The sequence below is a fragment of the Coptis chinensis genome, chromosome 1 (genome assembly GCF_015680905.1).
Source record: "Coptis chinensis isolate HL-2020 chromosome 1, ASM1568090v1, whole genome shotgun sequence".
Lineage (NCBI taxonomy): Eukaryota > Viridiplantae > Streptophyta > Magnoliopsida > Ranunculales > Ranunculaceae > Coptis > Coptis chinensis.
The window spans coordinates 83,259,193-83,403,371 of record NC_141456.1 but is presented as its reverse complement, the minus strand read 5'-3'; the positions used below and the strand labels follow the sequence as shown (position 1 = coordinate 83,403,371).

The following is a 144,179-nucleotide window of genomic DNA, read 5'->3' as shown; positions in this document are numbered from 1 at the left end:
GTATATGATACCCGCATCGAGTAATCGTAAGACTTCTTCCCTAACCACCTCTTTCATGGCAGGGTTCAAGCGACGTTGAGGTTCGCGAGAAGTCTTCGCGTTATCCTCCAAATGGATACAATGAGTGCAAACATTAGGGTCAATTCCCTTAATGTCAGCTAGGGACCAACCAATCGCAGACCGATGTTCCCTAATCACCTAGATTAAACGTGTCTCTTCATCCTTAGATAACAGAGAAGATATAATTACCAGATGATTACCATCCGGATCAAGTTGTATATATTTTAACTCTGGGGGAAGGGGTTTAAGCACTGGGGTGGAAGGAAAATCACTAGATGTTTCGTCGGGGTCTTCATTTTGCATAATGAAGACTTGCTTAGGTAGCAAGTCTTCATACTCAGTATAAGGAGCAACCGAAGGGTCTACAACTTGTGTGGACTCAAGGATGGTGTTGACTTCCTCTAAGTAGGAGTCATTTACAAAATCTGACTTTCCAAAGGAAAGGAATTTGTACATATTGTTTTCAGGAAACGTGTTGTTAAAATAATCTTGAGCTAAGCTCTCGATCATGCTAACCTCCCCATCTATAGACGAATCTGGTAATTGTTTCATCATCTTGAAAACATTTACCTCAACTGTGAGATGGCCAAAAGATAAGGACATCTTACCATCGCGGCAATTAATAAGTGCGTTGGCAGTTGCTAAAAAGGGCCGCCCTAAGATGATCGGTACAGAGTCATTAGCGACTTCTGTATCGAGGATAACAAAATCAGCAGGATAGTAGAAATCCTGAACCTTAACAAGCACGTTTTCCACTACACCCTTAGGATACTTAATTGACATGTCCGCTAATTGCAACGTTATTTTTGTAGGTTGCATTTCCTGTAGACCTATTTGTTTATACAAGTAACGGGGAGTAAGTTAACACTTCGCCCGTGTAATAATAAAGCGGTCGTCATGTGGGAATCTCCTAAGGTGCATTTTACAGTAGGACGACCAGGGTCCTTGTACTTAACAATTCCATTATTTTTGGATAAAGTTGGGAATTGTTCAGTTAAAAAGGCGTCTTTAGGTATGTTGGTTTTACGCCTAGTAGTGCACAACTCTTTAAGAAACTTAGCGTGATTAGGTAGCTTTTTAATAGCTTCGAGAAAAGGAAGGTTTATCGTTAGATTCTTGAAAACGTTCCTAATCTCCTCAAAGTTTGTATCCCTGGTTAGCATGGCTAATTTTGGAGGGAACGGTGGTTTAGCTCTATATTTAGTGTATGGCTCGACTTGATGTGTAACCTTGGCTTTCTGTTTCTTAGGTTGTGGTTTAACTGGTACCTCTACAGTGGTAGGCTCTTCAGTTTCTACTTCGGTATCTAGTTCGATATCCGATGTAGGGAGTACTGATGGGGTAACTATAGGCATAGTTACTTTGTTATCAACCACTCTTCCCGAACGGAGAGTGGTGATGGTATTCAGGTCACCTACTATTGTTGTTTCCGTACTAGTATTACCGTTTACCTCAAAGGCTTTGTTTGTTGTTTTAGGGTTTGGTATAGCTTGTCCCGAAACGCCCTTATACGGTTGGGCTTTTTCTCTTGGGGTAACTGTTGTATGCCCCGATTTATGGATTGTAATATCTGTTGGTTTGATTGAGTCATTGATTGGAAAAGTTGTTGGGTAACTGTATAAAGGCGTCGATCACGGTCCGGTTATTGTAGGTGTAATAGTCATAGGTGGTGCGATTTGGAACTATCTTGATTATTTATGGGTGGGTTTTGATAGTTACTATTGTTAACCGGAACGAGACCTCTATTGGTATTATAACTATTATAATTATTCTGACCTTGTGCTACACCTTGTCGTGGTTGCGCTTGGTTGTTATAATTATTATAAGTTCCTTGACCTTGTCCCTGTCCTTGCCTAGGTGGAGCTTGATTATAGTTGTTTGCTTGCCTAACATTTTGGTTATTAAAGCCTGGAGTTGTAACTTGTTGATTGTTTCGCCAACTAAAGTTGGGATGTTGTCTCCATGGGGCATTAGGAATAGGATAGTTATTAATGGAGCAAACATTATCTTGCTCTACTTGTTGTTGTTCATAGGCGAGAGGACAATAGGAGTCAGGGTGCTCAGGACTCAAACAGAAATTACATGGGTTGGAGTTGACATTCATGACGGGAATAGGCTTTTGTTGAATAGAAATAGCCTCTACCTTTTTAGTTAGAGATTCGATTAAATTTTTAAGTTCTGGATCGGGTTTCATCTCAAACATACCGGTGGCCTTAACTGTTGAAGAAGAACTAGCAGAGCGGGGGATATCATCACTCCCCAATTGTTATTTCATTTAGTTTGTTCTTCTAAAAATTTGTAAGCCTCCGAGGCTCCTTTACTTAGGAAACTACCCCCATTCATTATGTCAAGGACTTCTTTATGGTGATGTTGAAGTCCTTTGAAAAAGGCACGAACTAACGTGTCTTTTGCTAGGTTATGGTGTGGACACTCTATAGGCAGATCGGTGAAGCGATTCCAAGCCTCAGAAAATGATTCATGAGGGTTCTGTCGGAAGAAATGAATCTTGGATAGCATCTCATCCGTCTTTAGGGGTGGGTAAAAATGTTCCATAAATAGCTGAACAAGTTTAGCCCACGAGTCCACAGAGTTAGGTGCTTGGGCAGTTAACCAAGACGCTGCCTTATCGGCTAAAGTAAAGGGAAATACCCTCAGTTTAATTTATTCCGCACCAACCGTAGGATGATGGAATGTTGTAAGGACTTGTTCAATCCTACGCATGTGTTGGTAAGGTTTTTCATGGCCTAAACCATGGAAAACGGGTAACAAATTAAATATGTTTGGGGGGATTCGAAAATCCCCCACTGGGTCTGCTAGAACGATGCAAGATTTAGGGCTATCGCTCAAAGCTTTGTAAAAGTCGGAGAGAGGAGTCTCTCTTTCTTCAGCCATTATGTCGTATGGTTGGTGGGATAGTAGTTAGAGGTGTTGTGATTGGTATACTCGATATGTTTGTTTGTTGACGGTTAATTACGTTCGGTGTTTTTCTCCGACCAGACCTTAATCTCATGCAAGTCTAAGTCTAAACACGAAAACAATCCAAACAATCTTGATATTTAGTATGAACCTCTAACTGGAGATGCGAGGTATGGAAGAAAGGAATACATGATAGCGTCCTTGCTTCGCTTATGAATAGCGTCTTGTTTACGCGTGTTCAGTGTAAATAACAAGTTAGAAAACTGAAAAACTTAAAAAATCGAAGTTTGAAACAAACCTGTAGAAATCCGCAAAACTTTGCTTAGGCGCGAGTGCTTTCAGATAGAACGCGGTCGCTCCTTGTCCGATAAGTGGCGCAGGTCGGCTTGGGGGAAAAAATGGTCGCACTTTCGGCGCCCGAGTAAGTGTGAGGGCGGATCGCGCTCGTGTGCCAGACTATAGGGCGCAGGCGCGCTCCTTATAGGCGCGATCGTGCTCCGTGTAATTTTGTCCCGGAATTTTTTTCAACGCTGAAACGAATAACCACAGTATGAATCAAACAAGGGTGGGTGGGTTTAATGGGACTTAAAAATGACTAATTCTACTTTGAAAACAATGCTAAAGTGCAACTAAGATGGCAGCGGCGCCATTTGGTAATCGATAAAATTGAATAGTTTCCCTACGAAATGAACGATGAACTCAAAACGTAAGAAAACTAAACTATATTATGTGTCTATATTTATCAAAGTTTCTACTCTCAATCCTATGAGATATAGTGGAGTAGGAAGTTCGTTCCACTCTTAGTGCTCTAGCATGTAATATTTTCTAATCTAATTAATCGGTCTTTAAGTCAATGAGAGCTTTACGAAGGTGATATACTACGATACTTACTGAATTTGATTACTTGAATTTAACTACGAATGCTATGGAAATATGATTGTTTTGAATCTAGATAAAGGATTAGAGGGGAATTGAATCCACCTCGAATCCAACTTAATAACCTAGTATAGATTCTTGTATCTCGATTCTTACGTTCTTACGGCAAGAAATTTGAGTTCTAATCCCTAGTGTTCATGGCATTTCTACCGAGTACTAACTAGCATGTGAGGTCGTCCACCCATTCTCATGGCGAATCACGACCTTCTAGATTGGAATAGATTCTACAATGTTTCTACACTATACCACCAAGTTTTCATCAAGGCTTCATCAACCCCTCTAATGGAGGTTTTAGCCTTGAATCATTCCGCAATCATTCCCATATGAATCTAAACTACACATATTATCAAGATTCGAAATTTACTAATCTAAACTAAACAATGATTAAATTCTAATTAACAACTAAGAGATGGTAACCAACAATAATTAAAACTAGATCTAATAGATTGAAATAACACAATTTGAAATTGCTAAAATAACTATTTTATTTATCTAATCAATCAAGAACAATGATTCAAAGACTTAATCTAAAACAAGAATTGAAAATGGAACTAAAGCTTAATTTAATTAATGAAAACAGATCTAGAATTATCTATATTATTTTAGGTCTAACTAGCTACCATTAACAAAGAGCTAAGCTTTTGTTTTTATACTTTCAGATCCAAAAATCGTGCATGGGCTTGGAGCCATGTTTTGGGCCAGAGAATCAGGCCCAAAACCCAATTCTTTCAGTCCAAAAAGGCCTCTTCAGCTGCAGTTGGCTTCCACAGACTTTTCGTCCACTTCTGCTCCTCTGATTGGGTCAAGGCTTAGACCATTGGAAATCACTTTCCAATCCGGTCGTTTTGACATAAGGTAGGCCCAATTCCGAGGTCTGAGTCCAAAGATACGGCTTTCGGAAGTTCTGCTGACTTGTGTGCTGTTTCAGCCCGTGTCGACTTTTCAGCTTTTGACCGGGCTTTAGGAAGGCTTTATCTTCTTGAATCTTGGCCTTTAATCATGGAACTCCTTAGTAACCGACCTTTTGCTCCCTTATCTCACTAAAGTGGCACATTTCTGCACATAGTGGACTTTGAAGCCTGAAATGCATAAAAACACGTAATTAGTGTTAACTCTTAATTATTACTCACATAATTGGTCCAAAAGTATGACTGTTAAAGGGTTAAAACTACAGTTTTGGGCTCTTATCATCGCACTTTGCACATCGGCGTCCAGGAGAAGCCAAGCATCGATGTCGACGGACCAAAGGTTATGGAAATCGACACACTGGGGGCGTCATGGATGAAAGCATATATATCATACTTACTTTAGGGTAAAGTACCTGAGGATAAAAATGAAACCAGGAAAATCAAGTATTGAGTGCAAAGATATGTATTGAATGATAATTAGCTATATCGAAATAATCCAAGGGGTCCACATCTAAAGTGTATATCACATGAGGATGCACATTTAATCATTGCAGAACTCCATGAAGAAGAATGTGGAAACCATTCAGCTGGAAGATCATTTGCAAATAAAATCACAAGGCAAGCATATTTTTGGCCACAGATGCAAAGAGATTGTCTTCGTTATGCTAAAAAGTGCATGCAATGCCAAATACATGGAAAGGTTATACACGTTCCAGCTGAGGAGTTGCACTGTGTATCAAACCCATGACCTTTTGTGCTATGGGGCATGGACATTGTCGGTCATCTAGCACCTGGAAGAGGTAAAGGCGATTCATGCTCGCGGTCACAGACTATTTCACCAAGCGGGTAGAGGCCATAGCCTTACAACATATAAAGGAGCAAGATGTGATAAATTTTCTTTTCGAAAGAGTAATATGTCGATATAGGTTGTCATATGCCATTATATCGGATAATGGGCCACAATTCGAGGGAGGAAAAGTAAAAGGTTTCTTGGAATCATACAAGGTGAAGCACTTCACATCTGCGCCATATTATGCTCAGGGTAACGGGCAAGTAGAAGCAACAAATAAAACCATTATGGATAATATCAAGAAAAGCTGGAAGACAAGAACGGTCTCTTGGTGGATGAATTAAACAGCGTTCTATGGGCTTATAGAACAACACCTCGAACTGCCACGGGAGAATCTCCTTTTATATTAGCTTATGGAATGGAAGCAGTCACCCCATCAGAAATAGTGGTATCGACATCCAAAACCAGTCTTAACGACTGGCCAAAATAATGAAGTAATGACAGCAGAAGTCCTCAATATCGAGGAAACGAGAGATCAAGCAAGATTAAGGCTCGACACATAATATCGGCAGCTCATAAAAGCTTTCAACAAGAAAGTGAGAGAAAGACATTTTTAAGAAGGTGATTTGGTCTTGAAAGTGGTTACTCAACAAATAAAGAGAAAAGGGCAGGCAAACTGGCAGCAAGCTGGGATGGGCCATACATCATTCACAAAGTAGGAATCAATGGAGCTTACTACTTAAAAATGGCTGAGGGTGTAATATTACCAAAGCCTCAAAATGTAAGCAATTTGAAAGCATTTTATCAATAAAGAATATTCTAAGTATCATGATGTATTTTTGTTCGAAGATATGCATTCAATAAAGAGAGTGGTATTTCCAAAAGCAATATTTATACAAATATCACAGATCTTCGTATCTCTAGAATTTTATGTTCATAACAGGTCAAAGAAAAACCCTGGTGATCTGTAGATCCTTATCTCGATGCCAGGTCAAACAAAAACCCTGGTGATTTGTAGATCTTCATCTCAATGCTAGGTTAAACAATCCAATTTTTGGCAGCAATGTCGAGTTTGGGTCAAAAAATCCAGTTCTTGGCAACAATGTCAAGTTCGGGTAAAAAAATTCAGTTCTTGGCAGCAATGTCGAGTTCGGGTCAAAAAATTCAGTTCTTGGCAGCAATATCGAGTTCGGGTCAAAAAATCCAGTTCTTGGCAGCAATGTCAAGTTCGGGTCAAAAAATCCAGTTCTTGGCAGCAATGTCGAGTTTGGGTCAAAAAAATCTAGTTCTTGGCAGCAATGTCGAGTTTGGGGTCAAAAAATCCAGTTCTTGGCAGCAATATTGAGTTCGGGTCAAAAAATCCGGGTATTAGCAGAAATGTTGATATCAGGTCAAGATCGAGATGAAAATATTACAATATATGGTATCGTAGGCTCGATACCAGGTCAAAGAAAAAGGAGGCAGACACCTAAGGTATGTCACAATAAAGGATATTTTCTTTCTTATTTTTTAATGCTTAGGGGAATAGTATTGAATTTCAAATTTGTTCTTTTTAGATATTTGTAAATGCCATTTGATAGAGTTGTGCTGAAAACTTGATGTGGAAGCAAAGGTAGGGCGATAGTATTTTATTAAAAAGGAATAACATAAGCAACACAAGCATGTTACATATCGAAGGTGAAACTAAATAACATAAGGAAAAACATTAGTATTCATCTTCATCGTCATCCTCATCTTCATCTTCATCGTCATCCTCGTCATCACCATCAGTCGAAGACCCATCATTACCCTTTTCATAACAATACGGGTCTCGAAGCCATTCATCTTCATATTCTTCTTCATTTTCGTCTTCTTCTTTTTCTTTTTCTTTTTCTTTTTCTTCTTCTTGCTCTTCTTCATCATCTGAATATTCGGTGGTAGGACAGTCTGACCAATGAGGCCAGTTTGGGAGAACCATGAAAACAGTCAAAATAGTAAAAAAAATTGAGAGGAGAGACATTTTTTTTAGGATTGGGTAGTTTCAGTAAGAAGGTTATCAAAAGATGATTTGAAATCAGGTAGATGAAGGTCTTTTTATAGTAGTAAAAAATTATAAAAACGAGGAAATTTAAAGATAGTTAGCAAGAAAACGAGGGAATTTAATGGGGATTACTAAGAAAATGAGGAAGATTAATAAAAAGGTAATTTTTCGTTATCTGTGCGCGGGACAATTTTAGGTTTAAATGATAATTCAATAAAGGTTTAAATACATGTTGGGTTTTGAGCCAGTGGGTTAAATTTATTTATTATTGTTATATATGAATGTTTACATTGAATAAATGTTACAAGGTTTATTACCAAAATTGTATTCAAGCAAGGTGGCTAAGTTCGAATCCTGGTATCAATACCAGGTCAAAGAAAAAATTCTGGTGATTTGTAGATTCTCATCTCGATACCAAGTCAAAAATTAAGGTTCAAGACAAGGGTATCGAAAGTCGTTTTTTCGTTGCAAGATATTACTGAGTACCAATTGATATTGCTTTTAATTGGAGTAGTATCGAAAGTCGAATTTTCTTTTCAAAATATTACTAAGTACTAATTGATACTGCTTTTAATTGGAGTAGTATCGAAAGTTGAATTTTCTTTTCAAAATATTACTAAGTACCAATTGATACTGTTTTTAATTGGAGTAGTATCGAAAGTCGAATTTTCTTTTCAAACTATTACTAAGTACCAATTGATACTGCTTTTAATTGGAGTAGTATCGAAAGTTGAATTTTCTTTTCAAACTATTGCTAAGTACCAATTGAAACTATTTTTAATTAGAGTAGTATCGAAAGTCAAATTTTCTTTTCAAAATATTATTAAGTACCAATTGATACTCCTTATAATTGGAGTATTATCGAAAGACGGATTTTCTTTTCAAAATATTATTAAGTACCAATTGATACTACTTTTAATTGGAGTAGTACCGAAAGTCAAATTTTCTTTGCAAAATATTACTAAGTATCAATTGATACTATTTTTTAGTAGAGTGGTATCGAAAAATTAAATTTTCTCTTAATTTATGTTCCTAAAGGTTAAAAGTTACTAACATATATATTGTAAATATAAACAAACCAAAAGGAGCAAAAGAAATCTATTTCATATGTCGAGGGAAGTATAAGAAAATAAGGCAAAATAGAAAACTCATTGTTTCAATATTACAAATTGGAGAAATTTTCAGCTCGAGGTGGAGTCTTGGGGTTAACTGAGAATGTTGCATCTGGCCTCGAGATCTAAGTTGACACCGGCGAACATATCGATTCCCTCTAGGGCAGAGGGAGTAAGATGAAAGGTCCCAATATTGAGGGCTGGGATATCCACAGTCTCGCTGGGTTTATTTTTTCCCATGTCATCTTCATTGCTGGTTTTCTCAGTTTCGACGGCCTCAGATATAGGGGTAGCAGATACGACAACTCTTTTCTCAACATCAGGGTCAATAGTTTCAGACGGCATATCACTCTCAACATTATATTCAAGATTATACTGAGTAATAACAGGCGCAGGAAGATATTGTTTGAAGCTCTTCATAGTGGAAACACAATATTTCATATTGTCTTCAACTTCAATCAGCTCGAGATCTGCTTTTCTTAGTTCGGCCACCATTTCAGCTTTTTTGGCCAACAGTGCAGTTTTTTCTTTCTCAAAATGTGTTTTTTCCTCTTCGAGTTTCGTTTCCATATTAGCATAAGAGCTGCGCAATTTCTCTGTCAATAAGAGATTCTCGTCAATAAAGCTTTTCATGTTGGCTTTAGCAGATTGACAAGAGGTTTCGAAAGCATGGAGTTTGGTGGTGGTGAGAGCGTGGTTTTTCTTTTCTTTTTCAAGAGATTTTTGAAGTTGTTCTTTGTCTATTTTCAATTTTTCGATATCTTCCCTAAAAAGGCGAAAAGAAACCATATCGTGCTCAAACTGGCTGACCGCAGCAACTTTAGCCTGGAATCAAGAATACAGCAGATGAAGACATTATAAATAAGGGGCAAATCATTAGAAGAATAGGGCCAAAGGTATATACTTACTTTTTCTAGGGAAGAACACAAAATGTGAAATCGTTCAGTAGTGGGAATCTCAGCCATCGCTGATTGATCTCGAGGAAAAATTGTGTTCATAACGAGAGCCTTTCCAAGTCCAGGTGTCGGGGTGTCAGAAAATAGAGAAGCAGATTTCAAAACTCTTTTCTAGTTACGAAGGATAAAATCAACAACAAAAACTTCAGATGAAGAAGAGGAACTAGGAGCAGTGGATGGAGCAGTAGTTGGAATAGCTGAAGATTTTGAGGGAACAGAGACAGGTGCAATAGTGGTGGTAGTTTTTGTAGTCTTAGATACCTTCGTGGTTGGTGGCGCTTCAGTGGCACAAGGTTCTTTTCTTTTCTTTTGGGGAAGGCCAGTATCGAATTGTTTTTCTTTCGAAGGAATCGGAGCCTAGGAGGAACTACCACCTATTGATTTTTTCGTTTTCAGAAACTTGTTCATGGATTTGTCTTGATCGCGAGGAATGCGAGATGCCATATATGTGTACAATAAGCAGTGGTGATCAAACACATCTTTCAAAAGTGGATAATTATAGAAGTCTAGAATTTCTTGTTTGATTTTGGAAAAAAGATCTTCAGTCATATTAAAACCATTAATCATATAATCAAAACAACATCGAGGAGTGTTGTCAGGCAATTTAGAAGAATCCAATTTTTTTATAAATGTTTTTTCATAAGAACAAGGTCGTAATGAACATGGAGCAACTTTGGAAGGTATAACAGGTTGGGAAGGTGAAGGATCTTGACCTCAAAGCACATTACTCTTTAAGGTATATAAAGGAGCAACATAATTGTCGACATCTTGTAAATCGACATTCGAGGCTGGATTTTCATATTTATCAGCACCAGTTTGAGCAGTTATTTCTTCATCAGTGCCTCTTAGAAGATCTATTACTCTAGAAGATTCTCCATGAATTTTTGAAGTCACAGGTCTTAGTACTGAAACAAGGGTGCAAGGATAAGCCAGTCAGATATAAGGTCTGAGATGGAGTGTCAAAATTTTGTTTCAAGAGAGGGGGTCATAGATAACATACCTCTAAGATTAAAAACATGGTGTACCAAAGAGGGAACAGTGATAGAAGCAGATGACTCCCATTGACCAGATATAATGAGAGGATAGAGTGATCATCTAAAGTCACTATCACGATTCACTCTTATGATGTCCTGTCGGTTACTTCACTTCTTGGGATAAAAATAACCAGTAGGCTCATTGAAGCTGGATTTGTTTTTTTCAGTACGTTCGACAAAGGTATAGTGGTTCTGAATGTCGATAAGTCGGATTTTTTGGGATCTTCGTATATCAGGTTCAAGATAAGCATTATAATAATTACCAATATACATCAATCTCCAAAAATTGCCCGTGCCTTGGCCAGGAGAGATGGTCAAATAGTTCAATACTTCTCGATCGTGGTCAGTCAAAGGGAGTCGCAAACCAGTAGCTAGTTGCCCAACATTGATGATGATTGACTAGGCATCACCACTTTGGCATCTGGTCCCTTTCCTACATCCAGCATAATGTCGAAGAGTGACAATATTTGGTATTTGGTATACAGCTATAACTATTTCTAAGTTGGGTCTTTTTGGAAAGTGATGATTCAAACCACCACTCCATATGTTGTTATCTTCCATGATTTCACGCTCTGACTCCGATGTCACAGTCTCGAAAGGATGGCATGTTAAGCCATCAACAAGGTACGTTGGGCGCCAGGCTGGTTCATCAGTCTCAGTCCTTTGCAATGTCGAGGCTGAGGAAGAAGAGCTGGTTTGAGTTGCAGACTCGATTCCTTCATTCGACATGTCGGTATCACTAGAAACAATAAATTTTTTATTATAATTATATTCTCCATCGATACTACTATCGCTATACTCAATATAATTATATTGTATATTATTTTATATATATACACGTATCGAGTTTTTGTGGTGACAATGACCGGTTTCGAGGTGTGGATGTTTGTCTCAAAAGCATACGTTCTTGACGTCGAAGCCAGGATTGTTTTGAGATTGTTCACCTAAAATTAACACAAATTTTTCTCCTAGCCATACTGAAACAAATCAAAGATTATGATTCAAAAATCTAGTTAGTATAAGAGTTGTACAAATAAAATATTTAAGTTCAAACCCTAACCCTAACCCTAACTCTCTTAATTTAAGAAGAGGAACAAATGCGATATTAAAGATAAATAGATGAAAAGAGAAGTGGTTATGATAGCAAAAAGCATATTGAGGTTTTATTTTAACTAACCTGACAAGTTTGCAGGAAAATATGGTGAAGAAGACAGTAAATAATTCCAAGATGAAGCTTTTCAAATGTTGTTAATGGTGGTGGGATTTTAGTGTTTCAAGCTTTTGGGGCGAATAAGTGAAGAGAGAGAAAATGATAGCGAGTTTTATATTCGGTATTTTGAGACGGTTTTTCGTTTCTAATAGCAACCACTTGATAATTTGAATTTTGAATTTTAGTTTTCAGTTTGAAATTTTTTGTTTTTGCCCAATTGTTTCTCAAAGCATTCAAATTTTCGAGATTGAAATTTGAAAGTTTCGAGAGGGGGCGATGTCGTGGGCAAATATCGTCAACCCGATATTCCATCCCATATATCGTAAATAACTCAAAATATCAACATAAATGTTGATATCTCACACGTAAGTTCATATGTTACATGAACAAGCGGGAAAAGGAAGGAGAAGAAGGGGAATGGACACGCGTCAGGACAGGATTGGGCACCATTACAACTGGTGGACTATATAAAGTGATGATCAGGGGAAAGAAAGGAGATCGATTCGGAATTCATTAGCAAAATAATTGTAAAACCATAGCAAAACAAAGAGAGAGAGAGAGAGAGAGAGATTTGTAACCACCATAAACAATAAAACTTGAGTTTCATCTCTTTCTTATGATCATTTCAATTCAAACCAATTCAATTCGTTGATGATCTTAGTAAAAGATTCTTGATCACTACAAACACCACACTAACTTAAGTAGATTGAATCATGAGAGAGAGAGAGAGAGAGAGAGAGAGAGAGAGAGAGAGAGAAATCTTATTGATTGAAGTGTCTCTGAATGAGAGGAGGTTACCTTTATATATAACTAGGTAACCTCCTTTCCATGATAAATGATTATTAGGATAAACACCAAGATACAAGGATTACCAAGATAAACATATATGAGGAGGTGTCCCATATGGATTCAATGGTGGGCATCCATATAGGCCCACGAATTTCATAACAATCATCCCATTTTTTATACAACTGGGATCTAATTGCATTAAGATTGGAAATACCATCCAAACAACCATCTTTCTAGTGGGAAAAGCTAATAGTTTATGTTCCGATGTCTTTGATTGTATATTGAAATCTAATATTATTATTGCCTGTCGTGACAGGTGGAGTTGGTATATTTTGATCATGGGGGCATTATCCCATATGTCATCCGGGATCTGATGAAGTGTTGACATTGGTGTTTGTTCTCATTTTTGGCAGAGCTAAGCGGTGCAATTCTTGGAAGACATCATGTACCAGCTTAGGGACAATCACCTATATGCCCGCTAGTCTTGTACATTTTTTTTTTTTCGTTTCATAAGAAATAATTTTCTTGAATGTGGATCTTATATGTTCTTTACAAATTAGTCCAACAATTTCAAGTCATTCTTCCAAGTTGATTTTTACTTTATGTAGCACTTGGAAGGAATTCCCAATAGTGGCTTCTTTGTCAAAGTTTTAGTTCATCTTCTGACTTTATATTGAGAATAGTTCCTGGCTTCCTGCTACCTATAAGCACAATCATAAAATAACCAGTATAGGTGTAAATGTTATAGGTGTCAAATTTTGTATAAAATAAATTTCTTGGATAAAATGCGGAAAACATTTTGTAATAAGAAATGGGGAAATATCTCATGTTCGAGTACATAAAAGTTCTCTGATGATTTGATTTGAACTTTAGCACTTACAGAAGGAGTGAGTCAGAACTCAACTTTGAGTATCGTATTAGTAGTGATGGTAGCCGGAATAAAGCATTGCCTATACTGGTCGAAACTTGAATCCGAAATGAGTCCCATATCTATTATATATATGAAAAATAAATCTTATATTGAATAATCAAAATCATCTTAACATAATATTTGTTTAAAAATTGTTCTCATTTGTATTAACAAAAACTGTTTATAATGAAGCGATAACTCTTTTGGAATTAGCTTAATAAATATCTTGCATATATCAAAATTTCAAAACATGTAAACTCCATGAAGTTGTTCTTCCTTTTTTAGGATAAAATGCATACCCACTGGTAATTTCACTTCCAACTCAGTAATTATACTCAAAGAAACTGTACACAACCACAAATAATGTAATTATCCTTAATTCACATACTCCCTTGCCCTATGAGGTAGTAAAAGTGGGGGGGGTTCAGAGGAATTAGCATACCATAAATACTTCGAAACAGTTGCAATCGGTTCAAACATTTTTGTCTCAACTCTAAATATTCGTATTAAAATTACCTACGAAAAATCCCTTGTTTCTACCGAACAAAGAAATTTAACTCATTCAATGGGATTTGACATACTCCTGGACAATGTTAAGACCCTCGGGTTCTTCTCTATAATCCTTCATATCAACACACGAGCAACCGATCACTTTCCTTGCCTTTCCCTCGAAATCAATCTTGCATAACCCTACCCATTCTCCAAGAGTTTTTGCGCTTGGAACTGCAATCAAACTGACGTTGTTGTCAGCACAGAGTACTCTGACCAACTTAACATAGTCGGGTTGGTTGCTGTCCTCTGCAACTACACAGAGTTGAGCAGCATGTTTCTCAATCACCTTGGCACCTTCATGGATCCCTCGAGCAAGCCCATCGTGAGCCAATGATTTCTTCAAAACCAGCTGCAGTGCTGTCATTATATCCATTGGCTCGCCTAGAACTGGAGCAACAGTCTCAGCTGGTACACCCTCTTCGCCTGACATTTTTCCAAGGTATAAACAGTTCAAGTTAGTTGCGTCGATCAACATTTGTTGTTAAGTAGTGGTGTGGGTAGTAAAAGTGGTTAAGGAGGATGCAACCTCAATGTTTCCTTCACCACAACGTGCAGAAATGGTGTAAGTACCCTCCGTTCTCAAACATATCACTACAGCACGCGTATCCACACACTAGGTCGTATCTTCACAGCTCGTACATCACTAGGTCGTACCACGCCACCAGGACTCAGGTCGTCTCAAATATCAAACACAGCCATACATGGAAGCAAATGCTCTACCATGATCCTGAAGCTCAATTAACGCACCAATGAAGGAGACATTTACTTTTTAACAACAGAAGTAATGACGAATCATCAAGATAGCACAAAATATGGATCTACACTTGATAACGGCCTGGAGCAAATAAGGAAGGTCAGCTCAAACATCTATAAGTAGAGAGAGATAAACGACGTAAGGCTTGATTCAAGTTCACCCAAGAAACTTGATTCGTAGGCAACTCTTATTCCAAGAAAGAGTGTAGTCATTCCCTATCAACTTCAACATGAGGTCGTAGATACAAATCCACACCTCTACATTAGTACCGTCTACCGATTCGTTTCCTTGGGAAAAACACCCACACTATTTTCTCAAGCCCACGAAACTGGTTAGAAAATCACCATGGAAGAACAACTAAAAGCTCTAGTAAATCAAGTAAAGTTTCTCCACGAGTCATTTACCACGCTCCAGCAAGAGAACCAAGCTATGCGCGAGCAAACCACCTCCAACACCAACAACCTGGCTCCATATGCAATTAAAAACAACGCAGTCACAACCCTCACTACAATCACCAATCAACGACTAGAGGACTTTGCCCAACGGTTGGAGATGTCAAGCAAAAAAGCCAACGCAACCCAAATCATACAAAAGATGCTCCAGTCATACAAAGCGTCACCATTCACCAGATAAGTCAAGGACAAACATCCTCCCACTGATTTTATCCAACCAAAGTTCCTGTTGTACGGCGGAAGCTCATGTCTAGGCCATCACATAGCTCGTTTCAGCCAAATCCTGGCGCTCTACAGCGCTCCAGACTTTGACTACCTCAAATGCAAACTCTTTCCAGCCAGCTTGAAAGACGGAGCATTAGACTGGTTCTACACGTTAACTCCTGATTCAATCCACAACTCCAAAAAGTTGGCCGAGACATTAGCAGCAGAGTTCATCAAAAACAGGAAAAAACAAGCCAACGTAGACTCCTTGTTCCAGCTGAAGCAAGCACACGGCGAGACTATTTGCGCTTTCCTAGGACGTTTCAAAAAGAAACTCCTATCAATGGAGCCTAGCCTCAAGGACAGCTTTGCAACCTCTGCATTCACCAATGCCCTCCTAGACGACTTCGAACTAGCAAGGTCTCTCTTGTGCAACAAACCAGAACGCTTAGATGACCTGTACCACATATTCGACAAGTACATGAAGTACGAAGAATGGATGGCCCAGTGCAAAGGCAAATAAGTCCTCATAGTCAGTGACAAACAGGGATCCAAAGAAAGCAACTAGAACTCAAGCAAAAACAAGCCATCATACACCAAAAGAGAATTCTCCAACTTCTCCAGGATGCAAAGCCATATCCTGAAGAAGATATACATAGCACCTTACTTCAAACCACACATCAACAAGGTGATCGCAATATCAGGACGTCCATACTGCTACTTCCACAAACTCCAGCACCATGACACCGATGAATGTTGGAGCCTCAAGCACTACCTCGAAGAGGGAAAACTGAAAGAGTTCCTGCCAGAAAGCGACCTCAAGCATAAACTGAATGCCAACCATTACAGAAGAAGGAGCTGTAGTCATGAACGACCTGCTCACAGAAGGAGCTAAAGTAGAACATCCCGATGATCTAAATCTCCAGGTCGGTCAAGGCACAACAGAAGACAGCACTCCTCCGATCACGATGAGGAAAAAGTAATCCACATGATTACAGACACCTTCAGCAACGATACCTCCGGTCGTGAAAAGCGCAGGCGCGTAGGAGCACTGCAAGAAATCTACCACCTATCCCACAAAGCTAAAGTGATCACTCCTACCAACGCTCAATGTACGACCTCAATATCATTCACCGAAGAAGATCTCAGCAATGTGTGCCTATCTCATAATGATGTTCTGGTAGTGCACGTCAAAATCAACTGATGGACAATCAAGCGGGTCCTAATCGATCCAGGCAGCTCCTGCGACATCCTTTTCTACCAAACATACAAGGATATGCACCTGCCAGACTTGGCGATGATAAAGTCAAATGCACCACTCTACGAGTTCAATGGATACTGCACAGATACCATTGGAGACGTCATCCTACCAGTCTCCATTGGAGAAAAAGAGGACATGGTCAAGACCTCAACATGCTTCAGTGTGGTTGATGTCAAGTCGTCATACACTGCCATCTTAGGACACAGGTGGATTCACAAGATCCAAGCAATTCCATCAACCTTACACCAAGTCCTGCGGTTCCCCAGACCCTGAGGCAACATGGAGCTCAGAAGCAACTAACTAGAAGCTAATCGATGCAATCAAGTAAGCGCAACAACCAAGGCCAAAACTCAGGTCGTCCAGACGAAAGACATCCCAAAGCTGCAAGATCCTCAAGCTTCCAGCCCTCCAGCATTAGCAATAGACAAGCTCAAGGAAAAACAAGCACAAGTCGAATCAGGAGAGAAAGTCAATTTGGGCACAAATGATGACCCAAAATTTGTTTATGTAGGGGCTGATTTAGACCCCAAGCTCAAGGAGCAACTTGTCAATTTTTTATCTCTCAATAAAGATGTTTTTGCTTGGTCGTATATCGATATGTCAATAATCGACCATTAGGTCGCTTGCCACAAATTAAATGTAGATCCAACTATAAAGCCAATCAAACAATGACCTAGGAAACTAGCACTCAAATTTCAAAAAGCCATCAATGAAGAGATAGAAAAGCTCAAAAAGGTTGGATTCATCAGAGAGGTCGAGTACTCGACCTGGTTAGCTGACATCGTAGCCGTTCCTAAGAAAAATGGCTAGGTATGACATACTGGTATATCAAACTTGCGGTCATTTTCCAACGTCAACAAGCATTGCCCAAAGGACAACTTCCCTTTACCCAGGATTGACATACTGGTATATCAAACTTGCGGTCATGAACTTTTATCACTTATGGACACATATAGCTGATACAATCAGATACCACTTGTAGAAAAAAACCAGGAAAAAACGTCCTTCATAACCGAACAAGGAACATTCTGCTACAACGTCCTACCGTTCGGCTTGAAGAACGCTGGTGTGACCTACCAGAGACTTGTCACAAAAAATTTCAAAGACTTGCTGGACGACACTATGGAAGTCTACATATACGACAAAGTAGTCAAAAGTGCGAAGGCTGGCAATCACATTTCTCACCTACAAGAAGCCTTTGAAAGATTGTGCCAAAACAAGATAAAGCTCAACCCAGCAAAGTGTGTATTTGGGGTAACCTCAGGGAAATTCTTATAATACCTCATTTCACAAAGATGCATTGAAGCAAACCCATAACAAATACGAGCTCTCCTTGAAATTCCAGAACCAACTTCCAAACAACAAATTTATAAGCTATCTGGCATGGTGTCAGCCTTCAACAGATTCATCTCACATGCATCTGACAAATGCAGACCGTTCCTGCAAACACTAAAGAAGGGCGCAACATTCACATGGACAGACAAATGCCACAAAGCCTTCAACGACCTGAAGGCTTACCTATCAACTCCGTCTGTCCTATCTAAACCAAATGAAGGAGAAACATTAGGGCTTTACCTTGCGACTACATATTTTGCCATCAACTCGGTCCTCTTTCGCAAAAGCAGGGAAAAGAAAAACCAATCTATTTCATCAGCAAGACATTGACAGATTTAGAAAAGTACTACTCTCTAATTGAGAAAACAATGTTATCTTTGTTATACTCTGCTCGCAAGTTTTGACCATACTTCCAGGCTCACGACATCAAAGGTCTTAACAGATGTACCCATCAAGCAGTTCTTGAATTCCACCAACAAAACATCTCGCATGGCTAAATGGGCAAAAGAACTCGGAGAACACCACATCGAATTTTTTCCCAGAACGTCTCGCAAAGGTCAGGTCATTGCCGACTTCCTTGCTGACTTCCCCATCGACGATATCAACTAGGAACCCGAGCCCATTATTTCTCTCCATCAACCAACCACCCCAGACACATGGCACCTCTACGTAGATGGAGCTTGCAATTATAGTGGTAGTGGAGTGGGGGCTGTGTTAACTTCACCAGAAGGAACCCAACTACAAAAGTCAATCAAGATCAACTTCGCAAAATCCAACAACGAAGCGGAATATGAAGCATTAATCACAGGCCTCCGCATGGCACAACAATTACAAGTCTGAAAACTCAAAGCTTACAATGACTCCCAACTAATCATCAAATAAATCACCAAAGAGTATGGGACAAATGGAGCAAAAACTTAGCCAAGTACGCTTAGGTCGTCAATGATATCATCAGCTCGTTCACAACATTCTCCTTGGAACACATTCCCAGAGAGGATAACAGGCATGCAAACAGCCTGGCTTTCTTAGCCTCAAAAACCCAAGATGCATGTCCCAACATAGTTTACATTGGCATCCTAGATAGGCCCTCCTACCAACAAGAAAGTGTCAACAGCCTCACGGACTTTCAGCCCTCATCCGAAGAAGAGATCACTCAATCTTGGATAGGCCCATTTCTGAAATTTTTCTTACATGGCGAGCTTCCAGCAAAAGCAAGGAATGCTCGTGCCATACAATTTCGAGCTCCTAGATACACCGTGATCAATGGACGATTGTTCTATAAATTCGCAGGAGGACCCCACCTAAGGTGCATAACTCCACGCGAAGGCCAACTCATCTTCAACGAAATTCACAAAGGCAAATGTGACAACCATGCAGGAGCAAGATCTATGGCTCATAAAGCAATCGCCCAAGAGTATTATTGGCCAGGCATGCACATCGAGGCAAAGAAGTATGTTCTCAAATGCTACCAATATCAAACATTTGGCCACAACCACCTAAGTCCAGCACAGGAGTTGATTAACATAGCCAGCCCATGGGCTTTTCATATGTGCGGGCTAGACATCATAAAACCATTTATCCCACAAAAGAAAACAAGACTCAAATACGTATTTGTAACCACAGATTACTTCACCAAATAGGTTGAAGCAATCCCGCTTGTTCAAGCCATGGAAATCCACATCATCAACTTTATATGGACCAATATCATCACAAGATTCGGTCTACCCCACACCCTCATCATGGACAATGGAACCTAATTTACCAGCACACAAGTCAAGGTATTCCTACAAAAGTAGGGCATCACTCAAGCATTTTCTACACCTAGATATACACAAAGCAATGGCCAAGCAGAGGCCACAAACAAATCCATCAAAGAGAATCTCTAAAAGAAGTTGGAGAGCAAGAAAAGCCAATGGCCAGAATAGCTCAAGAACATCTTATGGGCATACAGAACAACAGCCCGAGCCAATACCAACGAGTGTCCTTTCACACTTTGCTTCAGAACAGAAGCAGTAATACAATCACAACTTACAACACAACTACATGTTCTGACATCGTCGAATCAGGAGAAAACGACAACATCTTATCCAAAGAAGTCGACCTCCTAGAAGAGCGATGGAAAACCACTACAATATCCTTAGCTCGGTACTACCAAACCATCCAACGAGCTTATAATAAGAAGGTCGTCCCAAGATCTTTCCAAGCTGGCGACCTAGTCCTCAAAAAGACCTTAGCACCAGCCAAACTTGACCCAACGTGGGAAGGACCATACATAGTGCATAGAGTCATTGGAAATGGAGCTTACTGGATCAAAACTCAGCTCGGTGATTGTAAGAACCATTATGGTTGCACCAAATGATTTACTACGAACTGCGAAACACCACGCGCAGTGGAATAAAGGGTGTCTCTCACGATTTGGTTAGAAATTCATACCTTTAGATCGGCTAAGATAAGTCTGAGAATATTAGATATATGAATCAGCAACCTCTTGATCTTCTGTTGTATTCCTATCCTTAAATTGGACGTTGTGTGGGCAACGATCTACCAACCCTTTCTTTCTCTCTTTTTTTGCCTCTTTTTTCTAATCAAAAATGAAATAATGAATAGTAAATTCGACCAGGAGAGAAAGGTTTCTATTTATAGGCTACAACAGGGACCATGAGGAGAAATTAGGGTTAGGCATCCTGACGGGCTTAGGCTTCCCATGTTCGCCCAGAACACACAGCCCAAGTCCGTCAACAAATGGCTTATTCCACTAAAGATCATTGTTGCACTACCGCCCTAATCCCAAATTATGTGTTAAGTTTATGGGCTCCATATTATATACTTGTTGATCTCCCCGTGTTTAAGATATCGAATGCCCGTTGATTAAGTCAAGTTACTGACAACTACATTTATCAGCTTCTTATGTCCTTGAGTAGTACCACTCAACCTCATTGTCATGTCGAATTAAATCCACCTTCAGGGTTTACATAACAATCCTTATGAGCTCCTCAAGGGGACATCATCAGCCCGACTTCCTGCGGGTCACGAATTCCTTCTATAATTAACAGCACACCTTTCATACAATGTCATTACCCAATCCATCGAGTTTGTTGATTCACAAATGAATCTCACTCATTGATGATTTAAAGCAATGTACAATGCACGTAAGTGCCCATTATTATATCCGAATTAAGAGGACAAGCATCCATAATAATAGAGGTGTTTGTTCTCTTATATAGTCAATATAAAGAGAAACAACCTCACTTGGTCCTGTTCAATACACACAAAGTGTACTAGTATAATCCTGTAGTCAAGATAGACTAATACCAGATTATACTACAACCGTACCAATGGTTTGTCCAAATCCATCTAGGTTGTGAACGTTTACTTATACTTTATAAGGTACTGATGATATGATCTTCTGTGTGTCACCACACACCATATCATCTACAACATAAAGTATTAGACACATGCATATAACTAATAACATATATAATATGCATAACATTTGCCCATATGATTCTCATTCAAAATATAAAGAATTAGAGTTAATACAAAAGTAATCAATATACAGCTCTACTCAAGCACTTTTACCAATAATTTTTTTGTCCAGATGTATTAATCAATATAAATAAAATTCCATCAGCATTTCGCGTATAAGTATTCTCCTTGCATTACATGAGTACCACGCATCTTGCACTCACTCCCCGATCTAGGATATCAAAGTAACCGACCTAGCACCAACACCATGGTTAAGCACGACTCAACTATAATTACCACGCAAAGGTTAATTATCAATCAAATTCAAACCATGGACCCCTAAAAATACTGCAAATCAACTTAACACTAACGCCAGGGTTAAGAACGATTCAACTATAATTGCCACGCAAAGGCCAATTATCAGTCAAATACAATCCAAGGTACCCCCAAAGAGACCACAAGTCAACTTAAGGCTTTTGAAAGGGTTATGTTTGACTCAACTATAATTACCACTCAAAGGCTAATTATCAATCAACAATCAATAAAAAGTTCTCCCAAAAAGAACCACTCAATCAATACACACACATAAGGACACGAAGAAACCTAGGTGCAAACTACGCGCATCTATCAGATCCTACACAAACACTTATGACCTACAAGCATCAGACGATCTACCAAAATAAGACAGGTCATCAAGTCTACTACTATGCAGCACAGGTCGTCAAATAACAAAACAAAAAGCATGATAAGCAATCACACTCATACAAAATTCATAGACAATCTCATTTCAAAACAAATAAGTAATTTAAATATTTTTACTTACTACAAATTTGGTTAGATATTAGAGTCCCCCAGGTTATCCTGGGAAAATGACCTCAGCATCCCCATCAAACATAGAAGTTGTCAGTATCAACAACAAAAGAAAATATAATTCAAAAACTTCATCCATCATCAATAAAATTACAAGAAGAACACAATCAGTTGACACGAGGCAAATTCTCCACATTCAAGGGATCTAGTTGGCAGCCCTCTTCACCAACAGAGCTACTAGCCAGATCACCACTTACATTAAGCACGCCCGGGCAAAGATCTTGATTAATTTTGGCGGCAAAATAGAGCAAAGACACCTAGGTCGGTTAGTAGATCAAATTGTCTACTAGCATCTACAATAGTACTTTCTACAGTTACTGTTGCAGCCCCACTTTCAAAAGACCTTTTGAGGGTTTTGTACTTACATTCTAGTTCCATGTAATCATGCACCAAAATGTAGACATCACCACTCTATACCAGATCGACCAGGTCATTATATTCATTCTGAGCTCGTTCAGCAACGGCCTATGATTGTTTGCTCTCAACAATCTAATGCGCTACCTCCACCCTCGAAGCATCAAGAGATGGCTGCAATAAGGCCACCTTCCCAGCCAAATCCCCGACCTGAGCCCTCAGCCCTACCACTTTAGCCCGTTCAACCTCTTGCACAGCCAACAACTTGTCAGAAGCTTCCTTGGCAACCTCCAGCTCCTTCTTATACAGGTCAGAAATAATTGTCATCTCTCTCAACTTCCTATACATAGCCAGAACTTGACAAACCAACAAAATAAGTCAAAAAGCAATAACTCAAAGCACTAAACAAAAAATCATATCGAAAGGGCACTTACAAAATAGATCGACTGATCCATGTCTTTCGATTCGCCTCCAAATCCTTCCCAGTCTCCAGCTAATGTCTATCTCCATCTAGGGCAATACTCTCCAACAACCCATTCACAACCAGTAAAGACTTGAAACTACAGTCCCTATTCTTCACTAGCCATGTTAACCCACTCACTAGGTCATAGTAGGTGACCGTTCTATCCAGAATGTCAGACTCACCAGCCTTATCACCTTGGCACGTACTCCTAGACCATTTGCATTTTTGGGCAGTTGGCTCAGTGTCACTAGCTTTCTTCTTACCCCTAGCATCAGCCACCCCAACATCCACCGCCAGCTCCTTCAGGTTCATCCTCTTCAAAGGAGCCCGACCTAATGAAGTACGACCTTCCACCATAACAGGTCGTTCCTCATACTCAGTTTGAGTCCTCTTAGCCCCCTCAGGCTCGCCGACCTCAGCTCGCCTCTTCAACTGAGGTCTACAAAAGGGAGTGGGAGCATCACAAACTCCCCCAGCACTACCACCTCCATGACCTCCCCTATCATTCTCACCTCCCTCCCCAGCTCGTCTGGACACATCACGATTCCCAATAGCACCACCACCTTTTGAACTCCTCCCCCTAGCATTTGACCCTTCATCTCTCTCTATTTCAGTAGCTAAATCTGAATCAGAGTCAACACAAATCAGCCGACGAGCCCTCTTTTTCTGCTCAGCCTTCTTCAAGTTTATCTTCGCACCACCTCGTCTTTTGAAGTAATGTGCAACCTCCTCCAACAAGGATGATTTTTCTTCCCAACTCAGCCTCGCAAACTCTTCAATAACCCCTATAGAAGTACTACCATGAATTATGACTTTTGCAAAACAAACAAATGTCAGAACGGAATCATATCAACTCGTAACCAAAACAAATGACCTACACAAACAAACGACCTACACAAGTAAACGACCTACACATGAAAAGGACCCACATAGATAACGACCTACCATCAGTCCTCACACAATAATTCTCCAAATCATATCCAGGAAGACAATAACTCCCCATAATCAACAAAGGTCTACGCCACCATTCCTCCTTACTCACACCAACAATCACCGATGATTTACCCCTCATCACTTGTAAACCAAAGTTCATAGCAGAATATATTTTCACAATAAAATGCTCTAGCAAGTCAGACAAACAAATATTGTAACCCCTCTGTCTTAACAGATCTAGAACATTAAACACCCTCCAACTATTACCAACAAATTACAAAAGTGCCTTCCCACAAAAGTTCAGAACGTCCAAGGTCAAACATGAGAACGACAACCTCAACCCTGCCTTCAGTTGGCCATACGTAATTATAACACCATCTTGAGGAACATAGTTTGAACCAAAAACGTTCTTCTCACCACTCAGGTCGTAAATCGTCAGATCAGGATTCTCAATCCCAAACTCCCTTTTCAAATCCCCAAAATTATCAAACACCGACCTAGATACCGCCTCCTCAATCATTATCTCCAATGAGGAAGACAATGATGCTTTATCTTCACTACAACCCCTAACGACACCACTGTCACCAGTCTTTTCCATTTCCCTCAATTCAACCATCCCTACCTCACCACTAATGCTTTAAGAAGTAATAAACATCAAATTTTTCTTTAAACAAAATCAAAATCACAGACAAGAAAAGAAAGACAAAATCACACACATATTTTGGAGAAGAAAAAGAAGAAGATGGCTAGTTTAAGTTTTTTCTTTCTTCATAACTAATGGCAACTGAAAAGTCATGGCAAACGAACCGACTAATAACTGCACAAAACCCAAAAGAAACGTTGGCATACCCAAAAACATAAAATCATTACATATACTGACCACGCTAACAAAAATGGCGTGACTTGGGCCCACGAATCAAAAATCCCTTTTTCTAGCATTATTTTCAAAATTTTCGATTTTCAAAATCCCACCAACTGTGCGACACATGTTCACTATTTCAATTTTATTCTTGTCAAACGTCTCATCTTAACGAGTCAAACAGCCTGTAAAGAATAAAAGGGGTTGTGTAAGTACCCTCCGTTCTCAAACATATCACTACAGCACATATGTCCACACACCAGGTTGTATCTTCACAGATCGTACCACGCCACCAGGACTCAGGTCATCTCAAATATCAAACATAGCCATATATGGAAGCAAATGATCTACCGCGATCCTGAAGCTTAGTCAACGCACCAATAAAGGAGACATTTACTTTTTAACAACAGAAGTAATGACGAATCATCAAGATAGCACAAAATATAGATCTACACTTGATAATGGTTTGGAGCAAATAAGGAAGGTCATCTCAAACATCTATAAGTAGAGAGAGATGAACTACATAAGGGTTTATTCAAGTTTACCCAAAAAACTTGATACGTAGGTAACTCTTATTTCAAGAAAGAGTGCAACCATTCCCTATCAACCTCAATACCAGGTCATAAATACAAATCCACACCTCTACAAATGGTAACTTCCTTATGTCGCTTTCTTCAACCTTATTGCATTGACCGACTACTTGGTATAGTTCAACCTTAGGACAAAGTATTAGATACTAAAAGAAACCATGACTCATTATTTTTCCAAGTAGTCTGAAATCACAGCGCAAATCTAAATATAGATGGTAACATAGTAAACAAACAAAGGTAGCAAAAAATAACACAGTGTAGAAATACGAAAAAAATAGCTAGAAATTTTCCAAGACGTAACATATTAAAATCAATGAAGGTTTTCATCATTCAAAAGGTTCGTAATGGAAATATCTGTCTACGAATCAGTATGATCAAAGTCTTGAGGTAGTTAGAGGTTTGGTATTTCGGGGTCTACGACCTGAGGTTATGATTGATACAGAGTGGCTGCACTCTTTCTTGGGATAAGAGGTGCCTACGTATTAAGTTTCTTAGGTAAACTTGAATCAAGCCTTAAGCAGTTCATCTCTCTCTACTTATAGATGTTTGAGCTAACTTTCCTTATTTGCTCCAGACTGTTACCAAGTATAGATCCACATTGTGTGCTATCTTGATGATTTACCATTACTCCTGATGTTACAGAGTAAATATCTCCTTGATTGGTGCGTTGACTGAGCTCCAAGATTGCACTAGATCATTTGCTTCCATATATGGCTATAACTGATATTTGGGACAACCTGGGTTTGGGTCGTCGGTATGTTCTAATGGCTTGGTACGAGCTGGTGAAGTATGTCCTGGAGTGTGGACACATGTGTTGTAGTGTAGAACAGAGGGTACTTACACATCCCCTTTTTTTTTTTTATTCTTTGGATAGTTGTGATGTGAAAAGAAAAGATAAAATAAAGCGTTCAACACGTGTCGTGGAGCTGGCTTTGTTTGGTTTGGAAAATGTATGGGAAGTGTTGGATCTTACCCATGGGCCTAAAATCGCGGCAGTTTGTGGGCGATACTATTATTGTGTTGTGTGGGAAATCCAAACATTTTGTCTTTTTTGAGGTTTTGAGCAGCTGAAGGGTTTAAGGTTGGCGGTCTTTCATTTCTTCACTCTATCATCTCCATAGAAGAAAAAGGCAGAGAAAAAGAAAGCAAAAACTTTTCGAGTTTTCGTCTTCAGGTGCATCACTTTTCATCTCAAAAAGTTTGATCTTTTGTTTCATTTTTGTTTTTGTAATGTCAATCACTAGTGATAGTTTGAGTGGGGAAGTTGAGTTGGATCAATAGAGAGAGAGAACTTTGAGTGATGATGATGGTGGTGTTAGGGCATGTAGTAGAGGTGAGGCATCCTCGTCATCTTTATTGGAGATGATGACTGAGGAGGTGGTGACTAGGTCGGTGTTTGATAACTTTGGGGACTTGAGAAGAGAGTTTGGGATTGACAGCCCCGACCTAATAATATACGACCTGAGTGGTGAGAAGAATGTGTTTGGCTCAGATTATGTGCCTCAAGATGGTGGGGTTGTAATTATGTATAGCCAACTAAAAGTGGGGTTGAGGTTGTTGTTCTCATGTCTGACTTTGGACGTTCTGAGCTTTTATGGTAAGGCACCTCTGCAATTTATGGGTAATAGTTGGAGGGTGTTTCACATTCTGGATTTGTTGAGACTCAGAGGTTATAATATCTGTTTGTCTAACGTGCTGGAGTATTTCACTGTGAAAATATCTGCTGCTTTGAACTTTAGATTTCAAGTGATGAAGGGTAAATCACTGGTGATTGTTAGTGTGAGTAAAAAAGAGTGGTGGTGTAGGCCTCTGTTGATTATGGGGAATTATTGTCCTTCTAGATGTGAGGTGGAAAATCATAGTATGAGGACTGATGGTAGGTCGTTTATTTGATGTGGGTCATTTTTATGTTGTAGGTTGTAGGTCATTTGTTTTGGTTATAAGTTGATATGATGACGTTTTGATATTTGTTTGTTTTGCAAAGGTTGTAATTCAGGGTTGTACGTCTACAGGGGTGATTGAAGAGTTTGCGAGGCTGACTTAGGAAGACAAAATGTCTTTGTTGGGGGAGGTTGCACACTACTTCAAGAGGCGAGGCGGTGTGAAGATTAACAAGAAGAAAGCTGAGCAGAAGAAGAGGGCTCGTAAGCTTGTTCTTGAAATCTCTTATTCTAGCTCGGATCCTAAGATGGAAAGGGGGAGCCAGAGGAGGCAACCTGTTTCTGGAGTGAGAACGGCTGGAGGAGCTACTAATAGCCATTCTGCTTCTAGATGTTCTGAGGGGGGGTGATGGTGATCGAGCTGGTCATGGTGCAGGTGGAAATGCTGGGGAAAGTGGTGATACTCCTGCTCCCTTCCAGAGGCCTCAGCTGTAGAGGCGTTCTGAGGTGGCTGAGTCTGAGGGGGTGAAGAGGACCCATCTGAGGAAGGTCCTGGTACTGTGGAAGGTCGTACTTCTTCAGGTCGGGCTCCTTTGAAGAGGATGAATCTAAAAGAGTTGGCTATTGATGTGGGGGTGGCTAATGCCCAAGGCAAGAAGAAGGCTAGTGAGACTGAGCCAGCTGCCCAGAAGTGCAAGGGGTCAGGGAGTGCGGCCCCAGGTGACAAGGCTACTGAGTCTAACATCCTGGATAGGCTGGTCAGCTACTACGACCCAGTTAGTGGGCTGACAAAGTTAGTAAAGAACAAGGACTGCAACTTCAAGTCTTCACTAGTTATTGGAGGGTTGTTGGAGGGTATTTCCTTGGATGGTGACAGGCACCAACTGGAGCATGGGAAGGATTTGGAAGTGAATCTAAAAGATATTAATTGCTCCATCTGCTTTATAAGTGTCCTTCCAATCTGACTTATGTTTCGTGATTTGAGTTGGTGCTTTAGTTTTTTACTTATTTTGTTAGCTTGTCAGGTTCTGGCCATGTATAGGAAGCTGTAGGAGATCGCCACTATCTCTGATCTGTACAAGAAGGAGTTGGATGCTGCCAAGGAGGCCTATGACAAGCTGCTAGCTATGCAAGAGGTGGAAAGGGTTGAAGTGTCGAGGCTGAAGCTGCAGGTCAGGGATTTGGCTGGGAAGGTGGCCTTGTTGCAACTATCACTTGATGTTTCAAGAGTGGAGGTTCATCATTGGATTAACGAGAGCAAACGAGCTCAGGATGTTGTTGAACGAGCTCAAGCTAAATGTAACGACCTGGTTGATCTGGTAGATGGTGGGGATGTCTACTTTTGAGTGGATGATTATATGGAGCTAGAACATAAGTACAAATCCCTCAAAAGGTCGGTGGAAAATGGGGCTGCAACAGTAGCTATGGAAAGTGTTGTTGTAAATGCTAGTTGACGACCTGATCTACCATCTGACCTGGGTGCTGCTCCTACTACTCAGCCCGCTGAAGATGCTGCCACAGACGTGCTGAATACTAGTGGTGATCCAGCTGGTGGCCCTGTTGGTGAAGAGGGCTACCCACTAGACCCCTTGAATGTGGAGAATATTCACTGTGTTTAGTGACTTGTGCTCTTTTTGTAATCTTGAGTGATGGTGGATAAAGTTTTAAACTATGTCTCCTTTTGATACTGATAACTCCTTCTTCTTTTTTGACGGGGGTACTGAGGACGTTTTCCCAGGATAACCTGGGGGCCTCTAGTATCTAACCACATTTGTATTAAGTAAAAAATTATTTAAATTACTTACTTGTCTATTATTGAGATTGTGTTTGAATTTTGTGGTGATTGATTCTCCTGCTTTGTGCTTTGCTATTTGACGACATGTGCTGCATAGTAGTGGATTCGATAACCTGTTGAACTATGCTAGATTGTATGATGCTTGTAGGTCATAGTTGCTTAGTTCACAACCTGATAGATATGCATAGTTGTCACCTAGGTTTCCTTGTGTCCTTAGGTGTGTGTACTGGCTGAGTTGTTCTTTTTTTGGGGAACTTCTCACTGATTTTTTACTGAAAATTAACCTTTGAGTGGTAATTATAGTTGAGCCACACTTAACCCTTTCCAAGGCCTTAAGTTGACTTTGGGTCCTTTTGGGGGTCCCTAAGTTTGTATTTGTCTAATAATTGGCCTTTGCGTGGCAATTATAGTTGAATCATGTTTAACTCTAGCATTGGTGTTAAGTTAATTTGTGGTCCTTTTGGAGGACCTTGAGTTAGATTTGATTGATAATTAACCACTGCATGGTAATTATAGTTGAGTCGTGCTTAACACTGAAGCATATCACCAAGCTGAGTTTTGATCAAGTATGCTCCATTTCTAACGACTTTGTGAACTATGTATGGGACTTCCCAAGTTAGGTCAAGCTTGGCCGGTGCTAAAGTCTTTTTGAGGACGAGGTCTCCAGCTTGAAAAGATCTTGGGACGACCTTCTTGTTGTAAGATTATAACACCCCGTGTTTTAATTCTTTGTTTTTCTAATAATAATAATAATAAAGATAATAATGAAAATAGATAATAGATAAAACAGATATAGGATATCCAGCAGTTACGAACGGATAAAAGCCCGTAGATAAATGGATAAGTGTTGTCCTTGTTTTTCGGGGAGTTTTTTCTCCGTAGAGTTTTTGGGAAAAAACACTGTGAGGGTTTTAGAAAAAAAAAATGGAGTTTTCTTGGCAAAAAAAATGAGATTTTTCCTGGTAGCTGGTTGATAGTCGGAGCGCGCTAAAGGTGAGTAGATATTTTATGGATTTTTAGTTTATAAAATCCTTGTTACTGTCAATTTCTTTTCGGTTGAAATTTGTTGGGTTGTTAAAACTTAAAACTCTGAATTTGATATTTAACTGTAGAACTGTGATACTCTGAACATAAACTGTCGGAACTGTTAGAACTTGGAAGTCGTCAATGGCGTCGTCGCGAGTCCAACAACGAGAAATCGCCTAGTATTTCTGTCGAACCTTGTTTGGGCTTGTTAAGGGCAGCGCCAGCCCAACAACCACAAATCGTCCCATAGTTTTGGTTTGAAACCGTACTGATGGTGGTTGTGAAACCGTACTGATGGTAGTTTTGGTCGAACTCAGTTTTAGGTGTGATGCTAGATTATTATTTTGTATGGTGTTGTGATTTGGTTGTGTAGTGTGCTGTTGGAGCTTGAGAAGGCTTTAATGGCGCCGAACGCCATTACTGTGATACTAAGAGTTGGGTTTTTGATGTGTGATTTTCGTTGTTTGAATCATTTGATATTGTTGTTGTTTGGGTTTGATGATGATGGGGTAGTGTAGTGTGGGTGTAGGGGATGTAAATGGGGTCGAGTGGAGCTTGAAACAAGCTTTAATGGTGGCCGAATTTTGTTTCAGATCTAGTTTTGGTCGAGATGTTAAATTTAAGAATTGAGTTTTTGGCTTTTAGTAAAGTTGTAGGGTTTGTGGTTAGGAGTCAAACCGATATGAGGGAGAAGGGAGAGGTGGTGGCCGGCGCGCGAGCTGGTGGTGGAGGAGAGAATTTAGGGAAGAAGGTGAACTGTTGGCCGAATTGGGCCTGGGGCTTGGGCCTTAGGCCTTAGCAAATTTTGTTTTGTGTTGGGCCCGGTTTTGTGTTTAGTGGCTGGGCCGAAATTTCAATGTTTGGTTGGGCCCAGATTGTGTTTAGTTTGGGCCGGTTTAAATTAAGCTTTGGGCTTTGGGCCAAAACCTTTTGGGTTCTGTTTTGGGCCGGTTCAGATTAATTGGTTGGGCCGGACCAGTTCAATTAAACTTGGACCAATTTGGTTTAGTCTATAGGCCCGTTTCATTTGTTTGCTTGGGCCAGTTCTATTTTGACCAGAGTTGACTTTTGACTAGGGTTGACTTTGACCAGTTGACCCAATTTGATCTTTTAACTCGGATTATGATTCGGTCTATTAGGATAGGTCTAGGGCTATTAGCATGCTTGGCTTTAGGCTAAGACCGTTATATATACGTGTGTATGTGTATTAACTACTAGGTGATATTTCAGTTTTTATGATATGCAACGTTATGACATTTAGATATCAATCTAATTAATAACGCGTAAACCAAAAATACATGAAATAAGATACTCCTTCGTTCTCTGAAATGATTTATGCAATAAAGTTCAATAATGCGTAAACAAATTTACCGCACCCTTTTAGATCTCTCCACGTCTCAAGTTTTGGAAATGAGTTTTATGACTAATGATGTCATGTGTTAGGTGGGCATTTATTGAATGTGTCATAAATGGCCTGTTAGCGTTATAAATGGGTATTCATTGAATGTGCCATGAATGACCCAAGTATTCATTGAATGTGCCATGAATGACCAGATTGTTTGGACTGCCCTAGAGAAGATCTAAGGTATTCGCCTTGCGGGTTAGTGGTATTAATTTGATTATGCAAGTGTGCTTGGACTTACAATTGAATATGTATAGGATATCTACATGTGTTATATAAAACTACTAACTTTCTTTTGCAGGAGGGTAGGACTTAATAATATTTTGTGCAGGGACGCTGTCCTACCCTTATCCAGAAGTGGATATCAGTAAGTTTTAATTCAGTTACCTAGTTATTAAAACGAGTTATGATAATGAGTTAATAGAATGGAAGTCTTGCTTGGGAAGAAACTATGCCGGTTGAAATGACGGAACTACTTGTCTTCCAAGCTGAAAAAGATTAAGTTATGGGAAATATAACGTGATTGTTTGGATAATTAAAGTATGATAATATTTATATGTGGTTAGTCTACTCATACCAGCAAATTCCATTTTGCTGACCCATGTTTGCTTTGTTTTTAAGCGTGGGTGTGTTCTTAGGAAGGCAAGGTGGAACCATGGATGGAGGCGTGTGATTTGGATTCTTACCTGGAGCAGTCCGTTAGTTCTTTATTAGGTCTGATTCTTATTGAAAGGATGTAATAGCGCAGTTTTCTTTTCATATGACATGAAAATACGATGTTGAAGACCTGTTATTCTTAGAGTGGTTTGATGTTTTATTGGGACGGAAGATAGATTTTTATAAAGTAATAAAGAGAATTAATCTACTCATACCAGCAAATTCAATTTTGCTGACCCATGTTTGCTTTGTTTTGGCAATATGGGTGTGTTCTTGGGAACACAGGTGGAAGGCAGTGGAACCGCGGCATGTGATTTGGATCCTTGCCTGGAGCAGTCTGGGAGTTTAGTTTATTAGGTCTGATCTTTTGGAACTATGTAATAACGTAGTTTTCTTTTCATATGACATGAGAATCCGATGTTGAAGACATGTTATTCTTAGAGTGGTTTGATATTTTATTGGGATGGAAGAAAGTCTTTTAATAAAGTGGTGGTTGAGGAATTTTGGAGATTTGTGTTGTTAAGATTTTTTATGATGTGGGTTTTAGGTTTTGACACGTGTTATATCCACCCCGTCATAGCCTGGGTTTTTAGACAATTGAATATAGTGATGTTTGATATATTTATATTTCAAATATTCATTTTTTTTTATTGTTTAGAAATTCGGGCTGTGACAAAGATCATTAGATTGTTTGGTGGTACCGAGCTAAGGATATTACAGCTGTTTCCATTCGCTCTTCTAAGAGGTCGACTTCTTTGGATAAGATGTTGTCGCTTTCTCCTGATTCGACGATTTCAAAACGTGTGGTTGTGATTGTAAGTTATGATGGTATGACTGTCTCTGTTCTGAAGCAAAGTGTTAATGGAGACTCATTGGTACTGGCTCTGGCTGTTGTTCTGTATGCCCATAAAATGTTCTCAAGCTATTCTGGCCATTGGCTTTTCTTGCTCTCCAATTTCTTTTGGAGATTTTCTTTGATGGCTTTGTTTGTAGCCTCTGCTTGGCCATTGCTTTGTGCATATCTAGGCGTAGAAATTGCTTGAGTGATTCACCATTTTGTAGAAAAGCCTTAACTTGCATGCCAGCAAATTAGATTTCGTTGTCCATGACGAGGGTGTGAGGTAAACCAAATCTTGTGATGATATTAGTCCATATAAGGTTGATGACGTGAACTTCCTTGACATGAACAAGTGGGATTGCCTCAACCCATTTGGTGAAGTAATCTATGGCTGCCAGGACGTATTTGAGTCCTATTTTCTTTTGTGGGATGAATGGTCCCATAATGTCTAGCCCCACATGTGAAAAGGCCACGGGTTGGCTATGTTGATCAATTCCCATGCTGGACTTAGGTACATGGTTGTGGCCAAATATTTGGCATTGGTGGCATTTGAGAACATACTTCTTTGCTTCGATGTGCATGCCTGGCCAATAATACCCTTAGGCGATTGCTTTATGAGCCAAAGATCTTGCTCCTGCATGATTGCCATATTCGCCTTTGTGAATTTCATCAAATATGAGTTGGCCTTCGCATGGTGTTATGCACCTTAGGTGGGGTCCTCCTGCAGATTTTTGGAACAATCGTCTGTTGATCACGGTGTATCTGGGAGCTCAAAATTGTATGGCACGAGCATTCCTTGCCTCGGCTGGGCGTTCGCCATGTACGATATATTTCAGGAATGGGCCTATCCAAGATTGAGTAATCTCTTCTTCGGATAAGGGATGGAAGTCTGTGAGGCTATTGATACTTTCTGGCTGGTATGCGGGCCTCTCCAGGATGTCAATGTAGACTGTGCTGGGACATACCTCTTGGGTTTTCGAGGCTAAGAAAGCCAAGCTGTCTGCATGTCTGCTCTCTTCTCATGGAATGTGTTCCAAAGCGAATGTTTTGAAAGAGCTGATGATGTTATGGACAACCTGAACGTACTAGGCAAGGTTTGCTCCATTTGTGACATACTCTTTGGTGATCTGTTTGACGATTAGCTGCGAGTCACTGTAAGCTTTGAGCTTTTGGACTTGTAGTTGTTTTTCCATGCGGAGGCCTGTGATTAATGCCTCATATTCCGCTTTGTTGTTGGATGTTGCAAAATTGATCTTGATTGACTTTTGTAGCTATGTTCCCTCTGGTGAAGTTAACACAGCCCCAGTCCACTACCGCTGTTGTTGCATGCTCCATCTACGTAAAAGTGCCACGTGTCTGGGGTGGTTGGTTGATGGAGTGAAATGATGGGCTCAAGTTCCCAGTTGACATCTTTGACAGGGAAGTCAACAAGGAAATCTGCAATAACTTGGCCTTTGCAAGACATTTTAGGAACGAATTCGATGTGATGCTCTCTGAGTTCTTTAGCCCATTTGGCCATGTGGGTTGTTTTGTTGTTGGAACTCAAAACCTGCTTGATGGGTACTTTGAATATCTTTGTGACCAATCTTTGGTAGGTCGTACCGGCATTCTTCAAGCCGAATGGTAGGAGGTTGTAGCAAAACGTTCCTTGTTCGGTTATGAAAGACGTCTTTTCCTGGTCTTCTTCTGCAAGTGGTATCTAATTGTACCCACTGTATGCGTCCATAAATGATAGAAGTTCATACCCACAAGTTTAATCTACCATAATGTCAATCCTTGGTAGGGGAAAGCTGTTCTTTGGGCAATGTTTGTTGACGTTGGTGCAAAGTCGTACCTGACCATTTTTCTTAAGAACGGCTACGATGTTAGCTAGTCAGGTCAGGTACTCGACTTCTCTGATGAATCTAACATTTTTGAGCTTTTCTATCTCTTCATTGATGGCTTTTTGAAATTTGAGTGCAAGCTTCCTAGGTTGTTGTTTGATAGGCTTTACAGTTATATCTACATTTAATTTGTGGCTAGTGACCTGAGGGTCGATTCCTGGCATATCAATATACGACCAAGCAAAAACATCTTTATTGAGAAATAGAAATTTGATAAGTTGCTCCTTGAGCTTGGGGTCTAAATCAGCCCCTACATAAACAAATTTGGGGTCATCTTTTGTGCTCAAATTGACTTTTTCTCCAGGTTCGATTTGTGCGTGTGTCTCCTTGAGCTTGTCTGTTGCTGGTGTTTGTGAGCTGGACGCTTGAGGCTTTTGCAGCTTTGGGACGTCTTTGTCTTGGACTACCTGAGTTTTGGTCATGGTTGTTGCGCTGACTTGATTGCATTTATGAGCTTCTAGTTAGTTGCTCTTGAGCTCCATGATGCCTCGAGGTCTGGGGAACCGCAGGACTTGGTGTAAGGTGGATGGAGCTGTTTGGATCTTGTGAATCCACCTACGTCCTAAGATGGCAGTGTAGGATGACTTGACATTAATAACACTGAAATGTGTTGAGGTCTTGACCATGTCCTCTTTTTCTCCATTGGGGACTTGTAAGATGACGTCCCCAATGGCATCTGTGCGCTATCCATTAAACCCATAGAGTGGTGCATTTGATTCTATCATCACCGAGCCTAGCAGGTGTATTTCCTTGTATGTTTGATATAAGAGGATGTTGCAAGAGCTACCTGGGTCAATGAGGACCCTTTTGACTGTCCATCCATTAATTTGACGTGTACTACAAGGGCATCATTGTGAGGTAGGCACACCTTGTCGAGGTCTTCCTCGGTAAATGATATGGAGGTCGTAGATTGAGAATTGGTAGGAGTGATCACCTCAGCTTTATGGGAGAGGTGGCAGATTTCTTGCAACGCTCCTACACGCCTGTGTTTTTTACGACCTGAGGGCTCGTTATTGGAGATGAATGTAATCATGTTGATTACCTTTTCCTCGTCGTGGTCGGAGGAGTGTTGTCTCCTGTTGTGCCTCGACCGACCTTGAGATTTAGATCGTCGGGCTGTTCTACTTCTACTCCTTCTGCGAGTAGGCCGTTCCTGGCTCCTGCTTCTACTTTTGTTGCGATAGGCATTCAGTTTATGCCTAAGGTCACTTTCTGGCAGGAACTCTTTCAGTTTTCCCCCTTCAACTAAGTCTTGGAGGTAGTGCTTGAGGCTCCAACACTCATCCATGTCATGGTGGTGGAGTTTGTGGAAATGGCAGTATGGACGTCCTTGGATTGCTATAACTTTGTTGATGTTGGGCTTGAAGTATGGTGTTGTATATATCTTCTTCAGGATATGGCTTGGCGTCCTGGAGAAGTTGGAGAATTCCCTTTTGGTATATGAGGGCTTGTGGGAGCTGTAGCCCTTGTTGTTGTTGTTGTTGTTGTTGTTATTGTTGTTATTGCCTAAGTAGTGATTGTTTGCTTTGGGTCCTCGCTTGTCGCTTACTACGAGGACTTCTTTGCCTTTGTACTGGGCCATCCATTCTTCGTACTTGATGTACTTGTCGATTCTGTGGTATAGGTCGTCTAAGCGTTCTGGCTTTTTGCGCATTAGAGACCCTGCTAGGTCGGAGTCGTCTAGGAGGCGTTGGTGAATGCAAAAGTTGTAAAGCTGTCCTGGAGGCTGGCTCCATTGATAGGAGTTCCTTCTTGAAACGTCCTAGGAAAGCCCAGATCATCTCTCCGTGTGCTTCCTTAAGTTGAAACAAGGAGTCCAGGTCGGCTTGTTTCCTCCTATTGTAGACGAACTCTGCTGTGAACGTCTCAGCCAGCTTGTCAAAGTTGTTGATTGAATCGGGGGTGAGCGTGTAGAACCAGCCTAGTGATCCATCCTTCAAGCTGGCTGGAAAGAGTTTGCACTTTAGGTAGTCATAGTCTGGAATGTTGTAGAGTGCAAGGATTTAGCTGAAACGAGCTACGTGCTGGCCTGGACAAGAGTTACTGTCGTACAGTGGGAACTTTGGTTGGATGAATTCTGAGGGAGGCTGCTTGTCCCTAATTTCAATAGTGAATGGTGATGCCTTGTATGACTGGAGCATCTTTTGAGCAATCTGGACTGCGCTAGCTTTGTCGTTCGACTTTTCCAACCTCTGTGCGAAGTCTTCTAGTCGTTGATTGGTGGTAGTGGTGAGGGCTGTGACTGCATTGTTCTCCACTGCATCAAGAGTGTCATTGTTGGTGTTGGAGGTTGCTTGGTCGTGCATAGTTTGGTTTTCTTGTTTAAGGGTTATAAAGGAATTTTGGAGCGTCTTCATTTGATGTGCTAAAGCTTGTAGTTGTGCTTCCATGGTGGTTTTTCTAACCAGCTTCGTCGGCTTAAGAAAATAGTTTATGTGTGTTTTCTTAAGGGAACAAACCGGCAAACGGTGCCAATGTAGAGGTTTGGTATTTCGGGGTCTACGACCTGAGGTTAGGATTGATAAGGAGTGGCTGCACTCTTTCTTGGGATAAGAGTTGCCTACGTATCAAGTTTCTCTTGGTAAATTTGAATCAAGCCTTACGTAGTTCATCTCAAGGACCAAAATATCGTCGATATATCTGATATATCGCCGATATATATTTTTTTTGGTACACCGACATCGATATTTCCGACATATATCCACCGAATATTGAACCCTTTTTTTTATATATATCAGAATTTCCGATATAAAACTTTATATCGCCGATATAATCGATATATGCGATATTCACGATATATATCGTTTGACTTTTTTACCATTTTTTAATATAAATCCGATATTTCTGATATTTCTAATATTATATTTCCGATATTTTAAATAGTTTGGACTGGTCACAAAAAAAAATAGATATATCCGATATATTGGTACACCGATATATTCACCGATATCGATATTTTGGTCCTTGGTTCATCTCTCTCTACTTATAGATGTTTGAGCTGACTTTCATTATTTGCTTCAGGCCATTACCAAGTGTAGATCCACATTGTGTTCCATCTTGATAATTCGCCATTACTCCTGACGTTACAAAGTAAATGTCTCCTTGATTGGTGCGTTGACTGAGCTCCAGGATTGCCCTAGATCATTTGCTTCCATATATGGTTGTAACTGGTATTTGGGACGACCTGGGTTTAGGTCGTCGGTACGTTCTAATGGCTTGGTATTGGTGAAGTACGTCCTGGTGTGTAGACACGTGTGATGTAGTGTAGAACGGAGGGTACTTACAAGGCAACATAACATTTTTTTCATGACCTGTCACTTTACTCAATTACATAATAACTAATTCCATCTTCCACAACTACGTACTATATAAGCATTTAAAGAAAAAATATTGTACTCACTACTAGTATAAGTTGCGACTGGACAAATTCATCCATATCATGAAGTCCAATCACTATAATCAGCAGGATAGTGAAGTAAGCTCATAAGTCGTCATTGTTGCTTTATTTTTTATGATAAGTAACATTCATCTAAATAAGAAAATCACAGCAAAGGTGAAACACTCTTCATAGCATGCTGAAGGTCAAAGATATGAAGTTTTTGGTATTGGACCACTAACAGCTCATTCAATAATGTGAAATTTGAAAAGTTGGATTGTTTTTTTATCTTTAAATTAAAGAGTTTCCTTCAAATCTCCAACACAAAAGTTTTAGAAGGACATCAAGGTTGTTACACAACATTGGTAAGCATGATAACTTTCAGAGTTCATGCTGGACATATATTGTCAAAGCCTAATAGTAGAGAAACAAACCTAATCATTATCAGCTAACAAAATCGACTCCACTTAATGGAATTTCGAGCCAAGTTAAGCATTTAAATTTTGAGACCCAGAACTTGTGGAAAGATGATAAAACGTATTACGAAAAGTCTAACTGAAAAATAAAAAGCTTAACTTACAAAGGTGTAAGTTTTGTCTAGTGTCTTCCAATGAAGTCGGGAACGAGTCCTTCCCAAGGAATATCTGCTACCCACCTAAAATTAAAATAGTTGTAACTAATCCAATAGAAGTAGCAACAATATACACCAATTAATGAAAACACATCATTATAACTTAATACAACCTAAAACACATTAAAAATTCAACTGCAACAAAATATCAACCAAAACCCATTGATCGAGTGTAAGTTCAAATTCACGCAAGGTTATTGTAATGAAAGCTATGCAATATCAATTTACAGAATCAATACACTCACCACATTCTACATTTCTTAGTCTAAGACAAATATTCTGAAACCAAGAAAGTATTATAGTTTGAGAAGCTATATATTGCGTAGTACTTGGATGCATTAATTAGATCTTGTCCAATGTATTAGAGCACCTGATCACATTCATGTATGAGTAGAGAAATTGCAGTTACTATAACTGAATCCAAAACTGTTATATACAATGAACTGTTGTGTTATTTCAAATGAATGTGAGGAACAAACACATGTCATACATTGAAGTGGTGTACTGGTGTGTACATCCAAAAGGTATCCATGAAGAGGTGTGTCTGTTCATTCAACATTGAAACTCTATAAAGAGAACCTCTGTAATAAGGAAAGATGATATGTTCTTATTATCTCTCTCCCTCTCCCTCCAATGTTTAGTTTCAAATGCAAGTTTCATTAGAGTGCTTTGAGAATTCTTTGGTATTGCTAACCATAGGATTCTATGGTTTGTTGTATCTTGGAGGTAATTTGCCTAGACCCGATAGCAAACTCTTGTAGTGGGGGAAAATAACACCTTAAGGATAGTGCAGTCTCAACCTTGGGATATCCTCACGAATACAAGATGGTGTCTATGAGGGAGTAATATTCACATCCAATGAATATTATACACATGTCCAACATACACAGAACTACCAACCAACCTAACATCCTCGTCCTCAGAGCTCACTTCATAGCAACTCCACTCAGGCAAGCAACTTACTCAACTCTCACCCAGGGCAATATCACCATCAACTGATCTCACGTACTCGGCCTGTGAGCTCGCTACAAAGGGGCTTGAGGCAAGTAGACGATCTCACCCCGAAGCGACCTCCATAGTGCTCGCTTCTCTCGCTCCACAACGGCTGGTAACATAAGCTTTTAATACCACCATTAAGACCGTAACTTCAGGCACACAGCTCATTGATCCATCATAACTTGCCTTCATGGCTCATAAGTGACCTGAAGATCTGGATCTGACCTGAAGCAAGAGAGCAAGAGAGCAAGAGGTGCGAGCATCTTGCCTATATAAAGAGGATGAGGAACTACGTTTGACCTGATTCAAGTCCCAGAGAGAGACTTGTTGGCGGTTAAGTTCAATAACAGTCATCAATACTTAACTTCGGTCAATATCATATTTACACATCATCTCCCTCCCTTTCTTGAATCTTTAAGGTAAAACCAAATATAACCTTTACAGTGTTTTCAAGTTAAACCATCAATTAGTGAAAGTATTTCATAGTTTCAACAAAAACAATGGTGGCCTTAGCTTAAACCAAGTTTTCTACATGTTAGAACTGGAAATACTACACACATGAGTTATCTTGGTTTCTTCAAGATACTTTTAACTTCCGTTAGCACTATGAAGGCCTTGTGCTTTTATCTTGGTTTCATGAACATTTACAAGAGAGAAACTCATACTACTCTTGCTTGAAGCGGCACCTCCTCTTATGTTCAAATAGGTGAAGTTTTACAATGTGTCCTTGCTACCTAAGACACTTCCAACAAATTGATTAACTTCATTAAAATCTTAAAGCTTAACCTCAAACAGTAGCAATCTGCACTGAACATCCTAGAAGGGGCTTTAAAAAACAATCAGTGCCAAAACAATCACTTATCAATGACTTGTTGTCACCTATTAAACTTCAGACTAGTGGTATTCTAGTATAAAGTTGGGTTTAGGGTTTAGGGTTGGATTTAATTGGTTTAGGGTTTAGTGGTATTCATTAAGCTCCTATCTGATCTGGTTAGTTGCATTTTATAGGGTTAACTAATATGATAGTCACAAATTCGGAATTCGGCATCAACTCGGCAAAGAAAAAATCGTTAATTCGTACAAATTAGTTAAAAAATCGATAAAAATCGGGAAAGTCATAAATAATTAAAACATAAAATAGTATGCAGTGTGTGATTGTGCATCATGTCAGGGTTACTCGAGCATATATCAAATTCAAAATTTACAAATATATATGTAAAGTCTTGTTATATCTTACGATATCCTCCAAATAATCGTCTATTAGATTGTGATTTTAGTAAATAATTTTGTTGTTCATAACTTCATATGAGAACATTCTTCACTGCAAAATTGGTTCAGTACATATTTAGTTACATTTATATTAATTTAATTCATTGCAAGATAAATGTTACAATTTTTCTTTCCCTTTATCTCCGACATTAGAAAAATTGAGTACGTTTGTACTTCCAACTTAACAAGAAATACAACTCTATGACATTTCGCTTAGTGTCTGCACTTGAATTTTTTATTGATACAACAAGTGGATTGGAGGAGTGCAGGTCTACAAATTTGAATTGTTTATTTCAATCCAGTTATTAAAAACTTGAACTGCTAGAAAACGGCTAGCCCAACAAAACCAATGATTGCTCACTTTGACAATTTTGAATGCCATTGTTGTAGCAGGAGTATTATCATTTTGTAAATGTTTTGCATGGCGCTATTAGTATAAATGATGATTTGGACATGTGAAAACAATAAAGAGATTAATGGTGCACCTCTTTATTGATGTTTTGGGCTCACTTTTACATTCACCAAAAAAAATTATCTATTATTCACTGGGGGATTTATTAATTAAAAACATGTGCTATTATAATTCATTTATATAATAACTTTCTTAGGTCGACATAGATGTGTATAAGAATATTTGGTTTGTTCTATATAAATAACCATCTCAACCTTAAGATTTATAGGTAAGATGCAAACCTCCACATCGACCAAAATATCACTATGTAAACTCATCAATGAGTAGAGACTACAAAAGCATTGAGTAGTTGGGTTCTCTTATTGTGTTTAATAATTGATGGTTTGAGTTGTTTAAAGTCATCGTTACAAAAAATAATTCATACAACAACACCCGTTGTAGGAAGGGTACTTAAACTATATATATATATATATAGTTCAACTCACATTTTAGGTTGATTATACAGTTTTGAGTATGTTCAACCAAGAAAAAAAAAACAATGTTGCGCCATTGTAATCTTACTCACGAATTAAATTATTTAATTTTTTGTTGTTTAATACATGCTATGAATAAAATTTAAAGTAAATTAAAAATGTTTGGCAAAAAAAATTATTTCATTTAACGACACCCATTCATTGAACCGGTACAAAATCTAGTTTAAAGTATATGATATTGTGCAAGATTGAAATTGATCATCATTATCACTTGGAAATTATAGTGAAGTTTGTAAAATAGAGAATTGTATGCGGAAGTAAAGAAGAACAAAGATTGTTTATTGTCTTGCTCTGACTAAAGATAGACAAGATTTTCATTCTATATATACTGTATAAGACTTGCTCACTAAGGAGAATCACAATCAATACGGCAAGACTTCCTCACCAAGAATGTACATTAAGGAAAGACTTCCTGACCAAGAATCTATAGTTGGAAACTATACAATATGGAATACACATATATTTGGAAAACTAAATATACAGGATATTCTAAGACTCCCCCTCAAGGTGGAGCATGGATGTCAATAACGCCCACCTTGCGAATCAAACGTTGAAAACGATCAGCACCTAGTGGTTTGGTAAACATATCTGCAATTTGTTCCGAAGAAGGAGTATAGCAAGGAGCAATGAGCTTGGACTGAATTTTCTCACGAACAAAATGGCAATCTAGTTCAATATGTTTCGTTCGCTCATGAAAAATGGGATTTTTTGCAATGTGAATGGCAGCCTAATTATCACAATAAACTGAGATGGGAGAACAATGAGGTACACCAAGATCTTTGAGCAAGAATTTTAACCATTGCAATTCACAGGTGAGAGTAGCAAGCGCACGATACTCGGCCTCGGCAGAAAAACATGAAATAGTAGGTTGTTTTTTTGTGCGCCAAGAAATAGGATTAGTACCTAACAAGGTACAATAGCCCATTGTAGAACGCCTAGTAGTTGGACATCCTGCCCAATCTGAATCACAAAAACCACTTAGATGCAAACTGCTAGATAAAGAAAGAAAAATACCCTTGCCAACAGAACTCTTTAGATATCGAAGAATACGTTGAGCTGCATCCATATGAGAAGAACGAGGTGCTTGCATGAATTGACTAAGATGGTGCACCTAGTATGTGATATCAGGCCTTATTATAGTGAGATAAATGAGACGTCCAATAAGACGTCGATATAGAGAAGCATCTGGAAGAAGAATGTCATCCGTTGGAGATAATCTCAAATTTTGTTCCATGGGAAAATCTGAAATTCTACCACCAGTAATACATACATCCTTCAAGATGTCAAGAGTGTATTTTCGTTGAGAGAGAAATAAACCATTCTTGGAACGTGCAACTTCAATACCGAGAAAATACTTCAATCTGCCAAGATCTTTGACAGAAAATGCTTCCTCTAAAACCTTTTTAACACTGATTTGAATAACATCAAGTATTACCGTCAGAATGATAATGTCGTCGACATAGACAAGAACAAAGAGTGAGGAATTTTCTGTAACAAGAGTAAATAGTGAATAATCTGCACGAGACTGAGAAAATCCTTTCTGGATAAGAGTGATAAAAAACTTGGCAAACCATTGCCGAGAAGCCTGTTTTAAGCTATATAATGACTTATTCAGCTTACACACTCATTGCTCCCCCTTTCGAGAAAATCTAGGAGGAAGTGTCATATAAACTTCTTCATTAAGATCTCCCTGCAAAAATGCATTATTCACATCCATTTGAAAGAGATCCCATCCTTTAGTTGCTGCTACTGAAAGTAAGGCTCGAACTGTAACAAGCGTGGCAACTAGAGCAAAAGTATCATGATAATCAAGACACTCAATTTGATGATACCCTTTTGCGACCAAACACGCTTTATAACTCTCAATAGTACCATCATAATGAAATTTGATCTTGTAAACCCATTTACAACCAATAGGCTTCTTATTTGAAGGTAAAAGTTCAAGAGTCCAAGTATTATTCTGCTCAAGAGCTTTAATTTCCTTAGCCATGGCATCACGCCAATGAGGTGATTTCATGGCTTGAGAGAAAGAAGTAGGTTCATTGGCTGATGAGATGCTAGAAAGAAATGATTTATGTGCATCTGAATATTTAGAATAAGAAATATAGTTGGATAATGGAAAAACCGTTGTACCTGTCTTCTTGGAGTCAACTGAAGCGAGTAACTTATCATAAGCAGCAACAGAACAAACAAAATCCTTGAGTAAAACTGAACGTTGACGATCTCTAATAGACTTTCTAGGTGGTTCTTGTTGAGGGAAAACTTGGTCGTCTAGAACTGGATCAGGAGGAACTTCAACATGAACAATAGGATATTGCACTAAATCAATGTTTGGAACAATAATATCTTGAGGATTGACATCATTTTGCACGGGTTCACCAATTTGAGAAGGAAAAGTTGAATTATCCTCAATAGGTTTAATAGTAACAATAGTGGAATCAGCCAATTGAGACAAATCACGAAAGGGAAAAATATTTTCATGAAAAACAACATCACGAGATGTATAAATTTTTTTGGTTTCCATATCATAAACAAGATAACCTTTTTGACCATGAGGATAACCTACAAATATACCAAGTTTAGCTCGACGATCGAATTTATGTTGAATGTGTGTATTGTGTGCAAAACAAAGACATTAAAAAACACGTAAATGAGAATGATTGGGTTTGGAATTGAACAACATTTCATGAGGGGATTTGTTTGATAAAAGTGGAGTGGGGATTTTGTTAATGAGATAAGTGGCTGCAAGAACATACTCTCCCCAAAAAATGAGGGGTAAATTAGCTTGGAATCGCAAAGCCCGTGCGACTTCAAGGAGATGACGATGTTTCAGCTCCACGACTCCATTTTGTTGGGGTGTGGCAACGCAACTTCGTTCATGAATGACACCATGTTGATTGACAAACAATTGCATATCTTTTGAAAGAAACTCGGTTCCATTATCGGATCGAACCTTTTGAATTCGAGGTAAGAAAACATCACCATCTCCAGACGAAATAAATTTAACTTTCGAATTAAATTGTTGTACGACCATAGCAAAAAAATATTGGATGAATTTTTTAGTTTCTGATTTGGCCTGCATAAGATATATCCAAGTGCAACGAGTATTATCATCAACAATAGTTAGAAAATATCTTGCACCACTGAAAGATGATTGAGAAAAAGCACCCCAAATATCGCAATGAATTAACTGGAAAGGTCGAACACTAGAAATGTAACTCAATGGAAAAGACAAACGACTCTGTTTTGCTTGTGGACAAATTTCACAAACATTATTTTTTGAACAAAAAATAGAACTATTCTATTTGGCTAGAAACTGAAGACGAGAAGACGAGAGATGCCCAAGACAACAATGCCATAAATCAAAATTAGAGAAATTTGTGGAGAGTAAAGTTGTGTTTCCTTGAAGAAAATAGAGACCTTCATGATAATTACCCATTCCAATCTTCCTCTTCGTTGACAAGTCCTGGAAAACACAATGGTCATGAAAAAATGTTACGCAATAGTGAATAGATTTTGTAAGTTGGCTCACAGATAAAAGATTAAATTTGAAGCGAGGCACAAAGTAAACATTTTCCAAGATAAGTGACGGAGAATAGTGAACAGTCCCAATATGTGTAACCAAAGTATGAGTCCCATCTGGTAACTGAACATATGACTCAATAGGTGCAGGTTTATAAAATGAAAATAAAGATAATGAATAGCACATGTGATTTGATGCCCTTGTGTCTATGACCCAAACTGATGATAAAGGGACAGAAAGAGCAGTACCTACTAAACCTGCAGATAGATGAATACTACCTTATGAGAGTAGAGCCAACAACTTGTTATACTACTCCTGAGAAAATGGTGGTGAAGTCATCTTAAAACCAGCACTTTCGGAGGTACTTGGAGTAGAAGCAGCAAGAGAAGTGGATTCAATCTTTTTTGGAGGAAAGCCATGAATTTTGTAGCATGTTTCCTTTGTGTGACCTTCTTTCCCACGGTGATCACAACAAGGAACTCCATAAATCTTGTAACAGGTTGCCTTTGTGTGGCCATGATTTCCGCAATGATCACAATAAGGACGCCCTTTTAGACCTTTGCTGGAGAAGTTTTGCCTACTTGTTCCACCAAATCGATTATACGTATTGGTATTTTTGCTACGTATTTCAGATTTAGGAACATTAAGAACAGCAGATTGAACCATAGGAGATGATAAAGAATGGATTTCATGCTATTTTTCTTCTTGACGAACTAAGGAATAAAGCTTGGTTGTGGGAGGGAATGTATCCATGAGCAAAATCTGACTCCGAAGTGGTATATAATGATCATGTAATCCTTGCAAACATTTCATACCACGATCTTGGCTAACAAGATCAGCAGTGGCAAGACCATGACCACATGTGCAAGGTGGAATCACCACAAGAGAGCTCAGTTCGTCCCATAAAGATTTCAATTTGGTATAATATTCGAAAGCAGACATACCTTCTTGCTTAAGTAACATAATAGTGTCCTTCAATTGAAATATTTTTGGAGCATTAGATTGAGAATACCGTTCATGTAAATCAATCCAAATATCATGGGCAAGATATCGCATATAGTATATCTTGCCGAATATCACCAAAACCGAAGTTCAATATCCAGCTAGAAACCAAATCATTGCATCTCTCCCATTGACGCAATTCTTTTTCAGTTTTTGGTTTAGCAACAGTACCATCAACGAATCCTAGTTTGTTTTTTGCCTGGAGTGCCATAGTAATAGCTCGAATCCAGGTAGCATAGTTGTCGCCGATAAGAGAAGAAGAAACTAAAAATAGCCGTGGGGTTATCTGAATGATAAACATAATATGGATCATCAGATCCTTGAGCAGCGATGATGTCGTCATTGTTGAAAAGACGAAGAAACAAGAGATTGTGGTGTGTTGACGTCACCCATTGTTGAAAAAAAAATCACTGAAGTGAAAGGAAATTGATATGATTAAGCGTGGATCGTAACCGTTCTTGATACCATGTAAAATAGAGAATTGTATGCGGAAGTAAAGAAGAACAGAGATTGTTTATTGTCTTGCTCTGACTAAAGAGAGACAAGATTTTCATTCTATATATACTGTACAAGACTTGCTCACTAAAGAGAATCACAATCAATACGGCAAGACTTCCTCACCAAGAATGTACATTAAGGAAAGACTTCCTGACCAAGAATCTATAGTTGGAAACTATATTATATGGAATACACATATATTTGGAAACTGAATATACAAGATGTGCTATTTGAATTCTTGCAGGTCTACAAATTTGAATTGTTTATTTCAATCCAGTTATTAAAAACTTGAACTGCTAGAACACGACTAGCCCAACAAAACCAATGATTGCTCACTTTGACAATTTTGAATGCCATTGTTGTAGTAGGAGTATTATCATTTTGTAAATGTTTTGCATGGCACTATTAGTATAAATGATGATTTGGACATGTGAAAACAATAAAGAGATTAATGGTGCACCTCTTTATTGGTGTTTTGGGCTCACTTTTACATTCACCAAAAAAAATTATCTATTATTCACTGGGGATTTATTAATTAAAAACATGTGCTATTATAATTCATTTATATAATAACTTTCTTAAGTCGACATAGATGTGTATAAGAATATTTGGTTTGTTCTATATAAATAACCATCTCAACCTTAAGATTTATAGGTAAGATGCAAACCTCCACATCGACCAAAATATCACTATGTAAACTCATCAATGAGTAGAGACTACAAAAGCATTGATGTAGTTGGGTTCTCTTATTGTGTTTAATAATTGATGGTTTGAGTTGTTTAAAGGCATCGTTACAAAAAAAAAATCATACAACAACACCCGTTGTAGGAAGGGTACTTAAACTATATATATATATATATAGTTCAACTCACATTTTAGGTTGATTATACAATTTTGAGTATGTTCAATCAAAAAAAAAAAAAAAAAAGCGTTGCGCCATTATAATCTTACTCACGAATTAAATTGTTTAATTTTTTGTTGTTTAATACATGCTATGAATAAAATTTAAAATAAATTCAAAATGTTTGGCAAAAAAAATTATTTCATTTAACGGCACCCATTCGTTGAGCCGGTACGAAATCTAGTTTAAAGTATATGATATTGTGCAAGATTGAAATTGATCGTCATTATCACTTGGAAATTATAGTGAAGTTGGACACAAAAGCGTGTACAACTAAATGATTATCTCAAACTAAAGATGTGAAGTTTTGTGTCATTTTTGGAGAAGATAATCTTGTTGTCTTTGTGATCTTCACACTGCACCCAAAAATGAGCTCACTCCAACAAAATTTAGTTTGCCCAAATAGCTTTAAAGATTTTATGAAATTTGACAGCCCAAATGAGTGGAAGTTATTGAAAATTGCAAGTTTGCCGAGTAGTTTTAAGCATTTGAAAGAGACATTGTCACAAAAACTGCTTAACTCTATGCCTTTTGTTGGTTATAAACGCTCGTGAACATTTTGGTCTCCAAATATGCTAGACACACTCGAAAGATGGAAAGATTCTTATCATTTTCTCATCAAAAATCCTAATTATCATCATCAATCATTTTTGTCTCCACCCAAATTATTTATTATTACCATATAATCAATATCATGAGAATGGGTTGGTTTGTGAAATTGATATTTCAAGTTGTGTATAATTGTATATGGCGGTACCACTCTATTAAGGGTTAGTTGGTATATAACTCATCCAAAGATATTTTTTCAGTGAAATAAAAAAACACATAAGCCCATGGTCTTTGAATAGTCCCTCTCCAAAAACCAAACAAACGATTAACAAATAGAAGTTTAACGACTTCAAAAACTTCCCCTCTCGTGTTTCGCTCGTTTCTTATATAAAAAAACCAGATTCGAGGGAGAGGAGAAAAAAACAATTGCAGCAGGGGAAAAAAGAGGGTGGTGCAGCCTTGGTGTTGGTGGTGGTGTTCGGAGAATCAAGAAACAAGAATATCATCATCACCACCACCAATAAAAAAATGGCAGGGCAATCAAGAAAATGGATGATACTAGTAGCAACAATATGGATTCAAGCATTTACAGGGACCAACTTTGATTTCTCATCATATTCATCTGATTTGAAATCAGTTCTTGGGATATCACAGGTGCAACTTAACTATCTAGCAACAGCTTCGGATCTTGGGAAGGCACTGGGTTGGTCTTCTGGTTTGGCTCTTTTGTATTTCCCTCTCTGGGTTGTCTTGTTTATGGCTGCTGGTATGGGACTTGTTGGCTATGGTTTTCAATGGCTTGTTATTCAGAATCTCATTTCCTTGCCTTATTTCCTGGTCAGTTCTTTCTCCCTCTCTCTCATTTTCTTTGTTCTATATAATCCTGTTTTCTTGGAAAAAAAATTCTGAGTTATTGGATTCAACCTAGTTCATAAATGTGGCATATTAGAATTGGTTTTCTTGAGCTTAATTTTTAGCTACATCTTTCATGGAATTTCTGGTTTTCTTGGCTGTCTGGTATTTTATGTTGTTGTGTTACTTCCCCACCTCCAATGTTAGTATAGAATTATAGATCTTCAGTTGTGGACCTTATAATTCGTGTACCAATTATTGACCAAATGATGCACTGCATTCAACATTGGAGCTAGGTACATGTAATGCGTGTCAAAACTCAAATCACAAATTTTAAACTTTTTAGGCATCCACAGTCTTGATTTAGTTATTGTGGACCATAGTGCGAAATGCTGTTTCAATGTTTCATTACATTTTACAGTTATTTGAGATTCAATATATGAAACTTTGTTTAGTTAATATTGATTTCCATTAAGAAACGTTATTAATTAACACATTTCAGGTTAGATTTATACCCTAGCTTGCCGAGGAACACAAAAACAAAACTATGACTAGGACATGTAACATTGTAACCACTAGAGCCTGATTTGTTATGGAACGTAACTAGATGTCTAGATTTGATTGTAATCAGAATTATTAATTGTTATTATGATGTGTAATCAGGTAGACACTTTTAATTTTCACATGGGGGGCGGTGTTGTTTGCATGTATGTAGACACAAGTTCGCAGCTGTTGAATGGAGAAATGTTTTATTCCCCAATTTTTGTTTTGAATTCCCAAGGGACATAGTACCATTTTTGTATGTGTCCTAGAAAGATCAGTTCGTTTTCTAAAACAACAAATGATAATTGAAAATTTTCTGTAATTGCTGACCTTAAATCATACTTCTACGATTATTTTTTGCCCCATTGTCTACAAATTGCGTAGAAATATTGACTCAACCTTTTGGAATTAGACATAGATTCCATTTTTACATAAACAAGTTAACAGGTTTCGTAGCTTACTGACTTTACGTTCAACGCGCCAAAAGTCCATGTCTTAGTTTTTTTTTTTGTTAATCTCCATCCATGTCCATGTCTTAGTTGCATACTTGCATCGCAGTGTGTATGACTCCTGGGATCATCATCTGAAAACTCTATTAATCAATTAGTGCGTATGTCAAGTTGTCAACTACTCAACTCCTTTTGAAATTGGAATGACTTGTATAGTTGTATGGACCCTTGCCGAATATTAAGGCGTCGGAGAGTGACAAGACCTTAAGAGATGGGCTTAGTAATTTGTGTCGAGTATCCGTCTAGAGCGCGACCTTTTGGAGAGATAGTGATAGTGAAGCTGATTTAATACTTTGGTAGCTGTTTTTTTTAAAAAAAACAAGCTTTTTGTCAAGTACTTTGGTAGCTAATAGTCAAGTAACGACAAGCTTTTCATCAAAGGGTACATCCGTACATAGCATTATAGCAACAACATTATTTTCATAAAAGGGTACATAAATAGGGCATACACTATTTCTTAATCAATATTAAAGTCTAGGCCACGTTAAGCACGTGGGCATGTCGTTCCTTAGATTGTATAACCACTTCTTCGTTTTCAGGAAGTTGAATCTCAAAATATGGCATTTATATACCAGAATTCAAAGAATAGACGCACATCCTATATCATGACGAAGGCTGCTGGTGCGTATTCCTTTAAGTCTTCCCTCGATAGAAGAATGTTGACACTCGCCAGCCTCTTCTTAGCTTGACGTAAACGCACGTTGTCACGTGGTTCCAACTTCCAAATGCCTAACTAGTTTCCTGACACGTGGAATACTCTCCACTGTTGTTGCTGCTGGATACACCACATTTGCTGAGGCTGCTGTGCGTGCTCAGTCCAAATTTTTCTGGCCCGATTTTTGCATGCATGTCTTTTGTGAAAAAAAATAATAATATTAAAATAAATCTATTTTCTCAATTAAAACAATTTGTTGATTTTGGTTGAATTTGCTTTCAAATGTCATCAACGAACATAATCAATTGGTTTGCTGCTCAACAAATTCATTACTGTTTTATTATTTGGGTAAAGTTCACTAGACTGAATTATCGAAAAAAAAAAAAAAAATCACTAGACTGTTTTATCCAGCGACTCTACTCTTGTTTTTACTATAGGGAGTTGCCATAAAGCTTAACACCGTACTTTGCCCCTTATATGGGGCTGCTTCTTCATTGAAGTTACTGTTTGCCTTCTCAACTATAAACATCCTATAACCGCCCTGAAGATGCTCTTACCAATTTGAATCATTAGCAATGGTATCGACACGATTGATCTAAAACTGGAAGATCAAGTTGTGTTTCACTTTTCTCTATGGTTGGCGAAAGTTAACACACCACCCAGTACAGGGGGATCCGAACTCATTGTAGGTAACTCTAACGTGTCTAAAATACTAAGTGTCTGCAGTATATACGTAACACCAGATCAACTCATAAGCATATATCAACTTTGGTTTGAAAAATGAAGATGTAGCTTTTCTGAGTTTTCACTTGCGCATAACTACTCTTATGAAACTCTTCTGCTGTAGGTGTCCTGAAATATCCATGATGCTTAATTATCCTTGTCTATGATTCGGTTTGTAGGTGTTTCTTCTGTGCTTGCTAGCAGGCTGTAGCATCTGTTGGTTCAATACTGTATGCTTTGTCCTCTGCATTAAAAATTTTCCGACAAATAGAGCTCTCGCATTGTCCCTTACCATTAGCTTTAATGGTGTAAGCCCAGCTTTATACACTCTTATTGCCAATGCAATCTCTTCAACAGATAGCTCATCACTCTACCTTGTCCTCAATTCCCTTGTCCCTCTAGTTACTTCCTTTGCCGCACTTATTCCAATACTACGCCAACCTCCCCTTGAACCCCTCTCTACCGAAGCCGCTCGCCGTGATTCCCTCATTTTCCTACTCCTCAACATCCTTGCTGTCTTCACTGGCCTCTACCTCCTCTTCTTCAATTCAATCTCATCTTCAGCATATACTGCACGTCTACTGTTCAGTGGTGCCATTCTCTTACTGGTCTTCCCCTTGGGTATCCCAGGAATTGTCTTTGCAAGAGAATGGGCTCGCCGCACCATCCATACTAGCTTTCGTCTCGAAGGTTCTGGTTTTAATCTTGTTGAGGTTGATGACCTTGAGCTTCACAAAGAGCTACTTGGACGAGAGAACTACAATGACAACGGCAATGGAGATGTTGGGTATAACGTGGCAGAGAAGGAAGGGTGTTGTGAGAAGGCAATTGTGAAGGATCAACTAACAGTGCTTGGTGAAGAACACCCGGCTCATTTGCTTATCAGGAGATGTGATTTCTGGCTCTACTATGTTGCATATTTCTGCGGGGGAACAATTGGATTGGTTTACAGTAACAATCTTGGACAAATTGCTCAGTCACTCGGGAATAGTCCAAAGGCCACTACGCTTGTCACACTGTACTCCTCGTGCTCCTTCTTTGGCCGACTGCTGTCTGCAGCTCCAGATTTCATGCGTGGGTAAGCCAAAAGCATGATATTAAGTTTTGTCATGGCCATACACATTTTGAGACACCACATCTTACATGTCTTTTTGTTAATACAGGAAAGTATACTTTGCAAGGACAGGGTGGCTGGCTATTGCACTTGTGCCAACACCTATCGCCTTCTTCTTGCTTGCTGCATCAGGCAAGCCAATAGCCCTCCAAATAGGCACAGCCCTCATTGGCTTGAGCTCTGGATTCATCTTCTCTGCTGCTGTGTCCATCACATCAGAGCTCTTTGGACCTAACAGTGTAGGCGTCAACCATAACATCATGATTACTAACATACCAATTGGATCTATGTTATACGGCCTTCTTGCTGCCATTGTATACGATTCCAATGTGGGACCATCTATGGGGAAGCTGGCAATTATCAAGGATGGCGCAATGGTGTGCATGGGCAGACAGTGCTACAAGGAAACGTTTGTGTGGTGGGCTTGCATCTCCATTTTAGGCCTAGCTTCAAGTGTGTTACTCTTCCTCCGAACAAGGCAAGCTTATGATCGCTTCGAACGAAACAGGAAAATGGCACAATTATTATACTAACAGCCAGAGGAAGACTGTCAACTACTCATATTCAATCCTGTAACAACAGTCAGCTATTGACAAAAGGGAAGGAAGTACCGAAAGATCTCATCCCAAAACTGGCAGAAGAGTCAAGCATGTAGATAAGACTGCGATATTGTAGATGAAATTTCCACATATAGATGTGTATCCATTTCCTGTGTAAAAGGTACTTTCCGTCATGAAACCAATCAAGTGACTTAGCAGCAATATGCAGGCCTTGTAAAAGTTTGTAACCATTTTTGCAAACTTCATTTTGACAGACGAATGGCACAAATTCTCATCAATCCAACATCAATATTTTGAATACTCTTTGGGTAAATTCTCATCAATCCAACGTCAATATTATGAATACTCTTTGGGTATGTTCACTTTTTGGGCTTTTCATTAGCACCTGACTAAAGCATTCCCAACACTGACTCTATACACGAGTAGCTGACTCTGCTCTTCAATTGATAAAACACCTGAAAACAACATGTTTTTAATATTTATATGTGATAATCACATTATACTCTAAACTATTCGTCAAGAACAGCATCCCATCTCAATACAGTCCTACAACTTTATGCCCCAAGACCACATAAGAGACTTGCATCTCAAATAAACTATTGAACATCACTAAAGATAACATCAAACACTCGATGATTTTGCTCGAGCCAAAGAGACCAAGTAACTGCAAGAGCCACCATTTGACACAATAGACAACCAGTGGAGGCAACTCTGACCCTGTGGCTCTAGTTGAATATACCTGTCAGACCTTGAGATACATCGCCATGACACTTGAGAGATTGCATGGAAGAATCCAATACCACACTTGAGAGAGGGAGCTTGCACCTTTCCCGTCCACTTCCATCAATCTCGATCTCCATTGACCCTGTGATTGGAGAGTGAATTCAGAACTTCACTGATCAGGTGCAGCTCCCTCTCGAACACATTTCTTCTGAAATTCAGATCCCATAAGTGAACACCACTTTCCCAATTGTGTTGCTGAACTGTCCCATGCTTGTAAATGAGATGTCACACAACAAAATATAGCAGCTTTTTTAAAGGTCAAGCTCAACACCACTTATCATCCCATTTCCATCCCTTCCAACCTTGAAAGATAACTTGCCAGCACCTCTTATGATTCATTAGACCGTTCTACTGACCTTCTTGGTGCACCACCTTCTTCATACGAGTATGACAAGGAGCAATTGACATTCTTAATCTGTATAAGTCCAAGTCCACCCACATCTTTAGGAAGCCGTACCCTCTCCCAAGAGACCACATGGTACTGAACTTGTAGATTAAAACGAAAGAGGTTTCGCTTTCAGTTAAAATTTAGAAACTTGTATGTACATCAGGGATTCAGGGATGGGAGCTAAGTAATATGCAAAAGAGAAGTGCAGCCAGTATACCATTACTGGTAACATAACGTCTCAGTTGTTTCATAAGGCATCATTTACTAAGAAGCAAATCACACTTGCATGCATTAGCATAGACACAGAGACACACAAACACAAATGCAAATACAAAATTAATCATTTTGTAATCTGCAGGTTTCTTTTTGCCCAATCTGATGAGCAGAACAAAGCAGAAGTGTGGAACAATACAGACGTAATTTTGAGTTCAAAACTATTTAGACAAGGGCATAATCTCACTTATGGTAAAAAGAACAAATACCAACAAAATATACATACGACTTTCTAAGTTACATGGACACGCCATATTCTCTTAAAAAATCCAGGTCGGATACGTGTCCACGTATGTGGTTCAGACACGACACACACACATATTGTATGTAAACCGATGATCTCAATATTCCCTGAATCCACATATACAGACCATGCACAAACACAAATACATCTGTACTCTTAGAGAAACTCTAACAATTACTTTATTGTGCCCTAGTAATAGGAGTAAAAGAAGAGAATATTTCCAAAGAAGAGGCTCCTGACCATGATTCTCTATCCAAGCTTCATTCCTAATTTCTCTAGTTCTTTAAGTTTCTTCTTCAGCTTAGACTTTAGCTTCTAGTACTAGATACACATTTTCTAGCTCTTCAACTTGAAGCTTCTAGTTCTAGTTTGTTCCTCAAGTTGAAGGTTCGAATTGCCAGTTCGTTCTTCACGTTCAATTTATGCATAGGACTAAAAAAGAATTTTAGCTCGTCAACTTCAGGTCCAGAATCAGGTTCAAGTACATTCAAAAGCACAAAAACAAATCAGGAAGCAAACAAACATCAACTGTTCAAGGCTACAAAAAAAATACAATCATGAGAACTTCTTTCCTAATTAATCATTGTTCAACTCTAAATCTGAACTCTTTGCATCCAAAAAGGGATCACTTAATTTCGAGTTAGTTCAGGTCACTCCATTACAGTTGAAGCCAAATCAAAATTAATATTTCAATAGATAAATGTTCACAAATTTGTAACCGCAACTGGGTCAGTAGAAGGTGTTGAACCCTCCCTATGTCATTAAACTGTTGTATTATTTTTCTAACTAAGACACGGTCTCTTTGGATTATGAGCCTTTTTGAGAACCTCACATTGGTCTAAGCCTTTGGGCAGACAATGCAAAAAATCAGTGCAAAAAATCAGTTTCCCAAACTAATATATATGTATGGTGAAAAACGAACTTATAAAGAACTTCAAAACATTAAGTTGACAAAAACATCTAATCTGTCGTCCACTATATAACTAGGGGGGAGTTATTGGTGTTGCGTGCCATAAGTCATTTATCTACTAGTTCCTGCACCTCGGAGAAATTAGCGAAAACTTTTTATCAATTTCAGTTTCCAAGTAAAGCTTAATAATGTTCACATCCCACTGAAAAGAAGACTAATTTTTAGATAAATTAATAAATGACTGAATATGAAAAGAATGATCCCAACATGTTAGATATACGTTCTATAAGGAAAGAAATTGATACCATTGTAATCTCAAGTTCTCAAAAACATCAAATATAATAATAGAACAGCAAAATGAACCAAGTATGTCTTTCTACTCGACCAAAATTAAAGAAGACTAGGAAAGATACGGTAAATTAACTCTGCTTTTCACCTCCAATTTTCTTGGCAGTTTTAGCAGTTGTTGCCTGCGAATACAAGAAAGTCCCAAAGATAGCAATAGCAGATCCTAGAGCATTCAAAGGCTTCACTGGATTCCTGAAAACGAGAACCGTTGAAATGATCACAACTACTCTCTTCATAGTGTTGCCAACCGAGAACGTCAATGGGCTAATCTTATCAAGTGCCTGGTAAGATGACTGATTGTAGAGGTGGTAAAACACCCCAGACAAAATCACCCACAGATACAATCTCGACGAATTTCCAGAAGCTTGGATTGCACTGTGATACCCTTGAACCCATTGCGACCCTTCCACAAACACAGCCACCGGAAACAGATACAACAACGAAACTATACTAATCCAACCATATAAATTCAGCCCATTCACTTCCTTAAAACTCTGTAAACTACGTTTCGAGTAAATGTTCCTAAGAACAAAACCAACATTACTAATCAAAGCACCCCAAAGACCTTGAACATTAAATGACACTTCAGTTACAGCAGCCAGTGAACAACCAAACACAATAGGGAGAATCGAAAGCCAGACACTTAACGGGTACGAATCACCGAGAAACGAAGCGAAGATAACAGAGAAAACAGGCTCAGACGATTTAATAACATGGGTAAAAGACACAGCAACCTTAGAGAATGAAACACATGCAGATATATGTCCTACAGTGTGAAACAAAGCAGGACCCAAGAGAGCTACAATAAAGGGTTTAGTGATTTTGGGACAAGGCTGAAGTTTAAAACCCCAAAGAAACAACATCCATACAGAACCAACAAATAACTGAAATGAAGCAAGAAGCCATGGGAATGGGAAAAGATTCAATACCTTCTTATTGTATATATTAAAGACAACGTTTTGGAAGTACCAGAAACCAAAAACAACAGCAAGTTTAAGCATCTGTGGTTTTGATGAATCTTCATTGTTATTTTGTCCTCCTTCCGAAGAAGAAGCTGCTGCTGCTGCTGGTTGGAGTTTGGGTTTTGAGGAAAACACAAACGAGTGTACATTATTATGAGTTCGGGTGTTGAAGATATGAGGTTTGATAGTAATGGGCTTCTTGATAAATGGAAGAGAAGATGAGATGATGCTGTTGTGTTGGAGTCTTGGGTTTACAGGAAATGAGGAATGTGATGAGAATCTGTTCAAAGCCAGCATTGTGTGATGCAAGTCTTATTGCCCAGTTGCCCACACAGAGTGAAGTCGAAAGTTAGAATTTACCCAACATCGAAATTCCGTATAATATTTCGGTTTCTTATTAATAAGAAATCAGAATAAAAAAGGGGGCGCGTGTGCATCGGTACCCAATTACCCGAACCCGAACCCGAACCGCAACCGGAACCATTTATAGCGGGTATGGTTCCTAAAATGTTATACCCATTTAAAGTGGGTCTTCAAGAACCGACCCGATAAATAACCGAACCCGTTAGAACCGAATAGTAAAAAACCGATGGGTACCCGAACCGAAACCGGAACCGATTAGTTTGATTTTGATATATAGAATTTAGTATTATATTACACTAAATAAAAACAAACCCAAACATTATTATTATATGTAATATTATATATTTATATATAGTTTATATTTGTTTGGTGTAAAATTATACTAAATATATATAAACATTTAGCATAATAGTGAATGTGTGTTATTAAATGCATATTTTATAATATTACATTAAATATGTGTATTATAAATATTAATAATAATATTACGTGGTTCACGCCTATAATGATAGTCGTATACTATGAATTAACTTATGCACTGTCTATATTAACTAATACATGAACGTATACGTGCTTGATATATTACATGTATATATATTAGATAACGAATACGTGCAATGCTAACTAACAATTGTGGTACATGTGGTATTTATTCTATATATGACGCATTACGTATAGTATAATATATATATATATTCGATTTAAAATATACACATACATATAATGTATGAGAATGTATTTAAAATTTTTAGATAACTTTCAAATATTATTATTGAATTTAGGACCATTACTTCTTATGAGAGGACAAAAATATCGATGACAAGTGTTATAGTCCCCGTAAACCAACTTTTATATCGGTTATATAACTAAAAATAATAATTTTAGCAATAAAAATGTATAACCCGATAAAGAACCGAAACCGACTTATTTAATGGGTATGGGTCTGGGTTTTCAAAATATAGGAAAAAACCCGAAAGAACCGAACCCGATAGGAGACGCTCTTCAGTTAGATTTTGGCCCCACTGAAATAGGTTTATTAAGCGTTGACAGAACTAGGGCCAAACACGAATTATCAAACAATATGGGGCTAAACACACCTATTTCAGTAAGGCCAACAGCCTAAATAACACTTAACTCTTTGCCTCGGAAAAATGAGATTTGAATTTCATGCACAATTCATATTAAATTTGGGGCGTGGTATTGGCACCCCCATAAAATAGGACTAACACTCCTTTGATAAAAAGTAAAACAATAATGGTTATTTCTTATATATTCTTTTACACCCCACATGCCCATAGTAGTTCTACGGCAGTCAGCTGCCTGCGAGATCTCATATCCCACGGTAGATAGTTACCGCGAAATCGCACAATCCACGGCATCGGATTGCCACGATATCCCATATCCCATGGCAGGCAGTTGCCGCGGTATTTTTTTTTTTGTGTTTTTTGTTTTTTTTTTCACTTCAAATTTTGCATATTGAACACATACGACATATGAATACCTCATTTTCTTCTTTAAAGTTTATTTATATACTCCAAGAACAACACCAAAACCATGACAAAAACATATATACAATCGAGCCATAATTTTACTATCTCGCGGCAAATATTTTTATATGCTATAAGAAATTTTTGTGATCAAATTAATGAAGAAGAGTTTTGATAATTAACGCAAGCAAAAACTCCATTTTAGTAAACAAAATTATCTCGCGGCAACTAACTTTTTTTACAGTGGCTATTAAAAAAAAAAAACCTACGGCAACCACCTTCCGTAAGATATGGGATATCGCGGCAACCCGATGTCGTAGATTATGCGATCCCGCGGTAGCTACTTGCCGTTATGTTTTTTGTGTATTTAATGGAGGGGTGCTAGTAGCTTTGAATTGGTCAAAATGGTGCTAGTCCCATTTATGGGGGTGTCAATATCGCGGCCCTTAAATTTTGATATGTGTATCAACAAATTAATCAACAATGAGCTACCCATGTTCTATTTAGCTTGAATGGATTTTGATTAGATAGTTGTTATTTTTTTTTTTTAATAAGCTAGAGATTATGGCTGACCGCAACCTATATTAGATGAAAAACGGGGATACATAGTACCTATTCTATCTTCCTATATTGTATGATGTAACTTTGTATCTAGAGGAAGAGAAAAGAAAACAACACCCTCTTCTGGCGATCTATACAACTTTGAAAGATAGTCGGCTTCCCGATTTCCTTCTCTAATGATATGACTGAAAGAGCATTTTACAAATGAGATTGTAAGACATCTAATATAGGCTACCATATTAGAACAATACCATGGACATCGCTCAATACCATTTAAGATGTTTATGGTCCCCAGAAAGTCAGAGTTGACTTCTAGTTTTTCAATACCTAAATCTTGGGTCTGCTTAAGCCCAACTGCTATGAAAAGCTCGAGCAACAAACCCCAAGTCATTGCGAATAGTCCCTCCATAGCCATTTCCATTTTGCTGGACCGATCCATCCGTGTTAAGCATGAAAGCTTCCTATTCAGCTGGCTTCCACTTGCACCAAAGTACTTCCTGAGGTTTGAAATTAAGTTGCAGTCCCAACCTGGTAACAAGTGCTCGAAAGGAGTAAGAGTCTTTGACTTCTGACAGATTCTTCTGAAGATATAGCTTTATTGAGGCCATAATCTTTGAGCTTAGCTATTGGGACGTCATAGAGATGTTCTTCTTCTTCCATCTGTTTCTTTCACACCATAGTTCATGAACAATGGCTCCAACAAAGACTTTAAAAATATCGACACAAGTGGAGCTTTGTCTACATAGCCTAAAAATGTTATACCATTCCGAAGTAGAATCTTTAACAAGCTCCCTTAGTCCAAGATTGTTTTTCACAGTGACCCAGACCTGTGTAGAGAACTGACAATCGAAGAATAAATGTTTTGAGTGCTCAGAAGATATACCACAGAGACTGCATTGAGAGAATTGCAAGGTCTTCTTTTGTATCAATCTATCTTGGGTAGGAAGGCAATTTGAAAGCAATTGCCACAAGGTAAAAGAGAATTTTGGAATAGAAAGTTTTCCCCAGACAACTCTGTACCATTTTACCTTTGGTCTCTCTTTTCGTAGAGCCGCATAAGCTGATTTTACTAAGAATTCACCCGAGTTGCTCAGTGACTAAATAACTTCATCTTTGTCAAGATAACAATTCACTTCAGTACCCAAGATGAGATTTTTCAAGGGACTATCCGAAATAGATGTTACCAGAGATGACCAGTTACCTTGATTCAAAATATCACTAACCTTTGCGTCAACTGGCAGTGAGAATGAGTTTCTCGCTACTGTTGATTCCCAAAGCGTCTGACTTGAACACCATGGGTCGTGCCAGAAGAGGGTATTAGTCCCATCAGCAATAACATATCGAACAAATTTTCAAGCAATCTTTCGATGCTTCAGAATCCCCCTCTATACCCAAGAGCAGCTTGCCGATGTTTTCATAGTCCAAAAAAAGGACTTCTTTATCTGTTGGCTCCATGTCCAGTTTGACCACAGTGAGCCATCCTTCTCAGCTATTCTGAAAATCAAGCTGCAGTAAGCAGCTTTGTTCCAAGTTCTTACATCAATCATACCAAGTCCTCTTTGCTCTTTAGCATACCTCAGTACTTCATGGCTGGCATGATGCATCTTTCGTGTCATATAGGGCCCAGACCATAAAAAACGATTGCAAATCTTAGATACATTGTCCAGGACTTTCTTTGGCAAGACAAAGGTTTTGGACCAATAAACTTGAAATGATGAGAGAACTGACTGGATAAGTTCCAGTCTATCGGCCCTTGACAAGCCTATATTCTTCCAATTTGAGATTCGCGAAGTCAATCTCTCAACCATAGGAAGACAATCTCGAATACCTAACCTTGAAGAAGTAAGTGGTAAACCAAGATAAATAAGAGGCGGAGATATAAAGGGAATACCCAAAGCATTAGCTAAGTCCAGACCAGCTTCATGAGACATACAACCAGCCAACAGGGAAGATTTAGCTGAATTGATATGCAATCCTGTGAGGAGAGAAAATTGTAGAAGAATTTCCTTTATTGCAAGAATAGAAGCCATATCTCATTTGCAAAAAAGCAGGGCATCATTCGCAAAAAATAAGTAAGAGATACTCAATTTTCGGCATTGAGAGTGTGGATGAATGAGTCCAGAAAGAAGGGCTTGCTTTAGAAGGCCAGAGAGCACCTCCATCATAAGGACAAAGAGATATGGTGAAATAGGGTCGCCCTGCCTCAGACCTTGTTCACCTTCAAAGAATCCTTCAGAAGATCCATTGACAATAATGGAGTAAGAAGGTGTGGTAAAGCACATAGATAGCCACTCTATAAAGAGAAGAGGGAAACCAAATCTCTTCAAAATCATACTCATATATTCCCAATTGACTGAATCAAAAGCCTTCTTTATATCAATCTTAATTGCGCAGTTCCTGGTGCCATGTTTTCTGGTGTAACCTCGAATAAGCTCATGCGCAAGGATAATGTTATCTTGGATGTTTCTGCTTGGTACAAAGGCAGACTGAGCCGAAGAGATTAAGAAGGGCATAAATTCCTTCATCCTGTTCGTTAGAATCTTTGCAACACATTTGTAAGTGGTATTACAACAAACAATGGGCCTGAATTCATCGACCTTAGAAGGTGCAATATTTTTTGGAATTAAGCAAAAAAGAGTGGAGTTTGTACCTCTTGGTATGAACCTTTGATTGAACATATGCTGGACAGCGAGAGAGAAATCTTCACCAACAATATCACAGGCTTTCTTGAAGAAGAAAGAATTAAATCCATCAGGCCCACGTGTTTTGTTATCATCCATAGAAAAGAGGGCTTCCTTGATTTCCAAGTTATCTATATCCTTGATCAATCTAGCAGCACTCTCAGGGGGCAACACTTGAAGATTAAGATGCTCCAGAATCCGAGGGTTACATGAGGTTGAAGTAGAAGTACCCAACAAATTTTTATAGAAGATTATGAACGCCTGTGCAACATTAGATTGACCATCTTGCTGGGCTCCTTGAGAATCCATAATAGACCATATATTGTTCCTAGTCTTCTTTTCCTTTACAGAATTGTGAAAGAAGGCATTTCCATTGTCACCTAAAGATAGTCAGTCAATGTTTGTCCTTTGCAAAAGGTCGTACTCCTCCATAAGCATAAGGTCACAAAGCTCAGTTCTACGAATCCTTTCTAGATTAGAAAGGTGATCGAGAATCAAGAGGTCTCTTTTGCATTTGCATTTGAGTATCTTCTAGATTGGCCCGAGCAGCTACCACCTGATTTTGAAGATCTGTGGAACTAAATCTAGGCCAGCCTTTGAGAGCTTCCTTGAACAACTTTAATTTCTTGCAAAGCATGAACGATGAATTTCCTTGTATAGGAATAGACCAGCAATTTATAAGAGTGTCCTTGAAGGAAGGATTGACAGCCCAGTAATTACAGAATCTGAACAGAGGCCTGCATGAATAAGCATTGGAGATCAAGATAACTATAGGCGAATGGTCATAAAGTCCTTGCGGCATAAATTCCACTCCAGAAAAAGAAAATTGAGTAGCCCACAAGGAATTGATAAGACACTTATCAATCTTAGACCATTTTCTCACGGAACCATCTCCATTATTAGTCCAAGTGAAAAAACATCCACTCGATTTATGATCATAGAGACTTGCAGAGTTGAGACAATTTGCAAAAGGGGTAGTTTCCCTAGGATGTACCAAGTTTGTACCAATCCTCTCATGAGAATAGAGGACATTATTAAAATCACCAGCCACACACCAAGGACTCGAGAAGGATGAATAGAGGCTGATGAGATCTTGCCAGAGAATCAACCTTTCCGATCTATTATTGCTTGCATATATTGACATAAAATGAAACATTTGTGCAGTGGCAAGGATAGTAACTTGAGCGTGTATAAATTGATCACTCTCCAAAAGCTTTTGAACACCTAGAATTGAAGGATCCCATGAGAACCAAATGCGTCCATAAACTGCACTAGAGTAATTGTGCTCAAACTTCCAAGAAGGGCAGCAGACCTTGCTAATACTCAAAAAATTTGGTAGCCGAACTTTAGTTTCCAAAAGACAAAAGCAAGCTAATTTATTCTTGATTCTAAAGGCATTAATATCCTTCACTTTATTCAAATCATTTAACCCCCTAATATTATACGTGCATATCTTCATAAGGGTCATCGTTTATTTTTCCCTTTGTTACCCGAGCCTTTATCCCTTCCTCTACCTCTTTTTCCTAAGCTCTGCAGTTGTTGTTGTTGTTGCAGCTGGGCTCTGGTAACAACTTGTGACAGCATTTGCAATCTTGTGACTAGAGGGGAGGTCACAATATGATCATCAAAAGGATCCTCATGCGTCTTAGAGATGTCATCATCTATACCTTCCTCTTCCATGACTAAGGCTGCATACGCATTATTGTCTACATTAAAGCGGAAAAGTTCTTCCTCATTTAAAGTACCTTCCTCCTTCTCAATGACTGGTTGAATCTGCTCTCGCATAGTTGTATAGACCACAACTTCATTTCCTCGAGCATTTCCACTATTTTGAGCAGAGTCTCGTGATAAGGTTGAAGGACTGCCTTCATTTCTCAAAGAACTAAAGGGCGAGTTGCTAATCAGGCAGTTACGAGCTGAGCCTTCAAAAGGTATTCTAAACAGTTGAGAAATAGGAGGAGAGGCTAGAAGTGGACCTTGCAAACTGGAAAAGTCCTCATAATTTCTTGAGGTAGCCTGGATTGACCGAGGCAGGGATGGAGAGGAAGGAGATCTCACTGTCGCTAATGCAGTACTAGGAGATTCCCTAGAGACTACTGCAGCATAAAGAGAAGAAGGAGGGCTCACTGACTCCATTGCAATACTAGGAGATTCCCTAGAAACTACTGCAGCAATAAGAGGAGAGGAAGTGCTCACTGACGCCATTGCAGTACTAGGTGTTACCCTAGAGACTACTGCACCGTTAAGAGGAGATATTACTTCAGCAACAATAGAATCAAGGGAGTTCTGATTAGAGGCAGTGAGCGTGCGTGAATGAGTGACTGGAGCTGCAACAGGGGGATTATGTACCCTTGTATTGTTGGATCTGGGAACCCACACTTGGGAAGTAGCTGTTGGACATTTAGTAGTTGGATGTCCAAACCGACAACATCTGGTGCATGACAGGGGTTAATTTCCAAGGGTACTCCACATCAACATAAACATGTTTACCACGAATCTTCAATTTAATTGTTGTTGGATATTCCAAGTTCAAAGGTATTGTAACACAAACCTTTGCAAAATCAAGCCTTTTCTTCATAGATGTTGTGCCATCCATACAAAGAGGACCTCCAATAAGACTAGCAAGGAACGATAATCCCTTCTTAGTCCATAGTTCTTTCGGAACTTTTGAGAGTTTTGCCCATATTGGAATAGTAGAGATGTTGTTCCTTTGACGTATTCTCCGCTTCAGGTGACCATGGCATAACAACAAAGATCTTGCCAGCAATAAAAATAGGACCACCTTCAAGAACAGATTGCTTGTCTCTGTTTGGTATCCCTTAAATTGAAGTGTCGATGTTATTGGGTTCCTTAAGGCTTTGTTTGATAGCACGAATAGCGGACCCTATTCATTGGTTAGGGCACACTATCCATGTTTTTCTATTTGGTCCATCTGAAATATGTATAGCTTGTTAATATAGTTGTTGGCAAAACCACAAAAAGGTGGATATTGGTATCCATGTGGGAACATGAGATTACGATCTACTTGTTTAGTTAGAAGGCTCAAAGACAAAATAATAAAACAAATATTAACGAAAAAGGAAAAAATAAAAAAAAAGTTTTGTCTTCGTTCACCAAAATTTAGTCTCCTCTTCTCCCAATCTCCCATGATGAGTATCAAGCTTCTCTTCAGCCTCCATCCCACTACCAAGTAAGCTCTCCACCCCAGCGCCTCCACTTCATCTTTTTTTTCCAATCAAAGACAAAGTAAAATCAAAATCAAAATGAAGATCCCTCCACCCCAAGTAGCCTACTCTCCTCTTCAAGCACTTTTCTAATCTATTGGAATCAATCAAAATCATTTTGGGTTAATGTAATATTGGGGATTTTGTGTTTATGGGTTTGAAGAAGAATTTCATACTCTATAAATTAGTTTTATGATGTATTGAGAGAATATCTGATAAGAGAATGGAGATATTGCTTACTTTTGTGAGATGATTGATTGTTGATTGTTGAAACATGGACACAATTTGGATTTGTATTAAGTTTCCCTCAAAACTTTGGTTTTTATTTTTATTTTTTTTATTGATAACAGAAGTGAGACCAAATAGCTTCCCCACTAATTTTGTGTTGTTTATACATCTAATGAATTAGTTTTTATAAGCGAGGTTATATACTATAGATTTTTCTTATGCCAAATAGAGCTTAAACACACAAAACTAATCCAATGATTGATATATCGTAATCTGATTAATATAATGAATATACTCACTAAACTACATTATAGTCAATACGCTACTCTCTTAAATGCACGTTGGAATATATAACTAGAGTAAGGGTTTTATAACAACAATTTATTTGTTACAAATGGACTCCATAAGGACTCTATCACATTTTATTTTGCTGCCAACTGTATGGAAAATTGTCGAAAACAAATGAGTAAACTTCTTTTTTTGTGTTTTAATTTCTCTATTTTTATATTTTTACTTTTTATTTCATGTACAACATAATCTAATCCTTTTATCATTGTTAATCTTCATCAAGAGGTCGAGACTACATATATATTTTAATTAGGACCAACATCAATCACCTTTATAAAACAACAAATCAATGGAAAACACCAGTACGTGGAAGGATATGATAAAAATTTATATTTAAGCAAGACATAATGTGCTAACCTTGCAATAAAGTGATGTGAAAGATGAAACTTGATAATTGAAAAAGAAACGTTTTTTTTGGAGAAAAGTTGAATTGGAGTTTTTTTTAGGGTGTGAAGAAAAAGGTTGAACGACCTTGGGTAGTTTTGGGTGGTCCATTATTTTGTTTATTTTTTTATTTTTTTTTGGTGGTTTATTTATTAGAAAAGTGTTTTTAGTAAATAGGACTCTTAAAGTATATTATAACAAATCTAGACTTTTTTTCTTGTGGTTTATATAGTAGGAAAGTGTTTTTTAGTAGGATAGTGTTTTTAATAAATAAAATTCTTAAAGTATTAGCACAAATATTGAGAAAATCAAGGCTTGTAGTTAAGCGTTTTTAACTATGTTAAAAAACTGAGCTGTTTTGTTTTACAGAAGAGTGTTTTTAGGTAAATAGAACTTTTAAAGTATTAATTAGCATAGATCTCGAGAAAATCAAGGCTAGTAGTTAAGCCTTTATAACTTTGTTAAAAAACTAAAAACGTAAATACTTTGTTATCCAGTGCACGTATCCTATTTTTGCTACTATGATACGTACAAGCTCTTCTGATAACAACACTGAATCGACTGGAAGTAACTGCACGCGTATTGTGCCGCAAGTTGGTGGTGAGTTGCCTTATTTATTGTTACAGCATCAGCCATTGATGTCTATCCACTAAAACTTAGCAAATAAAATCTCTTAAAATGTTGTTTCCCTAAAATGTAGACATTAACTACAAATTTATCCATTATTTCTTTATCCAAGAATTTTTTCGATCTCATTTTCTATATTTAAACACATTCTCCTTTCTTTATTCTCGAAACTCGTCAAATACAGCCCCATATCTCTCTCTTTCTCATTCACTCTTTTCAAATACTCTTTTTTCTCTAATCCTTAGATATATATTGTAGTTGTACCCTCTTGGCTCTATTTTCCAGCCTTCTCAAACTGCCAAGTCATATGGATAATTACGAGTAATTAGAAACCCAAAACCGATGTTTAGGAAAGTGAGTTTATAAAAATAGGGCTTTTTCCTAAACCCAACCAATTTGCAGAGTGTCCGACTTAAATGGAAAAGTTAAACCCAAAAAAGCCCGTGACTAGAAACTATAATCAGCCATCCCAGAAAAACAAGCCCATTTTCTAGTTTGCTTCTGGCCTATGAGAAAGCTCCCCGTGCCCATAACTAAAACAGACCCCGCCCAGTTTTCCCAAAACAAAAACCCAACATCAATACCAAACTGACCCCTAAAAACTATCTAATTACTAAACATACCACAAAATGATTTTAGATGAATTGTAGCTTTGTCTTCCCCAAAAACATTCCCACTCCCACCCCAGTTCATTTCTTTTGGTGATTCTTCATCTGCATCCCCTCAACTTATACAATTGGATTTTAAGAAATTAAACTTTTTTTTTTATCAAATGTTATATTCAAAACTCAAACTTTTTCAATTAAAATTCTGGAAATTGAAGAGTTGGCTGTTTTTTCTTGCCTGCGAACAGGGCCGACGAAAAAGTAAAAAGAAAAATAGAAGAAGAGGTGGTGGTGGGAAAGGTGGATAGCAAGGGCAAAATGGGGAGTTTATTATTACAGAACAGTACTAGTTTTCTGATTTAGTTTTGGGGTGTTGGGCGTACACGTGTTATGTTTTGGTTGGGCTGGAAGCAAACTAAGCATTCCAAACATTGCAGCAAAAATGAATCCCCGGAAAAAACCCCCCAACGCAGCTAATAAACCGAACTCATGACTTTCCTCTCCCATGAATGGAGGCTGCTCAACTACTTTCCATGGCCGATTGTAACTGATATCTCCATTGCAAACGAAATAATCAAAGCTTTACAGTGATTCTATATAGGTAAGAATCATTGATGCCATTTGAGGTTATCTTTTCTTTTTTTCTTTTTTCTTCTAATAATTAAAATTTGTTTCTTCTTTTGTTCTTTTATTTTGATGATTCACTCTCTCGACAGCAGTTAATGAACCATGGTCCTAATCACTATATCTCATTGTTTAGATTTAGCAAATTCAATTTTTTTCCTACTTTTACCGATAATATTTAGTCATTGTATTTTCAAGTTATGCAATTTACTGGGTTTTGATAGATTTAGTTTCAACTGAAACTTTTTCCTAGCACACACTCTAATTCAGTTTTTTCTAACCTTAACTCTCCAGTCTTACCGAGTAAATGGATGCAGTCCCTAGCCATTGTCTTCAATTCTTATCTTTAACATATCTCTGGTTGACGATGGAAAGGCCACTAATAATAACGTCGACAAAACTTGTTGATTAGTAAGTTCGTTTTTATTTTTTTAGTTAAGTGGTTATTCATTTAAATTTTGGTTTGGGTGTTTATTAATTTAAGATCAACACTACCACAAGTTCATTTTTTTTGCACAGATACATAAGTTTGGTTCTATTCCTGCCTTTTGAGACTTTCCTATTGCAAATTTACATGTATTAATTAAGTATGTTTGTGCAAGAGCTAATTTACATACACCCTTTTGGTAGAGGCTTGTGCAAGTCATCTCTGACATTTAGGAGAAGTCATAATTGACCTCAGTCGAGAAGAAGAGTAGCGCCAAGAACAAGAAAAATAAAGTTATAGTGACTACAGTTGTCAAGGTATCTCATATCTTAAATGGTTTTATCTATGGTGAGATTTTCACACATTCCTTGGGTGTTTATTGATATAAAAGCAAATTGTGGATACCTAGAAAGAATGATGAAAACTCTTAGTGATGCCTACTTTTAGTCTAATTACTATGATTATCCACTATGCGCTCCGAGATGTGAATTTAACATTTTGAGTTCTTTATTTGGTTTAACCAATTTTAAAGAATTGAAATTCAAACCATTTGTACAATAACCACTACATGGTGAACGTGTTTGTTAGTGGGAAGAACTTGAGAACCTACTAAATGAACTTGATTTAACCATGATATGATAGCAATAAGTATCAGCCTGAAATTTTAGTCATTGGCAACAAGGTGATACCCTTTTTCTATTTTTTTCATTGATCTTTGGTAGAAATATTAATGTTACGACGACTTTTTTAATTTCTACCCTTTTCTAATTCATGGACAGTTCCATTCATTTACGGTGTTAGATTTCTTGCAGACGAGCATTCATAGAATATCTGCACCCAAGCCTTCTTTTAGGATGTTGAAATACCCAATCCTGTCTCTAAACTTAGTATTTGAAGTTGGTACTTAACTCATACAGTGTCCAGTAGATTAGGCTATAAGAAACTTAAGTTTGTCCACAAACATTCTTACTAGATTTGCATAACCATGATAATTACATTAAGCATTCTTAGCTCCATTAGTTTTGCATAACCATGATAGCTGCATTTCCATACAATTTTTCCTTTGGTTTTTTTTTAATACGAATGTTTATTAGCTTGGGTGTCATGTTGAATAGCTGATTGATGCTTATTTTGTCCTTATCTTAGTATTTCTATATACAATTGTTATTAGTTTATTTGCTCTCTTTTTGAATAATTACTATTTTGGATTTTGTTAACTGAATCTTGATCAACAGTAAGAAAGTGATATGATGTTGTTGTATTATAGCTATTAGCATTAGTACTCCATGAAATCAGTTTGAGAAACATCTCCCTTGCCATTTACCGCTCCACTCCAACGAAGTTGTCCAATGCTTCCGCCGACGCCTCTACCACCATTTTCCCCACCACCTCATCTGATATCTTTTCACTAACAATGTGAATGTGAAGCCCAATGCGAAAGATGGTTGGGTTTGCGAGTTCAATGCACTTCACAACCTTCTAAGGACTTCTCTTCAACCTCACCTCTTTCAGGCACATTTCTTTCTCTTTCTTCTTTCTCCTCAAATTCAAATGGTTGTTCTTCAAAAGTTCTTAATAAACCATCTAGGAAGTAAGAAATTTTAGCCCCAAAGGAAGCCAACCATTAAATAAATAAATAAACCAAGAATTTGTGGCAAAACGCAAAAGACAGGGAAGAAATCTTGATAAATTCAAACCAATTTTCTCGCATGACATATCATGTATATATCTTTGAATAATTTCGTAAGTTGAGTCACAATTTTGTGGCAATTATGTGTCATAATACCAACTGGTGATCCGGGTTAACGTCTGTGGGTACCCATTAATGTGATTTTAGTCCTTTGGTTTTTAGCTTTTGTTATCGATCAAAAAATGGAGGTAGATGTTATGTATTTTGTTTCATTTCATTAATTTTAATATTCGAAAAGTACTTAGTGTCCCCGGTTAAGTCGGATGCTTTTGAAATGGGTTCGAGACAGACATCATTGCATTGTCATTCGTCCTTTAATTCTAAAGATACATCAACAAAGCAATTTGCACGCCACTTAGACCAATAGTCCTAACAGAGTCATACTTCTCCATCTAGACTAACAAAATTAGTCATCAATTAGTATCTTGCCATGAGCTAAGTATATACATTATCACTAACTGCTCATACTGTTCAACTCTTTTGCTGACTAAGTATATACATGTATATTGCGACTTGGATTTGCAGGGTTGCTCTATTTGCGTACGAAGTCACTATCTATATTATAGTTTTGTTTCAGACCAAACTAACTAAGCCAAAGGTACTTGCTTTCTCTCTTTCTCCCCTGCTTTTTGCATTTCTATATGATGATGTATTTTTCAAATTCAAATTTATATAATGATGCTTGATATGGGGGTGTTCTATGTACTTGGTGTAAAAGCATGAATTTTATTTGTATATTTGGCATGTCAGGTAGTCAAAGGTACTCACAATATAATATGTGGCGAGTGGACGCCTAAAACTATTGTTACGCCACAGTTTAAAATCTGTTTCTATATTTTCAGCATGCTAAGACTTCAAGTACCTTCAATGGAGACTTCATGATGTCCTATGCCTATTAAGGTACACTTGGTGCCTATATTCAAAACTCAATTCAATTTCTCCAACAAGAGAATAGTAAGTGGTCTATTTAATTTGGTATAACCCAAGTCTTTAACTTGAGCTTGAAAGTGTGAATTGGTTTAAATCAACGCAGCGTTGTTATCCTGTGCTTATAAGTGCTTATAATCTATTGTGTGATTTCTTTTATTCTGTAGTTAAGTATGTGCTATAGGGCAAGAAACCATGACTTGGTCTTTTTTTGAGCTCAATGAGGTGTAAGGCCCCGAAACCGATCCCAAGATTGGTATTTCACCTCTGAATGCTAATTAACATCAAAATCTTTAAATAATAGATATATCCTAATATGAATTTATAATTAAAGATAATTAAAGAAATAACTAAATTATTACAAAACAATTTAAAAAGAATCAATTTTGAATAAACAACAAGATTTAATTCCATGTAAACTTTCTAGATCATTGCCTTAACAATCAGAATGCACTGCACGTTAAATTTCTTAATGAGCTCGCATACATCTTTTCCTGTCTTATGGGAGCACATGTTCATCCCTGTGAAGATATTCCAACGCTCACGTTGGATACGTAGTCAAGATATAATAATCATCTTGAAATGAAATTGAATACAAAAGACAAAGTTAACACGTACTTTTAGTTGCTTAATAAAACTTACTGTTTTCTTATTAAATCCTTGTAAGTACATCAATTAACATAATCTCAAGAAAAGCGTTAGCATTCAATATAAATCAATATTTTCATGCCTAATACGTACAATTATATATTTCTCATGGCCAAATTCAATAGCGGTAAAAGAATATTAAATCATTCGGTTCCCTTTCTCAAAGGGGTAGGGGTTTTCCTATGGAAGCGGCTGAGCCGTGTGGCTGCTTATGTACCCATTTATGGATCAAGCCAATTATAATTCTCCTATTGGGTGTAAGGATCTATGGGAATGGATTAAGCCATTTCGATGAGGAAGGCGGCATGGGCTCCTCACTCCTGTTCTAATTATGCAACGTCCACTGACCGATTTCCTACTTTGAATCGGTATACTATATGGTACATCCATTTACTTTTAATCTTTCGAGGATTTTCCCGAATTCTCGAGCAACCGCACAAAATACATATTCTCAAGCAACCAAATTCTCTATCCTTCCCATATATTACTTAACCTAGACAAAAAAAGTGTTTAGCGTATTCACCTATGATAATTGCATGGCATTAATATACATATGTCAACACCATTATAACGAACAATTAATTTTGCGGAAAATAAAACAATAATTTAACATAAATATGTAGGAATATATTAAAGCCTATTGCAGCTTGTGGCAGCCTGACAATGGCCTGCATCGACCTAACATAGTCGGTAGTGGCCTGGCCTGTGGTGGTCTGTAACAAAATTTAAGAACTAACAGACCCTTAGCCATAAAGCCAAAGTCCATAGTAAATGAAATTTCATTCATATATGAGATTAGTGAATTTTTTTCTCTCAAAATTCATACTAACACTTAGAGCCAAAGGATATAATAAGAACATGAATAAGCATATTAATTAAAAGATCAAATATAAGTAAATGACAAAGAAAATAATAAGGGAGGGGAGGGAAGGGAAGGGAAGTGACGACCTTATCTTTCATTTTCTCTGTTCATTTCTGTCCAAGCTTAACTAAAGCTCAAAACATCAATCACCAAAATTTCCAAAATGCCCAACGAAGTGTGGTTATTCAAACCTTAAAAGTACTCCACCAACAAGAACAGTAACAACTATTAGGAGATGATTCTTTAATTTCATGGATCTGAGTAAGCACACCCTTACGAAAATCCCCGTGCCAGAAGTGATAATTCCCTCTTCTTTTCGCTAGCTCCTCCTTCCGCCACCTCGCACCTTAAGGTTTTATCCTCCTCTCCCCTAGAAGCCATACGTGGCTTATTACTAATAAAACAGACCCCATAACAATTATAAAAAGAGGCCCAAGAGTAAGCCCAATACATTAATATAAAACCCAAAATAATTCTAAGCCCACATAATTTAAACTAGTAATATAAATAAAGGCCCAAAATACAATAGGCCCAACATAAATTTAACCATCAATGAAAAACCTATATCAATTAATCAAGCCCACCAAATGATAAATGTTAAACCTCGCCCTATAATACGTAATTACCTAGAGTGGCACTGAACTAACACGTAAAATGGCCGGTTTACCCGTAGGTAAAATTCCAGGTCATTACATGAGGCTATCCACGTCACAAAAGGATTACGAGAAATCAAGAAGATTAAATTAGAAGTCTTTAACTGAAAAATGAAAGCTAAACCTAACAAAAACTCAACGATTTATAACACGAAAAATGTTTTTTCTATGTTCCACAAGTGATAAACTAAACCCTATGCTTCACTATTTTCCCCTCTGATATTGTGTCGTCCATGCTTATATTACCTATGAAGTAGAGAAGAAACAGAGGTTTGTGATCAGCTCCCAAATGTGCGTCTTATTACATTTATATTACTGCATTACAACTTTTTTTACGCATAATAAACAGACAACTCGTAGTTTTTATTGCCTTTTGCATGTTACATGCCGTTTCAGATCATTTATCATAAAAGATGCATTTTAGTGCAAAAATGAGCTTTATTAACACTTCTTATGAAGACCCAAGCTTCTATGAAAAAGTGTTAAAAAGTCAAAGTTAAAGTCAAAGTCAACTGAAAGTCATGTTCTTAACTCAGAATACTGGAAATGGATGACTTTGTCACAAAAAAAGCCTTGCTCAAAACCTATCTTGCTCAAGAAGAAAGAAAAAAAGCAAAAGCATAAAGGAAAAAGGAAAAGTAAAAAAGCAAAAGAGTGAGGTGTCTTGATTGTAAAAGGAGAGGGTAAATCAGTAATTATAAAAGTAGGAGTATAAAAGCAAAAAGTATAGAGATAAAACATTATCCAATTTTTGGTTTGATAACCCAAAAATTGAGATCAATTTTATCATGTTTTCTTAAGTAGATTTACATTATTGCAATTTATTTTCTTGTTTTGTTATTTCTTTATTTCAATCTATTTGTTTTCTTGTTTTCATTACATTCAATACTTGGTTTCAATACTTGTTGTTTTCAATCTTTTCATTCCAATCAATTTGTCTCTGCATTTCTTGTCATTTAATCTCAAGAACACTAGTTGCACTTATTGAAGTCATCAATGAGTATAACTTGGTGATAAAGTTATATCCTTTTCTCTTCTTTCTTTCATGTTTTAATCATACACAACTTCATGTTTTCAATGTTTTCTTCTCTTAAACACTAGTCTTTCAATACTCATTAGAAATAGAAGAAAATATGAATAAGAAAGGTTAAAAAGTTTTTATTTTCATTCATCATCATTCCTCCCATCTTAAGATTTATGATGAACTTCAATCAAACTCTCAACTTCAATACTCACCACTAAAGACTACCACTTTAGTTTGGAATCATCAAATCACTTTCAAACTGGATCAGTTAGTTGGATGTTCTGCCTTCCAAGTCTAATTTTCTCTCTTATTTCATTTTTGTATGAATTAAATTTTAATTCCACTGGGAAATTAACAAACAAGTTTCCTAATTTGTTCTTTGGTGTTAATAAGTCATAGATTAATTATTTAGTTGTTAATTAGAGTAGGTATTTTGAATTTTGTGGGGTTGGGTGCCGTTTGTATCCATTGTAGATTATGGTCAAGCCATGCCTTTTTAGAGTTGTTACTTCCTGTCATTCGTTTAGTGTGTAATAAATATGTCATTACATACATTGTAAAATGCACTATTTGAATACAGCACAAACCAATATTTGTGCATCCAGATAGGTTATTTCTGCTTACTAAATGCAAGATTTTGAATTTCTTTGTCAGGTGGAATGGTTTGAAAGCCAACATTGAGTATGATTGATGTTTTATTCAGGGTTACTAATCCATTTTATCGGCATCATTGTTACTCTTTTATGTTTTACACTCTTTGCACCTTATGATATAGGTTCTAACTCTCCATTCACTTGGAGATTAGTTTTTCTATTTCTATAATTTCTTACATATCGTGTTTATTTGACCTTGAGTTTGGTATTTGCGCAAACTAAATTTTCTAATCTCTGTCCTTTTGTTAGTTAGTTGTGTTCTAAAGAACCACACTTTTGAATTTTTACGTGCTCGATGTTCCTTAGTTTAGATCTGTTATTCATTTATTTTTGTTCTTATTATCATTTGGGTATTGGTGTAACCAATAAGCAAAAGACTAGGTTAGGACATTGTGACCACTGTAACTGGTATGTGGACACATTTGTTTAACATAACATATAGTATGATATGCTTTAGCATATAACCCAATTCCTTTCAATGTGTAGGTTTTAACTTTGAGCTTACTGAGTACTTTCAAAAGTCTAATGGTGTGTTCTACCCAACTATCATCTTATGCTTATAAATGAGAACTGATCTTGGTTGCAGTAGATAATTAACATCTTATTTAGACGTTTTTTCCACTAAATTCTTTAGACCATCACTACCATATATGCTTCTTCTCCATGTTGCAGCTCTTTAGTCTGATGTTAAAGTGATAAGAGTCTAAAATTATAGTTTTAAACCCTTAATAATATTATATTTATACTAATTATGTGTATAATAAATAAGAGTTAGTACCGTTTACGTGTTTTTGTATATTTCAGATATTAGAGTCAAATATGTGAAGAAATATATCACTTTTGCGAGATAAATAAGCAAATGTTGGTTGCTAAGAAATTTTATGTTTAAAGCCTAAGTTTCAAAGAGAAAAAACTTTTTTAAAGCCCAATCAAAGTTGAAAAGTCAAAGTCAACGCAGGTAGAAAAAGAACATAAAAGTCAATAGAACTTCCGCAGATCGTATCTTTGGACTCAGACTTCGGAATCGGACTTACTATATTTTAAAACGACCGGCTCGGAAAGAGTTTTATAATGGTCCAAGCCGTGACCCAATCAGAGTAATAAAAGTGGACTAAAATTATGTTGTAGTAAATTCGCACAGAGAAATTCTTTTTGGACTTAAGTAATTAGGTTTTGGACTTGATTTAGTGGCCTAAAACATAGCTCTAAAGCCCATGCACGAAATTGTAAACCTAACTTTCTCCTATATAAAGAGGGTTAAGACTAAACAAAACTTGGTTACTCTCTTCTTTAGTTTAGTTGTAAATTAGGGTTCTATTTCTCTCCCTTTCACTAGTTAGAATAATTTAGCTCTCTCTCTCTTTTTAATATAGTTTAAGTAATTAGGGTTTATAATGGTAGTCTCCATTGAAACCTTTTAATAAAAGCTTTAGTTTATTCAATTCAATTACTTTATCTTTCTATTATGTTTTCTTTTCATTATTTTGTTTATAATAGTTCCATGAATCAAAGCTAAACTCCCATTAGAGGGAGTTTGAATGAAGCTTTGAGAGGACTTGATTTGTTAGTATAGATTTGTTGTTTAGGGTTTCAAATTTAGGTTTTTCTTAACTTAGAAATAATAAGAGTTTAGCCTAAACTAGATAATAGTGAGTTTGTCATGAAAATGAGAACAAGCTTTCTCTCATGCTAATTAGTTTATGACTAGAGATAGTATAAAATAATTATGGATCATTAAAAGTCTAATCTTTATATTTTAACCTTGTGCAAGAATATCTAGACTAGAGTTTTCTATACAAATCTATGCTAGCATGTTAAGAAATTACAAAGTGGATTTCAATCTCTCTCTAGCTTTCTCTATATTTGATTAATCTATATTTAATTATTTTAGTTAATATTAGTATAAGATCAATTGATAATATTATCTCGTAGTATAAATTTAGATCCATTTATTGCTCTCACCATTGTTTCATTGTGTTTAGATTAATTGGATTCTATTTACGTCTTGGTAGTTTAGGAGTGGAACGATTCTGTACTCTATATATTGCATGAATATACATGCGAGAGTAGGAAATAAATAATTGATAACGTAAGAATAAGTTTAGATAAATCTAACTGAGTTTTTACAGGTTATCATAAAGCCTATTTGGTCTTTCTCTTGGACAATTTTTTATCAATACGAAACCTTACATCATTGAAGCCTAATTTTGTATGTTAAAAAACATGGAAGGAATGTTTAAAATAAGGTCGGATTGTATGATTGGCCAATGATAAGAATTAAATTAGACGTTACTCCAACTCACACTTATATCAATTATCTTACTCTCGATTCATGTTGAAATATAGTTCGAGTAATGGAATCGTCCCATGCCTAAGAACCAGAGAACTTGTTCACAATTTAGCTAAACTATTCAAGAGAAACCTAGCTTAAATTAGAGAAGGCTTTAGGTGGAAGTTTTTATACTATACTACACTTATTTTAATTACAAGTTACAAAAGTTACTAATAACAAATTTATTCTAAAATTACTAAAGAAGATAGAAGAGATAGAAGTGTGGAGGATTGATTTACCATGTGATTCAAACTACTATTAATGAAAGACATATTTCAATTGTTAGTTTTCATATTCACTTTGATTCATAGACAAATCAAAGTGAGAAATTAAACTTTGATCCCTATTAGAATTTCTAAATCTCTAAAGAGATTATACTAGCATGAGAGATTAAATTAGCACCCTATCTCTGTAGCACTTTTTCAACCTCTAGTTTGTTTTCCACTTCTAACTATTTTGTAATTGAAGTAAAAATCAAACTTGTTAAATTTTAAGCAATTGAATTACATCTTCATTAGTAGAGTTATTCTCACATGGATTTATTTAACTTTCCACAATGGATGAGTTAGCTCATGGTGAGATAAATACAACTAATGAAAATGAAGAAGAAGAAGAAGAAGAAGTTTATTATTTCCTAAACTATGGAATTATTTTTCTAAATATAAAACTAAAAGAAAGTGAAGGGCTACAAGGCCTCAAATCACAAGTAAATTGGCAAGTTTATTTAGAGCATCACCTCTCCTATTTATAGTTTCAAAGGAGTGAAATGGGTGGCCAAGATTACATCTTATATTTTCAATCCAAAGGTTATAATTTAATCTACTTTTATAATAAAATTTATTTAATCTAAATGGAGAAAGTGGTTGAATAGTAATTCTCATAACAAGATAAATAATTATGAGTGGTTTGTGCATTTATTAAGTAGAGAAAGTGGGTCATTATATAAGCTTCTACTTGATGATATCATGATGAATAGTAATTGGATTTTTACTTTGTCTTGGTTTGGACTTATTTTAATTCTTAGTCTAGTCAATTGATAAAACCTATATGCCATTGCGTAGAGCTTGTCGCGCTGATCGTTTTGACAGGTCACACGCCCAAAATGGAGTTCGGGGGGGGGTCAAAAGATGTGATTTTTTGAAGTTTCGTTTATTTTTTCTGCAAGATTTGACTAGGGTTGACCCGAAATTGACTATTTTGGCCAGGCTTCATGGGCTTGATTATGATATTTTTAAGCTTCCAATGGGCTTCTTTTGAACTTGATAAAAATGTTTTGTTTCCAATTAACATATTCACCTTGTTTCTATACTAAATGCCGATTCTTTCTGAAATTTCATCATTACGTGTCGTAATCTGCAAAAATATGAAAATACAATTAATTTGCATTTATTATACACATAATTAATCAATATGTAATGTCTCTACGGGGTTTATATTATAGTTTTTTGTGCTTATCAGCCAACTATTGATCTAACTTCCAGTTAATGAGGACACTTTCCGTACAGAGCTAACATAAACACTGAATAGTATTCTGGTGGTTTAGAAGGTTGAAATGCATTCTTATGTTTGTGAATCATTATTTGGTCTGTCAAGTAACAAGTTTTTTCCTTTATATTGTTATTTTTTATTATGTCTACCGACTAAAGTTTGTTGCACTACAATTTTGGTATTGATAGCCTCTCATTCAGTTTGCTGATCTTTAGAAGTTTTGTAACTTTATTTACTTTGTGGAAGGTGTGGAAGTTCTACATGAGAATGATATAATTGTAAAGCTGCAAACCGTATGGTTTTTATGGGAACAGGATGGTTTCTATTGTCCTGCTACTCCGGGTCTATAATGTTGGTTGTAGTTGTTCATTTGGATTAGGACACTTCATGGAGTCCTATCAATATAGATGTTTTCTGATATTTACACTTTGCAGTATAAATATTTGATTTCTCTACTCCGTTCGGTGTAAACTCAAGTCCTTACTCACGTGTCTTCGTTTTTTTTAGTTCGAGTAGGAATTTGTTCCAACCTAAAGTCTAAGACAATATTACAACTTTATTGTGTTCCTTAGGAAACTAGTGAGTAAGTTTTATATTGATTTGCTAGCTAAGGTTTGCTGTGTTTTAAATCCTAATGAACACTTAGAATGCGAAACACAAAAATGGAAAAACTAAGATTTTTAACAAGATATTTAAAGAGAAAGAAAGGGTATAGGATTATGCTACTCATGCAAGGACTTATTATAATCCCTTAAAAATCAGATTACTACCATCTCTAAGCCATTTTGGGTTCATTATCAAACCCTAAATGGATAGAACATCTATCCCTAGCGAGATGAACTCATATCTAAGTTCATTTTCCTAACATAAGGAGTTGAACTGATATATTATCTTTGAAATACTATCTCAACTCTTGGACTCATACAACATACACATGTCAAATAGAGAATTAAGAGGTCAAATAGGACCCTGCGCGCGCGGCTAACCCAGGCATGAAAAGGGTGGTGCACGCGAGTCTTTCTCAACCTCCAGGCCTCAATTTTGGCCGGACACTACCATTTTGGGGTAGTGTGTTATATGTGTTCTTAGTCCTAAGCAGTGAATCCTACTTTTAAGAAATATATATGAATCCTCACATGAACATCATTAACCCTCCACCTTGAAGGGTTTTAGCTCATGATTCTTGGATTATTTGAAATACTATAAGGTATATATGCTAATAAGATAAAGAAAGGAGAAAAGAAGACTAAACACATGAATTACCTAAGGAAATGATGAAGTTTATTTCAAAAACTAAATATGTTCTCCATTAACACTATTACAAACTTTCTTACATAAAAACCAAAACTAAAAACTAAACTACAAGACAAGGAATGAAAAAGGAATCTAAAAGGGGAGTTAATGCTCCAAAATCAGTCCCCCTTATACATAAAAGAGTTTCCTCCTCTTATCCCACGTGAAACACAAACTCCTTTTAATTTCCATCTTATCTACCAAAGCAAAGCAAAGTGACACCTTGCATGGTTTATACTATTAACACCTAATCTTATCTAACTTTATTAATTGCATACAAGGTGTCAATTTTTTTTCCAATTATTTGTTCCTTTTGTCTTGACTTGCATGATGACTCATAAAATATTGTAGGCTCGCATAGTGGGTCCACATATTGTGTCCAGTGGCGGGCTGGTCTTTTGGCATTTTTACAACTTTCCACCATTGCGTAGAGTTCATCGCACTGATCGTCTGAGTAGCTGACTTGCTGAATTTGGAGTTTTGGTTCAAGAGATATGAGTTCTGGAAGTTTTATGCTTCTGTGCACATGATCCCGTTTCTGACTTGATTCTGTCCTGTTTGAGTCTTTGGGCTTTAGTCCGAATTTGTTGGGTTTCACATGGCTTAATTGAAAAGCTTTATATATACTCTCTATTCCGTGCTTAAATACTGACTTTATCATTATTTTTACGTTGGTTGCTCCGACCTACAAAAGCACGAGAATACGATTATTTCATGATTATTAAGCACAAAATTAACCGAAATGTTACATCTCTACGGGATTTTATAATACAGTTTTGGGTGCTTATCATTTTCCAATATTTTTTCTGCAAAATCCAAGTCTAATTCTTACTATTTCTATGCGTCCGTGCAGGTTGGACCATGCTAGATTAGTGAAAATGGGATAATACTTGGTAAGTTTAAATACACAAGTTTTTTTAATGACATAAAACTCTTTGTTGGTTATTTGCACTAGGAAATATTTTACATGTCAAGAAAAAAAATATACGATTGAGGTTTATCTGTGAATGACCTTGGATTTGTGTAGCAGTTGGTTTTGAAGGTCGTTAGAGGTGAGACACTGTTGATTTCTTTCATACTTCATGCAGTGTTGTAGAGGTTCTTGATGTTTGAACTATTTACAAGTGCATCTACCTTAGTGGTGGTTATAAAATGACGTATACTAAATTGAAGTGCTATTTCACTCTGTTATTTCATATGATTCTTACATCAGCACATTTTGTAAGGTATTGCCTATAATAGAGAATGTCTTAACTACATATAGAAGCCATGTATTATTCTAAAAATATCTAAACCAGCACTCACATCCTCAAGATTAACTTTCTGCACAAAAAATGTTACTGTTGAAGCTTTCTAAGGATAGCTTGCCCCCATATTAAATTTATTTACATACTTAAAGCTCGAAGTTTTCTAAGGATAGCTTGCCCCCATGTTAAATTTATTTACATACTTAAAGCTCGATTTTTATTTTACCCGTCGGTTAGTTGGTATAGATAGATTCTAATTAATCATGTTATTGTGTGGATTTTACCTCGATATTATGATTTACTATAGATATATATTTAGAATAATAGTAAACTAAAATTAATGGTAACTTGGTAAGCATTCAATATTGTCATTAACTATGTATATAAGACATAATAAAATAGTAAGAAGAATGGCTAGAGTGAAACAATTGGTTCTTTGCTTTTCGGGTTTTGTGATTTTATAGTGTATCAAACTTTTCTTGCTTATATTCATATTTTGTGTCACAAGCTGTTTTTTCGCTATTTCTTTTCACTCTAAAGAAATTAGTGATCTATCAGTGTTGCTTTGTTGTGGTGCTCTGATTATTTATTTATGTTTTGATTTTGTATGTGACTTTTGTCATTAATTAAACATGTGCATGCGGTTCGATTAGTCGACTATTACTATTTTCAACTTTGTTTATCTTGCACATTATGTTTCAATCTATATGTTTTTATTTGGATCTTTAGCTCAATGGAAGAGCACTTGAGTATATATACATCTCAAGAGATGGTGGTTCAAATCCACCAAGTTCTTATCTATTAATATGAGTCCGTACTTTGTTTATATGGGTTTAACTTTGTTATTTATTTGATGCTTCTTTCATTAATAATTAAGATATTTTTTGCGAAAATTGATAAAACGAGAGTAACATTATTGATGATCGAAAAAGCCAAGTAATTTATTCTTCCTCAAATTATTACAATGTTTGGAAATATGGTGATGAATTTTGATTTTGATTCCATTGCACCTAATAAAGCAAATTTTGGTTTTCTTTGGACTATAATTTAAAATATGTTATAAGATTTTTTTGTGCATTCAAATATTTCTTCAACGTGTGCTTAGATATAATTTTTTTTTTGTCCATGACAATTTCTTCGACCTCTTTTTTCATTTTTGGGTCTATAAAAATTTACATGACGCGACGAAATTATATAGCTGAAATCATAAGAGGTATTATTAATTACTATCATTACGTTTTCTTACTCGAATTTTTTAAATTAATTTTGATACTGCTACATGTAAATTAAACCCAATAGAAAATTGACGATTTTTTTGGTCTATAAAAAATGTTATATACGATAGGGAAAGCATAAGAGGTGTTATTAATTATTGTCATTATTTTTTCTCACCAATATTTGTTTTAATTAATTTTGAAACTGCTACATGTAAAATCAACTAAAAAATTGTTGATTCCTACCAAGACGTTTATAACCTAGGGAATGCTAGAATGTCACGAAGTAAAATCACAAAACATACACAATATGGAAAAAGAATCACAAATTAAAGTATGACGTTATGACTTATCACATGTTATTATATCATTTCAAGGTATTTTTTTGAGGATCCCACAAAGTTAGAAATCGGAAACTAGATGTAACATTGTAACTACTAAACCCCAAAAAATAATAATTAATGGGAAATCGGAGATGCAAATGCATTGAACTAATCTCAAAGAATAATGACTTAACGGGAAATAAAAAATAGGATGCAAATGCATTTAACTAACTTCATAGAATAATAATTAAAAGAAAAATCGAAAATTAGATGCAACTGCATTGAACCAACCTTGAAGAATAATTAATGGGAAGTCGGAAACTGGATGCAAATGCATTGAACTAGCATCAAAGAATAATTAGCGGGAAATCGAAAACTGGATTTGCAATTGCATTGAACCAGCCTAAAAAAAATAATTAACGAGAAATCAGAAACTGGATACAAATGTATTTAACCAACCTCAAAGAATAATTAACATAAAATTGAAAATTAGATGTAAATGCATTGAACTAACCTCAAAGCATAGTTGTATTGGGAATATCTCGACAAGTATAGTTTTACAATTAAAATTTAGTTTATCATATCTATTTTCGTATGATTGAGAATGATTTGCTATTCAAGTAGCTTCAATATAATCTTTGCCTCATTGGGCATTTTTACAGAACTTTAATCAAACTTCTCTTATTAAACAATAAAAAGAAGTCGAAATGTTTTATCAAAGGTTGAGCTCTTTCTTTTTTATTGAGAGTGGGGTTTTCACGTTGCAAGAAATTTAGATGGGTGATATAATATTCATATCTCATAACTCTGTATAGTTGCAAATATTTTTCAAATTAATTTAATATGCTTGCACCCGTTCGTAGAACGGGTTCAAAAGCTAGTGAAGATTTTAAAACCCTTTCTTTGTTTGGTTGTAATCTTGTTTTTAAACCTTTTTAGCATCAATGTTGTTGAAGATTTTCATAGAATTTTGCCTAAATAATATACCACACAAATTTTTTTATGAATTAATCAAGTGAGCGGAGCGAATGCTCTGGGCCGAGGGGGAATTATGTGGACAAAAAGTTATTTGGTTGGTTTTTGTCTGTTTGTCCTTATTCCTCGTCTGTCCTCTTCTTCCCTTTCTCTCTTCACGCCTCTCTCAATCTATCCAATAAGCTAGGGTTTTTGTTCCCACTACAAGACAAAATAATACACAAAGGACGGTCCAGATCATTTTGAGCTAGATCAAATGGCTGTTGAGTGCGGATAAATTATTTTGTTCAAAACTCATCATCGAGCACTCGAACTCCCAACTCTCCTCACTCCGTTCTTCATCTTCACTTTTCTTCTCATCCTTCACTAAAACACTAACCCCACTTTTCAATTTCCAAAAACGCACTTCCTCATCTACACGTATCATTCGTTTCATCTCCATCTTCACTACCCACCGCGGTGACACATTCTCAGACAAATTTCTAGAAGATTTCTTACAATATTTAATAACTGCGTCGGCTGCTTTAAACAAGATTGCAAGATTTCGGTATTGCCAGATTCTTTCAGAGGTAATAATTTTATTTTAAGGTTTTGGATTGTTGAAATTTTGGTGATGGGTTTGTTTGTTTGTTTGTAGATTATATTGAGGTTGCCATATTCATGTTAAACACCTTATATGATTAATTATGTTGTTGCTATTTTTTAGGTATATTACAAGTTTATAACATAATATAGGCCCCTGACTCGACTAAATATGACTTGACTACGTGCTGAATAAGATATGATGTCATTTAGCCATGTTTTTCTGTTAACTTCACTACACCATAATAGGATATTTGCAACACAGCCCTTTTTTGCTTTGCAACGGTTATTTACCGTTAGCAAATTGCCAACGCTATATAAGCGTTGGTAATATTGTTAAGTGTTGCTTTAATTTGGGTGAATTTCATGAATTTATTTCCAACGCTTAAAAATCGTTTTAGAAGTGTTACAAATCAAAATTTCACAAAAGAGGAAACCAAAAAAAATCGCGCTCTATTATTTCGGTCGAAATATAAAAGATAAATTTAGTCTCTCTCTCTCTCTCTCACCGCGGCTACACTAGGTCTCCTCCTCTCTCACTGCCGTAGCTGCGCCCACGGTCATAACCGTTGAAATCTTGTGTGAAAGTCTGCCACTGCCGCTTTTAAGGTGACTACTTTCTCACCTTCCTCTTCTATTTCCATTAGCAATGAAAATAGTGAGCTTTTCTTAAAACTTGAAAAGGAGTGAGCTTTTGACAAAAGAAACTTGTTTTTATTGATCTACTGGTTAAATAAGATGGAACTCTACATCATGAACTTAGGGTTAAGGATGAGAAGACTCTTCTCTTCGGTGAGAAGCCAGTCACTGTTTTCGGCTGCAGGTCTGTCTGTCTGTCTATCTGTGATTTTATTGTTTTGGATTTGTGTTTCTACTTGTTTAATTATTTTATTGTTTGGGTAGGAACCCTAATGAGATTCCATGGGCTGATACTGGAGCTGAATATGTTGTTGAATCGACTGGTGTGTTTACCACCAAGGACAAAGCTGCTACTCATTTGAAGGTTTGCTTTCGTGTTCTAGCCTCTAATGCTTGTTTATATTGACTGATATGTGTTCTGTGGTTTGTAAATGTTTATAAAAATGGGATTATTATATTATAGTCCACGAAACGGAGTTTTCTTATTGATACTATTTTGAAATGAAATAGTTGTAGTCGGTTAATTCTAAAATGGGGTTGTTATGTAGTTTGTTTCTTAGTATGTGCAGTGATCTGAGTCTATGCAAACGAAGTGATAGTTCAGAGTAGAATAATGATATTTAAAAGTAATTAAAATTTGTTTGGTTAGATATATATCTACTTAAATACTACTAATAAGATTGAAATGAATTTGATTTCATTTAATTCCTAGAAGAAATTCTCTTCGATAGGATTGAAATGAAGTGGATTTCTTTATTTCATTCCCGGGTTGTGTAGTTTTTATGTATTGACTTTCTTGTTTGCCTCTACTATGGTTGCATACTAATTATATATATTGTTTTCTAAAATGTGTTGGGTTGTCAATGCACGTGGTGGTGCTAAGAAGGTTGTCATTTCTGCCCCAAGTGCAGATGCTCCCATGTTTGTTGTGATTGTCAATGAGAATGAATACAAGTCGGACATCAACATTGTCTCCAACGCAAGTTGCACTACCAACCGCCTTGCTCCCCTTGCCAAGGTTTGTTTATATTTCTATGGTGTTAAGATTTTCTGAAATTCAGGATCTCGCTATTATTAAAAACTAACCAACTTCTTCCAAAACGGTTTGCGTTTTTGAGTTGAAAAAAACGGCATGTTTTTTTCCTCCAAGCTACTATTGTTTCTCCCATTTACTTGTCCATCACTCATCGTAACGCCAACAACCAGCTCTTACAACTTCTTCTTAACACACTCCTGATTGTAAGTATATTCTACTCTTGTTTTTCTCTAGTCCATTGACTCTAACTTGTACTGTAGAATTATTGAATCTATTTTTTATTATACCCGTGTTCTTGTACCGTAGAATCACTAATTTTTATTAACTTGTACCTATAGAATCCACGACCGCCATAGTCTTGCCACCTACGCCATGACCATATATTACCTAACAATGTAGTTTCTCTGTAGGAATCCCTGTGAAGCTAGAATATAAAAAGCTTTTTCGACATTATGGAAACTTATCTAGCATGTGGACTTTGGAGAAGAGCTTCTTTCTGAAGCGTTTTGCCTTTTGTTGTGAATATATGACTGCGGAAACAACGTTACCCACAACAAACGGATCAATCCAACACAAGGATCGATCATTCTCAATAGACAAGACTTCAACACCCTCCAAGCAATATCCCAACACTTCTCAATATCAAATAACAAGTATATAAAGTAAGACAAATTAATATAAAAGAAGAACAAACCACAAGACGAGATATATCGTGGTTCGGCAATTTGCCTACTTCCACACTGCGAGTTCCAAGCTTTACTAGATGTCCGGAGTAACAGATTACAAGTCTCTCAATTCACTCACAAAGAATGAATACTCAACTCACAAAGAATTGCTCTCTTATAATCTCTCTCTTTCTTGGTTTTGGAAAAGTTAGGTTTTCCAAAAAACTGATTTTGTTTTTATACCAAAAAACCAAAATCTCGGTTACTGTAGCGAAGCCCACAAAAAGGACCTGAGCGCGGGCGCGCCCCTTTTGAGCGAGGGTCGCGCCAAAACACTGGACCATGAGCTGAAGTCGCGCTTCACTCGAAAGCAGCGCCGGCTCGACCCGTGAAAACAGAAAAAACTCTTTTGTCTCGACATTCTCCACCTCGGTGAGGTTTTAACACATAAAACCAAGCCAAACACATCCAAAGAAGATCACATCCAAAGAGGGAACACCTCCGCCAAGGAAGACTTGCAGAATCAACCGCCTGGAAGGGCTATGCCCCAATGGGGCTCTTTCAAACATGTAGGATTTGGAGCAAGTCCAAACGGTGTTGGAACTTAACTCCCGTGACAACTTTCACAAGATATCGGCCAGGATTGTCATGGGTGTCTACTTTCTCAAGTGCTACATCACCATCTTCAACGACATCCCATATAAAGTGATAACGGACATCAATATGCTTGGTCCGACCATGATGAACTTGGTTCTTCGCCAAATGAATAGCACTCTGACTATCACAATACAAAGCAACACTGTTCTGCTCAATACCCAAATCATCTAGAAGACCTCGAAGCCATAGTGCCTCTTTCATCGCCTCTACCATCGCCATATACTCGCGCCTCAAGTAGTAGATAGAGCAATCAGTAGTCCGAAAGCATAGATCTCCAACTAACCGGGTGCACCATGCATCATAAACACATATAAAGAGTCGATCGCCGCCTATCTAGATCACCTGCATAATCATAATCCACAAACCCACCGATATAACAAGTGCCTCCACCATAAGCTAATCCTACATCCAAGGTACCCTTCAAGTACCTTAGTACCCATTTCATCGCCTCCCAATGCCGCTTTCGAGTGATTTGCCATATACCCGCCGACAACACTAATCGCTGCGGAAATGTCCGGCATGTGTGCACACCATAGCATACATCAAACCTTTACGCGGCAGACTTGTGATAAGGAACATTTGCCATATGCTTTTGTTCCTCCAATCGAACTAGGAGAGAACTTAGTCGAAAGCCTAAAATGCCAAATTTAAAGGTGTAGAAACCGACTTTGCATTCTCCATACCAAATCGAAATTACTTTCTGAATGTATTTCTTTTCCGAGATACAACTATCCGCCGCTTCTTCCTATCTCTGTCAATCTCCATGCCCAAGATCTTCTTGGCTCCACCTAAGTCTTTCATCTCAAACTCGAGCTAAGTTGAGATTTCAACTTGTCTATCTCCACCATGCTTTTGGAAGCAATAAGCATGTCATCCACATAAAGCGGGGAGATAGATGAAGTCATCATTACCACGAAGCCTTCTAAAGTAGACACGCCAGATCATACTTACTTCGGGTGTACTTATGTTGCATCATGAATGAATGTGTCAAAGCTTTGTACTTATTGCGGGTGATTGGTTTAACCCGCACAAATTGACCGATTCAATTTGCATACATAATCTTCTTTTTCAAGAACGACAAACCCTTCAGTTGTCTCATATAGATCTCTTCTTCCAAGTCCCCATGCAAGGTTTTCACATCAAGTTGCTCTAACTCCAAGTGAAGTGAGCAACTAAACTCAATAACACACAAATGGACGTATGTTTGACCACCGGGAAAAAATACCTCATTGTAGTCGACTCCTTCCTTCCTTCGTGGAAAACCCTTTGCTACCACTCTTGCCTTGTACCCAAGATCGTTTCGGACTCGGGAAGGACCTCTTTCTTTTCGAACACCCATTTATTGCCGATAGTCCTTTTGCCCTTTGGCAATAAAACTAGGTCCCATGTGTGACTTTTATCAAGAAATTCCATCTCGCTTGCATAGCTACCAACCAATCTCTCTCAGAATGAAAGCATCTCTAACAGCTTCCTTGAAGCTATCCGCTCATCATCTTCGAGATTATTCGGTGCATATGCCACTAAATCCACCGACCATAGTGTTTCACGGGCCGCGGCCCATACTTGTGCACTTCTTTAACTTGTCTCTCAGAAATTTAGGGTCACCACTACAAGTTGCGGATGCTCTTGCTCTTCTTCCTGTTCTTTGTGTGGTTCCATGATTTGGTACCTCATCATGATCTAACCAGTCATCTCGCAGATCGCACAACTCAAGCTCACTAGCTTGAACTTCTATAGACTTCACCATTACGCCCAGCCTACGGAAACATCAAAGATAACACTAAGTCTCATCAAAGGTAACATCTCTCACGACCCGGGGAACTTGTGGTCTTCTAGACACCACAATCTATATCCTTTACCCCATTTGCGAAGCCTAAGAATATGGCCTTCTTAGCTCTAGGATCTAGCTTTGATGTCCCTCACATGGTAGTAAGTCGCCGATCCAAACACTCGCAGAAAATACTATAATCGGTGGGTTACCCGACCACACCTCATAAGGTGTCCCGCAATCTATAGTCGGTATCGGTGACCTATCAGATGTAACATGTCATGGACATTGCATCCGCCTAATACTCTTTGCCTAGACCGCATTAGATAATAAAGATCTTGCTCTTTCAAGCAAAGTTCTATTCATCCTCTCGCCATTCCATTCTGGCGTGGCGTGCCCTCGATCTGCCTAGTGTCCGGCAATTCCTGTAATACATTTAACTCTTGGAAAGGTCCATAGGTATACTCATTACCATTGTCGGACCGTAATGTCTTTACCTTCCTATCGTGCGATTCTCAACCCTTGCCTTCCACTTCTTAAATGTCTCAAACACTTCATCTTTTCGATTTCATCATATACACCCACACATAGCGTAGTATGATCATCAATGAATGAGACATAATAACGGTTACCTCCCCTTGAAGCCACCCGGAGGGTCCCCAAACATCCAGATGCACATAGTCAAGGATGCTCGTTGTCGTGTGCTTGCTTGACTTGAACTTGACTCTCAGATCGCTTCCCATAGACGCAATGCTCACGGAACCCCATACTTGGCTTCTTCAAGTTCTTCAAGAACCCTCACTTGCACAACTCGGACAAACCCTTTTCACTCATATGCCCTAAACGATATGCCATATCTTAGTGCACTCCGGAATCATTACTACATGCACCCATCGCTACATCGCCTATCACCGTACTACCTATCAGAGTATACAAGGTTCCATATTTTTTACCCTTCATAACAACTAAAGAGCCATTAACAATATGTAGGACTCCACCTTCGCCCACAAACTTGTGGCCTTTGGAGTCCAAGGTACCAAGAGAAATAAGACTTTTCTTTAGCTCAGGAACATGTCTCACATCGGTTAAAGTCCTCACTACACCATCATACATCTTGACCCGTATAGTTCCAATTTCTACCGTCTTACAAGCAATGTCATTACCCATTAAAATGGAACCACCATCAATGCTCTCATAAGAAGTAAACCACTTTCTATTCGGGCACATATGATAGGAACATCCAGAATCAAGAATCTACCTTTCGGTCATATAGTCTTGTGTGGACACACAGAGACTGAACTCATCCTCTTCAGAGCCTGAAGCATAATTTGCCTCAATTTTTGCCTTACCTTTCTTCTGACCATCTCTCTTGTTCTCTTTCTTCGGGTGAGGACAATTACTTGTGTAATGTCCCTTTTCATTGCAATTGTAGTACTGTACATGTTTTAAAGGCTTCTTTGACTTGGACCTAGAATTCTCATTACTTGAATAATTCTGTTCATACGAATTTCCTCTTGCCACTAGCCCCTGACCTGCATCAATGCTATTCTCTACACGTGTCTTCTTCATCAACTCATAAGAAAGAAGTGCACTCTGAACTTCGTCAAGATCGACGACTTCTCTGTTCATGAATGTAGTCATTAGATGCTCATAGCTTTCTGGCAAGGAGAATATTAAACATGCCGCTTGATCCTCATCATCCATCTTCATACCAACATTCAAATAATCCGCTAGATGTCGACGAACTCACTAACGTGTTTCTTGCATCGTTGAACCATCGACCATCATGTACCGATAAAGACGCTTCTTAAGGTACATCTTGTTTGTCATGCTCTTGGTCATATACATAGACTTAGTTTGAGCCAAAACCCGCAGCGGTATTTTCTCCCATCACACTATACATGACCTCATTAGCAAGACATAACCAGATTGATGAACAAGCCTCAAGATCGAACTCTTCCCAATCATCATTACTCATACTCGCTTTAGATTTAATCCCCTTTAAAGCCTTCAGGCAAACCTTGTTGGATGAGGATGTCCTTTACTTGGACTTGCCAAATCCCAAAGTTATTCTTCCCATTAAACTTCTACTTCAAAACCTTGCGTTTGACATCTTGGGAGCCATCTTTCAAGTTACACACAATAACCCAAAAAAATTTCACCTCAGAATTTAATCGAACACCTTGTCTACACAAATTTCGAGCACTAAACTCAAAATCCTAGGTCGTATACCTAAGCTCTGATACCAATTGGTGTGAATATACGATTTGCGAAACAACGCGTTACCACAACAAACGGATCAATCCAAACAAGGATCGATCCTTCTCAATAGACAAGACTTCAACACCCTCCAAGCAATATCCCAACACTTCTCAATATCAAATAACAAGTATATAAAGTAAGACAAATTAATATAAAAGAAGAACAAACCACAAGACGAGATATATCGTGGTTCGGCAATTTGCCTACTTCCCACACAAGCGAAGTTCCAAGTTTTACTAGATGTCCCGAGTAACAGACATAAGTCTCTCAATTCACTCACAAAGAATGAATACTCAACTCACAAAGAATTGCTATCTTATAATCTCTCTTTCTTGGTTTTGGAAAAGTTAGGTTTTCCAAAAAACTGATTTTGTTTTTATACCAAAACCAAAATCGATTCTAAGTATCAGAAGCCCACAAAAGACTCGGCGCTGGCGCCGCTTTTTCGAGCGCTGGTCGCTAAAACATGGACCATGAGCTGAAGTCGAACTTTACCACTCTGGCAGGCCTCGACCCGGAAAACCAGAAAAAAAACTCTTTTTTCTCGACACCTTTCTATCTAGGCAAGTCTTCCAATGATGTGAAGAGAATTTAAAGGAAAAAGCCTTTTAAAACTGAAGCAGTTCAGATGGGGGTTTACAATATTATCCAAACTTTTAATAATGTCCAATTTGTTTGTTTGATAGTCAGGTGTCGTGGATTGTTGTTCTTTATTACTATCAATTAAGTATCCTATACCATTTACCTAGGGGTGGACTGATTGTAAGCCAAACTATGAATAAGTATTCGCGGACTTATGCCAAAATTGTGATATTCTATATTTTCCTCTCCTCGTTTCTATCTATATAGGCAATGTCTTATCCATGAATACCTCGGAAGATATACTCATTACTTCATTAGTGCTCCACGGAATAGTTGCTTTTATGGTCATATAGTTTTTCCTTCCTCACAACTTTTTTCTCTAAAATTTATATCTTCTATGAGTTCATTGAGGGAAGATGATCGGAACAAGTCTGTAATAGGTTATCCAACAACAGCACCCTCCAGATCTAACTATGAGCCTAATACATATACCAGCTACCCTTTACCTGCGCCGCCTCCCAACCATAATCCTTATCCCCCTCCTACCTACCAAGCAGTAGCAACACCTTTCTCCGGCCGTCTTCTCATTTCTCGATTCTTTGCGATGATCATCATTTTAGCTTATATCCGTCATCACCGCTCGCTCAGATCGGACCCATCTTCCCGAATTCCAAGTTGACATGGTAAACATTCCTTTAAATGCTTCGCATCGTTATATCTCCAAATGGGAATTCGGGCTTCTTAGTAGAAAATCCTAATAAGAAGGCGGACATCTACTACGATGTCATGGAAGTGTCCTTGTTCTATAAAGGAGAGTTTCTTTGTGAAACAGATGTTTCACCTTTCAACAAGGGAAGAATACCGAGAGTCTTCTTTTGGGCGGTGGTTCAAAGATGTAGAAAAGAAAATAGTTGACCTTATTAGTGAGGATAGCAAGCGTGGGATGGTGAGTATGAATGTGGAGGTGATGGGTTGGATCAGATTCGAGAAATGGAGCTTTGAGAATAAGGCCCCATTTGATGAGAGTTTTGTGTGTGGATGTTGGGATTCAGTTCAATTCTAGTACTAACTTGGGAACTTGGGCTGGTGGAAATGAAATGTGTCAAGTTGGTAGTAATTAAAATTTATAAGTGTGATCGATGTATATATTCGTTGTTTCTCACCGGCAGATATCTATATATTAGCAATTCACCTATATCCGCATTGAGGTCTGATTTTGTCAAAGCATGTGGAATGCCATCGCGTTGTACGGACTCTAGGTTTACTTAATTATATACTTGAGTCATGTTCTAAAGGGTTACACCCCTCTCTATGTATACAAAAAATTAGGTGGCAAAGACTATGGCAGAGGTGGCAAAGACTATGGCGGTCGAGAAAACCGCTTCATGGTTACGGGAATGTGTATTGCAACTTGGCCCAACTTTCATCAAACTTGGGCAACTATCTTCCACAAAGTCTGACTTGTTCCCTCGAGAGTTTGTGGATGAACTTGCCAAGTTGCGGTATTCATCTTCATCATATCTCGTCCCCGCAAATCCTTATCCTTTTTGGATGTGACGATACTAAGTACTTAAATTACCGGGTATGTCTTATCGTGATTTTGTTCAAGTAATTTGAAGTGGTTTCCATCCGATATTGCAGGATAGAGTCCCCGCTTTTTCACCACGTAATGCCCGAGCTTTTATAAAGAATGAATTGGGAACACCCGGTTGATGTCCTGTTTAAGAAGTTTGAAGATCAACCAATAGCAGCGACTAGTCTTGGCCAAGTATTTGCTCCATTTTTCAAGTAAAGGGATGCATTTATATGTTTTCACGACAAGATCTTGTACACAATTTTCTTTTTCTATAGAGGATAGCATATCATATTTGCAAGCCGCCTCCCTTTCAATTATGCAAACGCCAAGAACATAAAAGAAAGAATTTGGAATGCCCAAAATGTCTTTGTCGTTGTGTTATACTTCAATAAAGGTTTCAGTGCACACATGTGCTTGTCAAACATTGTAGTAGCTAAAAAGCATACAATCTACAACTAAATTTACAGTCCATCATAATTTCAAGATGGCATTGCTAAAAAATTGAATAATCCGAAATAGAACAAAGCTACTTGAGATGTCGTGTTCAAATAAGAGAAATTATTATTCCACAAAAAATCTGCAAAAAATGTGTCTAAGATAATGGAGAAGAACAGTTCTTGTTGTTTAGTTTACTTCCATGCTATTATAAGTAGCAGATAATGAAAACTTAAGCATCTCATTGATCTAAAGTTCTAAGAGTAACCTGCTATTATTGATTTTGTATCTATCTATTGTGAATGCATATGAGGTTGTGGTCTTCTTCTTATGTGGTTTGAAACTGTGGCCCTTAGGTACATCGTGCAATTTTACACAATGGAGAAATAGTGGTTGTGAAAGTTTCGAGAGGCCCGGTCTCAAGAAGCTTTTTGATATTGATTTACGTAAGTGAGGACCATTCTTTGCGACCGGTATAAACCTTCTTTAGTTCAACCCGGTTCCACACGCCTAGTGCGCTTTTACGGTTTTAATTTTATGATAGAGTCTTGTCATTTTCACCCAATCTTTTAAAAAGTGCAAATGTTACCTAAAGACACCATCCTTCAATAATGTTTCTCCTCACATCCCAATAGTACCCTCATGAGCTTTGATTTGTTGCAATGATGCATCCTTTTGCTAGTTTTTCGTGTTTACGCATTTTGTTTAATTTTTATAGTAATCGATTAGGAGTTCTCCTCTCTACAATCTTAAATGCTCCAAATCATCTCGACCGGATCTTATCTTTTCGCGGATTTTAAACACCGTGAAATTGGAAAGAGAGTGTTTCCCAAGGAAATCGGACGCTTTAATATCTTGAAAATGATTGCAAATCAATCAATTTTAATGTCGTTAAGCTGGAAATCAGGATCGGGTATCGCTTCATCGACAATATGTGGATGGACTTTTTCAGATATTTTTCCTTGTCTTTGTAGAGATGACATGGGAATCCTATGTTCTCCGTGCCAGCCCAGCCACGCAACCAACAAGTAGAGCTGGGGATATAATTGAATCACTGAATTGGGGTGCATAAGGTAGATGCTTAAGTGGCTGCTTGACAAATGGTAGATCCCCATGGATATATAAGTGGAAAATGCCATATAGACAATATATAGTTCTCTACTATTTGCGTGATCAAACTTCTCCTCTCTGAGAGGAGTGTAACCTCTTTTTTCCCTTCTTCTCTTCATTCATTTAATACAATTATTAACTTCCCTTCTTTATCATGCAGTGGGATACTGATGGGCAAGAACGCTTCAGAACAATCACCAACAACTATTATAGTGGTGCACACGCCATCATAGTAAGTGAATCCCGCAGTTTTAACCTTACATTGGATATTCTTACGCTAGTACTGGCTCATTGTGTTTGTATTTGTTTTCAGGTAGTTTATGACGTTACAGACCAGGAGAGCTTTAACAATGTGAAACAATATTGGTTAAACGAAATCGATCGCTATGCTAGTGAGAATGTAAACAAGCTTCTGGTTGGTAACAAGTGTGACCTAACTGATAAAAAAGTGGTGTCCTATGAGATAGGGAACTTGTTATCCTTCACATTTTGTTTTTAATGATTACTATATTTCTTTTTGTTGGAGAACGTTTTCTCCCAATCCCTCTTTATGCTATCTCAATTTGCATTTGTATAATATTAGTATATGGAGAAAAAAGGTCAGCTTTGTCTGACATCTATTCTTATACGTGTTTAGGCTTTTGCTGATGAAATTGGAATTCCATTCATGGAAACTAGTGCCAAAAGTTCTACAAATGTAGAACAAGCTTTTATGGCCATGGCTGCTGAGATCAAGAACCATGTACTTATTTTCCTTTGAATTTTTATATTTGAGGATGAATGTTTAACTGAAGGGCTAATCTACATTACTCATTCTCAGAGTTTTGGGTTTCACTACTAGATACGATGCTTTTGTGGATTTTTCATTAATTTAAAATTATTTTTCTTAGAAAAAAAAATGATTGACTTTTGAGAAGATCTCCATCCCCGGTCTTTTCAAGCAAAGTAGACATATGATATTTCGATAAGACACGGGAATCGGGATGTAGTAGACAATAATCATGGCAAATGGTCAACTTTTGTTTTTGTTTACAATTCAATTTGTTGATGCATTTACATGTTCGGAGTACTAATTCAATGTAAATAAATCACATTGCAGTTCTAGTAAGTGTGGTAGTAAGTGTTTAAGTCAACCATGTGTTTCCTCAATGATAAATAATACTATTATAGCCACATAAATTTGTTTGTAACAATATGTGTCTCTGTATATTTATGATTCTGAATTTCTGATTGCTTTCCTGAATGGCAAGTCTACCAAGGTTGAACAATGCTAGGCCTCCTACTGTTTAGATCCGAGGAGAACATGTTGGACAGAAGACTAGCTGTTGCTCTTCTTAAAGGAAGTATAAGCAGGAGAATACAAATTTCTGTCTTGACCATTTACACTGTCATGGCATGTAATTCTACCCTACTTTACTGGGAGGAAAGACCGGTCAAGCCTCACCTTGATTTATGTTCTTTCTTGTTATTTCAAATGTTATTGAAATTCAATTCTTTGTAGGTTATTTAATTTTTCAATTTTATGGGTATTCAGTGACACAAAATTGTGGATGTCATTCATTTTTCGTAGGTTTAGATGGTCTTGCTACAAAATATGAGAAATATATATATTTTAATCAGCAACACATTAGCAACGGTTTATAACCGTTACAAACGATTTTTAAATTAATTTTTTTAAAATTAACTAACCACTTTGCAACGCTTAAGAACCGTTGGTAATATTTTTAACAAATTACTAACGCTTAGAAAGCGTTGCAAAGGTTTTAAATTTGACTACGCACTAGTTATAAAAAGCGTTACAAATCATGACTACAACGGTTAATAAGCATTGGAAATTTCTATTTGCAACGGTTAATAACCGTTGCAAAATTCTGTTTGCAACGCTTATTAACCGTTGCAAATATTTCCAACACTTTACCCACGCCATATTTGCAACGCTTAAAAAGCGTTGCGAAAATGATTAGTAACGGTTTTTTGCCGTTGCAAATAGCCTGTTGTGGTGTAGTGCTTGAAAGTCCATTTTCACAAGGTTTGGTAAGTAGTCTAGCCTACAATATACCATTATGCAGTTTAACTGCCATTAGAGTTTTTGATTAATCTGTCAGAAAATTTTAAGCTATGTTAAGTGTATTTATGTCTTCCGAGTTGCATTAGTGTGCAGAAACCACAAATTTTCATATACACTTTGTCTAAATCCAGGAACATATACTTTCCCATTACTTTCATACTAACCCTAATCACCTCCTTCATTTGATGAGCCAGTGACTGTTTCATAAATATGTGAGCATATTTTCTACATTTAATCGACCCTTTTACAATATTCTTCAGTGATTAAAATGCATATTTTTAATATTTATTCTCATCTTTTTTCCAATAATTAAACTCCTGTAACTGTGGCTAGATTACAAACACATCTTCCCTGTCACTGTAACACAAAGTCGTTTCACTTAAAACACAGTCAGGGATAGAATGAAATATTAAAAATCCTATCTGAAGAATCGAAACGCAAAGATTGGACTTTTATCAATCCACTTTGAATGACAAGAATTTGTGAATCCAGTCAACTTCAATACCAACAACTGCAACTGGATGAGCAAAACAGAATGAAAAATGCAGAGATCAATAAAATTTACAAGTTTTAGAAAAAAAAGATAACGTGTTTTTCTCCATCTTCGCAGCCTACATTTGTTATAATTATGGGTAATTATGTTGTTTTTATTTGTAATAATACTATTATTAGTCTTATGTTAAGTTAAATGAGTATGATAATGTTATTAAGTTTTATTATGAACGTATGGGTAGGAAAGGGGTTGGGCATAATCATTATACTTTTTCCTTTTTTAGTTAAAGTTTGTGTGGAACTTGGGTTGGTTTACGAAGGGAGAAACACCATGTTAAGATTGTGAAGAGAGGGTTTGCAGTAGATTTGTTTGGACAGAATTCTCTAATTTATGTGTATTCTTTGATTAGGAGAATTTGGGATGCGAAAAAGGTGTTTGATGAGAGGTGTGAGTTGGATTTGGTGTCGTGGAATTTGATATATGATTGATGGGTATGTGAAGAATGGGGAAGTTGGTATTGCAAGGGAGTGTTTTAATGTAATGTCTGAAAGAGATATTTGGAGCTGGAATTCGATGATTGTACGTGTGGTATGTTGGAGTCAGCGATATAGAGGCTGCTCGAGAGTTCTGTGAGGGGATGGTGGTTAGAGATGTTGTCAATGTGCTGATGCTTTGTGTTTACCTATCGTTTGTGACATATTACAATTTTGTTAGAGTATTTGTCATTATACGTCAATGTGTTGATATTATGTGTATGTTATACTACGATACTGTTTTGTGTTTTGCTTTGGACTGCTTTATATTAGTGTTGCTTTCGTTAGAATTTATCAAACCTGAATAGAAAAAAGAAAAACATAGATTTGGCAAACTGTTTTACTTCATGTTATTAGTCAACACCATTTTTTTAGGCAGTATTTGAATTTTATCTTTTACTTCCAAGTGAGAGGATTGGAATCAATAACTTACAATAAGGACTATAGTGGTGTGGTTTTGTTGACAATCACTCATTTGATGAAATTAAAATCCCATTTTTTGTTCAGGAGGATATTCATGAGCTTATCGAATTTCACAGAAGTTGGTTAGAGCTCCCCTAAACCAATATTTTAGGATTATTTCACCAGCTTTTATTTTTAGAACTCCCTTTATTAAACAATCATTTCAGTTATAATACCATTTAACTTTATGCATAAATGGTATGCAAAGTCTTCTTTAATGTTTAATGAGTTGTCTTTTAGTTTTACAAGTAATTTGTGTTATGTATAAATATGAAGTTATATATTTTGGTATGGTTGATCTATGAGAATTGTATTGTTTGATTTTCAAGTTATGACAGAATTTAGGTTTTTGAAATGTTAAAAATACAAAGGAGACTCTCCTGGATATTTATTATTATTATTATTTTTTAAAATGATGATGCTCTTAATTGAAGACTTTCTCCTTTTATTTTCCTCATTCTTATTCTGATATGTGTTGAATTAATGAATGTGTAAGGGTATATGTAATGAGTCGGTTTGTGAGAAATGAAATACATAAAATTGCAATCATTAAGCTCACTTGAGTATGCGTATGAAATGATTATGAAGTATAAAACTGTTAGAAATAGTTATATCATCGATCCAATGCTACTATAGAGATGGTCTCTTGGAGTGTTGTTCAAAAACAATATGTCTAGAGTACCGAATGGCACGGGCATTCACTAGTCTCTCCCTCTTCCCTCTCCCTATCTGCCCAGTGCATAGCAGTATACTAGTTAATTAAAAAATCATAGGTACTCCAACGAAGTGCGTACATAGTTTTGCTAGTATAAAAGAAGTTAAAAGAAAAGAGAATATACGTATCTTGTGGTGGTGGAGAAAGTTTAGAAGATTTGAAAATGGGTCCCAGTCGGTGAGACGAGTGATGAGTTGTCGTCTGATCGAGTAGGGTTAAAAACGTAACAATAATTGGGATTTTGGGTTTGGCTTGGCCAAGAAACAAACCTCCACCTCTCAAATAATAAAACGCCTCTCAATCTTTTTTTTCTCTCTCTCGTATTGACTTCACCCCCACTGCCGCAGAGCCCAAAAGGTAATCATCATCATCATAATAATAATTTATCCTCATCCGTTTTCTCTCTAATATTAAAGTACGGACTCGATATCTATTTATATAAAATGAATAGTAATAATAAATAGAATACTTGTCTTGTAATCTAACAGTGTTTTAGTTGTGCGGTTGAGTTTATTATTATGGCTTCGTCAAATTCTGACAAGGATCTCCCCACCTCTCCCAATTCAGGTAATCAGATGTGTATTTTTTTATATTATTTTGACCAGGGCACATACATAAATATCGTTTTATTTAACATTTGGACAGGGAGCAAAAGTTCAGCAGCTGTTGCGCCTACTGCTCCTGGGAATGGGACTGGATCTGCCGATCCTTTTGATTTTTCTGCCATGTCTGGCCTACTCAATGTACTATCCCTTCTTCGAACTGTCTTTATCATTGATTAGCTTTTCCTTCAAAATTATATATTTGTAGAATATGTAGAGGTGAAGAGATTATTTTTGTTACAAATGCCTTTTGTTTGTTACTTTGTAATAATATGGTGCAAAGGTGGACTATAAGAAGGCCAATTTAGTTGGTTTTAGGTTTTCATTATTTGCGTTCACTTGGTTGAAGCCCTAAAGATAAGCAGTTAAAAAAGTATGTCAGATTAATATGACACATTGGCCCAGTGTTTTAAAGAAAGCATCAAAGCCTTGAGGCGCTTCAGACTTGAGCCTCAATAAAAAAAAAATGTCAAAAAAGAAGAGAGTAAGGAAAAATGGATAATATAATAGGCATTTTGTGGGTACAATTACTTTATGTTCTCTTGTAAAATAATTCTACTGTGGTGGATAATATAGGATCCAACCATAAAGGAGTTAGCTGCACAGATTGCGAAAGATCCTGCATTCACCCAGATGGCTGAGCAGCTCCAAAAAACTGTTGGGGGTGCAGGTGATGATGCTTTCCCCCAGTTCGATTCACAAGAGTATTACTCTACCATGCAGCAGGTTATGCAAAATCCCAAATTCCTGAATATGGCTGAGCGCCTTGGTTCTGCTTTAATCCAGGTATTTACAATCTTTTTGTCTTGAGTTGCCTCTCACACAGTTTGTTATGATAATGGTGTCTTAGAGTGGATTTTGTCCACATGGTTTTATAGGATCCAGCTACATCCTCCATGCTGGAGAGTTTAGCCAATCCTGCGCGTAAAGAGGAGCTTGAAGAGAGAATGGCACGCATAAAAGATGATCCTTCTTTGAAGACGATCCTGGATGATATAGAGAGCGGTGGTCCAGCTGCAATGATGAGGTTATGAAATCTAGAATATCATTATTTTTCAGAGGAAGCATTTGTGAGGACAACCTTGATATGTGTCCTGATCTTGGTGTGGACAATATGCTTTTGTGCCATTGCCAAAAGTATAGTATGCATATCTTTGAGGCTCTAATATTTAGGCAGATGGGAAGCATATACCTCACTCATCTGGATAGGCCATTAATACACTCGCACACACCAAATGCATGTCTATGTTTCTAAGTTCTAACATATTATCAAATCCTTAATAATGTTGTAATTGGTAAAGTTTGTAGGCTCCTACTTTAGTTGGTATAGTTTTGTGGGAGTTGATATTGACCTGGGTTCAAAACCCCCCAGCACAGTAGTTACATTACGGAAAAAACAATTAAATCTTTCTTCTTTGCATTATGGGAAAACATATTTCCATATTTGTATTGTCAAGCAGCCATTATATAATACTCCAATGTGTTTGAAAATACATTAAAGTTTGTGGCATTACCATTTTCCATATTTGTTTTTGTTGATGTAGGTATGAGGTTTATGCTTCATGCTTCCCAATTCTTCAATCTTTAAATGTTTGTTTCTTTTTGAATTTAATTTTCTTCTATTTATTTCTTTGATGATTAAATCCTTCAATGTTGGTGTAGGTATTGGAATGACCCCGAGGTTTTGCAAAAGCTAGGGCAGGCAATGGGCCTTGGGGCGGCTGGAGATGTAGTCGATGGAAGTGATTTGTCTATACCAGATGAAGCAGAAGATTTAACTGGGGATGACGAGGAGTCAATTGTGCATCACACTTCTAGTGTTGGTGATGTTGAGGTACTTAACATTCTTGCTTCTCATGTCCGTGATTTCAAACGTTTGTAAAGTATAAATTATGATCTTGCATAAGTATATATATTGGGTGCGGCTACCTTGACATCTCAAAATGACACCTAATCTTGACAGCCAACAATAGCTGTCCAGATCTCACAAATTTGACACACAGATGTGACTTTAATATAACAAGGGAATGAAAGGGGTAAAATTGTAACTTTAATACCTTACACCAAGTATACCCAAAAAACCACAACATGTCTTCTTTTCTCTCTCTCTCCTCACCAAGAGAAACCAAACGGCTACCTCTCTATTTCTCTCTCAAACAAGAATTGAAGATAAAATCTCTCCATCTCAATAACAAAGGCGAGTGCAAATTCAAGGAAAATATGGAGGCTTGACGAAAAGCATCTCTTGATGCAGCTCTAAACCCAATTGAATCTCACCAACTCCATTTCTTTCTTTCAGAGTTTAATGGTCATTGTTCAGAGTATGATATATATTAATCTGTCATTGAGTCGGATGGACGAAATTTAAGTGAGATACTGCTCTGGCTTTCTCCTCTTGGGAAAAATTGGAATTAACAGACACTGCTAATTTGATTTGGGATTTAGTTTTGTTTGATTAATTTCTTTGTATGGTTCAACCAAAAATTGCTGAACCAAAATGATTAAGTTGAAGCTGACCATAGTTATTATGGCAACAAGACAGAAATAAGATACAATTCTGGGCTAAACTCAAAATATTTTTGCAAGTCATCTCAATAAGCATACTGCTATAGGGCTGATTTGAAGTTGAAAATTATTGCAAAAACAGAAGGACCAAACAAAATACCATCTTTACAACTGATAAAAAAACTGAAAATTTTATGGGATATAAAGGGAGAAAAAAACTGATAAAGATGAAGAAATGGGGTAGCTGCGACCTCCATTTTTTTTCAAGCTTTGTTATCTTTTTCGTATGTCTTCATTTTTTAGAAGGATGTCATTTTCGTTCTTTGTCTTCAAGCTCATATCCCATTCATTAGTCTTTGTTTTTGAAACATATTGCTGCGTACTTTACAATAACAGATGAACTTAAAAAAGTTGGCAATTCCATGACAGTACCGAGGAGAGATTTTATCTTCTTCAAAGTCTGTCTGGTTTCTTTTGTTGTTGAGAAGAGAGAGAGAGATTGAAAACGAGGGGAAAGAGTTGAGGTTTTATTGGAGGGATATTTGATAAGAGAAAGTAAAATTTCCAGCATGCCTCTGTTCTATTCTTTTGTTGTTTGGGAATGCGCTCTTTTTTATTGATTAGAGATGTGTTGAGATAATTAGAAGACCAATTAAGCAAAGAAACCTAGCTTAGCGTGGGTGCTAGTGTTGGAATTTCGTCATATTTCGTTCCTTGCATTGCTTTTGATCGCTTTTGATCTGTCAGAAGAGATAATCTGTTTCTAGACACATCGAAGCGTAAGTTTCTCTTTCAGCGATGAGAACCCAGTTTGGAGCACCGATTTGTAAATGCAGTTACCACTGACATGGATTCTTGAGTCTTAAACATTCCTCTAGATCGCACCTCGCCATCTCAAATACTAAAGCATGGTGTTGCAAGTTGGTGGAAGTCTATCGTTTTAGCAAAATATTGTTTCACTGTTGACGAAGACTAGAATCTAGATAGAAATATTGAAGCTAATAAGGCAAAAGGTTCATAGTGTGCAGTGTGCTCCTATATGTTTTGGTGAATTTATTCTCTTGCTTCTTTTGGAAATTAGGATGACACCCATAACTAATGCGCACATCCTTGAACTAGTACAGACCTGCTACTCCTAGTGGTCTAGTTTGCTTCTCATCTAGAAATGCAACTATGACTTTCCATATCGCCATATATCAGTGGAAAGACCCGTCTTAAAGACCCATTGCTGTGAAATATGATGTTTCTGCAGTGATCCTAGGTAGTCTGACATCCTTCGGCGTGTAATCGCATATTGCCCTGCAAGAAACTCTTTAGTTATTTCAAGACTCACCAGAACCTACTTATACTACTATAATAACCTTTAAAAGTGTTTGTAGAACGTGAGGGTTGGATCGACTATATATCTGAGTATCTGTTTCTCATTATTTCCTTCCAAACTTCTACTAATATTTAATCTAACAGTGGTCTCCCTTGTTATTTTTTTTAATTCAATAGGGTTTGAAGAGTGCACTTGCATCTGGGGCTGATAAAGATGAAGAGGATTCGGAGGGAAGAACAGCTTTACATTTTGCATGCGGATATGGTGAGGTATGATGATCTGTTTAGAATTAAATTAATTGCTGGAAGTCAAATTATGGCAGTTTATCTTTGAGTTTGCGATCAGCAATTGAAAGAATCTTTTAGTAAAATTTGGTTGTGAACACTGCTGGTAGTGAGAATCAGGATGATTTTGTTAGCTATCTCATTCTCCCTAACTACCCATAACTCCGTAGGGATGCAATGTGCACATGCCAGACATTGGGTGTGGGAGTTGCGAGATATGGGTGTTAACATGTTATTGTTTGTTACTGGCTAATCATTAGCAGCTCAGAGAATTCTCAAATCGAAGTGGGCAGTGGCATCCGTTTTACTTGTTCTTCCAGCAATAAATGTTAATGAATATCAGGCCCTCCTTTTTTCTTGGATTATTGGAGCATATCTAGTGCTCGGCATTATTGGATTATCTGTTTGATCCTTACATGAATTGGCATCAAACCCATGACAGCACTGATTAATCTGTTCTTAGTAGCAGTGGTGCTGCTCTAGATAATTTGGGGTGTAATGGTGCTATTATGTAAGTGGATCCTTGTAATTCCAATGAAAATTTTGCATGGTTATTAGTAAAAAAAATTTACCTTAAAACATCGTTTAATTGGGAACTACTGTAAAGCAAGCTCTGCTGAACTTGTTACCAATCTTACTTTGTATTTTCAGGTGAAGTGTGCTCAAGTCCTCATTGATGCTGGAGCAACTGTTGATGCTTTGGATAAGAACAAAAACACTGCCCTTCATTACGCTGCTGGTTATGGCCGGAAGGAGTGTGTAGCACTTCTGTTGGAAAGTGGCGCAGCTGTGTAAGCAAACTCCTGCTTTATCTTCATTTTTGTTTAAAACCACTGTTGTTGATTTTATTTTGTGCTTGTCTTGCTACAGAACTCTTCAGAACCTGGACGGGAAGACTCCACTTGATGTAGCCAAGCTGAACAACCAACAGGAGGTTCTCAAGCTACTTGAAAAGGATGCATTCCTATAAAAAGACAATGTGGTAAGTGGTGTTCTTACTGATCTCTAATGTCTTGTGAAGGGGATTGTGGGGCTATGCAGCTTGCAATCAACATGAAGAGGATGATACAAACTGAATGATCGTCTCTGCTGTCTAATTTCTGTGGCAGGTGTGCCTCTGTGATGCCATCCTATGTTGGATGGGTGTTGTATCGTGCGAGAATTGTTTCAGCTTCTGATCAACTGGCGGTGTGACATTCCGTTGAATGATTTGTGTTTCCTGGCTACTATTTTGTGCTGAATCACTACTAAATTCGGTCTTTTTATGACAGTATACCATAAGTTTTCTTACATATGTAATCATCATCATAACCTAAATGTGAGTCATTATTACATTTTGTTTTCATGTTGTCGTCTGAAAGTGGTAAGGGTAAAACAAGAGTACTGGCTAGAAGAGAATTCCCAGTATTCATCATGTAGCTCTCAGCTCTGTCTGTGCTGCGAAGGACAAGTGCCAAGTGACAGCTCATTTCTGCTCAAGATTTTAAAGAGCTCAGAAAGTCTCAGCTATAAATAACTAATAATAGAAGGTTTATAGATATAACAGTTACAGTGAGAAAGGAAAAACTAAATGGAAATAATACATTACTGGTAGTATGGGGTAGAAGATGGAACAAATTTGTGAGGACAAGTGGGAAAAGAAGACTGCTGAGGTGAATACCGTGTGAAGAGCAAAATGAGTAATGACTAATGAGCATTATGTGAGTACCTATTAAAACTTGAAACAAGGAGAGGATGACGGCTTGTAGGCGCAGGTTAATAGAAATTCTTGTTGAGGGTTGCTCTGTACTTTACCGTTGCGTTTCTATTCAATTTTTTATTTTTGATAGGAAGCCATTTTGGGTTCGCACCATAGCTAGTAAATTTGTAGACGGCAAAAATTTGGTACGGAAATTATTCGTCTAAAATCTGAAAATTTGGATTCTAATTCGCTTAAAAATTCGGCCCAAAAAAATGAAAAAAATGCTAAACATATAATTCGTGTTTTATACGGATATAATACGAAAAAATTTGGTCATATTTTGTTGCATTATAAGTTTAGTAGGTAATATTTTGCCCAAATTGTAGTGTGTTTTTTTAACGGACTTTATTATTCAGCAATTATAAGCCTGGATCATAGAATTCGAGTATTAATCCTTAGGTTTGAAACGTTTGCCTTATTGTTCGTATTATACGGAAAAACGTATAAAACGGAGTATTACTAGCTATAGTTCGCACTACCACGAGTTGTGCAACCTTTGTTCGCCTGGTACCATTACAGAATTTGGTTATGTTAGTCCAAATGGTTTTACGCATTAGTTAAAACTTCAAATAGGTATCAAACTACTTCAAGTATTTTTGATTAAACGGAGTCATAAAATATACAAGAAATTGGGCCCAAGGCACAATTTTGGGTTTTGGGGAAAATGAAGTCTAGAGGACACGGTTTTTTGTGAGTAACTCACAAGAACAAATTTTGGGGAAAAGTAACTCACGAACCCACTATTTCAAAATTAGTAACCCTCAATGACAAAATAAGTTGGCCCCGCCTTTTTACATTTTTTAAAATGCAAGTTATACCCTTCCGTGAAAATAACCCTCAAGGACAAATGGCCGGATTTAAAATAAATATTTTCCGATTTTACATTTTCTGTCATTTTACTATGAACAATGAGTGTTCATATCTTCTGCTGGTGTATGAACAATGATTGTTCATATTTAAATAGGTGAATGTACCTTATACAATATATTGATGTATGAATATTGAATGTTCATACCAATGTTCATACCCAATCAATGTTCATACCTATGAACATTGAATGTTTATACCCAAATGACCAAGGACTATGGACATTGAATGTTCATACCAAAGGACTATGAACATTGAATGTTCATACCCAATCAATGTTCATACCCAAGGACTATGAACATTCAATGTTTATACCCAATCAATGTTCATACCCAAGGACTATGAACATTCAATGTTCACTATGAACATTGAATGTTCATACCCAAGGACTATAAACATTGAATGTTCATGTATGAACATTGAATGTCCATACCCAATCAATGTTCATACCCAAGGACTATGAACATTCAATGTTCATATTAAATACACCGGGTCGTTTCGTCTAGGTCCGAGACGTTAATTATTTTGCGTCAGGGGTATACTTGACATTTTATCTACCCGATCCGTTTTTTATTTCACGTCAAAGGTATACTTGACCTTTCATCTACCCGGTCCTTATGAGTTACAAAAATAAAAAGGTGTCCTTGAGAGTTACTTTTTAAGCATTTTTGTCCTTGAGAGTCAATCAAGATATGGCCTTCTTTCCATATTGGTCTAAGCCCCTAGTGCCTTTGACAACATTGCGAAACTATATAGCTGGAGCATGGAGGAGTTGAATAACAGAATAAGGCCTCCTAATTTGCTAACATCTTTAACTCCAAGGGAGAGTCAAGGGATAAAAGTCCCGATAATAGCTCTTAGAACATCTTTAGAAGAGAAACCAAAAAAACACCAAAATTTTGAACCAAACCAAACACCAAACCAAAAAAACACCAACCAACTTTAGGAGCAACATCAAATGACGCGGTTTTGGATAAACCGTGCTATATAGCCCACGCGGCTTTCGCAACACTGTGCACTAAAGCCCATCTTAAAAGCCCATGCGGTTTTCCAGAAACTGCGCGGTGTTTGCAACACCGCGTGCTATGTCTATATAAACATGACCAAAACCGCGCGGTTCATTTATTTTTAACTTCTCTCTCAATTCATAAACCCTCTCCTTAGTAAAAAAAAAAAAAACCTACCTAAACTCTTGAAATTTTATATGGATCATTTTTAACCTTTCGACGATGATGACGATGAGTATTGGTAGCACACAAACGACATTGGCGATGATGTAGAGGTATAAGAAGCCAAGGAAGTAGAAGACGGTGAGGGAGAAGAAGCCGAGGATGTCGCACCGACTGATAGACATCCCTATGTACTTGAGTATCAATTGAACGACTTCGATTGACAATTTAATCCCAGTGAAACACTTGCTATGCAAGTTGTGTCTTCTACACGTGATACAAAATACGTGTCGAGTGTAGTGGCTAATTCTCAGATAATTTAATTAGTTTTGATTAAATATTTTGAATATTATTATGCATTAATTAGTTGAGTTGGACCAATTAATTATTTATCTTATATGCATTATTTTTTTTTTCATTATATCAGCAAGTTATTGACTACCGAGTTAGATCGGCTTTACTTGGTATTAGAGAGTGGTGGAAGGTTCTTAAGAGTTTGGATGAGTTTGTACATATTAGAGATAGTATTTTGTGTACACCTTTAGATATTTTGGTTGATGTAGATTATGAGAAGGTTGATTGGGCAGTAGTCATAGTTTTAGTAGAAAAATGGTGGAATACAACTCATACATTTTATTTTTCTTGTGAGGAGTTAGGGTTCACACCACTAGACTTCACCATGATATATGGGTTGAGTATTGGTATAGGCCAACCGATACCGTTTAATACAAATTATGAGAACATTGGTAGTATGCTTATGATTTTTCCTCTCTTGGATGCAGATGCTTATGATTCTTCTGGTATTAAGCTATCTCATATTAAGACTGCATACATGGAACCTCTCTTGGATCCTAATACACGAGCGGAGTTAGCTTTGATTGTTCTACCTGGTAGTGAGGGTGCTGATGTATATATTAGGGATTTGTTGATGTTTTTTATTAGGCATGTTTTGTTTCCCAATGGTTATTCTACGGTACGACTTGGATATTATGCTTATGTTCTTGATTTGCATAATATAAGAGATTATGACCTTGGTAGCTCAGTATATGCCACATTGATAGCGGCGTTAGACAAATCTTCACAGACATTTAGAAGTAGAAGTCCTCAAATTGCAGGATTCGCATGACTTTTGGAGATTTGGTTTTATGAGTACTTTCGTTGTCTTTGTCCTAATATAGACATGATTGCTGATACTTGTCCTAGATTTGCAAGTTGGTCAGGGCCTCACTTGACTCATAACAGAGGGCAGATTAGAAATAATGTGTATGGCTCGTGCTCAGATTGATATTAGATCATTGTCATCTATTGAGTGGAAACCTTGGCGTTTGTCTACTGCCTTTGACGATCCTGTTGTGCGGCATGTTTGTGTTTTGTCATGTCACAGAGTTGTTTTTGCCACATGTGACTGTAAGGTTTGGTATTGTGGCGACAGATGTTGGAGACAGTTGACTGGACGCTATAGAGTTCCATGTGCTCCCATACCAGATGTTAGTGATACTAAGTCGTGAAGTAGAACTCAAGTTCATGAAGTTCATGGCAGTGGTGGTCCTTGGCTAGATGTGTCTTCATTTGTTGTTGAGCAGACTGCCGATTAGTATTATAGATGGTGGAACCGTGTCTCTATGGGTCCGTTGTTGCCCCCTGTTGGTCGGGCTAGCAACTTCATGTTTGTGGGCCTAAAAGGGATGAGACGTGAGCTACGTATTTCTCATCCGCCACAACCTGTTTACAACCCACAACCTGTGAATGCATATCATCCAGCTCCTATGTCTGCCACTAATCCTCAGATGTTTGCCTTGTGTGAACCTGATGGGGAGACTATTTACATTTCCATTCCTGAGGTGCCTCATGCTTGTTTCTATGAGTTAGAGCCGCAGATTGATCAGTATACCACGGTGAGTTTAATTGTTTTATTTATCTTCTTCATTATATATATAATATGTACTCACACTGTATTTTCTTGGATTTTCAGGCTGAGGTTCGGGAAAGATATGAGAACCAAATTCTTATGTTTGATGGGATGAGGACTGCTGTGTATCATTATAGCCAAGAAAAAGATGAGGCATATTCTCAAACATATCAGCAATCCCAATGTGCGTATGACGAGATTCTAAAAGCGTATGAGGATATTCAGCAGGTTAGGTGTACACGCAATAACATCAGGGATATGAGGAACTTCAAGCTGAGGTAGTTAACCTTCGTGCAGACAGAGAAGATCTTGATTCTCAGGTTAGAAACTTAGAGGAGCAGCTTCGGAACATCCAAATAGAAAGAGGAGAGTCATCGAGTGGTAAGGGGCGTAAGAAAAGAGCTAAATAAATTTTATGTAATATGATAGGTTTTGGATCATTTTGGATACATAATCATAATCATAGATTTTGAATTATTTTGGATACATAATTATAATCATAGGTTTTGGATAATTTTGGATCATTCTTATCATTTTGGATCATAGGTTTTGGATCATTTTTATCATTTTTAGATACAATTGGACAGTTCCTAATTTCTTCAATTGCACAGTTCCTAATTTTTAAATAAAACGCACGCGTGGTTTTGGCAAAACCGCGCCATAGAAGCCTAAGCCCATGCGGTTTTGGCAAAACTGTGCCATAGAAGCCCAAGCCTATGCAGTGTTAGAAAAACCGCGCGGTGTTTAAACACCGCGAGAGAGATTTGATACAGCACCAATGCAGCTTGAACCAAATTTTGGCCAATTTGGTGTTTGGTTTGGTGTTTTTTTGGTGTTTTCATCAACATGTGTCTTTCGTGAAGATGAAAAAACACCAAATTGTTGGAAATTTGGCGTTTGATGCTAGGAAAATATCTCACCTAAAGATGCTCTTACACCTCCAACCTCCAAGAACTTAGCAAATTCTGTCGTATTAAAATTAGAATGAACCAAAAGAATGATGTTTGACGATCAGAAGATAAACATGGGTTTTACAAGGACTGAAAGACAATTCTGTTTTTGTGGCATCAATATCCAGTAAAACCAAGGGAAATGAGTCGAAATTGGTCGTTGCACGACAACAATCTAGCTCTTATTTTCACCTTCAGTTTTCGTGGCATTTTTGGCTGTTTTTGCCTGTGAATACAAGAAAGTCCCAAAAATGGCAATGGCAGATCCGAGGGCATTCAAAGGCTTCACTGGATTCCTGAAAACAAAAATTGTTGAAATGATGATAACCACTCTCTTCATTGTGTTGCCTACCGAGAATGTCAGTGGGCTAATCTCATCAAGTGCCTGGTAAGACGACTGATTGTAGAGGTGGAAAAACACCCCGGACAAGATCACCCATAGATAAAACGTTGAAGAATTACTAACGGATTGGATTGCTCGGTGGTATCCTTCAACCCACTGTGACCCTTCGACGACCACTGCCACAGGAAACAGATACAGCAGTGATACAATACTTATCCAACCGTACAAATTTAGGCCATTCACTTCCTTGAAATTCTGTAAACTGCGTTTCGAGTAAATATTCCTAAGAACAAAACCAACATTACTGATCAGAGCACCCCAAAGACCTTGAACATTAAATGAGACTTCAGTTGCAGCAGCAAGAGAACAACCAAAGACAATAGGGAGGACTGAGAGCCAGACACTTAATGGGTATTTATCACCAAGAAATGAAGAGAAGACAACTGAAAAGACGGGTTCCGACGATTTGATGACATGGGTAAAGGCGACAGCAGCATTAGCCATTGAAACACAGGCAGAGATGTGGCCCACAGTGTGGAACAAAGCTGGACCCAGGAGAGCTAGAATGAAGGGCTTAGAAATCTTGGGGAAGGGTTGGAGTTTGAAACCCCAGAGGCAGAACATCCATATAGAACCAACAAAGAGCTGAAAGCAAGAAAGAAGCCATGGAAAGGGGAAGATATTGAGTACCTTTTTATTGTAAATGTTGAATACAACACTTTGAAAGTACCATAGACCAAAAACCAGTGCAAGTTTAAGAGTTTGTGGTTTCGAGCCTTGGTTTTCTCCAACTGGACTGGCTTCAGAATTAGCAGCTGCTTGGACTGTTGTGGACTTTGAGGAAAAATGGTTTTTACTAGTTTGGTGGATCTGATAAGGTACAGAGTTTGCAGAGAGCCCAAGTGGGTAGCCTTGGATTTGGCTGAAACTTTGAGGTTTGATACTTGAAGGTTTGTTGGATGGAGAGGAGTGGTAGTAGTGTTGGAATGATTTTAAATGAGATGGAAGTGAAGGAGAGTAACGGTGGTTGAATAATGTGTGGTGAGATTTGGAGAAACTGGTTGCTGAATTGAAAGAAAACATTTTGTAATGGCTTCAGAGATACAGAGAGAGAGAATTGAAGCAGGGAGAGCAACCTGTTAAGTGGAAGCAAACAATGGAGATTGAAGAAGGAAGAGCAAACACATTTGCACAGCTTTAGTATCCAATGTCAAAATGGTTGGAGCATGAGTTTCACAAGTTATGCTGTCTTGCAGACTTTTTTGTCTTCCAGTGTTCACTTGATCACTTCAATAATTGAATTTCCAAGAGGAGAACTATAGCGTCCAACAGAAGCTTATTATTCGCAAACGCTACAGAAACTAGTTAAGAATTTCAAGTTCTCTAGCTCAAATGGTGATTGACATATTATAAGTCAGTTCATCCCGGAAATTCTAACATACGGTGAGATGTCGTGTAATTTGATGGTTTAGGACCGGCAAGAATATGAGTTTTAGAACTTCTTAGCATAGTACAAAATATCCCGATATATCCGATATTTGTCGATATCTATCCGGATTTCAGAGAAAGATATATAAATATCCCGATATGTTTAGAGATATATATGACTGTAAATATCGGCGATATTTCAACGATATTTTGATATTTGCGATATTTAGGGATATTTTGCGATATTTTGTATATATAACAATTTTATTTAATATTTACCATTATATTTCAAATAAATATAAGTAATGTATCATGATATATTAAGAAATATCCACAATATTCACGATATTTGTCGATATTTTGAATATATCCACGATATTTGCATGTGAAACAATGTCAAATATCCCCAAAGAGAGAGATATATCCACAATACATATCCATAAATCAGAAATCGATAAATATCCATATCCTGATATTTTGTATTATGCTTCTTAGTATGTCTACATGATGTCGAGATCATACATTCATACTAACGCAAAAATAAAGGTCTAATTCTATGTTGTTTGTGAGATCATCAAATTGAAAAAAAAAAAATCCTTTGACCTTGCCAAAAGGGACTTGGAATGTTATGTTCAACCTTGAAAGTTGTTGAAAACAAGAAATTGGTCCTAAGGCCCATTTTAGATTCAAAACAACTCTAGAGGACAAAGTTTTTTTATAATGACTCACAAAACCATTTTCATCAATGAAATAACTCACGAACCCAATTTCTTGATTTTAATAACTCTCAAAGACAAAATAAATTGGCCCGGTTTATTTTATATTTATTAAATACCACTTTTACCCTTTCCTATTAATAAACAAAATTACGAATGAGAAAACCCAACACCCCTTTCTTCTCCAACTGACCAGACTTTTTATATTCATGACACACCTCATCAAACTACAAATCGAATCTCTTCAACAGGTACTCATTTCGATTACCAATTTGTCATCTTTAAGTTATTGATCGCTTTAGGTTACTTGTTAACAACCAATCATCTTTCTTTTGTCTTTTAGGGATTTTGATTATAGGGTCTGGAAGGTATGTAGATCGTGTAAATCTTGAAGTCGGACGTATAAATCTAACAATAAATACATCTACAAGGTCGATCTTTAGCTCAAATGGCCGAGCATTTTGGAGATATCCAAAGGAGATGGTGGTTCAAATCCACCAAGATCCTCTATATTTGTAACGTTAATCAAACAAGAAATCAAGTATCAAGTGTGTAATTCAGTTCCAAAAAAAGTTCATAGTTGTTAAGGTATGAACAATCATTGTTCATAGTCCAATAGGGGTCTGAACAATGATTGTTCATAGTCCAATAGGTGTTTTCATTGACCATTCCTCATGTTATTGATGTATGAACAATGATTGTTCATAGGATTTGTAACGTTAATCAAACAAAAAATCAAGTATCAAGTGTGTAATTCAGTTCCAAAAAAAGTTCATAGTCCAAAAAAAGTTCATAGTTGTTAAGGTATGACCAATCATTGTTCATAGTCCAATAGGGGTCTGAACAATGATTGTTCATAGTCCAATAGGTGTTTTCATTGATCATTCCTCATGTTATTGATGTATGAACAATGATTGTTTAGTGTGAACAATGATTGTTCATAATCCAATAGGGGTATGAACAATGATTGTTCAGTGTGAACAATAATTATTCATAGTCTAATAAGTATGAACAATGATTGTTCATTTTTTACTGTTGAACGCGTATTGTTCATATCTGTTTTGAGTATAAACATTTATTGTTCATATCTGTTTTGGGTATGAACAATCAATGTTTACATCTGTTTTGGGTATGAACATATTTGTTTTTATTTATCTTTTTTGACTAATGGTTAGTATGTTTTTATGAACAATTAATGTTCAAATACATGGTGTTCTAGTTGAAGATCTTTTAAGTGTTCATATGAACATTTTTTATTCATATTTGTTTTGAAAATATCATTTTTTGACTAATGGTTATTTCTTATATGAACACAATTTTTGAAAATGCAATATGAACATTGATTGTTGGATGAAATTTTACAAATACATGATTGTTCTAGTTGAAGATCTTCTATAATGTTCATTCTTCATATTCCAATGTTTTGTTCTTCGATCACATATTATATTGAGGTATGAACATGAACATTGATTGTTCATACCCCAAATAGGTATGAACAATAATTGTTCATATGAACACAATGATTGTTCAAAACTCATGTTGAAGTATGAACATTGATTGTTCATACCCCAAATATACTTCAATAAGTGTTAAACACATAATGTATTATTATGAACAATGATTGTTCATATGAACAATGAGTGTTCATAGCTCATGTTGAGATATCTATTTGGGGTATGAACAATCATTGTTCATATCTCAACATGAGCTATGAACACTCATTGTTCATATGAACTGTAAATTATACATTAATATGATATTAGAGTTATGAACATACCTCAGTCATTCAGCGGAAGAAACCCGAATATAAAGAATGATAACCTTGAGAGTTGTTACTAGCCTTGTCTCTTGAGTATGATTATTACCAGAATGAATCCTTTGGAGAAAGAAGAGAGTTTTAATACGAAATTGGTTTTCTTTTTCTTCTACTTGTTATGTTTCTAATACCTACGTAAGGTATATAAAACCAACCAAGCAAACAACTAACTCCCACGACTCTTGCGTAACAAGAGATTCAGGATAGATTATATTCTATCCAGTAGGACTACAATCTTACGATCTAGCTAGGGAGTAGCTTATATTGGGGATGGATCCTTGATCCATGTGGGAGAACCTAAGTGGTCCAACCCACTTACATCTCCCACTCACCCACATGGGGTAAATCTCAATATCTCTATCACTCATCTTTGCATATAGGGAATAAGGTGTGCGACCTCACGAGAAGAACAAAGAGCAACATGAGCGATATTATTAAGTTTTCACCCAACTAATAAAAATGCATCATCCAGAAGCATCTCGTATATGCCTTAGACATTGTTGATTACACTGGAATCAGTACTCTTAATCCCTTGTATAAAGCAATGCTACATCCTCTCCTTGTTTTGTACTCATGACATATTAAAATATAGTTGTGGGACTGCTATGAGTCACAAAATAGATGTAATATCAAAAAGTATTCCCTGAACATTCATGCCATTTCAATTATATTCAGTCGCTTTCATAGAAATGCCCCGTAATACGGTAAATCTCGTCGTACTTAGGAAGCACACTAAAGTAGCGTCACCAAATATTCTCTTCATGACATAACCTTAGGTTATGAAAGACATACAATGGGAAAATGTTTTAATTATCCTAGTGGCTCACATAACAATGAAGAAAGGATTCATTCATTGTTCTCACTATTGGTCGGCAAAGCACATACAATATGTTATGTATGTTATGGTGTTATCCCATTAAAATGGGTATGTCACTTGCTAAATTGTAACACCATATGAATCTTAGTCTAGTCGTTAAACAAGCGCCTAACTTGAGTTTTATCCCAGTCACTCTCTAGCGCCTGTAAAGAAAAACACTCATATTCGGCTTAACTACAAGCTACATAAAATTGTGGACAAATTTTATGTTCGACCTTTGTTTTATAAGGTCTCATCTTAGTTCAACTAAGGCGACATTCAAGAATTTAAAAAATATATATATTCTTTTCGCTCTTCTAGCGCTAAGAATATAAATGTCTCATCTTGCTCGCTCTCAAAGCGCCAAGGTGAATCACCCATGTGAGTAGGTCGATTCAAGCCCGGTGACAAAAACAAATCAAGAATGTGTAATTAAAAGAATATTCCAATAAAATCTGAATTAATGAAATATATCAAAAACAATATCAATTACATAAAAGATGTCCAAACATATCAAATCCTACAAAGTCCCATACTCCTAACATGAGATTTAAACACATCTCGTGCAATAGGTTTAGCCATGGGATCAGCCAACATGTTAAGCGTGGAGATATGTTTCAAGACCACTTCTCCTGTTGCAACCTTATCTCAAATGTAGTGAAAACGAGTCTCTATGCTTTTGGCCTTCCCATGATACTTAGGATCCTTTGCAAATGCTAGAGCTACAGTACTATCACTATAAAGTAATACTGCATTCTCTGCATGAGCTGTGATATCTAAGTGTATCAAGAATTTCCTTAGCCAAACAGCTTCTTAGATTGCAGCTGAGCAAGCAACATACTCTGACTCCATTGTAGACAAAGCAACACATTTTTGCTTCTGGCTACACCAAGTAATAATTCCACCTCCGAGCACAAAAGCATAACTCGAAGTGGACTTGCACTCATCTTTATCACCAGCCCAGTCTGCATCGGTGTAACCTTTCAGTTTCAAGTCTCCACCATGGTAACTTAGGACAAAATCAGCAGTCCCTTGTAGATATCTGAGTATCCTTTTCACAGCTTTCCAATGAGCTGGACCAGAATTACTCTGATAATGACTGACTAACCCGACTGCAAAGCTGATATTTGGTCGAGTACACATCATGACATACATCAGACTACCAATTGCAGCCGCATATGGCACATTGGACATTTGATTCTTTTCTTCATTAGTTTTGGGACACTGATCAAGGTTTAAGTCACAACCTTTTTCCAATGGGGGTGTCTATTGGTTTGGAGTTTTGCATACGGAAACGCTTAAGAATTTTTCTAATGTAAGTCTCCTGAGACAAACCAAAAAATTTCTTTTTGCGATCTCTCGTGATCTTAACTCCTAACACATAGTCTACTTCACCCATATCCTTCATATCAAAATTGGAGGACAACCACTTCTTAGTGGCAACAATGGAATCCATATCATTCCTAGCTAAAATAATGTCATCAACATACAACGAAAGGATAAGAAAACTCTTTCTGGATCATTTAGTGTACACACAGTGATCTTCTTCAATCATCTCAAAACCAATATAATTGAGGAAATTAAATTATGAAATCGGAGATACCATTGCCTAGACAACTGTTTAAGGCCATATATAGAACGTTTTAGGCGGAAAACTTTGCGATCTTGTCCCTGGACCTCAAAACCAATCGGTTGAGCCATATAGATCTCTTCCTTTAATTCTCCATTGAGAAATGCAGTCTTAACATCCATTTGAAAAAGTTCTAAATCCTGTTGTGCGACAATAGCTAGAATGAGGCGAATCTCACCACAGGGGAGAATGTCTCTTCATAGTCTATACCCTGTTGTTAGGTATAGCCTTTCGCCACAAGGCGTGCTTTATGCTTGTCAATTGAACCATCTGCCTTGCGTTTAACTTTAAAAATCCATTTATTTTCAACAGTTTTATGCCCACGTGGAAGATCAACTAACTCCTAGACCTCATTTTTCCCCATTGAGCTCATCTCATCTTGTATAACAGCCATCCACTTGTCTGTAGCAGAAGAAGAAATTACTTTTTTGAAAGAAGTAGGTTCTTCCTCATCTAATGGAGTACACATAAAAATATCCCCTTCAATCTCGAAATGACGACGGGGAATATTTCCACGTTTACTCCTACGCACTTGAGGATCTTGTGGAGGATCTAGTGGTACACTCCCACTGTCTGGTACACTCCCACTATCTTCAGCGATTATAGGATGAGAAATTAATTCCCCACCCTCGCTTGAAGATGGTAGGATGTCTTCATACTCCTCTATCTCATAGAGGTCAAGATCTTTCTTTACGTTACTTATGCTATGAAAATCATTCTTAATGGAATCTATATTGCGAGACTCTATTTCTGTCATTCCTCCATTAGGATGTTCACCATACATAACATAACCTTTTGAGCTATTAGAATACCTTACAAAGATACACTTTCTAGCTCTAGGGCCTAGTTTCCCATACTAATGAGAGATGTTGTGAACAAAACCTGCTGAACCCCATGGGCGCAAATGCTCCAAACGGGGCTTTTCGCCTTTCCAAAGTTCATAAGGTGTTGAAGGAACTAACTGAGAAGGCCCTCAGTTAAGTATGTATGCAGCAGTCAAAAGTGCATCCCCCCAAAATGATATATGGAGACTACTTTGCACCATCATTGATCTAACCATATCTAAAAGAGTTCTATTTCTTCTCTCCGCTACACCATTTTGTTGCGGAGTATAAGGAATAGTTAATTGTCTGCATATCCCCTTTTTCTCACATAGTTCCTTGAACTGATCAGATAAGTATTCACGTCCTCGGTCAGTTTGAAGAATTTTTAAGCTCCTCTCTTTATGTGTCTCAACCTCCGCTATAAAGCGTTTAAAACAATTCAAAGCTTCATAGCGGTGAGCTATCAGATAGACATAACCATATCGTGAATAATCATCTATTAGAGTGAGAAAATAAGAGGCGCCATGATGTGCCTTAACATTCATAGGCCCACAAATATGTAAGTAGATTAGCTCAAGCGGTTGAGTAGCTCTTACTGCCTTTCCAAAAGGCTTTCTATATGCTTTACCAGCTAAACATGGTTCACATATATGTAGGTCAACCTTAGCGAGTGGGCCCAATAGGCCTTCTCTCGCTAATCTGGTCATCCTATCTTGTCCTATATGACCTAGTCTAGCATGCCAAGTAACAGAATCAATATTTCTACTTGCACTAGCCATGTAAGATAATGAAGAAACAGAATCATTCAATTCAACTTTAAAGAAATTATTCATAAGAAATCCATGTCCATAAACAATACCATCCAACTTAATATCCAACCTATCAGCCTTAAAATCAAAAGAATATCCAAAAAAAAAGAAGTGCTAAAACAAAAAGCAAATTATGTTGAATTCCAGGAACATAAAGCACATCATGTAGAAGAAGTACGCGCCCAGTGCATAATGAGAGTTGGTATGTGCCGATTCCTAATGCATCTTCACAAGTGCCATTTCCCATATAAAGCCTCTGGGTGTTTGCTGGAATTCGACGATAATCTACAAACCCTACTTGCTCTCGAGCTACATATACATGTTTGGTTGCTCCTGTATCTACAATCCATTCAGGGAGAGAATGAGCAACTAAAACATGTGTACATACAGTTATGTAATGAGAGTCAGGGGAAATGGATATACCGCCATTCGCCGGTGCAATCCACGGTTTAAGTGTCCCATCTGCTTACAGTTGTAGCATTTCACCTTGGTCATATCAATTTCTTTCTTTCCACCACGCTTGCCTCTGTGGTGCTTGGCTATGCCTGCCTTAGGAGCCAACTTATTAGCCCCTCCTTGCTTCTTGGGTTTGTTATTACCCTTGTGCTTAGACCCATTTGTCTTGCGCTCGCCAGATGCGATTAGGGCAGAAGCATTACGGTTCAGATCCCGGCTCCTCCGTTTCAAGCTCACAATGTCGAGAAATATCAAAAAAATTCTTAATACTCTCATTGTGAGTCATAATTTGCTTCATATGCATCCAAGAATCAGGGAGAGATCTTATCACAGCTTGGACTTGCTGCTCATCAGTAAGGACATTTCCAGCAGCCTTTAACTCGTGAATCATGCTTGATAACACCTTTAGGTGTTCAGGCATGGTTGTCTTGGGATCTTTCCTGAACATCTCAAACTTTAAAACTAGACTTCTAAGTCTAGTAGTAGATGTTCCACCGAAAGCAAATTTCAGTTGATCCCACATATCCTTAGTTGTGGAGAATGTCTCATATTCTCTAATCAGATCATCATGCATGCTGCTCAACATAATGTAGCACACACGACGATCCATTTTGGTCCATGCTTGATAAGTCTCAAGGTCACGACGATTTTGGGCTATTGTCCCAATTTCAGGTTGGGCCATCGAAATGGTTAATTGTTCTTGGAGTTCTTGCTCATTCAAGAGGTATTGAATTTTCCTATGCCATATATCATAGTTTGTCCCATCATGTTTAGTTCCATGGTTAAGGTCTTCAACTACGGTCTTGGTGGCCATCACGACATTCAGATTGCGCAAGGATTGACATATGTCAGCAACTAAGTTTTCTGTATCCATTTTCTACATATATGCAATGGTGGATATAACATTAGTCTATACACATTCTTTAAATTTATTACAAAAAATTCAATCCAAAAAATATTATCTTGTTCCACATATTGGGATTGAAAACTTGCAAAAGCTCATAATCATCTCCCAACAATGTAAATAAAGAGTATATCTTCTAATTGATTTTTAAACAAATTCCTTATTAGGAGGAACAAAACCTCTACTAATCATATTCCACTTAATACGATAAAGAAAAAAATGCTAAGCAAAACAAAGAAATGATTGCTAGTCCCATATGGACCTCAATTGATATTTTAGAGCCTATATATATATATATAAGCTCCATTAAAAATATCAATTTACATAATATTTAACATTTTATGACATAAATAATCATATGGTTATACTGTAACTATATGTAATGCTTGAAATCATGACCTGGGATCTATCCCAATGGATTCAGAAGGGTCAAAAACCCTTGTATACAAACAACCAGATCATTTGGCCCTCTCCAAAGGCCTAAACCGGCTCATAAACATTATACTGGTTCATCTAAGATATATTGTTACAGAAATCTATACCTGGAATTTCGATCAACTGATGATTCCAACAGATTTAGAAGCAAAAACCTTTGGGTATGAAATTTCAGGTCAATCAGTCTTCAAACAAGGCCTGAACCAGCCCAAACAAAATAAATGGTTCACACTTAACCGGATCGAACCAGGTTCATTGGCTGGGTTGGTCCAGGTGCAGAAAAAGAGTCACGAAACAGAAACTAGGAACTAAGTCAACTTAACTTATTAGAATGATTTGAAACAGCTCTGACCGAGTCAACTTGTGAGCTAACTCGGTCATCTTCTTTAATAAACATGCAGAAAAAAATGGCAAGGCAGGCATGTTTAGAGACGCGTATGTTTTTCATTATAGATCCAAACGAAACATACTTTATACTGTTACGAAGATCTCACAACATAGATTACAAACATGCAAACTTTAAGCATTAATAAATCTATAAATCGTTCAAAAATAGGCCAAAGTTCTAAAAAAACCACAAAAAACAGTTTTTATCAAAAACTTTGATTTGAGTTTTCTCTCAATCTACTCAACGGTTTTCTATGAAATTTTGAGAGAACGTTCCTCTTACTTAGAGTAACAAACCCTACTAATTAGTTTTTAAAAAATCATGACATGTAGAGATCGAAAATTAACAGATTGTTTATTAATGATTTTTGAGAAAAAACTAACAAAACTTGTTTTTTATCAATGCATGTTACAATGGCGAATCAACAAACATAAACAGCTCCGATACCAATGTAAATTATACATTAACATGCTATTCGAGTTATGAACATACCTCAGTCGTCCAGCGGAAGAAACCCGAATATAAAGAATGATAATCTTGAGAGTTGTTACTAGTCTTGTCTCTTGAGTAGGATTATTACCAGAATGAATCCTTTGTAACCACATCTTAAACCCCACCCCTTGGTGAATGGAGAAAGAATAGAGTTTTAATACGAGTTTCATTTTCTTTTTCTTCTACTTGTTATGTTTTTAATACCTACGTAAGGTATATAAAACCAACCAAGCAAATAGCTAACTCCCACGACTCTTGCGTAACAAGAGATTTAGGGTATATTATATTCTATCTAGTAGGACTACGATCTTACGATCCAGGGAGTAGCTTATATTGGGGATGGATCCTTGATCATGTGGGCGAACCTAAGTGGTCCAACCCACTTACATCTCCCATTCGCCCACATGGGGCAAATATCAATATCTCTACTACTCATCTTTACATATAGGGAATAAGGTGTGCGACCTCACAAGAAGAACAAAGAGAAACATGAGCGATATTATTAAGTTTCATACCCCAAATAGATATGAACAATGATTGTTCATACTCCAATAGATGTTCTTACTGATCACATATTATATTGAGGTATGAACATTGATTGTTCATACTCCAAATAGATATGAACAATAATTGTTGATATGAACAATGATTGTTGATACTCTAATAGGTGTTCTCCATATATTGGATATGAACAGTGATTTATAAAACCCCAAATAGGTATGAACAATGATTGTTCATATGAACAGTGATTGTTTATACCTAAATTTAGGTATATACACTAGGTCGTTTCGGTTGGGCCAGGCCGCTTATTATTTCCTTATTATTATGCATTAGGGGTATACTTGACATTTCATCTATCCAAGACATTTTTAATTTCACGTCAAGGGTATACTTGAACTTTCATCTACCCGGTCCTTGCGAGTGATTAAAAAAACAAAAAATTAGTTTAAGGGAGTCTGTTATGAATTTTTTGGACTCCTAAGACAGAGGCATAATATTTTTAGTTTTTACACCCAAGTTTGACCAAAACCAGAATTTGACACATGTTTAACCACTTTTTGAAGCAATGGACAAAAATACCCTATTTAATTATTTGCAACTACTTCTACAATATGTAAACCAACGAGATTTCCTCTCTCATAATCTCTTAAAAAATTCATAAATTTTAAATGTATTTAAGTTATTTTGAAATTCAACATTTTAAAACATATAGTTAAGTTATTTACTCTAGGCCTTTGGATAGTACTTTTGCTATTATGGGTGGCCTAGATTCAATACACCACTCTCTCTCTCTCTCTCTCTCTCTCTCGTGCGCACAGTAGTTTTACTCCTTATAAATCTAAATTCTACTCAAACCCAAAATCCACTCTTCTTGTTCTGGTAGTTATCTTATCTACATGTAGTTATCTTATTCAATCTTATTTTGGTAGTTATCTTGGAAGGGTGAAAAAGAGAATAAATTATATTAAAAAATAACATGTGGCAGTCTGGTCTCGAGTCAAAAGCTTAGATTCTAAAGAATTTCTATAAAAAAACACTTACGGTGGATAAAAACAATGCAGGGGTATTAAAATCCAAAAAAAAATTATTTTTTTTTTTTTTTTTAAATGAGACTCTCTAACCCAATTTATTATTAAAAAAATGGTGTCCTTACGAGTTACTTTCTTCCCTGATCAGTCCTAGAGAGTTTTTCCCTGTGTTGAAAATTGCAAGCTAGATTTTAGCGGCCTTAGAAAATCTGAAACGAAAGATTTTTGGTACCTAGGATGGTCTCCATAAAGTCGAGATCAATTGTGCTTGATATCAGGACCGTAGTCCATACATCCTTTCAGCCTTCGTAGAATGCCGAGAAACAGTATTTCAATAAAATTCCCCATTTGAGGTGTGAAACCATGAGAATTCTCAGCAAATTTAATTTATAGGTGCGTTTGAAAACATGTATCCTCCAATCCTCCACAATTAATAATAATTCTAGTAAGACATGAACTCTTCTTATGTGGAAGTTTGATTCTCTCCTTAAACCCAAGTCAAATGGGATTTCCCATCGTAATTATTAGTTCTGGCTGGACGGGGATCTACGTTTACGGAATTACAGATGCTATAGGATTGTTCTTGCTAGCTTGTGCCAAGGGAACTGGCGTAGCAACCAACTATAAGGCAGAATGTTTAGCCATCCTAGAGAGTGTCGAAATTGCCTTAAGCAAGGGTTGGAACTCGTTATAGATTGAATCTGACTCGAGAGCAGTAGTGGAAGCTTTTATTTAGCACACACAAAATTCCGTAGGAACTATCTGCTAGATTGGAAGTTCGTAAGAAAAAATTGCAGTTTATTTCTTGTTTTTTTTTGCTTCTTAGTTTATTTCTGGTTGATCCACTGCTGGAGAGAGAGAATACTTTGCCGCCTATATTGCTGCAAATTAAACCACATGGCTATATAAATGGGATGACCTGCTTTGCATTAGCTTCGAATTTGGATACTTGGTGCCTTCATGGAACCGGCCGACTTTCTAAACAACACCATGTAAACTATCTATATAATAAGACAGCTTGGGTTTTAAGTGGTTTGTGTGAAGTCTACATCGGATGGCTAATAGTTAATACAATCAGTACATCTGACGGTAGACCGGTATGATTAAAGAGTAAGTTGATTTTAATTAGGAAACAATCTTTCTATATATATAGACAGCTTGGGTTTTAAGTGGTTTGTGTGAAGTCTTGGATTTTAGTAGTTTGTATGATGAAGTTGATTTTAATTAGGGAAACAATCTTTCTATATAATCGACTTGGATGGCTAATAAATAATTAATACAATCAGTACATCTGATGGTAGACCGGCACAAATTAAATAGTAAGTTGATTCCAAGTAGGAAACAATCTTTATGAAATCGTACTCAAAGAAATTACTACTAATTTATCTAGAATTTATGAAACTTATCTAAATAACTTATCTAACTTATTGAAATTCTAACTTATCTAAATTCTAATGGTAATTATAACACTTACTAATACCCACAAAATTAGGAAATAAGAATAAGAATCTTTCATCAGGCCAATCTCTCTTTTTCATTCAAATCACTTTTAGTTACCAATAAACAAATCACTTTTACTTTCGGGATGATCTGACAGTAATTATAGCACTTACTAATACCCACAAAATTAGGAAATAAAAATCCTGGGCCAATCTTTTTTTTCTTCTTCAAATCACTTTAGTTACCAATAAACAAATAACTTTTAGTTACCAAAAAAAAAAAAAAAAACTACGTCTTTCACTCTTTCCTCTTCCTCACGAAGATACCTTACAACCCTTTCTTCTTCCTAACCAGTAAGGTAACACCCTTTTTCTCACCCTGTCATGTTTGAGTGCAAGGATCTCCCGATGCAATCCTCAGTTTAAGGTAAAAAAATCTCATTACTTCGTTGTTAGTGAGTTTTGTTGCTTTTTCCACACTGTTTTTTCAGTAACCTTCTTCAATACTATTTTCTTCTCTTCAGTAAAAATTCTTAACATGATTTATCTATCTCGGTTCTCTCCACTGCGTCATGCTCTCTTCACCACTCTCTCTTTTTCAATAGGTAATATTAATTTGTATTTAGTTTACATAGTGGTTCAGTGCATAGTTTTATGGGCGTAATGAAAACTATGCCTTTAACACTCAATTTGGATTTCGGCGGGATGGGATTTCGGCAAAATCCATTGATGCGTGAATAAATCTTTTCTATTGAATAAGATTCCTCGGGATTAAACGGCAGTTGTGAGGGCAAGTACATTTTAACGTCATGTCCTTCTAATTGTTCAAGTTTATTTCTATGCACAGAGCAACAAAGAATCTATATTCATTTTGATATGTACAGAGTGCAGAGACTTCAACGCTTCTTTTGCAAGATTAAACTAATCAATGGAAAGTTTATGTATTGTTGAATGGGAACTTTTTCAGTCAACCTGACTGAGAACGTGTTTGAGTTACAAGAAAATGTAAGAGTGAAAAATTAGCTATAATAATGGAAGCAAGTAAGTTAGTGGAACAGTTATTTTTCACTATTTATATTTGAAAAGCTATGTCTTATTTGTCTGTAGATGTATGCTTCATTTTGTGCATTTTGTAGTTGTAAAGACGTGTTGAGTGGGAGACTAAATGCAGAAGAATGTATTGTATCCCAATCCCAAATGTTTGTGCTGGACTCATTTCCCATGTTTATTGTGTTGCATAAGTGCATGGTCAAGGATGCAACAACAACCAAAAGAGTATAAGTCAAGGCACAAGTAGAACTTCTACTTCTTATGATATCATCATTCGAGTATCGAGGATCAGTATCCTCTCTTCTTATCAGATTTTTGAATCCTCATAATTTCTAATATGATATTTTAGTTTTGATAAATTTTTATATTAAGATTGTAGTTTCTTGGATGTTTTCGGCCTCTTTGTATTGTGACTTTGTGTGCACTTATTAGGACTTCATAACCGTACCTCACAGTATATGAATTTAGTTATCTTTGACAGTTATTAATTATGTTAAATCCAGGTACAAAGGATTGTGGATTGAATTGAAACCAACATTTTGAGAATGTGACACATGAAAACTACCTCACACTAAGATCGGAATAAGTAGATAAAGGTAGGCAAGAAAGCACTCTCTTCATCAGATACAATTGAGTTGCATATTTGGGTCAGAAGTTTGGAAGCTAATGGTTTATATCCTTGGATTGTCTAACGAACGTAGCCGGATATATTGAGAAAATATTATATTTTCATCATTGCATTGTGAAAGGTTGGCTATGGCTTTGTGATTAAGATTTAGTTGCAAGAAGTGGCTACAGAAGTTCAGATTTCATTGTCAATTGGGCTCACTTTTTAATAGCTAGCTACTAAACTAACCCATGTTGTCTTGACGATTGGTTGTGGGTTGCCTTTAGCTTCTCACGCAGTAGTGTTGGTTGCATATATGTTGGATTTAGCAAGGATCCATTTTGTTTTTACTTATTAATGGATCTATGACTTTCACTATTATTATATTTATGCAGGAACTATCCAACGAAGGTAATAAAGACGACAATATTTTGGCAACTGACAGATTCCCCACTTATTGAAGTTTGCAAATTAGGTATTAGAGGCATTAAGAGCAAATTTTGGAAGTTCATTTGAGTAGCAAACCTATTCCCAATGGTATCTTTGAGTGGCAGATCAAACTATTCCCAGTACAGTAGTATCTTTGAGTAGTGGACTTATAAATCTGTTTACAATAGCCATATTTTAATTGGGCCTATTTGAAGCTTCATGGGCTTTATATTGGTCATTTGAAATATCTTTGTTTGTTCAATGTAATGGCATAATTTGTAGTGCATCTTACATATGATCTCTTATGCATTTTTGTAGTAATTGTGTAATGGACGTGATTAATTAGATGCATTGAATTCATTTAGCTGCTGTCTTCGAAGTGTTGATGTTGACAAAATCAAGAAAACTTGAGAACTTTTTGTTACTTCAGCAGTTCATATTAGTTATTGCTTTTGTTGTTGGCTGTTGACACTTCATTTGGCAGTCCATTGGATTGCAGACTTGCAGACATGTCCTTTAGCAGGAAACATTTGATATCAATTTGGGATCTTAGTTATTTGATCCAAGTATGTTCTACCGCAGGACTATCTGCAGAACTATTGATGATAATAATTATGTGCTCAAGAATAAGCTAATCTCGCTATGTATTTAGCAAAATTATTAAAAACAAGTAAGCCAAAAGACCCACAAAATTTCTCTCAAGAAGATTGTCATTGGCGAAAATTGCATTTGCTTGCTTAACGATGCGGATAGGGTGTGCTTCAATGTTCACTCTAAGTATACACATGTGCGACAAGTTCTCACTAAGAGCCTAATACTGCTCCAACAGTGTTTGTATAACTCGTGAGCTTTAGGTTCTTATTGATAGCAATATATACCTTGGATTATAGGAGTTTGCTATTGACTTTTTATTTATTTTTCTAATTCTTATAAAGGGACTTAACAACTATTCAGGTTTTGTTGGCATAAAGCATATTTACTCATGGGATTTGAAGCACTTGTGGGTGCATTACTTTTATGGGCATATTGCCGTGTGAAATTGAGTATGTATGATGCACAAAAGTTCAATTTAAATGTAAACTAATAGTGGAAACACTCTTGATTTTTTCCCAATAAAATTGGGGTTAAAATAATAAATTGACACGATTTTATTTTGCTAAATTCACCCATAATGACTCGAGTGGCGTAGCCACGAGTTAAAGTCTAGTCTACTTAACAAAACAGGGCGGTCTTGATAGCCAACGGCTGAGATTCAATTAAGGGGGTGATAAACACCTAAAATGTAATACTAAACCCCCATAGAGACATAACATTTTGGTTAATTATGTGTTTAATAATAATGAAATAATTATATTTTCGTACTTTTGTAGGTTTTTGCAGTTAACGTGAATATGATGATAAAACTTGCATCAAAGTACGGGAATATTGTGCATACTTGAAGTCTTCCCACTCAGCCCCAGTGAAACCCAACAAAGCCTTACTAGAGTCGAAGATTCCAAAGGGATAAACCAGTGTAGAACGGGTTCACTTGTGAAGAAGCAACAAACTTCCGAATCTCACATCTTTCAAACCTGGATGCCGATTTCGGCAAGTGAACTGCCAGAACAACCAGGGTGATGAGCTATACGCAAAGACAGAAGGTTGTAAAAATGCCAAAATCCAAGCTGCCACTGGACACAACATGTGGACCCACTCTGCAGGCCCACAAGAAATGATGAGTCATCATGCATAGACAAGTGGCAAGACACTTGTGTGCTACCTTGCAAATAAAGAAAAGACAAAACAAGAAGAGAAGACAAAACAAGAATTAATACATGATTTGATGTTGCAAATGAAGAAAAGACAAACTTTGTTAATACAAAGTTTGGATTATTAGAAATAGGAAAAGGACAAAACATTAAATGGAAGGCTTCATGTGAAATTCAAAAGGAGGGATATATATTTGGGATGAAAGAAGGAGGGAAGCTAGTTTTCATTCTTGCATTTTTCATTCCATTGTTTTGCACTTTCATACAGTAGTAGATCCTTTCTTTTAAAGCTTGTATTAGGTACAGTATTTCACCTCAATAAAATCTATTTTTCTTCAAGTTAAATTTTTGTTCTTCATTCACTTCTTTTTACTTATTCATTGCATACAGCAAGAACAATCAATCCATCCAAGGACCATGAGCTAAAATCCTCCCAAGGGGAGGCTTAATGATGCGTATGTGAGGATCAGGGTGCATTTTAGTATTCCAGAATCACTGCTTAAGAAATAGGTTTAGATTATATATCCGGTCCTAAAATGACTGAGTTTGACCAAAGTTGGAGTGCTGATACTCTATAACAGTCTCGCGAGAGACCCAGTTTACACTAAGTCAAGTCTCATGTGAGACCCTATGATGGCCGTTAGCCCTCTGGTTTGTCCAGCTGATGTAGAATCAAACCAGGAGCTGAAATGATATTCTAGAGATGGAATGTTAGTTCAACTCCTTATGCTAGTGAGATGAACTTAGAGATGAGTGCATCTCACTAGGGATCAATACTCGACGCCATCTCGGGGTTGTCTATGAACTCGAGACGGATTAGAGCTGTAGTGATATAGTACTCTAACTGTTGAAACTAACCTTGCATGAGTATGATTAACTTTTTCCTGTATCTCTTTCTATTAGTTTATTTAGAAATCAATCGTCGTAATTTTACATTACTTGCATTCCAAGTTTAAATTAAGTAACAAACTAAAATCCAACTCACTAAAGGCTATAAATCCAGTTGTAAACCTTGCCTAGCCCTAAGGTATGGATGATCCCTTACTCGACCTATGCAACGAACCCACGTGAGTAAGGTAACTTGACTAATCGGATATTTATGGACTTTACGCTTTGGACTGCTGATAAGAGCCCAAAACTGTAGTTTTAACCCTGTAACAGTCATACTTTTAGACCAATTATGTGAGTAATAATTAAGAGTTAACACTGATCACGTGTTTTTATGCATTTCAGGTTTCAAAGTCCATTATGTGCAGAAATGTGCCACTTTAGCGAGATAAAGGAGCAAAGGTCGGTTACTAAGTAGTTCCGTGATTAAAGGCCAAGATTCAAGAAGACAAAGCCTTCCTAAAGCCCGGTCAAACGCTGAAAAGTCGACACGGGCGTAAACAAAGACACACAAGTCGAAGAGAACTTCGAAGGCCGTATCTTTGGACTTAGACCTCGGAATGGGGCCTACTTTATGTCAAAACGACCGGCTCGGAAAGAGATTTCCAATGGTCCAAGCCTTGACCCAATCAGAGGAGAAAAAGTAGACGAAAAGTCTGTTGAAGCCAACTGCAGCTGAAGAGGCCTTTTTGGACTGAAAGAATTGGGTTTTGGGCCTGATTCTCTGGCCCAAAACATGGCTCCAAGCCCATGCACGATTTTTGGATCTGAAAGTATAAAAACTAAAGCTTAGCTCTTTGTTAATGATAGCTAGTTAGACCTAAAACAATATAGATAATTCTAGATCTAGTTTTCAGTAGAATAATTAAGTTTTAGTTCCATTTTCAATTCTTGTTTTAGATTAAGTCTTTGAATCATTGTTCTTGATTGATTAGATAAATAAAATAGTTATTTTGTTAATTTCGATTTTTGTCATCTCAATTTATAGATCTAGTTTTAATTCTTGTTGATTATCATTTCGTAGTTTAAGTAGATTGAAACATTGTTAGTTAATTTAGTTAAGTTAGAATTTTAATATGATGAGTAGTTATAATTCCATGGGAAATGATGGTTTGATGACTCAAGGCTAAAACCTCCATTAGAGGGGTTGATGAAGCTTTGATGAAAACTTAGTGGTATAGTGTAGAAACATTGTAGAATCTATTCCACTCTAGAAGGTCGTGATTCGCCATGAGAATGGGTGGACGACCTCACATGCTAGTTAGTATTTGGTAGAAATGCCATGAACACTAGGGATTAGAACTCGAAATTCTTGCCGTAAGAACGTAAGAATCGAGATACAAGAATCTATGCTAGGTTATTAAGTTGGATTCGAGGTGGATTCAATTCCCTCTAATCCTTTATCTAGATTTAAAAACAATCATATTTCCATAGCATTCGTAGTTAAATTCAACATAATCAATTTCATATTGTATCGTAGTATAACACCCTTCGTAAAGCTCTCATTAGACTTAAGACCGACTAATTAGATTAGAAAACATTCCATGCTAGAGCACTAGGAGTGGAACGAATTTGTGACTCCACTCTATTTCAATAGATTCGAGAGTGGAAAACAAATATCTTTGATAAATATAAACACGTAAATAGTTTGTAGTTTTACTTTCGTATAGAGTTTCATCACTTTATTTCGTAGGTAAATCAATTTTATATTTTATATTCAACACCGTTGTTTTTAGTAGTTTTTTCTTCAAACTTGCCTCCCCCACAATCTACAAAACCATTAGTTGTCTCAGAAACTTCAATGGCGCTACGACGAAGAATTTTGCCGGAGCACGCGTTTGTTTCCGACAGCTTCGCGCCATTTTACGATGCGGAGATGATTAGGAGGCATTGGAACGGACTGTGGTACTCGACTGAGGAGTTCTATCACCATGATTTGGTAGAACAATTTTATAAGAAGCGAGAATTGGATGGGGATAGGATTTTAATAAAGGTAGTAGGAGTGAGGAGGGAAGTAACGAGACAGTTGTTGGCTGAACTGTTAGGAATTATGCTTGAAAGCAACACTCGGTAGCGATAATTCGGGAATCCCAAGATATTTGGAGTTCCCGCTTTGATGAAGGATACCGTCGTGGAGGGTGAATACAATCCGACATCTCATTCGTCCCGATTGACCGAGAACCAATCACCGGGCTGTAGCTCGGTGGATTGGTAGGAACGCCCTCGGGAAAGACAAAGTCGGTGATATCGGCCCGCAATATGCGCGACGTTCTCTGGATTTTGCAAACAAATAAGTATAATTTCTGCATCATTGATTTAATGTTTAATGTGATTCGAGGAGTGGGGAAGAGCTTGGCGCCTCTTCCCGTATTGATCACTAAGATCATGCTCTCCTTTAGAGCTGTCGCAAGATCTACTCCTATTAAGATCAAATTGCATTCTAATGCAAGTATCTATACGGATTGCATCCAAGAGACTTGGCCGTTGTCTGAAGAAAAAATGGATGAGTCGGAGGATGAAAGGGAGGATATGACATGTCTGGATGACGATGCATTAGATAAATGTAGTTCTAATTTAGAACACATGCAAGTATTGCAAACTGCCTTGCGTTGCGTTTATGGTATTTGTGAAGATATCCGAGATAGACAGATTGTAATCGAAAAGAAGCAAACGAACCTTCGACGAGACTTGAAATGCTTTCGAAGGGGTTCGGGGCGATATCCCCGCCTAACATGGAGACTATCCACCAAAGATCAACAAGCCCAAGATGCGATTACTCGGTTGAGATGGAAGCACACGCTTGTTCGAATAGAGATGTTACGACGCATGCCACCCGTGGAGGACTCTGTTTCAGTCGAGTCCGACAGGCATGAGCGTCGTCGCCAAAAGATAGATGGTTCAAGCCATTCTCCATCCCAGGGCCAATCTCCATCTCAGGGTCCATCTTCATCACACAACTAGGTGTTCACCATCAGTTGTGTTCGCTGTTATTTCATATGTTTTGATTGTTTTATTAGTTGAAATTTAATTAAGTAGTTAAATTTAAATATTAATGTGTTTGTTTTATGTTGTTTGGATTTAAATTTAATTTTTAATATAATTGGTTAATTTCGAGTACTACATGTTTTTATCCTTAATCCCACCTTCCCGACTTGTTTGGGGGTGGTAATATTTATACCGAGCATAATTCGTTATATGATCATCCGCGGTAAAGTAGTCTTGAAGGAAGGGTTGATAATTTGGCCGATATCGGCATATCTATGATTTGTGTGGTGGTAGCATGAAATCTAGGAGAGTTTAGAAGTTACTATTCTAAATCTAGTATGAAAGATACCAGGATTTATAGAAAATCATGGAAATTGTTTGTTTCCATTTTCGGGTTTGGAATTTTTCTATTTCCGGAAATTGCCTTCAAACAATTTAGGAACTTGCCGATTCCTTTTGGTAGCTCAGAACCTATTTAAACTCCCTTCTTTCTACACTAACAAACCACACTACACCCCACCATCATCCCGCACCTTCCACTCCAAGTTTTTATTTCTTTTTGCTCTAAAACTCGGCCCAAGATTCTACGAGCTGCAAGGCTTTAGCCGAAGCGCGCTGCGCCCTCTACATTTTCACAAAATTTTGTCAGAGCGTGACCCGCGCCCTCCTTGAGCGCGACCCGCGCCCAAAACACTGTAATTCTAAACCCACGAGCCGACCCTCTATGTGACACACACCGCCGCCTTCAATAGCGGGGAAATTCCAATTTTCGGAGGGTCATCCAGGATTTTTGGAACTGTTCAAAGAGTAGTTAAGATGACATCTCCTATAGTCATACGAACAGTCTTTTGAAGATGTGTTGGGCACCGAGACCTATGGACATTGGTTCCGGCTACGGGATCCCCGCGATTAGGATGGTGTCATCTACGGTAAGTGATGACGATTCATATTCACCACGACTTTCGCTTATTTCTATGACCATGTTAAATTCTATTGTAATCGGGATGGAGAACAAGAATTCTCCGTCGTAGTCGAAGACATGACACATCAATTCGATAAAAATGTGGTCGCTTTAGTTTCAGGATTACCAATACCTGATCTTGTTCACACATGAGCATATATGACCGATAATGCATATCTTTATGATTATACATATTTCCATGAGTATTATGGGGGAGGGGTATTTCGAAAGTAATGGACCGGGGCTTATATAGCATTGCCCTTGGTAGCCTTTCCCTAAACGTAGGCACCACCATGTTATTCATCCTGATGAATATTTTGGGGGAATGGCAGTTCATTTATGCAAACAGTACTGCTGGTGACATTTTTTTTCGCTTTAGCTGAGGGACGTCGCCGATATGACATTCCCCGAGTTTTAGTCGCTAGTCTTAAGAGAGCCCAAACCATGAGGCGTAACTATCTTCTTATGCCTGTGTTGGTAAGCCGCGATCATGCGTAGTTGTTTACCCGTATTCGTGCACAATTCACAGATTGGAAAAAGGGTTGAAGTCATGAGACCCACTAATTGGGTGGTTCGCTCATTCGCGAATAATGACTTATTTGGGATGGCGGTGCGACCTCAATTGGTCGCCCGTACATCCCATCGGACATAATAACACTTAACAAAGGTTAGCATTAGTAGATGATAAATGGCGGCAAAGCGTGGCAAATTATAATGGACTGGCAGGATGCGAAGGAACCTCGTCTCATTAACGAGGAGGAAGATGTTTAAGCGGGAGATAAAGTAAGTTTTTAGTTTTGTTAGTGTCTGTTTATGTCCCAAGCAATTTAATTCGGTTAACCCCATAATGGGTGGAACTCTTATAGAGTTGCGTCAGTTTTTATTTCTTATATTAGTACGTTCTAACTTTGTTTTGCAGATGTTCCTGAATTTCACACGTTTCAATGGTATTTTTCCTACCCTCTTTATTTACAATACTTTGAGGACAAAGCATGCTTCTTGTTTGGGTAATATGTAGGTAATAATCTTTGCATCTATCTATAAATATATTACATGAGTATCTATGATTGTTAGCAGTAAGTTTCTGAAATCTAGGCTAGAGTACTTATTCTACAAATCCTGTGAGAATATAGCCTAAAGCCTTATATGAAAGAAACATGTGAGAAATGACACAAGGGAGAAGTAAAATCCGGATAGAGAAATCACACATCCACTTACTTGATCACTATGCCATATCCTAAGCGAGAATTTAGGCCCTCTTTGGATCGATATAGCTATAAATTCAAACCTATGAATTATTTTCCGCTAGTCGCCCCTCTGAGCATTTCTTTAGCCTTCCATAAACCACAAATCCTTTACCCTGTTACAAAAATAGAACAAAATAAAAAAAAATCAACCTACCCAATCTAGAATAAGTCTGAGAATAGAATGAGGAAGAGAGAAGAAGAGAAAAACCGGTGTAAACAAAAGTTAGTTAATTGCTTCAGAAAATAAAGAAAAGAACTTCCCATCCAAAGAAAAGAAAAATAAAAATAAAAATAAAATAAAAACTCCGAAAAGAAAAATAGAATAAAAGGAGTTAAAAGCCCAAGAAAAAAAAAAAAAAAATAAATATATATATATATATATATATATATAGAAGACTCTACTATATATAGAAGACTCTACTATATATAGAAGACTCTACTATAGTTAAAAGCCTAAGGATGGAAACAAATTGTAGAAGCAAAAGTAAATAACAAGGTTTCTCTAAGTTACATAATATGAAGAATCTACTATCTCAGACTTGTCCTTTTTGAATATCCACTTCCTTCCTTCTTAAACCATCTCCTAATCCCCGCAACACCTAATAAAGACCTCTAGCTCAATTAGGAATAGGTTAGTGTGATAGTAAGTGGCAGATGTGTTTGATCGACTCCGGCTTCCTTGTTGTCATTGAGATTGTAAGGTAAAGTGTGCCCACTGCACATTGGAGTAGCGAAACTTGAGCGGAAAAATCAGAGTGGTTTTCGTCTTGACATTTGTGTGAGGACCTACTTAAGGACGCTATTCCGAGTTTTCAGAAACGAACCTGCTAGGCATTTCATGGTATTACTCATAGTACTTATATTCGTATTATAGATGATTGATTATTATGCATATATTAGCTTAGGTTTTTGACTTGGTTATTCTTATTCATTTGCTAGTGAGATGTATAGATAGTTGGGACATGAATGAGGAAAACAATAGTTTTATTTCTTAGTCGTTGTAGTATAGTTGAAGTTTGTGAGTACCTTCACTGGAAAACTCTCACGAGACTATAACTCGTCCACTAGGGAATTCCTAGTGGTTTAAGGCCTTGTTGCATATGGTCAATGCAATCGCACTTAGCGAAACGAGAGTAGATAAAACTCCATTTTTGGTCACTTATTCTAATTTCTCATCTTTGCTTGAGGACAAGCAAAATGCTGTTTGGGGGTGGTTTGATAAGAGCCCAAAACTGTAGTTTTAACCCAGAATAGTCATACTTTTAGACCAATTATGTGAGTAATAATTAAGAGTTAACACTGATTACGTGTTTTTATGCATTTCAGGTTTCAAAGTCCATTATGTGCATAAATGTGCCACTTTAGCGAGATAAAGGAGAAAAGGTCGGTTACTAAGTAGTTCCATGATTAAAGGCCAAGATTCAAGAAGACAAAGCCTTCCTAAAGCGCAGTCAAAAGCTGAAAAGTCGACACGGGTAGAAACAACACACAAGTCAGCAGAACTTCCGAAGGCCGTATCTTTGGACTCAGACCTTGGAATGGGGCCTACCTTATGTCAAAACGACCGGCTCGGAAAGAGCTTTCCAATGGTCCAAGCTTTGACCCAATCAGAGGAGCAAAAGTAGACGAAAAGTCTGTTGAAGCCAACTGCAGCTGAAGAGGCCTTTTTAGACTGAAAGAATTGGGTTTTGGGCCTGATTCTCTAGCCCAAAATATGGCTCCAAGCCCATGCACGATTTTTGGATCTGAAAGTATAAAAACCAAAGCTTAGCTCTTTGTTAATGGTAGCTAGTTAGACCTAAAACAATATAGATAATTCTAGATCTAGTTTTCAGTAGAATAATTAAGTTTTAGTTCCATTTTCAATTCTTGTTTTAGATTAAGTCTTTGAATCATTGTTCTTGATTGATTAGATAAATAAAATAGTTATTTTGTTAATTTCGATTTTTGTCATCTCAATTTATAGATCTAGTTTTAATTCTTGTTGATTATCATTTCGTAGTTTAAGTAGATTGAAACATTGTTAGTTAATTTAGTTAAGTTAGAATTTTAATATGATGAGTAGTTATAATTCCATGGGAAATGATGGTTTGATGACTCAAGGCTAAAACCTCCATTAGAGGGGTTGATGAAGCTTTGATGAAAACTTAGTGGTATAGTGTAGAAACATTGTAGAATCTATTCCACTCTAGAAGGTCGTGGATTCGCCATGAGAATGGGTGGGCGACCTCACGTGCTAGTTAGTATTTGGTAGAAATGCCATGAACACTAGGGATTAGAACTCAAAAATTCTTGCCGTAAGAACGTAAGAATCGAGATACAATAATCTATGCTAGGTTATTAAGTTGGATTCGAGGTGGATTCAATTCCCTTCTAATCCTTTATCTAGATTTAAAAACAATCATATTTCCATAGCATTCGTAGTTAAATTTAACATAATCAATTTCATATTGTATCGTAGTATAACACCCTTCGTAAAGCTCTCATTAGACTTAAGACCGACTAATTAGATTAGAAAACATTCCATGCTAGAGCACTAGGAGTGGAACGAATTTGTGACTCCACTCTATTTCAATAGATTCGAGAGTAGAAAACAAATATCTTTGATAAATATAAACACGTAAATAGTTTGTAGTTTTACTTTCGTATAGAGTTTCATCGCTTTATTTCGTAGGTAAAACTAATCAACTTTATATTATATCAACTGCGGACTCAAAAGGACAAAGACCTAAAAGACTGATTATCAAATGGCGCCATTGCACGCCTAAGGACTCCGTAAATTAAACATAACAATTGGAATACATCATTGGGCAACCCCACCCCCCCCCCCCCCCCTCCTACCCCCTCATCTTTTCGATTTTCATTTATTTTGCGATACTAATGAAAAAGCACGCAACACGAAATTATTTGTGTTACGTATCTTTTGCAAAACTTACTTAGCCTATTAAATATTGATTAGTATACTGGCTAGCAAAGTATCAATCATACTATAAGTAACTAGTTGATGATAATAGAAATTCCTAATCTAAGTTACTCTAATGGATGCAAGTAAAAGATGTGGCTAAGTAATGATGAATATATAATTGATTTGATTTGAGATGTAAACTATGCATAAATTAAACTAAATTAAATATATGAATATGAATCAAGAGAAATAATATCTTGGGAGAGATGAATCCACCAAAATTATAGAATTAGTCTAATAGATCTATCTATCATGCTTAATATAAATCACCAATAGAAACTCACCATACCTACAAACCTTATGCTCATAACCATGATGATAATATGTGGCTTTCAACGTGCTTTCTATCTTTCCATCAAATACTTCTTCAATCTCTAATGATATCTTCTATCTAACTAAATTGTGCTTTAAGTGACATTCAATATACAACTCTAGGTGCCATGGAAAATCCACATGTGGCATTAACCATACAACTAATTGAGGTGCCATAAAGAATCCAATCATCACACTAGAACACTAAAAACTAGAAGAAAAGAATCTAGGGTTTGTGGTATTTGGCTCTACACAATCTTAAATTACTCTAAGACCTCCTAACCTCCACAGGAGCGTTAGATCAATGGACGAATAAGAAGAAACTCAATGAGGGATTTAAACTAAAACATTATAGAAGAAGAACTAAACTAAAACATACGAAAAAGGCTTCATCTCCCCTCCCAAGAGAAGGGAGATTAACCCCTCATACTATGCTATGAACACAATATGAAAAGGAATAATATTTATAGCTATTAATGGTGAAAAGGTCTGAACTTTCTTCTCTCTTAATTCTAGATCTAATATGCGAACACTAAATTTCCTAGATGATGTAAACTGAGGTTTTTGTGCCTTATATATTGGCTTACATGCTCGTCTGGATAGAGATCCGAATCCTATGTTTATTTAGTGTCAAACTCTCTGTAATCTTTCTAGAAGCAATCCTGGAAAAGTTAAATTTGGTTGGACCAAAGTTTGACGTGGCCCACTTTTCCCTACAGGATATTTCCCAAGCTGCAGCTTCTGACAGCTTTCAGTTTCCTAATTCTTGTGAAACTCTGACTTATTTTCCATGTTGATCTCATCTTCCTATGAAGTCGAAATTAAGGCTTTGAGATCAGATTGAAGACTCTTCTAACTCAATTAGGCTTGGCACTTATGGAGACAAATATGACGTTTTTGCCCTAGGCCTTTAGCTGTAATTCCCAGTGACTCCTTTTTGACTTGTTTGACTTCTTTTCCCTCCATATTTCATATTTAGGTTCTTTGACATGCAAAAACTCAAATTGCATCATATTAGAATATTTAAATATAAAATGGAGACTAACATACACATAATTGGGGTTATAAATCATTACTTTTGAGCACTTATCACAACTCCCAACTAGCATTTTGCTAGTCTCTTAGCAAATATGTGTTATACTAGAGAAGTGTTCAAAGCTAACAGTACTAATTAAATAAAAAATAAACTAACTTTCGCCAAGAGGCATGTGCGGTTGCATTTACCATATGCAACAAGGCCTTAAACCTTTAAGTTACCCTTAAAGGACGAGTTATAGCCTCGTGAGCTGAGGGTTTCCAGTTGATATACCCACAAAATCAATTTTATATATGAACTATGGTGAAATTTAGATAAAGCAACTTTTTCAGTTAAAATGTCTAAATCAAAAAGTTATTACTTATCATACCCATGATCATAAAACATTAGGCTAAGGTTCTATTCATAAAGATAGAAAAGACTGACTAATCATCCTAACTAGAGCTTATTCATTTTTAACCATTTTGATTCCTTTCTCTTTTCCAAGCAACGAAATTTCTACCTCACCTTTGGATTAGTATTTTGACTTCAAATCTCACCATTTCATACACTCACAAGAAAATCTCTCTCATATAAGTTTTATATTTTACCTCCATATGCAGAGAAATGAGTAAAAAGTAGAGCATCCCACATATTTAGTCAGAAAGACGGAAATTTGCAAATATATAAATAAAGTCTCATGGAAAGAATGTCAATCACATTTGAAGTGTCGGGTCCTTCACTTTAGCATCCTCTCACCTATTCTAAACTTCATATCATACTTTAGTGATAAGTCTGGGTATCAAAACGGGGCTTAGGACAGGTTAACAAGAAAAGGGTAAATAGGATTCAAAAATTTCTGAGAATATACTAAAGACTTTTTACTTTTGACCTTCTTGGAGATTTTCTTCACTTGTAGACTGCATCGCTTAAACTCTATCACTACTTCTGCTCAATTATTTATATTTCTTTTCTTTCTTTTTCTCTTTTCTTTTTCTTTTTTTTTTTTTTTTTTTTCTTTTAGTAAAAGGAATGATTTTCTTCATTTGACTTTGGTAAAATTTCCTTCAAAAATCTTCTTCGTTCTAGCTTTCTCTTTAGTTCTTTAGAAATCCTCAGAAATATGAATAAGGCTAATAATATGGAATATACTCCTTATCTGGAGTTGGGTTTAAGAATAAAAGGTTTAATATATAAGGCTCAAAAGTGGTTAATATGATAATCCTACTAGGTGGGATAAAGGCTGATTGGTTCACTACTTGACTTATCAGTATGATATTCCATTTTGAATAGACTACAAGACCTAATGGCTATCTCCCCAGTTGATGCCACCTCGTGATTGACCAAATCAAGAATAAATGAGACTACACAACGAATTTAAGCATAGAAAAATGGTTGATTCAACTTGGACTCAGATTTACGTAAAGACTCTCCAAGAAATTAAAATTGAAAGACTTAAGTCTCACAGGTCAAGTCTCTGTACTAATCATCTAGTTTGAATTGGTAGAAGTTTAAGCTACTTTTTCATTTGAAATTCCTCTAGTGGTGTATTATATGAACTTACTTTAGATTAAGACTTTAATCAGTGAGATCTATTTCTAGTAATAGAAACTTAGTCTAAAAGTCTTACTAATCCTGGTTATGACTTATAATTTCCAATTTCATTAGCCAGTTTAAATGATAAAAATATACTTTTCACCTAGAATCACCATAATTCACATATAAACTTTCCAAATATTATAATTAAAATATTGCAAAATTTTGATTCTCACCCCCTTAACTAAATTAGGTATTGTCCTCAATGACTAAATAAAATAACTGAAAGCTTACCATAATTGAAATAATCAGAGAAGGGGGGATATTACCTTAAATGCGTGCAAAATTACACCAGCTAAAATCTATAGAATTTATATCCTTAATAAAACAAATAAGAGTAATGATTCATGAGGATTAAAATTACTACAACGACTAAATATTTGTTATGTGCTCATTCCATAGAGTTACACGTCTCCAAAAAGGTGGAGAAAAGGTGCTAGAGTGGAATGTAAGAGTCACATGTACAAATGACACGTCTGAAAAATAAAAACTAAAAATTAAACAATGAATAATAAATAATAATAATAATAATAATAATAATAATAATAATTAAATCAATGGTTTATTGTTGCACGGAATACAAGATTTGTCTCTGCCTACAAATAAAAGTGATAAAACCATAATAGACAATCAAGTATATGAGTGATCAAAAATATTTATTAAGAAAATGCGGAACTGCGAGAGTCCAAATTTCTCTACCAGAAAATCAGTTAATAAGCTCGGATTGATTATCCCGATACAACTCCATTTTCCCAGGCCACTCGTTTTCTCATAATGTCCCTCTTAGAATAAAAGAGACAGTCCCAACCCCGATTTTCGCATTCTTGTTTTAAAAAAATCCATTCATGGCATTGTTATCAAACAACTCTCCATAATAGAGTTCTATGTGAATTTTTCTATGTGAATTTTTCTATGTGAATTTTTCGTTTGTACAACAAAACCACAGGGGTGAAATTTAGGACTGAATACTTAAGCGCCTGATCAATCAAGAGTTAGGGTAATCGAAAAGTTATTAAGTTCATAATTTAGGACTGTTTCTCTCCTGTTTCGCTCAACCTACCCAAATACCAATTTTTCATCACATGATCGCCCTTTATTTCCTACTGTCTCTCTCCTGTTTCCTCGGCCCAACCAAATACCAATTCTTCATCACATGATCGCCCTTTATTTCCTACTATCTCCCTCCATACAACATTAAACAGATAGAAACCCAAATTCAAATTGAGAATTTTGACAACCCATAACCAAAGTTGAGCGGTGAAACTAGCAAAAATTTGACTGGTTAATCAGGAAAGCAGGACGTCCAAAATACTGTTTGGAATTGTAGAATTCCAAAAAATAGAATTAGAAGCAATTGGGAACTGACCGGCGGTTAATCTTGCCGGTTAGCAAGTGCTCCACGTCTTGGGTAGGTGTAACTGGAAGTTGCAGCGCCTGTTAATGGGTGGAGTTAAATGACGATGAGGTAGTTGAGTGGTGGTTTTGGAGTGATCGAGTTTTTACTATCGGATTAAGGTTGAAGGTGGAGTGTTTTACTATTTAGTGCGGCTGGAGGTAGAAGATGAGCAAAATGGTAGAATGATATATCGGGCCTTTCTCTGGTTTCTCTAATAATACACTAGTCGGGTGGGCTTTGGTTTAGTTTTTAGGCCCAAATTGATTATATTTATACTTTGATTAGGATTGGGATCCAAAACAAAGTAGGATTCTAACTTACTAGTCAGGAATAGAGAACTAGTCCGTAATAGAGAAGAATTCCACCTTACTAAAGCACAACTTAACATATATATGCATCACGCATACACTCCTAAGCTCATATCAATTTAATTCTTATTCATAAAAACTAATCACTCACTCCATAAACTTTTGACATTTTAAAAAATTAAAAACAACTAATCCCATGACAGTAGAAAATAAAATTAACTTCTACGTACCCTCTTTCTAATACTATACCATAACGACTAAAAATAGATTAATTATTCATACTCTTGATACTTCAAGCTCCTTCCCGAACCTTTTATGGCGATGGGATAGAGAATATAGATGTTGATGTAGTGAACGCAGGAGACGCTACAAAATATAGCTTTATAGGAAAACTTTCAGAAGTACTCCACGTCTCTACTAGTCATAATTGTGAAGCTACAATTTCCTGACGCTGGGCAGATTTCAACTCCTATCTTAACTCGAATTCTAAAATCTATCGCACTCTCCCTCGTTTGCTTTGCATGAACTAGGTTAGTGTTCCTAGTTATATTGGAACTTCCCTAGTCCTCTATCATTGTTTGAATTGGATTTGGAGAAATCTACTCATAGTTATTTTGGTGGAAATATAAAAAACTCAAGAATTCGGTGAGTTTTTTTACTTTATATCTTTAGCACAGGTTCAGGTACGCATTTATTTTCTCAGTTCGATTTCCTTGTCATGAGCTACTGATTAAACTATCTATTTAACTACTTGGGTTGCCTCCCATAAGCGCTACGTTTAATGTCGCCAGCCGACACAGAAGGGGGAAACTTAAGGTTACCCCCCTAACTAGCTTAGGTAATTAATTTTATAAATTTATGGGTCTTTTATAGTTAGATTCCCTAGACTTAAAACTTGTTTGTAATCCGATTTTTGCTCTTTTTATCTTCCTTCTTTTCCATGCGTGACCTATACATTTTAGTAGAGAGCGAGTCATCTTAATTAAATCTTTGATAAATCTACGATTAAAAGTAACTTGA

General features: G+C 37.0%; 5 protein-coding genes, 4 long non-coding RNA genes and 3 pseudogenes across 17 annotated transcripts; 6 read left to right on the top strand and 6 right to left on the bottom strand.

The window, feature by feature from the left end:
- Positions 1–14,203: 14,203 nt before the first annotated feature.
- On the bottom strand, positions 14,204–14,623 carry LOC147525508 (small ribosomal subunit protein eS12 pseudogene; annotated as a pseudogene).
- A 34,551-nt stretch (positions 14,624–49,174) lies between these two features.
- Positions 49,175–54,160, top strand: LOC147525507 (protein NUCLEAR FUSION DEFECTIVE 4-like). The gene is made up of 3 exons (XM_086607733.1): positions 49,175–49,741; positions 52,366–53,264; positions 53,350–54,160. Exons 1-3 carry the CDS (start codon positions 49,433–49,435, stop codon positions 53,831–53,833), a joined length of 1,692 nt encoding a protein of 563 aa, XP_086463859.1. The 5' UTR covers positions 49,175–49,432; the 3' UTR covers positions 53,834–54,160.
- A 1,334-nt stretch (positions 54,161–55,494) lies between these two features.
- LOC147525506 (xylulose 5-phosphate/phosphate translocator, chloroplastic-like) lies at positions 55,495–58,132 on the bottom strand. Its single transcript, XM_086607727.1, has 2 exons — positions 56,895–58,132; positions 55,495–56,005 (listed from the first exon to the last, which is right to left on the bottom strand). The coding sequence occupies exons 1-2, from the start codon at positions 58,063–58,065 to the stop codon at positions 55,893–55,895; spliced, it is 1,284 nt and encodes a 427-aa protein (XP_086463853.1). The 5' UTR covers positions 58,066–58,132; the 3' UTR covers positions 55,495–55,892.
- A 5,203-nt stretch (positions 58,133–63,335) lies between these two features.
- Positions 63,336–64,328, bottom strand: LOC147525505 (uncharacterized). The gene has a single exon (XM_086579558.1). It carries the CDS (start codon positions 64,326–64,328, stop codon positions 63,336–63,338), a length of 993 nt encoding a protein of 330 aa, XP_086435684.1.
- Positions 64,329–68,254: 3,926 nt separating this feature from the next.
- Positions 68,255–81,589, top strand: LOC147525504 (uncharacterized). Of its 6 annotated transcripts, none has more exons than XR_015221840.1 (6): positions 68,255–68,877; positions 69,195–69,311; positions 69,531–69,644; positions 71,543–71,615; positions 71,860–71,917; positions 81,249–81,589. It is a non-coding gene; the product is annotated as an uncharacterized LOC147525504 (long non-coding RNA). The 6 variants fall into 6 exon arrangements; XR_015221833.1 differs by lacking the exon at positions 81,249–81,589 and adding an exon at positions 79,851–80,837; XR_015221823.1 differs by lacking the exon at positions 81,249–81,589 and adding an exon at positions 75,786–76,065.
- Positions 81,590–85,752: 4,163 nt separating this feature from the next.
- On the top strand, positions 85,753–86,339 carry LOC147525503 (uncharacterized). The gene is made up of 3 exons (XR_015198217.1): positions 85,753–85,847; positions 85,977–86,061; positions 86,142–86,339. It is a non-coding gene; the product is annotated as an uncharacterized LOC147525503 (long non-coding RNA).
- An 8,620-nt stretch (positions 86,340–94,959) lies between these two features.
- LOC147525502 (uncharacterized) lies at positions 94,960–96,835 on the top strand. Its single transcript, XR_015198216.1, has 3 exons — positions 94,960–95,304; positions 96,129–96,200; positions 96,282–96,835. It is a non-coding gene; the product is annotated as an uncharacterized LOC147525502 (long non-coding RNA).
- A 3,526-nt stretch (positions 96,836–100,361) lies between these two features.
- Positions 100,362–106,296, top strand: LOC147525500 (ankyrin repeat domain-containing protein 2B-like). Of its 3 annotated transcripts, none has more exons than XM_086607677.1 (10): positions 100,362–100,596; positions 100,728–100,806; positions 100,885–100,982; positions 101,418–101,627; positions 101,720–101,868; positions 102,504–102,675; positions 104,844–104,936; positions 105,603–105,742; positions 105,822–105,933; positions 106,061–106,296. In XM_086607677.1, exons 2-9 carry the CDS (start codon positions 100,758–100,760, stop codon positions 105,919–105,921), a joined length of 1,011 nt encoding a protein of 336 aa, XP_086463803.1. In that variant the 5' UTR covers positions 100,362–100,596; positions 100,728–100,757; the 3' UTR covers positions 105,922–105,933; positions 106,061–106,296. The 3 variants fall into 3 exon arrangements, with proteins under 3 accessions (XP_086463803.1, XP_086463810.1, XP_086463816.1); XM_086607684.1 differs by having other exon boundaries at positions 100,466–100,596; positions 100,736–100,806; XM_086607690.1 differs by having other exon boundaries at positions 100,498–100,596; positions 100,744–100,806.
- Positions 101,030–101,336, top strand: LOC147525501 (uncharacterized). Its single transcript, XR_015221821.1, has 2 exons — positions 101,030–101,124; positions 101,261–101,336. It is a non-coding gene; the product is annotated as an uncharacterized LOC147525501 (long non-coding RNA).
- Positions 106,297–111,592: 5,296 nt separating the features above from the next.
- LOC147525499 (xylulose 5-phosphate/phosphate translocator, chloroplastic pseudogene) lies at positions 111,593–113,373 on the bottom strand (annotated as a pseudogene). Its single transcript, XR_015198214.1, has one exon. The product of XR_015198214.1 is annotated as a xylulose 5-phosphate/phosphate translocator, chloroplastic pseudogene (transcript).
- A 4,186-nt stretch (positions 113,374–117,559) lies between these two features.
- On the bottom strand, positions 117,560–117,940 carry LOC147525498 (secreted RxLR effector protein 161 pseudogene; annotated as a pseudogene).
- A 1,409-nt stretch (positions 117,941–119,349) lies between these two features.
- On the bottom strand, positions 119,350–121,279 carry LOC147525497 (uncharacterized). The gene is given in 3 exon segments (XM_086579548.1): positions 119,350–120,087; positions 120,433–120,681; positions 120,683–121,279. Coding segments are annotated over 3 exon segments (1,584 nt in total).
- Between the last annotated feature and the right edge of the window lie 22,900 nt (positions 121,280–144,179).

Coding starts and splice junctions, on each gene's coding strand:
- LOC147525507 (XM_086607733.1), top strand. CDS start 49,433: ATGGCAGGGCAATCAAGAAAATGGATGATACTAGTAGCAACAATATGG. Junction 49,742..52,365: donor TTTCCTTGCCTTATTTCCTG/GTCAGTTCTTTC, acceptor TTCGGTTTGTAG/GTGTTTCTTCTGTGCTTGCT. Junction 53,265..53,349: donor GCTCCAGATTTCATGCGTGG/GTAAGCCAAAAG, acceptor TTGTTAATACAG/GAAAGTATACTTTGCAAGGA.
- LOC147525500 (XM_086607677.1), top strand. CDS start 100,758: ATGGCTTCGTCAAATTCTGACAAGGATCTCCCCACCTCTCCCAATTCA. Junction 100,983..101,417: donor CCATGTCTGGCCTACTCAAT/GTACTATCCCTT, acceptor TGGATAATATAG/GATCCAACCATAAAGGAGTT. Junction 101,628..101,719: donor TTGGTTCTGCTTTAATCCAG/GTATTTACAATC, acceptor ATGGTTTTATAG/GATCCAGCTACATCCTCCAT.
- LOC147525506 (XM_086607727.1), bottom strand. CDS start 58,065: ATGCTGGCTTTGAACAGATTCTCATCACATTCCTCATTTCCTGTAAAC. Junction 56,006..56,894: donor AACTGCCAAGAAAATTGGAG/GTGAAAAGCAGA, acceptor CTGGACCTGAAG/TTGACGAGCTAAAATTCTTT.
- LOC147525505 (XM_086579558.1), bottom strand. CDS start 64,328: ATGACCCTTATGAAGATATGCACGTATAATATTAGGGGGTTAAATGAT.